The sequence below is a fragment of the Amphiura filiformis genome, chromosome 3, assembly GCF_039555335.1.
Source record: "Amphiura filiformis chromosome 3, Afil_fr2py, whole genome shotgun sequence".
Lineage (NCBI taxonomy): Eukaryota > Metazoa > Echinodermata > Ophiuroidea > Amphilepidida > Amphiuridae > Amphiura > Amphiura filiformis.
Window position 1 is genome coordinate 42836542 of NC_092630.1, and position 116708 is coordinate 42953249.

General features: G+C 38.3%; 4 protein-coding genes across 4 annotated transcripts; 1 reads left to right on the top strand and 3 right to left on the bottom strand.

Annotated features, from left to right (window-relative positions):
- Nucleotides 1–605: 605 nt before the first annotated feature.
- LOC140148556 (coiled-coil domain-containing protein 178-like) lies at nucleotides 606–43242 on the bottom strand. Its single transcript, XM_072170551.1, is given in 21 exon segments — nucleotides 606–1675; nucleotides 4694–4883; nucleotides 5476–5616; nucleotides 5999–6144; nucleotides 15963–16076; nucleotides 16909–17133; nucleotides 22681–22864; nucleotides 23752–23888; nucleotides 24585–24730; nucleotides 26214–26317; nucleotides 26781–26886; nucleotides 26889–26922; nucleotides 27135–27204; nucleotides 28617–28767; nucleotides 29496–29714; nucleotides 37270–37410; nucleotides 38207–38476; nucleotides 39058–39183; nucleotides 39926–40079; nucleotides 40998–41126; nucleotides 43117–43242. Coding segments are annotated over 20 exon segments (3114 nt in total). The 5' UTR covers nucleotides 41043–41126; nucleotides 43117–43242; the 3' UTR covers nucleotides 606–1264.
- Nucleotides 9038–12180, bottom strand: LOC140148479 (uncharacterized). Its single transcript, XM_072170458.1, has 3 exons — nucleotides 11950–12180; nucleotides 11010–11123; nucleotides 9038–9327 (listed from the first exon to the last, which is right to left on the bottom strand). The coding sequence occupies exons 1-3, from the start codon at nucleotides 12178–12180 to the stop codon at nucleotides 9241–9243; spliced, it is 432 nt and encodes a 143-aa protein (XP_072026559.1). The 3' UTR covers nucleotides 9038–9240.
- A 3260-nt stretch (nucleotides 43243–46502) lies between the features above and the next one.
- On the top strand, nucleotides 46503–72861 carry LOC140148557 (uncharacterized). Its single transcript, XM_072170553.1, has 10 exons — nucleotides 46503–46687; nucleotides 50518–50600; nucleotides 56672–56780; nucleotides 57931–58051; nucleotides 59004–59267; nucleotides 59520–59662; nucleotides 61130–61243; nucleotides 64298–64407; nucleotides 65622–65772; nucleotides 66299–72861. Exons 1-10 carry the CDS (start codon nucleotides 46631–46633, stop codon nucleotides 68549–68551), a joined length of 3405 nt encoding a protein of 1134 aa, XP_072026654.1. The 5' UTR covers nucleotides 46503–46630; the 3' UTR covers nucleotides 68552–72861.
- A 12939-nt stretch (nucleotides 72862–85800) lies between these two features.
- Nucleotides 85801–91662, bottom strand: LOC140148558 (carbohydrate sulfotransferase 1-like). Its single transcript, XM_072170554.1, has 2 exons — nucleotides 91192–91662; nucleotides 85801–87190 (listed from the first exon to the last, which is right to left on the bottom strand). The coding sequence occupies exons 1-2, from the start codon at nucleotides 91298–91300 to the stop codon at nucleotides 86013–86015; spliced, it is 1287 nt and encodes a 428-aa protein (XP_072026655.1). The 5' UTR covers nucleotides 91301–91662; the 3' UTR covers nucleotides 85801–86012.
- Nucleotides 91663–116708: the final 25046 nt, after the last annotated feature.

The following is a 116708-nucleotide window of genomic DNA, read 5'->3' on the forward strand; positions in this document are numbered from 1 at the left end:
AGTTAGTATAAAGCACCTTGATTCCTTTGAATACACTGGTATAATTTGTACCTTTGGCTTTTAAACCCAATGACTTTTCCGAATTTGGGATAAATATATTAGTAAGTAACTATATAACAAGCTTCATTTGTTATCTTTGGCCTTTGTCACTGGACGGATTTTGTTACTTTTTCTATTTAAACCAATAGGTTTAATACATGGATTATTTCATGGAATACTTCTTATGTTTGTTTCAATATTTTGTTATTCATATGGTTTCACACAAAAAATGCAACTTTCATGAAATTGGTTGAGATTTATCTACATGTACATATTATTTACAATTATAAATACATTTATTATTATATATATATACATAATTTACACATATTATCTTCTTATTTACACATATTATACATCATACTGATTGTGCGGTCGGTGGGTTGTTCATCTTAGCAAATGTAGATACCTGTAAAGTGTGCTGAGGCTTGTGGATCAACGTCTAGGCGTTGTGCCTGTGCGTAGCGCACTATAAATCACTGCGCTTTTTTTTTTTTACCTCATGTGTTCAAATGCATGACAATTAAAATAATGATTTTCAGAATGTTAATCATGTAGTGAGTGATTAACCCCATGGGCAACACCAGCCAAATTATCAGCATCTAAGAACTATTTTGATTGGTCACACATATCCGTATATCATGTATTGAGCCAATCAGATAGCCTATATGGTAAGAATTGTTACTAGAGCTGAATGGATTAAGCTTAAAATTGCTAAGAGATCTAAAAGCTCTATTTTGATTGGTTAATCAGATGCTTATATCATGTGATTAATCAATAAGGGGCAATGTTAGAAAGGTGGTGGTGCCCATGGGGTTAAAGGAATTTCCCTGGTATTATAAGTATCTGATGGAATCTTTACTATCCTGTATTTTACAAGTCTTAATCACATAGAAAATGCATGTTACATTGTGCTCAAATATAAAATACATGCCATTCCACATCTTTATGTGAGTACAAGAATGTCTGATGTGTACAGAAAAGCAATAGCTCCCCCTTATATTCTTACAATGAACAAATCAATGAAATTGCAAAATACTATGTGCTGCACTACAAATGTACTTGAAGCAGCTATTCAATTCTAACACATAAAATTCTCTTGTATTCATACAAAGCATGTTTCTACATAATACTATTAGTAATCAGCACCAACACAGCGATACATATCAGTAATATAAATTATAAAGCTTTTAACAAATGGCACAAATGTGTATCAATACTACTGCTATGTACTGATAGTTAACCTTGAGTGCTGTCCAGTAGCAGCTGTTGCACCAACCATAGTCCCTTCCCTAACAAGTGTGTCTCTTGTGGTATTAGCCCTGGTCAAAGTGTCCAGTCCTTCTCTTGCAACTTTCATTCCTGTCTCCTTCCCATCTTCTGTGCTAACTGCTCCAGTCAAGACTGACCTCGCTGCTGCCGCAACCATTCGTGCAGCTGTGCCATCCAATTGGTCAGTAAGAAATTTGCTGATAGTTTCAATAGCTTTGTCCATTTCTGTTTGTAAAGTGCTGATGCGTTCCGAGTTCTCCACAGAAATCTCGTCAAAACGAGCTAGTTCGTTTGTGTTGTAAAGTCCCCGAATGTAATAGTACCTGGCCAGAGCTTGGTGTAGTCTGAGTTGCAGGCCATTCAACTGTACAAAACAATGTAAAAACAATTAGTCATTTGTGAAATAATATCATGGGTACAAACTTGTGATATAATAGAAAAATCCAATTAATCATCATGTGTGACAAATCCCACAAATTGAGTGATTTGTCGTTAACATCAATTTTGATGTGACAAAAAGAAGTGGCCATATTCTATTTTTACATAAATATCTACACTAGGGTCAGTCCATGTCAAAACAGACTGAGTGTACACCCACCCTCTTGGATTATGCTCTCCTTTGGCTCAGGGGTACCTTTCATGGACCCCTAGGTGAGGTCACAAGAAAAAATTCAAATTCAATTTCGTTTCGAATGGCGGGCCATCTAAGTTTGGCGACCTTGACCAAAATTGGGAATTTAAGGTGTCCAAATGACAAAGCGCTCTCTTTGAACGGCATTTTCTTCTTACTTAAATCAGTTGTGACCCTCTTTTTGATTTTGGTCACTCACTGGCTGTGTCTCAAATGCCTAATGCCAAAAAAAGATTGATTTGAATTTCGTTGGGATTTCAGAGGGGTCAAAATCAGCACTTCATACTGTTCAATCAAATTATCTTTGATTTTGAAGGACCCATGATAATGCCACAGTGCACTTATAGGTCCTAATTATGTTCAGAATGGATTAACCATGTGCCAATGTCTATGAGCAATTCAAAAAGAGAAATTTCTAGACCCCCTACAGAATTTTAGGCCCCACTAAAGTGGTTCAGCCACAAATGGCGTCTAAAATCGGCAAATTTTGACACCTAATAACTTTAGGTGTACACCAGATATGAATTTCTAGTCTTTTGCATCTGAAAGAATGTAGTCTTATGTTACTAGGAACATACGATTTGTTTTGTATTTTTTGTGTTTTGATACTTTCAAAAAGGTCGTTGACCTATAAACATTTTTCGTCATAGCGCCCTCCTGAAAGGTCTGACACATAACAAACTATACATTTTTGGAATCCTCATGACCATACGAGTAATTTGATATATTACTTGACATAATTGGGAGCATTCTGAAAATTTGACCCCATAACCTGTACTTTGCATGTGCATCGTTGCCAGGAAGTGCATTTTTGACCCCTTAAAAATCCATACAGAGGATTAGAAAGTAGTTTTTTCTTATTACTTGACTCAAGAGCAACTTGAAATATCAGGATAAATAATACAAATGGCTATAAAGTGATCAAAAATATAAAAAATATCATACTAAAATTGGCATTTTGTACCGTATCCTGTATGCATGGTATGTTAGGCAAAAATGACTATTTTTGAAAGCTTAATACTAAAACACAAAAAATACAAAACAAATCTTATGTTCCTAGTAACATTAAACTACATTCTTTCAGATGCAAAAGACTAGAAATTCATATCTGGTGTACACCTAAAGTTATTAGGGGTCAAAATTTGCTTACTTTTAAGTGCCATTTGTGGCTGAACCACTTTAGGGGTGGCCTAAAATTCTGTAGGGTCTAGAAATTTCTTTTTTTTAATTGCTCATAGACATTGGCATATGGTTAATCCATTCTGAACATAATTAGGACCTATAAGTGCACTGTGACATTATCATGGGTCCTTCAAAATCAAGATAATTTGATTGAACAGTACGGCGTGATTTTGACCCCCTCTGAAATCCCAACGATATTCAAATCTATCTTTTTGGCATTAGGTATTTCAGACACAGCCAGTGAGTGACCACATTCAAAAGAGGATCACAACTGATTCAATTAAGAAGAAAGTGCCCTCAAAGAGAGCACTTTGTCATTTGGACCCTTAAATTCACAATTTTGGTCGAGGTCGCCAAACTTTGATTGCCCGCCATTCGCAAACTAAATGGAATTTGAATTTTTTCTTGTGACCTCACCTAGGGATCCATGAAAGGTACCCTGAGCCAAAGGAGAGCAAAATCCAAGAGGGTGGGTGTACACTCAATCTGTTTCGGCATGGACTGACCCACTAGCTTCCAGAGAAATATGAAAGTCTCTTGGTCTGATTGACACACGGGCCTGTTAATGAGCAACATACACCAGGCTTTGATGAGCGCCGCTCTGTGCCAATTGCTTCTTTGACGAGTAATCGATTATCAGACAATTGAATTAGCCAATCAGATCCCCCACTTCCGTGTTTACGCTGTATACGCTCACCACAAGCAAGAGAGTGACGTTCTTCTTTGGCAACTTGTAAGTAGATCTCTGTCATTTAATGAGAGGATAATTATAGGCCATTTCACATTCAATAAATGTGTCATTCCCACATGTCACACATGCATTTTTGTTCCATTTAGAGTGCATTTTTGTCCTATTGCAAGGTGACAGTCACTATACATGAACTTTGCTGTGACTACAATGTGTCATATGACCAGTGTCGGGCAGACTCAAGATTGGAAGTAGCTAGCCATTCTTAGAGCGAAAATGACAAACCCATGGCATATTAGGCCGTAATACAGGATACTATTTGACCTGATGACTGAAAGAAAATTATGCAGTAGGCTCTGCTTGGCATCGGACAAACTTAAATGCAGGTGACAGGCCTTAAGCGGAGAATCTACTTAGATGTTATATAACACAAACACTGTAAAGATTTGCCTACTAGCGCATATGGGCAGGGTTCGAATTCGGCTGTATCGCATAGCAGTTTGCTCCACATTTTGAAGCAACTGCTACCCAATTTTGCATTTGTATAGCACTTTTTATAGTGCTTTAGTATATGGAAGTATCCTGATTATGATGAATTAGCCAAAAACTGCTACGCAAAATTTTTTAACGAATTCGAACCCTGCATATGGGCTTCTTTTTCATACAAATAGATACCTACTTCCTCTGAAAATCCCAAAAAGAATTAAGAATCTGTGCCCTTATTTGTGCCTAAAATTCCAGTTATGTCAAGGGAGCCAATATGCGCCATTAGGCAAATCTTTACAGTAATGAATGCATTTCATTTGTGCAATGGAAAGAATATTTTTCACCCCATGGAAAATATTTTTACCATTGCACTAATTATTTGTATAATATTTTACCTGTTTATGATCCTTGAGGCTGCTTTCTAAAGTGACGCGATGTTCAAAGGTGTCAAGAAACTCATTCTTAAGCTCATAGAATGCATTCTGCACCAGTCGGTAGGTATGGGCAAGATCTTTGTTTGTTAATAAATGCTTCCTTAGCGCCGTCTGTATAAAACATAATTAAACATATTGTTCAGATAACAATCTACATGACAAATTATCTCCCAGGCTCGTCATCAGTGAAACTCTATTTTAACAAAGATTTACTTTGTCTGCTCATGTGTAAACATGTTTGTTCTCTGTTTGTTGTCAATCACAGACATTCATATGAAAACACCTTCAAAAGCACAAGGAATCGCAGATGGTCCTTGGTTCCAAACTTATGCAACAGACAAGAAACACTTTAAAATTGCATTTGATGACAAGCCCTAATGTAATTTGTGTTTACGAAAATTAGCTGAAATTTGATGACCGCTAATTGTCACCCTTCCACTAAATCACAGCTATATATGCGTTAAAATTCCAAGAAATTGCACTCACAACCTCTGACAGACATAGGGAATGACAGACAACCAGGAAACATAAAACCTGGTGGAAGCAAAAAAGTAAGATTGAAGATTCTTAAAAATGTAATTATTTTCCTATGTTTTTTCTATACCTTGATCGTCACGCTCAAGCATCCGCGCCCCAGAGCAGCGCATTAACACTGTTTATGACTGTCTTTCAATCAATCACACGCACCGATAAATAATGTGTATGTATGTACACACAATACTTACCTCTTTTTCTACACGAACCTTTCCCTTGCCTTCATATGTTCTAGATGCCTATTATCTCCGTCTGCTTCCCTGTCCCCTACCTCCTCTAAGTGTGCTTTCAGTTTAGCTGCCTGCTTTTTACCTACATCAAGTTGGATATTCATCTCTTCCATTTCAACACTTTCATGAAAAAAAAGCAGAAAGAATAATAATCAACTAAAGTCAGGCATTAAAAATGCTTCCAAATCTCTAAAAAAGTCAAATTGTTTATTTTCAATTTACATGTTTTACCTTGGACAAGAAAATAGAGCATGTAGTGCGATGGACTGGGGACTTGACACATTGATCTGAGGACAGTAACATCATACTCTTGAACATAAGTCTTGATATTACTTAGGCTGTGGCAGTATCATTTTCTGCTATTAATTATGTCAAGTGACGTCATTTCAAGTCTTTATAGCTGTATGTGTAATTACTACTCATGTTATGAGGGAGCACAGTGCCCAACAAAATATCACCACTGGAATCTCTACTTTTATCTCTCAAACTCTCTCCGACTTACTTTATATCTTCTATTGCTTCTTCAGTAGTTTTGATGACCCGTTCCATATACCCAGTCGACTGATTCATATCTGCTAGCTTCTTGTTGATGAGGTCTGAACGATACATCATGTAGTCCAGACGTTTTTGAAGCTTTAAGTCTTCCTCCTGTACAAACAAATCATTAACGGTTCAGTAAATTCCAACATTTAGTTGTATCGGTACTCTTACCATTATCTCAAGGTTTGACATACAACAAATTAACAATAACGTAGAATTACACCTACAAGCATATATGCCTCTAAACAGATTTTTTTGACGAAAGGCAGAAACCCTCCACAAAACATTACAATAGGTAGGTCTTATGATATTACATGTTTGTACAGCCACCTGTATCAGTAATATAGTTGCTCAAACTCCAAATAATGTTTTTGTGGCGGGTGTCTGCCTTTCGTCTCTTTCATCCAAAAAACCTTGTTCTAGACACATATGCTTCATAATTCTATGGTATATTCTAATTTAACCCTAGAACTACTAAGCCATATTTTGTAACACAGACTACGAAGGGGGTCAGCATTAAGACACATTATGTTGGGCAAAATTATGGAAATTAATATACTTGTGAAAAACTAAGCATTCATTAAGCAGTTGGTAGAAGCAGGTACCATAATGAAAATCTTAAGGAGCAGTCAACAAAAACATTTGTACTGCATTCAGTTATAATACTGCCACTAATCTCCAGAAACAGTCCCTCGTATTCATCTCTATCAGATCAATCTAATCTGTGAAAAGACACATTTTAGGTGTTTAACCGGCTCCTGTGACAAATTTTAATTGATGAAGTCAAAGACATACCATAATTATTAGAGTTTGCAACATCTACATCATACCTGCCAACATTGAAAACCTAGAAAACAGAGTACATGGTGAACGTAGGGCGCGAAGGGCCCGTAGTATCGTCTCTGATGGCGGGGGGGGGTCCAGGGGCCCGCTTAAGGGCCCCTGGTGGGGTCCAGGGGCAAAGCCCCGGTGGGGGTTGAGGGGGCAAAGCCCCCCAAAGCTAGAGGGTTTCTACACTGTAAAAACCCTTATAAGCCCCTTCATCACATTAGACACATTTTATAGAAAAACAACAAGGTGAAAATGAAGCCCTAGGCTTTTATACACTTTGAGGATGGATTTATACTCCATATCTAGCAACAATTTCAACACATATTTGATGACTACAACCTTTGAAAAAATGTGAAAAAACATTCTGGGACCTGTTTTTATAAGTTTGAAAAATATGCTTCCTTCACACAGAAAATGTGCTTTTAAAAATGCAGTTTCCTATACTTTTGTACATAACGATCATTCGTTGAAGCGATTTTTTGGCTTTATAACAAGGCCTACGTGACTGATAGGACATTGATATGATGTACAATACAAAGGTAAAAATTTAAAAAAAAAAAATCCATTTTTTCTTAATTTTTTCAAAGTTTTTGGCAACTTGAGAACCTCTAGACCTATTCTGAAGGTTGCATTTGAGGAGGATTTATACTCCATATCTGGCAACAATTTCAACACATATTTGATGACTGCACCCTTTGAAAAATGTGAAAAAACATTCTGGGACTTGTTTTTACAAGTTTGAAAAATATGCTTCCTTCACATAGAAAATGTGCTTTTAAAAATGCAGTTTCCTATACTTTTGTACATAACGATCATTCGTTGAAGCGATATTTTGGCTTTATAACAGGGCCTAAGTGACTGATAGGACACTGATATGATGCACAATACAAAGTTAAAAATTCAGAAAAAAAAAACATTTAACAAAAAACATGTCAAAGTTTATTGTCAAAGGTTTTGTTGACTTTGGAGAAACACTAGACGTATTCTGAAGTGCTAGGATCATTCACAGATGATTTGAAAAAAAAAATTGGAAAACATTACAAAAAAATTACAGTTTGTTATCTTTAATATGGAAACCACTAACTAATGTTTACCTCTTCATCTATCACAATATTATACATGCATTGGTTTTCCATGCATTTTATAATATGTGCTAGATGAAGAGGTAAACATTAGTTAGTGGTTTGCATATTAAGGATAACAAACTGTAATTTTTTTGTAATTTTTTCCAATTGTTTTCAAATTAACTGTGAATGATCCTAGCACTTCAGAATAGGTCCAGTGGTTCTCCAATGTCGCCGAAAACTTTGAAAAGAAATTTAAAAAAATAATTTAAAATTTTTTTTTTTAAATTTTTTTTCAGAAAATCGGAGTACTCCGATTTTCGGGGGTTTAAAACTCGGGAAATCGGAGTAACTCCGCGAAAATCGGAGTAGTTGGCAGGTATGCTACATATTTTGGTCATGCCTGGTTCACATAAAAATAAGGAGCATGCTGGATTAAGAAATGAATCAACCCAGAGTTTAGACTGGAATTTGACTGACTCATCCCAGTTTAGGGTACAAAATATCTTTCTCTACCAGGCTCTGTCAATTATCTAAATACCTCTAACAACTTTGTATAAAAAAATTAACATTCTTTTATTTGACTGAAAAAAGACACAGTTCAGTGCAATTACAAAATCTATACTTTGTTCAACTTGTAATGGGTAAAAACATGTTTTTTATGTTTTTTTTAGCATCAACAAAGTCCCAAATTATACTCATATAAATTCCTTCCCACACAAGTGCATGTAAATCGCATAATAAGTAAAATGCATAACAGGTGTTACCCCTAACTGCAAGTTTGTAATCAATCCAAGATGTTAGGAGCCAAGATTACTAAAGCCACAATTTCAATTGAATGAACACAATGTGCCATTTTACATACGCACATAATTCTACAAATCTGATGCATTCCATAACCTCCCTATAGGCAATGTTATCATAGTCGAGTTGTGGCAATATCATCCTGTGTTCCTTCAATTGCCTTTCCAAGAATAGTTGAACAAAGCATAGCTACAATCCAGGAAAAAAAAAAGTTGGCACACTTACACTAAACAATGGAAATGCATGCCCTATCAAAATTGGAGAGGTGAGTGAAACATGCATGCAATATATGTGAAGGAGAGGCGAGTGAAACATGCATGCAATATATATGAAGTACAGACTCCCCCTATATCTCACCCTTCCCCACTCCCCATCTTTCAATGTTGGAGGGTCTCACGGACCTGTTGACAACATGGCTTGGTCCAACATTGAATTGGGGGAGCGGGGGAAGAGATATACCAAAAGACAGGCAAAGTGTGCCAACCTTTTTTTCCTGGATTGTAGTTTACAATGTGCTGCTTACCTGCAGAGATACTGATGGTTCTGATGACTTAGCACCAGATGCTGCTTGAACACTCAGTATAGTATATGGCTACACACACAACAACAGGTGGTGATGGAGTAGACGGTGCAGTGTGGTGATAAATAAAGTGTGAATGTGAACATGCAATATACTAAACAGTACTAACAATCATGCAATATTACTACAGAGGAAAAGGTATCGATACTAGGGAGTGTAATTCTATGTACATAACACCGGCGGATAAAAATAAGTTGAAACACTAACAAAATATCACATTGGCTCTAAATGAACAAAACCATAGTAATGCATAGAAAATGCTATGGATGAAAGGCTATTTTAAGTCCAGCAATGGGGTATTGCAGTTCAAATCCATATACCTACTATGGAAGACATGACCTTAATCTTCCACACAAGAGGTGTAGATTTCAAATGGAGTCACCTATTTAGGGTACCCCATTTGAAATTCACACTCCCTGTGTGGAAGATTAAGGTCATGTCTTCCATAGGGTGTATGGATTTCAAACAGAATAGCCCAATGTTGTTTTTGAATGAAATCCTCTTAACTCTATATTACCATGATAAAATGATTTGATTCTTTGGCCAAAGATCATGTCAACAAGTAATTTTAGGATCGTTCTGTGTATAAGTGTAGTGAAATTGCTACATGCGACATGCATTATGATACACCCATAGTGTTTACTGAAAAGGCTCTGATTCAAGAGTTTAATGAACAAGTGAGGTTATGAATCTGGTATATGAATACAATAAATGCACTTTTGTCAGGCCCTTCAGGTTTTACACATTTGTGCAGCATAATCTGTCCATTTAACTTTTGAATATAGAGTAGGTATCTAAATCATCACTAATACCATGCACTACATGAAATAAAAACTACTTTCTAAAGACCAAGATCACATGCAAGAAAGATTCCTGACATATTTGCTGCAGATGTTTATAAAATAAATTCCATTTCCAAATCCTTTATCACTCATTAGATGTGTGCAGTGGATCTAGTCATCAACATACAAGTCAGGTAACATATAAGCACACTTGCCAACTTGCAAAGATTATTAGTGCTGCAAACATTGACACTTTAACCTACAGGGATGTTCCATTTGAAATCTATTACACCCACTATAGAAGACATGATGTCTTCCAGACGGAGTGCAAATTTCAAACGGGGTTACCTAAATGTGGTGACTCCATTTGATATCTACACTCCAGTGTGGGAGATTAAGGTCATGTTTCTTCCATAAGGGTTGTATGGATTTCAACTAGAATAACCCATATCAACTTGGTGGATGACAAAATACATCATAGTGATACAAGTGGTGAACAGATGGACAGATTTTGTGGTGTATAGTGGAGGCTAATACACACAAGAGTATAAAGTTTCACAATGATCACATTATTTGGGTGACTGTGATGAAACTACACTTGCTGGCAGAGAAGAACGGCATTTGTTTACAATTTAAGAGTGTACATAGCGTAAACACAGAAGTAGGGTCCTTATTGGCTGATTGAATCGTCTGACAATCAAACCAAAGTCAAAGTGTTGGGCGGCGTGAGAGCACAAGTTCCACGTGATGTCGCTAACAGGGCGCTCACATCAATCAGAGTGAAAGAGTGCCATACTTCTCTGGAAGCTAGTAATTCAAGAGTTTTCTTACAATGGGGAAAACAAACTGTTCTATTGATACAGGTGAAACTTCCTAACTGCAACACACTACTATAAAGCCCATATTGCTTACCTCTAGTGCCTTACACCTTGGCTCCATCTCATTCTTCATTTTAGTCAGCATTTCCTTTGTTTCCTTATGCTCACTCTTTATAGTAGCAACAGATGTCTCTAATCCATTTATAGTCTGTGAATGTCAAGATTGGAAAATTAAAGTTGTACTAAACTGTCTTAGGCACCCATTGTCAAGTGGGTACAATATTACATGGTCTTAAGACTAGGATTCACAAAGGAGAGCCTTGTGATAGGAACCCATTGTCAAGTAACTGGTGGGTTACAGGGTGTATCAAAATGATTGGTATCCATCAATTTTGATGTTTATTGAAAAGCCTGCCTCTTCCAAATACAACATTGGATACTCTTGAAATGTCCAGAATGTATAGTTTATGATTTGTTTTACAATTAATCTACAAATTATTTGGATCTTATGTTGAATTTTGATGTGTCAGGCTCATACATTATCAATGAAAACTGATGGGTACCAATCATTTTGATATAGCTTGTACAATACCAAACGTCTTGGAATAATAATCACGAAGGAGATAGGCACCCATTGTCAAGTAATGGATGGGTAGATAGGAACCCATTGTCAAGTAACAAATGGGTACAATACCAAACAGTCTTAGAATGGGTACAATACCAAACAGTCTTGGTGGGAATCACTAAGGAGAGCCTTATGATAGGAACCCATTGTCAAGAAACGAATGGGTACAATAACAAACAAACTTAGAATGGGGTTTTAGGGCTTAACATGTTTGCTCTCATGAAAATAGTAAAGAACAATTAAAAAGAACTCTTTAACTATAAGTCTGTTTGCTTATTTCTATTTGGCAAACTAGCTACAAAGTTACTTGGCATTTGGATGGTCAAATATGAACATCCATAATACTTTTATTTGGGGGGAGTAGTTGGAAATGTTAGTTACTTCCAGCCTTGAACAGTTGGCTACCTACCTGCTCCCTATCTGCATGTGCTTTCCTCAGTACTTGCACATCACCCAGAGTTCCATGGGCAATTTCTTCCAGTTCCTTGGCTTTCTTGGACACCTTGACCTTCTTCTTCTTAGCTTCCACCTGTTGTTTGGCTAGATCTGTGGTATCGGATGCAATGCGCGCTTGCATCACTGTCCTGGAATGAGTCTCCTCTTTCACTTGTTTCCTTAGAGTTTCTGAAACTCCCTGCATATGAAGCGCACATAATGTAAATAGGTTTCAGTTCTATAATATACATGTATATACGTAAGTATTCAGCAACCTTCCTGAGCAAGATTTCTTTTGAAAGGTGTCAAAATAACTCCCACTCAGGCAAAATGGGATGTCCTTTTTTCTGGACACTTGAGTAACACATCTTTTCCACTAAGTCTATTATTCATTTGCTGATGAACTTTCTAGAGCAAAACAGAAGCTATAATTTGTGTCACATATGTTCCAACTTCAAGTTCCATAGACTATATCCAGACTGAATGTGTACATTGCATGACCCTTGACTAATCGAACATTCACTCATGTTTGTTCAAAATATGACTTCATATATTATATTTCTCTGTTTATCATGTTTATTAACATCCACACTGCAAAAGACAGTGCCTAAAGATTAAACATTTTCCTTGCAGTTTCCTATACTTTTGTACATAACGATCATTCGTTGAAGCGATATTTTGGCTTTATAACAGGGCCTAAGTGACTGATAGGACACTGATATGATGCACAATACAAAGTTAAAAATTCAGAAAAAAAAACATTTAACAAAAAACATGTCAAAGTTTATTGTCAAAGGTTTTGTTGACTTTGGAGAAACACTAGATGTATTCTGAAGTGCTAGGATCATTCACAGATGATTTGAAAAAAAATTGAAAACATTACAAAAATTACAGTTTGTTATCTTTAATATGGAAACCACTAACTAATGTTTACCTCTTCATCTATCACAATATTATACATGCATTGGTTTTCCATGCATTTTATAATATGTGCTAGATGAAGAGGTAAACATTAGTTAGTGGTTTGCATATTAAGGATAACAAACTGTAATTTTTTTGTAATTTTTTCCAATTGTTTTCAAATTAACTGTGAATGATCCTAGCACTTCAGAATAGGTCCAGTGGTTCTCCAAAATCGCCGAAAACTTTGGAAAAGAAATTTAAAAAAAATTTAAAATTTTTTTTTTTTTTAAATTTTTTTTTCAGAAAATCGGAGTACTCCGATTTTCGGGGGTTTAAAACTCGGGCAATCGGAGTAACTCCGCGAAAATCGGAGTAGTTGGCAGGTATGCTACATATTTTGGTCATGCCTGGTTCACATAAAAATAAGGAGCATGCTGGATTAAGAAATGAATCAACCCAGAGTTTAGACTGGAATTTGACTGACTCATCCCAGTTTAGGGTACAAAATATCTTTCTCTACCAGGCTCTGTCAATTATCTAAATACCTCTAACAACTTTGTATCAAAAAATTAACATTCTTTTATTTGACGAAAAAAAGACACAGTTCAGTGCAATTACAAAATCTATACTTTGTTCAACTTGTAATGGGTAAAAACATGTTTTTATGTTTTTTTAGCATCAACAAAGTCCCAAATTATACTCATATAAATTCCTTCCCACACAAGTGCATGTAAATCGCATAATAAGTAAAATGCATAACAGGTGTTACCCCTAACTGCAAGTTTGTAATCAATCCAAGATGTTAGGAGCCAAGATTACTAAAGCCACAATTTCAATTGAATGAACACAATGTGCCATTTTACATACGCACATAATTCTACAAATCTGATGCATTCCATAACCTCCCTATAGGCAATGTTATCATAGTCGAGTTGTGGCAATATCATCCTGTGTTCCTTCAATTGCCTTTCCAAGAATAGTTGAACAAAGCATAGCTACAATCCAGGAAAAAAAAATAGTTGGCACACTTACACTAAACAATGGAAATGCATGCCCTATCAAAATTGGAGAGGTGAGTGAAACATGCATGCAATATATGTGAAGGAGAGGCGAGTGAAACATGCATGCAATATATATGAAGTACAGACTCCCCCTATATCTCACCCTTCCCCACTCCCCATCTTTCAATGTTGGAGGGTCTCACGGACCTGTTGACAACATGGCTTGGTCCAACATTGAATTGGGGGAGCGGGGGAAGAGATATACCAAAAGACAGGCAAAGTGTGCCAACCTTTTTTTTCTGGATTGTAGTTTACAATGTGCTGCTTACCTGCAGAGATACTGATGGTTCTGATGACTTAGCACCAGATGCTGCTTGAACACTCAGTATAGTATATGGCTACACACACAACAACAGGTGGTGATGGAGTAGACGGTGCAGTGTGGTGATAAATAAAGTGTGAATGTGAACATGCAATATACTAAACAGTACTAACAATCATGCAATATTACTACAGAGGAAAAGGTATCGATACTAGGGAGTGTAATTCTATGTACATAACACCGGCGGATAAAAATAAGTTGAAACACTAACAAAATATCACATTGGCTCTAAATGAACAAAAACCATAGTAATGCATAGAAAATGCTATGGATGAAAGGCTATTTTAAGTCCAGCAATGGGGTATTGCAGTTCAAATCCATATACCTACTATGGAAGACATGACCTTAATCTTCCACACAAGAGGTGTAGATTTCAAATGGAGTCACCTATTTAGGGTACCCCATTTGAAATTCACACTCCCTGTGTGGAAGATTAAGGTCATGTCTTCCATAGGGGTGTATGGATTTCAAACAGAATAGCCCAATGTTGTTTTTGAATGAAATCCTCTTAACTCTATATTACCATGATAAAATGATTTGATTCTTTGGCCAAAGATCATGTCAACAAGTAATTTTAGGATCGTTCTGTGTATAAGTGTAGTGAAATTGCTACATGCGACATGCATTATGATACACCCATAGTGTTTACTGAAAAAGGCTCTGATTCAAGAGTTTAATGAACAAGTGAGGTTATGAATCTGGTATATGAATACAATAAATGCACTTTTGTCAGGCCCTTCAGGTTTTACACATTTGTGCAGCATAATCTGTCCATTTAACTTTTGAATATAGAGTAGGTATCTAAATCATCACTAATACCATGCACTACATGAAATAAAAACTACTTTCTAAAGACCAAGATCACATGCAAGAAAGATTCTGACATATTTGCTGCAGATGTTTATAAAATAAATTCCATTTCCAAATCCTTTATCACTCATTAGATGTGTGCAGTGGATCTAGTCATCAACATACAAGTCAGGTAACATATAAGCACACTTGCCAACTTGCAAAGATTATTAGTGCTGCAAACATTGACACTTTAACCTACAGGGATGTTCCATTTGAAATCTATTACACCCACTATAGAAGACATGATGTCTTCCAGACGGCCAGTGCAAATTTCAAACGGGGTTACCTAAATGTGGTGACTCCATTTGATATCTACACTCCAGTGTGGGAGATTAAGGTCATGTTTCTTCCATAAGGGTTGTATGGATTTCAACTAGAATAACCCATATCAACTTGGTGGATGACAAAATACATCATAGTGATACAAGTGGTGAACAGATGGACAGATTTTGTGGTGTATAGTGGAGGCTAATACACACAAGAGTATAAAGTTTCACAATGATCACATTATTTGGGTGACTGTGATGAAACTACACTTGCTGGCAGAGAAGAACGGCATTTGTTTACAATTTAAGAGTGTACATAGCGTAAACACAGAAGTAGGGTCCTTATTGGCTGATTGAATCGTCTGACAATCAAACCAAAGTCAAAGTGTTGGGCGGCGTAGAGCACAAGTTCCACGTATGTCGCTTAACAGGGCGCTCACATCAATCAGAGTGAAAGAGTGCCATACTTCTCTGGAAGCTAGTAATTCAAGAGTTTTCTTACAATGGGGAAAACAAACTGTTCTATTGATACAGGTGAAACTTCCTAACTGCAACACACTACTATAAAGCCCATATTGCTTACCTCTAGTGCCTTACACCTTGGCTCCATCTCATTCTTCATTTTAGTCAGCATTTCCTTTGTTTCCTTATGCTCACTCTTTATAGTAGCAACAGATGTCTCTAATCCATTTATAGTCTGTGAATGTCAAGATTGGAAAATTAAAGTTGTACTAAACTGTCTTAGGCACCCATTGTCAAGTGGGTACAATATTACATGGTCTTAAGACTAGGATTCACAAAGGAGAGCCTTGTGATAGGAACCCATTGTCAAGTAACTGGTGGGTTACAGGGTGTATCAAAATGATTGGTATCCATCAATTTTGATGTTTATTGAAAAGCCTGCCTCTTCCAAATACAACATTGGATACTCTTGAAATGTCCAGAATGTATAGTTTATGATTTGTTTTACAATTAATCTACAAATTATTTGGATCTTATGTTGAATTTTGATGTGTCAGGCTCATACATTATCAATGAAAACTGATGGGTACCAATCATTTTGATATAGCTTGTACAATACCAAACGTCTTGGAATAATAATCACGAAGGAGATAGGCACCCATTGTCAAGTAATGGATGGGTAGATAGGAACCCATTGTCAAGTAACAAATGGGTACAATACCAAACAGTCTTAGAATGGGTACAATACCAAACAGTCTTCGGGTGGGAATCACTAAGGAGAGCCTTATGATAGGAACCCATTGTCAAGAAACGAATGGGTACAATAACAAACAAACTTAGAATGGGGTTTTAGGGCTTAACATGTTTGCTCTCATGAAAATAGTAAAGAACAATTAAAAAGAACTCTTTAACTATAAGTCTGTTTGCTTATTTCTATTTGGCAAACTAGCTACAAAGTTACTTGGCATTTGGATGGTCAAATATGAACATCCATAATACTTTTTATTTGGGGGGGGGAGTAGTTGGAAATGTTAGTTACTTCCAGCCTTGAACAGTTGGCTACCTACCTGCTCCCTATCTGCATGTGCTTTCCTCAGTACTTGCACATCACCCAGAGTTCCATGGGCAATTTCTTCCAGTTCCTTGGCTTTCTTGGACACCTTGACCTTCTTCTTCTTAGCTTCCACCTGTTGTTTGGCTAGATCTGTGGTATCGGATGCAATGCGCGCTTGCATCACTGTCCTGGAATGAGTCTCCTCTTTCACTTGTTTCCTTAGAGTTTCTGAAACTCCCTGCATATGAAGCGCACATAATGTAAATAGGTTTCAGTTCTATAATATACATGTATATACGTAAGTATTCAGCAACCTTCCTGAGCAAGATTTCTTTTGAAAGGTGTCAAAATAACTCCCACTCAGGCAAAATGGGATGTCCTTTTTTCTGGACACTTGAGTAACACATCTTTTCCACTAAGTCTATTATTCATTTGCTGATGAACTTTCTAGAGCAAAACAGAAGCTATAATTTGTGTCACATATGTTCCAACTTCAAGTTCCATAGACTATATCCAGACTGAATGTGTACATTGCATGACCCTTGACTAATCGAACATTCACTCATGTTTGTTCAAAATATGACTTCATATATTATATTTCTCTGTTTATCATGTTTATTAACATCCACACTGCAAAAGACAGTGCCTAAAGATTAAACATTTTCCTTACCAGTAGTCTAGTTATAAACATGATTAAAACCTAAGCACCAAACCGTAAACATGATTAAAATTAACATGATTACTGACTATAAGAAGAGTGTTAGATCTCTACACAGTTTTGCAGTGCATTTTATGTTTTTTAAAGAGAACAAACAAACTGCACTGATCACTTTACCAAATTAAGAGTAGACACTATATGCAAAAGTGCATAATTTCCGCTAGTATACAAACCCCGGATACGGACCCCTTTTTCTTGTCCCCCCTCCTCCCTTTTCCTCCCTGTCAAAAGAAAAACAACTTATTGCTTATTAAATTTTCTTTGTTTTATTGAGGTAGCGGCTGCGCGTTACGCAAGCGTATATGCCAACAGTACGCATTAAAGTTTTAGGTGCAGGCACCAGTTGCCTTAAGAATACAGAACAAGAGCACCAATGGCGCTGTGGCTCTGTGCTTTTTTGAATGTGAAAGTAATTGCAGTCGAATGTGCAACAGGTGAAATCATATACATTGTATGTGCCAGATCACACGCAATCATACATCTTGCTGGTTGGTAGCTATATCTTATTTGCAGAGCATAATACATCCATCAATAAGTTTCATATCCACATGAGGTTTTAGTAATTTGACCACAGATGACCCCTGAGTGACCTTGGATGACCCCAAAATGACATTCCAAAAATTTGGCTTGAAATGTTGACTGTACCCACCAGGTTTCATGCCCATGCGAGTTTTTAGTAACTTAACCTCAGATGACCCCTGGGTGACCTCGGATGACCCCAAATGACCTTCCAAAATTTGACTCTAAATGTTGACTGTACCCACAAAGTTTCATGCCCATACAACAGTTTTTAGTAATTTGACCTCAGATGACCCCTTGGTGACCTCAGATGACCCCAAAATAACCGTCTGAAAATTTGACTCTAAATGTTAAGTGTACCCACCAAGTTTCATGCCCATACAAGTTTTTAGTAATTTGACCTCAGGTGACCCCTTGGTGACCTTGGATGACCCCAAATGACCGTCCGATAATTTGACTCTAAATGTTGACTGTACCCACCAAGTTTCATGCCCATACGACAGTTTTTAGTAATTTGACCTCAGATGACCCCTTGGTGACCTTGGATGACCCCTGAAATTACCTTCCTAAACTTTGACTCATAATGTTAAGTGTATCCATCAAGTTTCATGCTCATACGACAGTTTTAGTAATTTGACCTCGGATGACCCCTAAGTGACCTCGGATGACCCCAAAATGACCGTCAGAAAATTTGACTCTAAATGTTAACTGTACCCACCAAGTTTCATGCCCATACGACAGTTTTAGTAATTTGACCTTAGATGACCCCTGGATGACCTCGAGTGACCTTCACCCACTAACCAATACAAACTTGTTCTGTCTGGGGTCAAGATGCACCCGCACACCAAGTTTGAAGAATGTGCGACCCCTAGTCTCCGAGAAAAGAGGTTTTTGCATATTATGCATAAATTATGCAAATTAGGTAGGTAATTACCATATTTTGCGCTGAAAATCGAATCAGGTCGAGATCCTCTGGTCATGCTACCCCCACCACGTTTCATCATCATAGGGCTTAGCATTCTTATGGATCCCCAGAAACAGCTTCACAAGGCGGATTTCTTCAGATTTCCAACCATTTTGTAGAAGCGTTCCGCATAAATTATGCAACTTAACAACTAAATGCGCATACTTTTCGCCAAAAACTAATCAGGTGATCAGCAGGTGTGTATCATTCCTGTCACAAGGTTTCGCTTACCATGCACCGCTATCAATTTGCGCTGATATTCGCATAAATTATGCAAATTAGCTATGTTAATTTGCATATTTTCACCGAAAACATACAATTACGGAGCAAACTTGGATACCCTTCCTCCCACCAAGTAGCGTCCCCGTAGGTCTTACGGTTCCCCAGATACAGCTCCGGACAAACATTCGGACATCCCACCCCCACACACAGACGGAAATAGTGATTACTAAGTCCCATCCTGAACAAAGTTCAGAAATGAAATTTTATCAATTTGCGCTGATTTTTGCATAAATTATGCAAATTAGCTATGTTAATTTGCATTATTTTTCACCGAAAACATACAATTACGGAGCAAACTTAGATACTCTTCCTCCCACCAAGTAGCGCCCACGTACTCGTAGGTCTTACAGTTTCCCAGATACAGCTCCAGACGGACACACGGACATCCACACCCCCGGACAGACAGAAATACTGAGGCGAGACAAAAAATGAAATTTTATAACAAATTTTTGTGACTTGAGATCATTTGCATTTTTTTGTAAACACCAAAACTGTTCTGTCCTGACATGTCTGTTGTGTCATGTGTGTTGAACCCGGTCCAACCGAACAATCGTAAGTTCTGTTCGGATCTGGATCTGCCTGGTCTGCATGCTGTACTCCGATTAAGCAGGACTAGCCTACATCACATCAGTGTTTATTTCTGATAGATTTCACTTCATGATTTTTTCTTCAATTTCATCACTTACGAAAGTACAAAAGTAGACAATCTAGTAGTCAGTATTATTTTTCACCGAAAACATACAATTACGGAGCAAACTTAGATACCCTTCCTCCCACCAAGTAGCGTCCACGTACTGCGTAGGTCTTACAGTTTCCCAGATACAGCTCCAGACGGACACACGGACATCCACACCCCGGACAGACAGAAATACTGAGGCGAGACAAAAATGAAATTTTATAACAAATTTTTGTGACTTGAGATCATTTGCATTTTTTGTAAACACCAAAACTGTTCTGTCCTGACATGTCTGTTGTGTCATGTGTGTTGAACCCGGTCCAACCGAACAATCGTAAGTTCTGTTCGGATCTGGATCTGCCTGGTCTGGATGCTGTACTCCGATTAAGCAGGACTAGCCTACATCACATCAGTGTTTATTTCTGATAGATTTCACTTCATGATTTTTTCTTCAATTTCATCACTTACGAAAGTACAAAAGTAGACAATCTAGTAGTCAGTATAACCTCGGAGCAGTTCGTGTGAGACCTACGACTACGTACATGGAATAGTAGTACATGGCTTCCGAATTTGGAACTTCACATGTTCAACTTGTCATGCCGGTCGAGTCCCGCGTTTACAACTAAAATCAAACCACTTCTATATTAAGTCCATCGCTGAATTTTACAAATAACTTAAATAAACATCTTTATATTTAATAAAAAAAATATTATGGTATGCTCAGTAAATGCTTCGAATGACATTTACCAGAAGCTCATGAGCTCAGAATGGTAAACAAACTAGCGTATTTTCACCTCGATTATGCACCGTAGCTCTCTGTGGTTGAGTTTGCAAGGTCAGTGGGTCAGTGAACTTAGTCTCCTATGCAGCCAGTTTGGTTACGCTCCCTCCACAAAAAATGTTTGTGTGGAAGGGGCGGAACCAAACTGGCTGCTGTGGAGACTACTGCAAGAATCGATCAATCACACAAAACTGTTTGCTGATTGGTTCAGAAATGGTGATGTCATCAATCAAGAAAAACTAATCGATTTATTGGTTCAAAATAGCCTCATAGAAAAGTACGAAGTTTGTTGAGCATCGCAGCTTATCGGTAAAAACGTGACCTTTAACAACAAAATCGGCACAGTTCTTTCAGTACTGCACTTGCGCAAAGCCAAATAGTCCCCAGAAAAGTCATTTGTTCAGATTTATTCGGGATTTATTCAAGATTCAGACATGTTCTTGACTATTTTTTGACATTCCTTACCTATCTCTTTATTTAAATTATAAAGAAATAGTGAAGAAAAGTTAAGAAGTAGTCAAATAATTTCTGATCTGAACTAAATCTTAAGAAATGTACCTCCATTGGTTTCCGTCTGTATTACGCATCTTAAATTATACAGACCAGAATAATCTCTAGCACACACAGGGAACCAAGATATAACTCGATTATCGTGACTATTTTGGTCTTTTTTACCCAAAAATAATACTTTTATCGCCTGAATTTCAATAAAATCTGGAGTGCAATCGATTCAAAATAACTTAGCCAAACTTAGAAACGAAACTTAAGTCTTCATATCAGTCATTAAATGATCCTTAGCATAAAAACCAACAGCGTATTGTGGCCTGAAAATGAATGCTAGTTAGTTGCATGACAAAGGCACTGATAAGCTCCGCTCAGAGCCAAAAACTAAAGTAGATTTGGCCTTAAAGGATGCCATAAGCATTGGTTACGACCCTATGTCCTTAAAAGAGACATTTTGTGATTCTAGTATCCTCTTTTTAGGGCATAGTTTATTAGATATCCATGAAAAAAAGTATTTACAAAATTCAAGTTGATTTGGACACTGTGATGTACACTTCTGTCTGTCAACAGATGGAAAATACAAATTGGCTGTCTTTGTTAAACAACCGAATCTGCAAGAAAGATTATACACACAAACATCATGAAGCCTTAGGTTTCTAATAGTATAAAAATCTCAATTTTTTCGAAGTAAGTGGATGATGAGATTGTGGATCATTAAGTGCCCCTTTACAGCCATTATATAATCTGCTGTTTTTCCGTGAATGGCAGCACATGCTGTGTTTTCAGTTTCACACACAGATATTTGTTTCTTTGCTGCAATATGTTCCTCAGTTGTGATTTTCCACTCAAGTGATTAGTTTTGTTCAAGGCTTTGTCAAATTCTCAATATCTGTCACTGGCAAAAAACTGCTGTTTTATCTGTCATTCAGCTTTTTACCTGAATCTACAGGGTCCATACCACTAATACATACCCTTTATGTTAATGTGTCAAATGGCAGCTATTCAAATGCAATTTTCTCCGCTATAAAGCAACTTCTGTGCCATTTTCACCCTGATGTGGCAGTGACATCAGTGTGCATTTCAACAGACACAGCCTCAAATCGCTAGCGTTCGTTCAAAGCGCTGGTGTACACACGCACACGCTTAAAGACATCGCATAGATGAGCAAAAGAAACAGCTGCCTCAACATGTTTACGTCACTGCCACATCAGGGTGAAAAATGCTATAGGTTACTTTATTTAGTGGTGTGGATTATGAAGGGACTACTTTAACCACTGTCAAGAGATCGTAAGGTCAATAATTCTTTCATTCTAGATTGTCTTCTTTTTTACAAATAATTACCTTGAGGCTCTCCTCAGACGACACTGCTTTATCTTCTTCTCCAATCAATTTGTTCTTGATGGCTGAGTTGATCACCTTTATCTTTTCAAATTCTTCTTCCGTTACATACAGCTGCTGCTCAACCTTCTTCATCTCGCGAGCGATACGGTCCATGTTTTTATCATCAGCTATCCGTTGCCTTTTACTGGGGGTAGCAAATAGCAGAATGATTGATTCTACTTTATATTGGGTTATTCTAAATTGAATTCTATACCTTGGATGACATGACCTTAATCATCCATAGAGAGTGTGAATTTCAAAGGTGGTTCTCTGAAGGGTGACTTCATTTGAAATTAACACACCCTGTGTTGGAGATTAAGGTAATGTTTTGCACAAGGATGCACAGATTTCAGCTGGTATAGCCTATTGTGACATGCATTTCAGAATAATTTCATAATAAAGGCCCAAAATGGCCAAAGGAACTTGTTTGCATCAATTTTACATTTTTAAAGCATAAAATGACATTTTTGACAAGGATTTGTTACCTCAAGACGAACACTTTCTCTGCTTTTTTCTTCTCCGTATTTGCATAGTAGTAATGTAATTTCATAACCAAATATGTTTGAGACAGAGTTTCAAGCAATGAAAAGCTTACTTAATAGGCAAAGGTATTTGTGATGCGATGAAGCAAAATGAGTCTGATGCCGATCAAAATCAAAATTCAGTTTTCAATCTCATATAAGCCATTCCCAGAGCTTTATTTTGCTGAAAACCCCATCATAATTAGGCATGGTTCCAGAGATATGGCCATTTTAGTGTTGCTCCAAACAATAAAATACAAAGGAAGTTGAATACTATTATTGATTATATCTCAAAATCAATATTCCCGACATCCGACTAATTTTGCAACACAATTGTCAAAATTGCTGACATTGGCCTGAGTGGATCGGATTGTGTCACACATACAAGCAAGGACTTGTTAAACCAATGAATGATGTATGTTATAAGCTTGCCTTATTTATATGTACAGTAAAATGATTGAGTTGAGATTTGTATGTTCAATTTGTGCTGAGGGGGTTGTGGTTTTCTTACCAATCCTTAAGTTTGACTTCCGTATCTTCTATCTCCATGTTCATTTCTCTACACTTTTCTTGACGCTCCCTCAATTCTGTTAACGTTACTTTGATTTTACCTCTCAAGTCGGCATGAATTGTTTGAAAGCTCTTTTTCTGTGTTAAAAAAAACAACATGAAAAAGCAAAGTATATATACCTATTACTATATAGCAGGTAATTTTCTCAAGGTGTTTATTTTTGTGCTTTTTATGGTTAAATGCAAATTATACGCCTGTGAAAATACTTTTTACTCGTAGGCTTTAATGTTTAACTGTTTGTAATCGTGAAAATAAGAAACTGTAAAACTGCTCCGAACAAATCAAATCATGAAAAATTATAACACTTTACAGTACTTGAAAATACCCAGTTTAGTGTTTTAGACAGTCTCGTTTATTCTATCATATAATAGCATCCTATAGTATACAAATATTCTCAATGTGAGTTGTCATTTCCAAACATTATTGTTACAGCAAACATGCAACCACACATCCTCCGCAAACAACACATCATTAAATAACTCATGACCTCAGACAAATTCTTTACCTTACAAAGTTATGTCATAAATAACATTAGGCTTCTAAAAAGTGTTTTCTCAGAAGAAAATGACAAAATATTATAAAGATATTGGCAATCGCTTTTTTGATCAAAGACAGAAGTTACATTACAAAACAATGCTACGCACTTAGCGATAGCATAGTATGACATGCCTTTGAGTGGTATTCCTGATTGTTTGATGGTGCAAAATCCAAAAAAGCTATAAAAGCTATGCTCAATTTTCTGAGCGCAACCTTGTTTAGTCTTTAGTACTTACAATTCTTTCCGTTTGGTCTGTGAGTTGATAATTATGATCAGCCAACTTTCTGTGTTGAAATTCTGCATCTACAATTTGATCCTGAATCTTTTTCACTACTGAGGCTTGAAGTTTCTCTGCTGCCCTTGTATTGTCATTTCGAGTTTCTGAAAAGGACATTCAAATGTTGGCAAAAATGGGTATATGGTGTAAATAAAGGTGTCTCTAGTGCAGAATGTATGAGACAAAGTGAATGAAAATGAAAAGCTCGATATAATGTAAATTTTTGAAAACTGTCAAATTTCAGATTTAACATTAATGTAACAAGAATTTTGAACAACTACATACTGTGAAATACTAAAAAAAATTAATGGCTATATTCAGGGCTGCCGAAACTGATTCAGTGCTAAGGCGTGGAGCATTGGCTCACCATCAATAAATGGTCACAAACCCATTGTAATTGCAATTTGGAGCTTCAGAGACTCAAAATCTTTATAAATCAGCTGAATTGAAAGGAAAATACACAATAGTAGCCCAATTATAGGCAAGTAGCAGTATGATTTTTTCAGTAGCACCAAGTCTCCCAATTGTGCGCTTGGCATCACTGGCTACATCATTTTTATTTACTGACTACTTTTAAGTCAAAACATTTTAGAATGGAAACAGGATGACAAAGCCAAATAATTTCTTCTGCCTGTTTGTTATCACAGTGTATCCTTTTTGTTATCAGAGCAGAATAAGCCTCCATTGATGGATATGTATTGTTGAGTTGCTCTATGAAAAAGGACATAAAACATCAAATTGTACCCCTGCTGATCCCTACTGATAAGCTGTCAGCAAGAGCTTAGAAGTATGACCACTAATTCAACAATTATCATCCTTGAGGCAATGAGCAAATAACTGACCAGACCAGGAACAGAGATCAAGCACAAGGGGGTTATTACCAGTAATTGGTGTAGATTAGTGGCTTAGATTTTATGTCCTTTTTCATAGGGAAACTCAACTATATCCAGGTGGTGGCCGCATTGCATTCTCTAAATTCAGTAAATTTTCATCGTCAACCGTGTAATTGAATGGGATTATTTTGAAATTTTAAAACGCTTGAAATATCACAAACAAATAGGCCTATGTTGATAAATAATATAAATACAAGCTAAAACCGTTGGGGTTCGATAATGAACCCCACAAAACTAACCGACTATATTGGAAAATGCCATACGGCCGGGCGGTTTCACAAGTTGCCAGCTCGATCATGTCATCCGCCGCCTGACTATATCTTAAAGAGCAATGCAGTATATTTCCTAAATAATGCACTTCATAGACTGCTTTATGTTTGCTTTATTGCAGCTATGCATTCCTGTAGGATTTATAGTACCCTCAACAAATGTTGTATGTTTAAATTACACTACTATCCTATAACATCTGGAAATATCACTCATTACAATACACTTTATGAAATATTAATGGACAGTTTTATTTAGTTATGGTTGAAAATAAATCTAGGTGCAGAAGATGAAATGGCATGTAAGACGCACACATCTGGTTTATAATTACGATTTGCACCAAACATAACTTTCATTGAGTGCTTCAGCATAAATAGGCTCACTTGATTTGAGAACAGATACAATAAACTGTCAAACATATGCTCACCTAAAATGGCTTTCTCTTGGGCATTCGTTTTAAGTTTCTCTCTCACTTCTTCACAAGTGTGAACATGAGATGCATGCATGGCTTTAGCTTGTTCTAATTCAATACTGCAAAATAAAAAATCATGTTAAATTGATATAAATCAGTGTGCAAACTTTGCATTTTCATAGTAAGGATTTCTTGACATCTACAGCAGAGAAGAAAGTTTCTCTACATTCTGATATCTGTTACTCCACAGCAAAAAATAAACAAACAAACAAAACAAAACAAAAAGTAGCTCACTTAACCAAAAACCTCTGCAGCATTTTTTTAAACTTACAGTTTTTAAAAATCACCAAAATATTAAATTATGCTTCTTCCATGAGGGACATTTGTTAATTTTGACTACTGGATAATTGTTAGATAATCAATTTAAGACTAGTCTTTCAATAAAACATTCATTTTACAGTGGAAAACATCGAGATTTTGAACATATCTGTAAAAATCGTCAATCCTGATTTTTCAGGATTTAGGGTCAGTCACTGAGGGCAAAAACAATTTTCTGGCTTAAGCATAAGAAGAACAACCTACCTGATTTGTTTCAGTGCCTCTCTGACACTATCCAGTTCTTTCTTGATGTGGTCCCGTTCCATGTCAGCTCTACCATTAGCTTCATGATATTTGTTCTCTGTTCGTGTAATTTGTCTACAGTCTTGTTCAGTTCCACAGTTGTCTATTAAAAATGGAAAAATGGGATACAAAAATAATGAAGATGACAATAAATTTTGGAAGTATAAATCAAAATTTCAAACTGGCCTTTAAAATCAAGAAGTTGAGATCAAGAAAAAAAGAAGAAAAAAAAGAAAAAAAGACTAGTACAAGTATAGTGTAAACAAAGAAGTGAAAGGGAGAGGAGGAAAAGAAAAAGCTCATAAAAATACTTACTTGATCTTGTGCTTCATCTATTCTTTTCATTGCCTCCCTTTCAAGGTCAAGTTTTTCTTCCACCAGAGGACTGTAATTCAAAACAAACAAATGCAGGGTTGTGAGTGACCACATATAAAAAAGTTTGAACAATTCTAAAATTTTGAAAGCTCCTATACTTTTGTATAGAGCAAGTGCAAAAATAATAATAAAAAAAGTCTGTGAATTCAGATTTAAATGCAAAATGATATTGTCAAGCTTGTTACATGCCATTAATTACAAGATAACATTTTTTCCCCATGGCACCTCAATTAATGAATACAAACAGTTCATTCATTTATATGACTACAATCTGTTAGGAATATTTATAGTGTCATAATGGGCTGCAATCATAGCTTTAAACTCAGCTAGTATTACCATTTAACTTTTTTTTCTCTTGCTTATGAAATGTCCTTGGAAAATGTAGGTGCAATAATGCATAGTCTTTACATGTTTGAGAAACTGAAGGCAAGGTCAATGCACTTATAATAATAAAAATAGCAGCTTTTTTTGATACAAAGTGACATTAGTCCATAGTTGCTACTATCCACCGTATCCAATGAATTCATTCTAGATGTAAATTGTGGCTAAATTAAATTCATGAACCAGGTAATACTATACCTTTGAGATAGAGAAAGCTACAAATAAACAGGTAAGATTAACAGAAAATTATACCTCACCTCTGGATAGCATGATAGAATTGAAGAAAGAAATAGTCAGATCTTAGAATTATTAAAACTAAATGAACAATAGATGAATTTTTGAATAATCATATCCTTGCACAGTGTCAGAAATTTGCCTCTATCAATGGTGTACAAGAAGGTAAGCAGGAAAGGAAGCAGCTGCCTACCATTGAAAGGGTCTCTTGAAAGGGTCTTCCCTGTTACATTACAAATATCACTATGCTGTGCCTTGTCTCAAGTTGAGAGTTGTGAAGAGGGGCATAGCATGCCATCAGTGCATGATGCGCGATTACGTCACCAGTTTACGGACAAATCACACTGCTATGAGTGTGTATATGTCCCACCCTGTACTTTTTAAAGACCATAATTCTCACTTCTGAATTTATAGCTGACTATTTGATCTTCTTTTTGAATTTCAGATTATGACAGTCATATTTAAAAGTAGTATACAAAACATGACTATTTTGGCATTGAAGACTAATGGATATGTGAGTTGTGAGAACTTTGCTAATTCTAGTTTTCTCAATGACTATTTTAGGTTACTCCTTCATGCAATTTTACACAAAATTAGGGTTAGGGTTAAGATTAGGATTAGGGTTAGGATTAGGGTTAAGATTAGGGTTAGGATTATGGTTAGTTTAGGGTTAGGATTAGGGTTAAGATTAGGGTTAGGATTTAAGATTAGGGTTAGGATTAGGGTTTGGATTAGCTTACACGAAATAATTACATGAAGGATCGACCCTATTCTACTTTATAACCAGACTGCACACAGCATACTTACCAATGTTTTTGTACAAATGCTATATCTTCCTTGAGTCTTTTATTGAGTACATCTGCGACTTCCATCTGATTACGGACTCTGCCTAACTGTCTATTACGGTACGAACAGTGCCATTTTAACTCAGCTATGTCTGTTGCACATGCCTCATGTTCTGTTGTGCAAAAGGTGGCAAATGTTAAACTTATTACATTATTTTGCTATTGATCATCGTGCAGCTTTCCGTTTTAAAAATGTGATTATGTAAATCACTTATTACTATCAGTCACTGTAAACTTCACCCTGAGTTTTGTGGTGACATCAGTGCCTGTACGCAGTTTCGCTGCAAGCGTGTTGACACCACACCCTTATAGGCCTATATGTGTTTAAAAATGCTGTGAAATTTAGATAACATGCATGGTTTGACCTTGCAACCAGCGAAATAATCAGATATGTCACTACCAAACTCAAGGTGAAATAATGTATAGTTGCTATAACAGTTTGATCCACAATAAATCTGAAATACGAACCACGACTCCCACCTGTAATTACTAATTAGGTAGAACATATGCAACAGCTGCTTTATAATTATGTTCAGTTTATATTAAGAAGAGTAAAACACATGCATTCAGACACACCTATGTATCACAAGGATACCAAGCTTGAAACATGTGTCATGTGTATTCAATACTGTCCTCAATAGAATAGAACAGGTGTGTGTGTGGGGTGTGTATTTGTGTGATACTTACACCCTACTCTATGAACTCTTATTTCATCAACTTAAAAGTCCTCCAAATTAACGCATGATAAGACCAATACCTCTACACGTTAGTCCCATCTGTATTTGATTAAACTAAAGCACCAAGTGGCCATGCATTTCTATTCTTCATTATGTAGGCCTACCTTGTTGCACTACCTTTGGTAGTTCATGCATCCTTTTTACTGCTAGGTGATCTATCCTGCCCTGAAGCCATTCAACTCTCTTCTGCTCTTTGTCATACCCTGTCACCGTGTGGGCACGGTCGGTTTCTAGACGACCCATGAGGGTAAATGCCTCATCTATGACTTCTTCTGCTCCAAGATGAGGAATCTCTTCATCTGGGATGACTGGTAGAGGTGTAACTTAAAAAAAACATGTTGCAAAATGAAAGGAGATTATTTAAGTTTTCTCCAAATAAATAGATTTGGTAGAATTATGTGTTATTTCAATCGGTAAAGGTGTTGTTGAGTCGGTTTGGACTTTGCCAGCCCGTTTGCCAGAAGTATGATGGCAAGGGTTTTCTCTTGAGCCTTTTAGGCAGGAAAAACAAGACAAAAATGAAAATTATAATTAAGATTGTTTAAATCACACGATGGTAAGGTCTATCAAGTTGGTTTTTACACCTGTTGTTAAAATTCAAATTAAGAGACAATTTCCTTAGGAGTGTTATACATTGCCTGTGTTTGAAAACAGTAAAATATTTGATATAATCTCCAATATCAAACTATATATCCTTCAATGTCAAGCTATATGCTCACAGGAATTCAAACATCCCATTCATAATTCAGATTGCATACAAAGCAATGTTTTTCATACCCTGCTGATCTTGCCTTGGCAATGATACAGATTAGTCCCAAACAAAAATGTTTGGTAGACTCATAACCGGTGCGATCTTACCTTTCCGATGTTGATTAAGATACTTCTTGCATCGATCCCGAGATGCGGAAAAACCAATAGTCATTTTGTCCCACATAAATGAATAAATAACAAAACCCCCCGATCCCCGGTGGACTCACCCAAAAGGTGACGTCACACCATATGATCGCCCCTTATCCGACTTGGGATCCCCTACTCGGACCAACTGTGTAGGGGGTGGCCGGGGTTCGGGATAATCAACATCGGAAAGGTAAGATCGCACCGGTTATGAGTCTACCAAACATTTTTGTTTGGGACTAGACTCAGTACACCGGTCGATCTTACCGCTTCCGATGTTGATTAAGATACTTCTTGCATCAACATCTGAAAGATCGATCTAGCAAGTAACCGACGGATGGAGGTACAAGATTGGTCAGCATCTGATCAGGGATCGGGAGCGGTAACGATGGTTTTCGCGAGGTCAGAAAATATTTTCCCCAACGGTCGGGAAAACAAAAAGACCACGCGATCACAGACATAAACCTCCTTACTTAATAAGTTTGGTGGTTAAGAATAGCGACGCTGGTTCTTACCATGCTGAGTATTCTGTATAGTCTGAAAACCTGGTACCCGTACACCACCGTATTATGATCGCCCGAACAATGTCCCGGTAAACCTCCCGCCCCGTCTCTGATTACTAACGTAAATGGAAGTATCGTAGAGAAGGGCGAAGGTGGCTTCCGGGACACCGCCTGCTAGATCTCCTCAAGGGACAACCGAACGGTATACCCAAGATGATGAGATAGCTCGTGTCGAGTGGGTCGTGGGACGCGAAACCTTCGCGATTCCCCGGACCCCACCAACACCTGGACCAGCCATTGCGACAGCGGCTGGACCGAAAACTCTGTAAGGGTGATGAATGCGGTCGTGAGTCCCTCGCAAGGCTTGTGTTCGGAAGAAATAGTGCTGCAGCGCCTTATCGGACACCCCAGCCTATCTTTGGCTTCAGCCGAACCTTGCCCAACCCTGGGGATTGGAGAGGGACGAATGTCGGTATGCACCGCGCCCGTTCGTAGTCACGAGAACAGAGCGCCGAAACAGTGTCGCTCCAGTGTTTGTGAACACGGAAGCTAACCTCGAGACCGTGTGCAACTCAGCACCGCCTTCCCGAAGCCAACGCCAAACCGGAAAGCCATCTTGAGAGTTACGTATTTAAGCGTCGCTCGGACGGTCAAAAGGGTGACCCTTAAAGTAATCTAAGACTGTGTTGGGATCCCTTAGGAGGATCACTTTCCTTTTGGTAGACACTGTTGAACATACCGTCGAGGTGAGACTAATAAGGTAACCATCGGCTATGATAGTCGACCGCCTCGAAACCTCGGTGAATGGAGAGGACAGCTGACTTATAGCTGGCCCCAGTGGCCCGCTGAAGTCTTGCTTGGAACTTTTCTGTCAGAAACTCCGGAACTAGCAGCACAGAGGTTCTAGCGGGAGAGCTATTTGTCTCATTGCACCAAGCGTAGTATGGAGCCAGACTCTGGCTATACGTCACGGAGGGTAGACTTCCGCCTAGCCCGGCGATGAGAAAAACAGCTTCTGATGAAAAGTATCCCTCCGCTGCGCGTTCCTGGTAAGGGCCATGCAGCTAACTGCAGGTGCTCTAGTGATAGACTGGGTACCTCCTCTCCGGGCATCCGGAGTAGATCTGGTACCTCGGGGAGTGCCAGCGGCCTTGCCGCTAGCAGAATGACAATGCAGTCTTCCCACCCGATCTTGGCCACCACCCTCATGAGTAGTGAGATCGGAGGGACTGCATAAGCTGTCATCCTCCCCAGTCTATGGACAGAGCGTCCCACGGTGAATGCTTGGGGGTCCGCGACCCTTGAGCAGTACACCGGCAGTGGATGATTATGATGAGATGCGAACAGATCTTTCGTGGGGTGGTACATCCCTTGAAGATCGTCTGAGCGACCTGCGAGCAAGGGACCATTCTGCTGGTCCCGACACCCTTCCTCGTGACAGATTGTGCGCGAGGATGCTGGTGACGCCAGCGATGTGTATCACTCTCATCATAATCTGCCTGAACTTGCACCACCCTATCAGGTGTCGTGCATGCAGGCTCAATCGTGGTGGCCCGGAGTCCCCTTGTCTGTTGGGGTAGGCTACCACGGTTGTGTTATCCGTCAGGACAACGGTATGTGATTCCACGATCACCTCCTCGTAAGCGAGGGAGGTTGATGTGAAACTCTGTCTCTATGGCCCCCATAGGCCCGAGACGGAGTCTCCGTGGATGTGGACCCCCTCGCCCCGCTTTGATGCTATGGTCGTCACTACGTGACATACCGGGGTGCAGGAAACCTGACACCCTGGGTCAAATTGGGCTGATGGGTCCACCACCGAAGTTCCTCTCGCGATCTCCGACAACGGAACCGCGAGGGATATTGGTGATTGACTGGGCCTGCAAGCAGGCTAGAAGGTGTAGTTGGGTAAGCCTACCGTATAAACGGCAGTACAGTACGAGGTCTACCATACTGGCCATTAGGCCTACCACCTTCATCCATGCCACAGCGGGGTTTGCCCGAGACTCGGCCAAGAGTCAGGCACACCGCACCATGGTCGTGGCCCGCTCGGGTGGGAGCACCGCGAACGCCTCCGTGAGGGGGATCTGGGCCCCTACAAGTAGTGGTGTCTGCGTCGGGACCACGCTGGACTTTTTGAGCTGATCAAAAATCCAGGGTCCCGCACCCTACGGACTATCAACCCCATGAGACCCGTAGTCTTCAGTGGAGTGCGTCCGTATATGAGCCAAACGTCCAGGTAGCAACTGATGTTGACACCCCTGTGCTTCAGGTACGCTGCCACCGCTCTGACCAAGAGTGTTAAACACCCTGGGAGAGATGGACAGGCCGGAAGGCCGGTATCAAAACTGGTAATTTTGATCCTGTACCTAGAAGCGCAGATGCCTCCGATCTTGAGAGGCGATTGGCATATGCAGATAGGCGTCCGAGAGATCTAGCGATGCTGTTCCCATGCCCCTGATGGGGCAGGCTAGCACCGAGGCGAGAGTCCCCATTCTGAACCTCTTGGGCCTGAAGAACGTGTTCAACAGCCTGCGGTTCCGGATGGGGCTCCCGTCGCCGGTCTTCCTTGGAGCCAATGGCTCCAAGATCACCAGTAGAACGGGGTAGACCGGGACAATCGCCCGCCGTGAGAAGCGTGTGATCCCTGTCAGTAGTGCCCGACGCTGGGGGCCGCCTGACGGCACTACTGTGGACCTCTGAAATGTGCAGACGAATGTGGGGAGACTGGGTTGCCAGTCTGTAACCCCCACTCACCACTGACCCTACCCAGGCGCTCAAAGAGATGGTTTCCCACCTCTGGGTGAAAGCCATAAGCGGTCGTCCACTGGGAGATCCCCCTGTGGAAAAACCGCTGAGCCCCCCAGGAATGCTCTGCCTAGCTTCCCTTGGAAGAGCGCTTGCTCTTCTTCGGGCTTGCCAGCTGTTCCTGTGCTACCCTTGCGCCTCCCAGAAATGGGTGCTGCAGAGGTAGTGGGCTCGGGTACTGTTGGTGGTGCACGGCCTGCTGAAGTCGGAGCTCCTACCCATGGTAAGGGCAGTTTCCGACTTCTTCAGAGTGCTCCGTTGGTAGCTTCTTTGCACGGTCCTCCGCCGTAGCGCAGAAGCATCCAAAGAGAAAAAGGACCCTGCCTTTCCATCGCGTTGAGCGATTGGAGTGGCAGGCCCCCACCCCCGACGCTGAGTGGACACCCTACGGGCTAGGCCCATGGAGCTCTCGTTGAGGCTAGCTGTTAGCACCGCTAATAGGCTCACCTCGCGGAAGAGCTCAGATGTTGTCTGAGCGCGATACGCTTGACGACATCTGGGTCCCTCTCGGATCCCCTCAGGTAGGTCCCGTGGTCCTCCCGCGTCACACGCAGAGGATGCGTGCCAGCACGCGGCGTCATAGCTCTACTGAGCTCGACAGCCCTCGATATCTACCCGTGAGGTTTGCGGGAATGAGAGTGCAGGCGTCCCTGTGAGGAAGCAGCAGCTGAGCATCCTAATGAAAGGCTCCCCTGGTCCTCCTCCATGGACTCCCCCTTAGGGGGTGTCCGGAGGAAGATCAGTGCTGTTGCTCCCCTCGCGGGGCCAGCGGGGGAAGGAGATTGTAGTGATGTCACTACCGGACTCAGCTTCCGACTCCTTTCCCTCGCCCACAGTATCCGTATTATGCTCCGATGATGACGGTAACTGAGGACGGGCATCTGAAAGCGGGTAAGAAGGCATAACCACTGTGTGGCTCGCCGACTACCTGCCAGCAGAAGAGGGAGTACTCCCGCAAGACCCTGAGGTATCCGCCATGGCACCACTGGGTCCGCATGCTCTCGCAGCCGTCGTCCTAGCGCTTAGCAGCACGGGCCTACCCTGATCAAGATCTGGGTTAGCCCCATGCCGGCTGGCCTGGTCAACAGCTGATGTTGGTACTGCGTGGCCATCGCTAGGCGACACTTGCCACGGTGCTAGGCCGTGGAAGAAACACCCTGCGGCGGGTACCACGGGGCATACCCAGTCGGCAGCTGACCCTGAAAGGATCCGCCACCAGGGTAACCCCATGGTACTGCAGTACCAGCACCGCCTCCCCCCCCCCCTTGTTGCCACAGAGACTGTGGCGACTAAGGCGGGTGCTGCGGTACCGGTGCGGTATCAGCGTGGGTACCGTGAGGGTTCCCGGCTGTGTACCGCTGTATGCGTGGTTCCAGCGTAGGTGCCCGTGAGGGCTCCCGGCTGTGTACCACTGTACCCATGCCTCACTGCGTTCCCCGCAAAGGGATCAAGCCGTGTGTATGGGTACCCGCTATACCGGCTGTCCCTTGGCTAGAGGGAGCTTGCCTAGTACCACGGGTAGCTGAGCGTGCATACCCCCGATCAATCACCTCGCCACCTGAATAGGCAGCGTCAATCAATGGAGCTATGCCCTGTTGATTTGACAGTGATCGATCAAGAGAGGGTAATTGATCCATTGACGATAATGGATCACCCACGCTCCGCTGGCTCTCGAGGACATAAGTGGGTTGTTGATCAGCTAGGCTGTTCAAGCTACTTACTGTACCCTCTAGAGCTTCGCCCAAGGTCGCTGTGTGTGGCGGACCACTCACGGCAGCTATGGGCGGGTGCATAGCGGCTACCACTGAAGTCAAGCCGTGGCTCGCCTTTGTAGCTGCCACCGAATGCACCTGGGTCGCTGTCCCGTGAGAGACTGCGAGCCCAACCCCTGAATAATCGCCAGCCAGTCCCTGTGGACAGCCAGCAGCTATTCTAGGGCCCAGGGTATCACTCGGCGGTCCCGCCATGGAACGCTGCCGTGTGACAACCCCAGTTGGTTCTGCTAAGACTACACCCACAGCGTTAGACGCGTATCGCCTCTGCTGAACCCATGCATGCTAGGGTTCAACCCAGGCAAGCCCGGGTACCTTGCATGCTGCCCGTCGCTGGCTACTACTGTGGCTGTTTGAGCCCGTGAGATATGCCTGCAACAGGCGGGTGTCCTCCTGCTAAAAACCCGTGAGGATTTTCGCTGAGGACTGGTATCCTCCTGCTACAAAACCCGCTAGGGTTTTGCTGGTGGTTACCGCTCTGCTGCCTGCTACTTTGCTCCGGCGTATAGTCAGTGCTTTCGCTGGCTGCTGAGCCTTTGGACGCCGCTAGCAGTCCCGAAGGAACCGCCTGCTTGTCCGGGGACCGGAGCCCCCTTAAGCAGACCTGCCATGACCCATAGGGGCTGTCACAGCAGAATCTACCGTATCGACTGGTATCCTCCTCCTGCAAAACCCGCTTAGGGTTTTCGCTGGTGGTTACCGCTCTGCTGCCTGCTACTTTGCTCCGACGTATAGTCAGTGCTTTCGCTGGCTGCTGAGCCTTTGGACGCGCTTAGCAGTCCCGAAGGAACCGCCTGCTTGTCCGGGGACCGGAGCCCCTTAAGCAGACCTGCCATGACCCATAGGGGCTGTCACAGCAGAATCCACCGTGTCGACCTTACCAGTGCCCTTGGTAGATTTCTTCTTCGTCTTATGGCGATGACGGAGCCTATCCCAATCGTCAAGCTGGAACTCGGAGAGTCCTAAGCAAAAGAAAGACATCTAGAAGATCGTGAGCACTCCCTGTGGGTGAAACAGAGCGGGTGTGGGTCCCGCTCCGTCACCAGGGAAGGGCAAGCCCGACAGGGCCGAGGCGAGCGAGGAGAAAGGGAGGGGGCACTACCCCCCCCAACACGCGACTCAAGCCCAGTAAGCAAACCTGAGCACGGAGGCTGGTCGCTAACGTTAGTGGTAAAGTAAGGACTGGCTAACTTTATTACTAAAATGTCAGACGGGTCCCTACCAATCCCCACCGTATGAATATCTGATTAACTCGTCTTATCGGACGGTAATGAAGACATAACGATAGAGTAATCACCCTAACATAGCAACAATAACCTACCGTACATGAAATACAATGTGTATGTACAAACATCTATTGTAACTTACAGGCTGCAATGGTTGTTTTACGTGGGAAACAAAATGAATGGCGTCAACGAGCGCCATTTTGAATTGCTCGTGTGTCCCGTGATACAAACGGAGGCACGATATGTAGCTAAGTTTTGGATCGTTTTTTGTCACTTTTTCGCCAGAAAATGCCGTCAAAACTATCCTCAGCCGAACAATACCGGTTTGGTTTTACCTAAGGTGTGAAACTACAACCGTATATCTCGCCTTTGGTCGAGAAATTGATACACAGTGCTATGAACAATCGATAGGCACGTCTGTGTCAGTCGGAGACCAAGGAGGATAAGGGACGATCATATGGTGTGACGTCACCTTTTGGGTGAGTCCACCGGGGATCGGGGGGTTTTGTTATTTATTCATTTATGTGGACAAAATGACTATTGGTTTTCCGCATCTCGGATCGATGCAAGAAGTATCTTAATCAACATCGGAAACGGTAAGATCGACCGGTGTACTGAGTCTGATCATGCATTATATACCCTTTTCTCTTTCAAAAGCCTCTAGAATTACTTGCTTACCTTGTGGGATAACTGCACCTATTCCATGTATGGACATATCTTGCACTGATCCAACAGTACTGGGTGCTATGCTGCTACGAGCTGAAGATCTGCCATCTAATCTTGACCCAGAAGTCTCCTCAAACCGTATCATCTTACGCCCTAAGAAAGAAATGGGAAAAGGAAATCAGTTTGAACTGAACTGAAAGGATGTTTAACAAGGTTGGTACTATAGACATCGTTAGATCCAGAATATTTTGAATTATTAAGAAATCAACAAAGGGCTTACCACAACACAAAAAGCTGCATATTAGCAAAAGTGACAGCTCCTCTCCACTCCCCAACTTTTGTCAAAATTATACTTCAGGTAAATTTCCAATTTTCAAGGACTTTCAAGGACCTTCTGCAAATTTCCACAACTTTCAAGGCCTTGAAAAGGTGTTTTCAAATTCAAGGACTTTCAAGGACCGTGCAAACCCTGATGAAAGTGACGTATCTGTGACTACCACAGTACAGCACTTGGGTTGTATCGTTGTAGTTTTTTTTCCCGAAAAAAAGTGGGTTATTCAATGTGGGCTCCCAAGAAAATGGGGGTCATTTAGTGTGAGACCGCTAAAAACTGGATGTCAATGACAGTGAAAAATAACTTCCTGTTGAAAATTTAGTATTATGAAGCTAAAATTGCCCCCAAAATGTGTGCAAAGATTTGGTGTAAATTCTAAAAAAGGGGGTCAGAGTGTAAGCTGATGAAAAAGGGGGTCATTGGGTGTAGAGATTGCCTCAAAAATGGGGTCTATTGACAGGCACATGATGTGTACCAATATATGGGAGTGCCCCCGGCCAACTGTTGAAAAGGGCCGTTTATCCATGCTACCTATACAAAAAAGTGTTCATACAATGTGACTTTCAATTTCACAAAGATTGGCCATGGACCCCTGTTATATCATAAGAAGCTTACCTCTTGCATCTGTTGTTGGTCGGTATGGTTCTGAAATAATACTGGAAACCCTGGAATCTGAACGACTCATTGCATACGAATCTGAATGCCTACTCATAATCTCCAGCTCCACTTCCCGACTCCAAGCCTCAATGCGGTCCTGCAACTTCTTGAGATGTTCTGCTGCCTTAGCGATGCTAGGAGCCAGTGGTTTACGGAAGAACAGGTTTTGGTGTCGGAAGATCTTGTTGTGTAGGTGTGGCCAGCCATCTGGTAGTGGGTAGACCTTATCTGTGAATTGTAATTGTTTGATTTTGTTGTCACATATATTAAGTATTTTACGAATCTCAGTACTGTGTATTTACAAAAAAATTTAAGCTACCCAAATTAAATATCTATGTTTGCATGATTTTAATCAATTGATTTAAATCATGATCTAAATCAAATGATTTTTTGATTTGAATCAACTTTTTAATTTGTCTTCATTTTTGATAAATTTATGTAAGTTAATTTCTTCTTAAATTGACTGTTTTACTTCATTTCTAATGCTTTTACAATTTTTGGATACAATTAAAATACCTCTCTGATGGCATTTTATCTATCGCTAAATATTCACTTTCAAGGAGCAGAATTATTCAACAGGTTTTTCCCCATGATTTTACCAAATTTTTCTTTGAAATTTTCACATGTAAAAAACATGTTCTGATTTTTTTGTAAATATCTGATAGGATTGCATGTCTAGCATTCCACTGGTTTCTTTTGACTTTATCATGGGTATAGAAGTTCTTGGCACTCCTTTGGAATCAAACAAATCAATTTAAATTTTTTAAAAATGTTCCTTTATTGAAATCAGTAGTATATCTTCTACATACCAAGTTCCTCTGCAGAAATTCTACCACTGTCATTATGTGCCAATTGTTCTTCATCTCTGCCTGTAGCTACAGTCCGCTCACAATCACCTGATTCATATTTGCCTTTGCCATTTTCTACATGCTTACCTATAAATGTATGAACATATGATGATTGTTAATGTTACAGAAGTGTTGACTTGCTTGCTTGTTTGCAAACAAAATCTTTCAAGCATAATATTAATTTAATTTACACTTTAACTTCCAGGGAAGTGTCCTGGTTGCCTTTTTAAAGGCATCATCAACATAGAGAATAAGAATATAGGCCTGACACAGTATAGGAAACACAAATTACACCACAACTCCATTCAACACAATCAAAAGAAATGTCTAGAAGCTCTGGCAGCCAGAGAAAACGTCGGTTACTCGTTCTTACAGCACCAACTACTTTTGAAGGCAAATAAAATAACTGTTAAGAAAAACACACACGCACATGAAAGTGTAGTTGCTAGTAAAGATTGCTATTATTTGCTGTTGCACTCGCAATTTGTTTACCAAAAATGAACATGTTGAATAAATGTCTTTGTGTTTCCACCCTGTAGTGTTAGATTTTCATCATGGACAAAAACGATTTTGGGCAACTATTTCGGCTCTCTGCCTCGCTTTGACGTCACTGGATCTGCTTGTTGGCTACTCCTTTTTATTTCACCAGCTACTTTTTTCAAAACTTTTTATGGTGATAGCATTGATTATCCTAGTATTAAAATATTAGGAGTCAATGAGGCCTATAAACAGAAGGTGCTTATTTCCAATGAGATCTACATGTAATAATAGCGTACTAAGTTTGGAACAGGGGTGTTTTCTCTTGAGTTAATGTTTGGTAGCTACTTACCAGAATTCATGACAGTTCCAGTAGTTGACATCATGAGATTTGTATTATCGGATACATGGCTTTGATTGGAACGTGTTCTTGGCTGTGTTAAATATGCTTTCTTCATCCTCTTTTGTTCTTCAATAATTTGATCCTCACTGCCATTTACCAGCACCTACAAGGGTAAGATTTATGATGAAAAAGATTTGTCTTGTATTGAAAACAAAACCTGGTATCCAAGCATGCAGAATGTAGGCCTATCAAAAAAAAATCTAGATTGAAGCAAAACACATTGCTAGTCTACAAACTACAAAAATTTTGCATGATGTGTGCATTATTTTGGACTGGTATATGATGTCCATATTAAAATAAAAAATGGGCAAAAAATAGAGGCCAGTAAAATGTACCCACTGACTTGCTGAAAATTTATGATGATTGCGGGCAAACCGCCTAAATGTTCAATTTTACATAAAATTTACTAAGTGGAAGTAAAAAATCACATAAATTTTGAAAAATATAGGAATTATAAAATTATAGGACATTTGTAACAATATACGTGTACATCCATCCATATTGTTAAAAATAGGCTGCTACATGTGTCTCTCCTTATACAATAGCTAGGGCTAAATACCAGCCCCATCTCGAGTATGAGATAAAATTCATGTGCAAATAGAGACCTCCCTCCTCTGAAAATCACAAGAATTAAGGGTCAGTGCCCTTGCTGATTGGATATTTATAGGAGGGCACTTTTAGTTTGGGCCTAAAATGCCAATCTCAAGAAGCCCATGCTACGCGAATCTTTACGGTATAGGAAAATATAGAAAGAGGAATAATATAGCGAAAATATGAAATATAGGGCCACTTGAAGCCAGTGGCGGCGCCAGGAAATTTTTTTCGGGGGGCATTAGGGGGCAAAGTGAATTTCAGGGGGCAAAATCAACTAAGTTTGCGCCAAAATTACCGTAAAAAGTGGAAATTTTCGTAATTTTGGGTTTTTCTGGGGGGCAACAGGGGGCAAGAGTTCTGACTGGGGGGGCATTTGCCCCCCATGCCCCCCCGTGGCGCCGCCACTGCTTGAAGCCCTGAATATTACCTGAACAGGAGCAGTGGGAGATTCCCTATTGCCTGTCTTGTCCATGATGGGTATCACAATGATTCAAAACGCATACATTCCTTTATCTACCGGGTGAATGCTTCATACCATTCCATTTATTGTTGTAACCTAAAATTGGAAAGAAATATGTAGCAACATAATTATTAAGGTCTCATCACAGAAACATGGGTTTTACTTTTCTTTGTTCAAATTGAAAAATTAGAAGATGCTCTATAGACAGTACAGGTCCTTACGGTACCGAAGAGAAATACGGCCCTATGAAGTCTACGGCACTATGTAGTAGCAAAATTACGATTTTCACACAGATGGCCAGGTCACATGATCGCATATAGTCTCTCGTATTGAATCTGTTGAGTTATGCCTCGGAAAAGTTCATTTCCGCAGTTCATTGAATTGTGTGGAACGGTCTCGCTATCGGGGAAATGTATGTTAACAATCCCCACCGTAGCGCGATAGACACCCATATGATAAAGGACGCGAAGGTGGGGTGTTCCTCACTAAGTGAAGTATAGACAACATATTTATGTAGGTTTCCTTGACCTTGACAAATCTTTTCTTTTAAATTTCTATGTAAATATGTATTGTGTTTGGGCCCGGTTTAGGCTAATTTGGCTGACTAGCAAATGTGTTAAGGTTTGGCTCTCATACTTATACACAGCACCTGTCATGCCTGTTGGAACACCCCTGATGAACAGGGTACTGAGTGACAGTTCACAAGGCAGTCTTTCTGCGATAAACACAACAATATAAAAAAAGTTACATGCAAAAGTACATAGGGCTCCAGTCCCACTTTTGTTGACAGTGTCAAAACACTGCGACTGTGCATGATGGGTATGGCCGTTTTGTGACCCGGGTTTCAGGTGACCCTGGTTTGCCGACCCTGGCCTGGTTTCATGTGATCCCTGTACTGCCGAGTGCTGCATTCATAGCTGAAAACCTAGTGTTGGGTGATATCTGTTTGGTGTCAGATATAGTTTTGCATACATGTACGCAAATCTATGTATTTTACCATGTTTACGGTCACTATGAAAAATCCATATTTTGCTGGGAAACGCCATGCATCACAATTTTTTAAATAATGATTGGTAAAAGCATATCGTGTAATTGATATGCTTAGCCTGAGTCGCTCGGCCTATCTCGAACAAAATCGCCATGCGTAGCTTTTGAAGAAAGAGTGGACTCGCCATACTATCACGGCAATTTTTGACACGAAGATAGAGGATGATGACGCTGTTTGCTAACATCTCCCGTGGATGTCAGCTTATGTGTATACACGTCGAGCGCGATGCTCAGTGCGTGTAGTATTACATGTTACGAGCGTAGCGTAGTACATGCATGCCATTCATGCATTAGGGCTAGGCGCTGGAATGATATCGCAATTTTTTCGTTATTAACAATATTCTGTCGGTCCGTGTCACGTCACTTCCGGTTGATGATGTTCGAGTGAAAACAAGTCCCTGATTCGATTTTTGTTGATGATTTCTGTCATTGGTGTTATGTAAATTTCGATCGCAAATAGTCAGTGGAATCAAACAACCGTTTCTAAGTATTCAGAGTGGAAGAAACTTACTTGATTTACCGTTTATATACTGACAAACTTAAAATTAAATTCAATGGTCGAGTGTCGTTATTTCCGAAATTGAGGGTCACTCCAGCAACATCGCTATGTAGCCTCCTTCACAGCCGGTTTCTGTTGTTCACAACAAACCGTGAGCCACATGCAGTTTGGGCCCGAGACTAGAGATTAGATAGCCCGGATGTCCGACCGACAGAATACTAGTTTTTTATACCTCATATATTTTGTTTGGCTCGAAATTAAAAGGGGATAATGTGATCAGTGAAAACAAACATTTAAATAGGAATATATTCTTTATGCAAATCACACATTATTGCTTTAATTAATAAAACTAGCCAGGCACAGCTGGATGGAACAACCGTACAAGTTCTACAACCCCTATTGACTGAGCTCAGAGTCAGGGAAGGCTTGACTTGAGCTAGCCTTCTATCATGTCTATGCATGGACAGATGGAAGACGTGTTACATTTTAGCTAATTTACTTCAACATAAACTATATGCATGTAAGTGTTTATCTACTTACTATGACCTATACTATCCTAGCGTGGTAAGCTTATTTCAGCCTGATGTTGTTTTCTTCATAGTGTACGCCGCCATATTGCTTTGGTTTCCAAGTGACGGAAATTACCGATGTGGTCCGAAGTTGAAACCCAAGTTCGGCTTTGTCCAATTTGGACGAATTCATTAATTAGTAGGATTATCGGTAAACAGGATAGTGAATTTTTATTGTTCTAACATTTCTATTATGATAAAAAAATGTAAATTTATAATATTACTTCATATAAAATTGAATAGTTATAGGTTTTTATGCACAATATGAGGTAACAAAAAGATATATGAGTTAACTTATGTATAAACATTCCCCTGTTTTGAAAATTTACAATTCCAGAGGTCACAGGTTACATTGCTGTCACTGGCGTTTGCAAGAAGAAATAGTTTACTATACCACAATGCATTGCAACTTGTGACGATGATGAATGACAATGATCAGAGTGCTATTTATGCGCCCTGCTGCTGGGTGGGGAGGGCTAACATTGAGGGGGGGGCTTTTTTGGCAGGCCGGGAGCAGAGGGCCGTGGTGGGGTTGAGCAATTTTTGGCAGGCTGAGAGGGGGAACCGATTTTGGCACACATTTAGCCTGATTTAGGCCTGAGTTTAAACACATTGGCATGTCAAAAGGCAGGGGTGGGGCAAAGGTATTTGGCACATCAAAAGAGGGGGACAAGGATTTTTGGCACGCACGGGGGGGAGCAATCGATTTTTGGCAGACCATTTTATTTTGAGAATTCACCATTCCGGGGTAGCCTACACATAATCATTGCACAGCCCCTATAAAGGGAGATATTATATTCAGGGATGCAAATCTTTAAAAAATTGCCTGATTTCAGGAAATTTTGTTTAGATCTTCCCTGTATACAACCTGAGGTATCTATAGGGAAATATACATTTTCAGGAAATGTTAAGGGGGCTGGCATTATCTTCTGAAGGGGTGTCCCAAATATACTGGGGGTGCGGGGGTGGGGTTATAAATTTGTGTAAAGAAAAATAGAGGGGTGGACCACCCCAATCCCAAAATGTCACCTTTTTGACCCAAAAGTGAGTCCCATTTGCGAGCGTGCGAGTGAAAAAATTGAGGTTGTTAATTCCTTTTGGTCAAAAAAGGTCCAAATTGGGGAAAAAGTCCACGTTTTCAAAATCCGCCCTAGTCCAAAAGGTCCAAATTTTGAGAGAAAAAAAGGTCCACTTTTTCAAAATCAACCAAAACAACAAAAAAATAAATCCTTGTTATTGGGTTGGTGGTGGTGGTGGGGGGTCATACAATTTTTACGCCGAAATAGGGGGTCGCAATTTGATTGACGCCAACTTTTGTAAGTTTGGGACCCTCTCCTTCCGAAGAAAATGCCAGCCCCTAAAGCAATCTCAGGAAATTATGTCACTGCTTGTTTTCACCCCTGATAATTACAGGCCTACTGGGTGGGGCGGGGTGGGGGTCTGGGCCAGGCCATGACCGCCCCACCGTCGTTTTGAGAAATTCGTTACTATGTTTCTTTATAGCTTAATTCCAATTTTGACACGCCCCATATTTTGATAGCCGCCTCGCATTTTTTCAATCATGCTACTAAAGTCTTATTCAGATTCCCTTTTACAAATTAAGCGTAGGGGCCTACTGCTAGCCGTCCAGCGCGTATTATTTGCACAAGGTCCAATGCACACGCTTGACGTCGCGCGCGTATACGCGATGGTTAAGCTGTCAAATGAAATCTGAATAAGACCATGGAAATAAGAGAATTAGACTTTACGGCCCTGGGCAATTTAGTTTATTTTTGCCCACAAATCGGGCAGGCCTGAAATCGGAACTATATTTTGGGACGCGGAAGTGTGCAGTACCGCATGCGGTACTGCACACTTCCGTTTACAGTCCCGCATGCGGAACTGCACCTTCCGTCACGCACTTCCGCATGCGGGACTGCACATCCGACCTGCATTCCCGCATGCGTAATGCAGGTCGGGATGTGCACTACCGCATCTTGATACTGCAACATTTTGGTGCATTTCCGCTGGGGATGTGCAATATTTTTGGTGTTTTTCCGCATGGGGATGTGCAATATTTTGGTGTATTTTCGCCAGGGATGTGCAATATTTTGGTGTTTTCCGCATGGGGATATGCAATATTTTGGTGTATTTCGCGTGGGGAACTGCAACATTTTTGGTGTATTTCCGCCAGGGGATGTGCAACTATTTTGGTGTTTTTCCGCATGGCCTATATATAATGGTATTAATTTTATGCACAAATTGGATGACAAATATTTAGTAGGCCTATATTCGTGGTGAAATGTACGTCAGGCCCTTAGGTGTTTTTACTTAATTTTAGTAATTCGTTTTAGACAAATTCAATATTAGGCCTCGGCCTACTATCGTTTTACTTTCCGTTTCATTATTATTTGTCCGAAAGGTCGGCATAGAATAGAAAACCTAGCTAATAGTTATTGTATGAAATTAATTTTATTTTGAAAATCAATTATTAAAATCAATTTCACACGCCTCTTTAATGATGACTATTATCTATTCAACTTGACATTGTGACCACTTTCTATTAAAGTTCCAACGGAGAATTTCTCAAGTGGATCGATTATCAATCAATTTACGGAGGATAGTAATTTAATTTAGCATAATGAAATGTATATATTTACTGCATGTCGAAACACGTAGCCATCTCACGTAAACTAAGAAACAAATGAAATAGACGACTAGCTATAGCTATAAGTAGTTCTAAGTAGGCCTAAATAATTACCTTTCTAACTTATATCCCTAGGTAAACCAAGCGGAAAAACACCAAAAATATTGCACATTCCCATGCGGAAAAACACCAAAATATTGCACACCCCCTAGGGGAAATGCACCAAAAATGTTGCAGTTCCCCACGCGGAAATACACCAAAAATATTGCAATCCCCTGGCGGAAATACACCAAAAATATTGCAAATCCCCTGGCGGAAATACACCAAAAATATTGCAAATCCCCTGGCGGAAATACACCAAAAATATTGCAAATCCCCTGGCGGAAATACACCAAAAATATAGCACATCCCCTAGCGGAAATACACCAAAAAAATTGCACATCCCCTAGCGGATATGCACCAGAAATGTTGCAGTACCGCATGCGGTTCTACACATCCCGACCTGCATCACCGCATGCGGGAATGCAGGTCGGGATGTGCAGTCCCGCATGCGGAAGTGCGTGACGGAAGGTGCAGTTCCGCATGCGGGAATGTGAGCGGAAGTGTGCAGTACCGCACGCGGTACTGCACATATAACAGTCGCTTTCAATACCTGGAAATCGGGTGCAGACCTGTGGACATGAAGCAATGCATTGTGGGATGGGCAAATGTTTTCTTCGGTCAGACTTCTGCTGGTAGTACAAAATGGCGGACATGACTGGGTCGGGAAAGAAATTTTGATCAACTATTTCCATCAAAATTAGGGAGGTTTTCCTGGTACTTTTGTCATATTTGATAAGGTGTGACAAATCTGGAAAACATGAAAGACAGACAAAAGCGTAAGAAGGGTCGCACATGGGTAGAGGCGGCCAGAATGGTAAGTCGTTGTGCAGGCCTAAAAGTAAAACATGACATCAAGGCAGGGCAGGAATGTATGCAGTGTGTCGTGTTTTGATTTTACATGACATCATGATAGTGTGCATCACAAATTTTTATCATGTCTTTCAGTTCTGTGTGGATGTTAAGGTATCAATGATATTATTAATATATAAATCAACACTAACTTAACTGCTAGCCTAACAGTTTGCACAATTATGATCAATTTACCAAATTAAAAAGATTAAAGTTGTTGTTTGTTTGCAACCTGATTGACAGCCTCATCCCCACTTTACCCCTATATGTGGGAAATACTACCAATACAAGATACAACAGAACAGGCTTTTCCATACAGTGAACAATAAACAAGAAATTGAATCCAATGTTAACATATATCTGCACAAGCGACTGATAGCCTATCTTTAGTATTGATGCTTTCAGGCGTTAAATGATAGCAAGAAATGGAAATCGCCCCAAAGGAAAGATTTTAATCATGAAATTGATCGCCACATCTTATGGATTCACATTATCCTCCGGCGGAACTGTCAAACTGTCAATTACAACGTCTACTAGTGGACTGGTTTTTAAATCCACTCTCATCAAACTAATCAAAACTGTAAACTACAATTTTATCGAAAAAATCAAAAGAAGAAATACTAAATATTGCTTAGTTTCAATGATGCTTACCGATCGAGTCGCCTTGATGGTGTATTTCCCATCATTTTGCAACGTGGTTGAAAAATATTTCCAAGACGTGAGTATCGCCATTTAGCATGGCCCGGTAACCTGGATAAAATTTAACGCAATCGATCGTCCAATCCTAGTTCACCTGAGTGATCACGTGGTTTGCCGAATGAAGCCGAATTATGCCGAATGAACGGTATCGGTGTCGGAACAAGGATTGTTACTTTCAACAAATCGTTTCGCCGCTTCGTTTCAAGAAAAGAAGAAATACTAAATATTGCTTAGTTTCAATGATGCTTACCGATCGAGTCGCCTTGATGGTGTATTTCCCATCATTTTGCAACGTGGTTGAAAAATATTTCCAAGACGTGAGTATCGCCATTAGCATGGCCCGGTAACCTGGATAAAATTTAACGCAATCGATCGTCCAATCCTAGTTCACCTGAGTGATCACGTGGTTTGCCGAATGAAGCCGAATTATGCCGAATGAACGGTATCGGTTGTCGAACAAGGATTGTTACTTGTAAACAAATCGTTTACCGGCATGCTTTCAAGAAATTAAATTTACGATCTTTTGATAATTAGTTAGGGATCGCTTTATTTTAACCTCTGGCATGAGAGATTGAGAATGTGGGTTAAAGATAAGCCACTCTGTGTTCTCATTTTGCAACTGAAATAGGCTTCTCATAAAGCTTAAATTTGCGGGCCATTATGCTGGCCATCCATGGATTTGAAACATGGCGGATATACCAAGCACCCTCACTACGTTCGGGTCTGTGAGGGTGCTTGACCAGGCATACTTTACCCCATCAAAATGCAGATTTTGGTATCAGGTATTTTTCTCATTCATGCATTAACATACTGAAATTAGGCATTCTAAATCGGTATATTTCTGAAGATACAAATTTAATCATGTTAACTGTGATTATGGCTGCCAAGTAAAATAAGTAACATGTATTGTCGATGATCGTGTAATAAATTTATGTATCATCCCATTCCCCGCCCTCACCGAGTTTTGGTGTTTTTCAAATTTTTTGTATTGAAAAGACATGTTTAAAAGTTCTTGGTTATCATTTATAAAATTAAAGTTTACATGCTGCAAAGTTGCAAACACTTTAAAAGTAGGGATAACCATCAAAATTTCATGTTGACCCTATTGCTACAAAAGATTGTTTTCTGAGTAGAACTAATCAACAGAAGTATTTTGGTGGTTAAATGGTCAAAATCGGTCAAAAACTTTTCAATTATGAATTATCAAAGTTTCCCATTCTGACCGGTCATTGGAACGAAATAAAATGACAAGGTCCAAAAATAGCAGTTGGGAGCAAAATTGGCATAAACATATATTTACCTTTATATATTTCTTTATTTTAACATATTTGCAAACATGAAACAAGCATATTGTGAAAGTATCAAAGGGGTTTCTTATGAAATGGCACTTAACTAGTCACTGGCATAACTTATTTTTTCAAACCAAGGCATTGAAATCATGCATTTAGAGGACATTTGCCAAAAATCATCCAACTTAAGATAGCCGATATGCCACAAAATCAAAATTGCACCAAGTAGGTGAACTTTTTTTTCACAACCAAGAATTTCAATGTTATTGGGTTTAATATGACCAATTAGTAGGTGTATGTAAACAAAATCTTAAGTTTTGAAGGTCATTGACTCATTCACAACAATAGAGATTATCCTCATCATGCTCATGTGTATTCCTGTAGTATTCCTCATTCAAACCAAAGTAGCACTCAATACATTATGAGTATCTTTGTTCAAACCAATTCAATGCTTGACCTCGGAGTTACCTGCATGACTATCGCGGGCTATTTTGAAACAGTTATGGTTGCACATTCAGGTACTTCTTTTGAAAGTCCTAAACAAGGTATAGCCAGCAGCAAGTTGTAGATGTTATAGGCCTAAATATAAGAAAACGTTTAGGGTTAAGATCAGGTGAACAATACATCGAATGAGCACGAAACTTCACATTTATGTTCAGAAAGGTGTCTTCTTAACATGATTTGAAAGGAATATAAAAATTCGGAAGGAGAGGGGTCCCAAAGGGAAGCTGGTGATTTAATTTGTAACTCGAGATCTACTTGTTCAATTTTTAACCTTTTTACAGAGGGTATGATAGGGGTCTGACTGGCAACTCTGCCAAATTACAGCTCAGTAGGCCACGTTTTTCACCTGATCTTACTGATTTGAATATTTTGTGCCATTCTTGAGCAGTGCTAAACTCAGCCACTGGCAATTAAGCGCACTGTGGCGATGGACCAATTTTGACTCGCACTTACAGAAAAACAAAATAAGTTATGTTGCTGTAATTTGCAAGATAGTTACAAAATATAATTGGCAGTAACTTCCCCAAATTTTACAAAAAAATATTGAAAAATAAAAGAATGAGATCAATTTAGAAATGTATGTGCAAGCAGTGCACAGTTGAGCTCCCTGCATGTCTATGGGAGTGTTCTAATCAAGTTGATGGTTCATTGGTCATCCCTATTAAAAGGCTTCTTGGGAATGACCCCACAATACATGAAGCAAAGACACAAGCAACTGACAGAACTGAATGGAGGAGGCTTACTCGGCAGAGGGCAAAGGGCCACAACGGCCTGTGCATATATAAGTCAAGTCAAGTCAAGTTCTTGGAACAAAAAAATTGATTTAAATCAAAAAAATCAGATTTAATTAAATTAAAAAAATCAGATTTTTAAAAATATTTAAAAAAAATCAAAAAATAAATCAACAACACTGTTTTCTTTATTTTGAAACAAGTGGTGACAGCTCAATACCAACAGTACATTTTGACACTGCGGATTGATATGGTTGATTTTATACATTGATAATAATGCACTGAGTGTTCTTTGAGTTTTGTTTGTTCAGCATCAAAGTTAAAGATGATCAAATTATCAAAGTAAGAAAGTAGCAAATTAAGGTTAGCAACTATTTTAAAGTGTTGCGATTTGGTTTTTAACAGCATCTTGATATTTAAGCATATTGTTTCAAATATATCGGAACTGACATTTGGAATCGGATTGTTTGTTTCAGAGTATACATTGAATTAGGCCTGCTTGTACAAGTTTGAAAACACCACCTAGCCAGTGATCAATATTTGCTTGATTTGGTTTTTGCATTGTATCGCAGGTTTTAGAAAAGCATCCCAATACACCAATGAGTTACAAGGAAATCCTGAAGGAAATTCAGGAAGACAACTTGAAATTTATCAGGTAAGTCTTTGTCTTAATAGTCAAATGCTCAGAGCCACATCAAACAAAAGGCTGACATTTCCATCACTGTGCTGACATGTTTTTAGAATGTTAGCTTACAAAACATTTGTGCAAATTTTGGTATCAAAGTAAAAACTAAGGTAGGAAACTAATGAAATCAGGAGGATTTTGTTTTGCAATGAGATGCAAAAAATGTAATCACTACACTCCCATTGTGCACAATGTTTTGTTTTGTGTGAATTGTAAAACTCTGTTACATCAGTACATTTTATGTATGATAGATCCATCTGACTGGCTCATAGTCATACAGCACACAATAGCAGACTTGACAATACACTGCATGATCACAAATGATAGCTTGAAATTATTCTCATTTGATTGAACACAGCTTGTTATAATATCATGTTTAAAATTGGCAGATTTTGTTTAGTGCTCCAGTGAGATGGTGCCTAGTAAACGAAGCTACATGTATGTTGTGCACACGGCACAGCACTTGACAGAATGTTGTTAAGTGTCAGTGTTCAAAGTATTCTTGTTAAATTTCGGTATCGAAGGGTACTGAAATCGATTGCTCAATGCCAATGCACTTGAACGTTCACCAGTCATAGCAACTGGCCAGTATAAAAAACATGTATAGACCATTGTCCACCGTAACATTTAATTAACTTCATGAGCAAATTGATAGTGAAGGCTCTTACATAATAGTATGTGTGTCTCATTGTGAACCTGTCTACAGATTGTTACCCCACCCAGTTGTTTACCATCCACTATGTTGTATGTGTGTACCTGGTAGGGGTTTAAAAAAAACCTGCCGGGAAGCAAGCAAAGATTTCAGTATTCATTTCACACAAATTATAGCAACTTTTATATACAAAAAGATATAATTTCCCGCTAAATCCCATTATTTCCCTCCAAGCACCGACATTTCCCTGGAAGGAGTTCCCAAATTGCCAACTTTTTCAAGCCATGGTGGTACCTGGTATGCAATAAGCTGAGCCCATTAATGGTGTGTCTATTCAGCAGCTGATCAAAAATCTTCAGAAATGAGTTCAGCAAGATGTTATGGGCGGTAAACAAAACACATCAACTAATCACACACTTATCATGTACTGTACCGAATTGCGCTTACTTGATGTAGCGCATTCAACATGGTGTCAAATGCGTTGTCAAATACACATTAAAAATTGATTGAATTATATTTTTATTTTGATGCTCACGCATGATCAATGTGTTTTTTTCGTAAAAATCCTCATGAAAAGATGTAATTGATGGGCCCTTTGAAGCTGTAACTTTTTGACGATGAAACCATCATTTCTGTTCTCATGCTAACAGTTTTGTATTCTTTTCATTTCTTCATTGTACATCATCTATGTGTATTCACATCACATTGAACAGAACGTAAGTCATTGCATTCATGTATGCTCACCCACTTTATTTGAGTTGCATGTTTGAATGCATGTTGATTTTCTTTATCTTTGCTCAGCACTTTTTTGCTTCATGGCATGAGGTGTAAAGTTCTGCATAATTTCATTCTGGGTGTTCTAATGGATATCTAAACACTAAGAATCACTCAACTATGGTCCATTTGGGTTCCTCCCTCGAGATATTAGCATCCCGCATGTGATACACACATGATCAAAGGCCCAGTCAGTCACTTAATGCCACACAGCACGCTACAGATGTGCCGCCTTTGATCGCATGTGCATGATGTCATACAGAAACTACTGTCTTGAGGAAGCCAAGTGGACCATAGTTGGGGTATTAATATTTTGTATCTATGTGAAACTTTTCAGGGTGGATGAAATGATTATTTTTATAGTGTAGTAAAGCCAAGGCACCAGACATTTACCATTTCAAATTGAAATTTTCTACAAACTTTTCTGGTTGTGAAATTGGATTACCTGTTTTGTAGGGGTGTGATTTTCGGGTAATTTTGTGCCCGGTTACCTTATGGATTTTTTTTTCGGTGGTACCGAATTGCAACAAAAAAAAAAAAAAATTTTAGGTCAACCATGAATGATCCTAGCATTTAGGTCTAGGTCCAGAGACACTACAAAACCGATTTTTTTTTTTTTTTTTATTTGGTACCGGGCAGGGAATTTCCTGCCGGGTAACAGGATTCTTGGCGGGACTCAATTCCCGGACTCACTCACACCCTTACTGTTTTGATATTGGGTCATAAAGATCATTACAGGATTATGAAAAATATCACATTACATGTAGATTGCCAACTGTGGGTGTAGATATATTCCAGACCCTTATATGTAGAATTCCCCTCTAGATTAATTGGCCTCGACAGGTGAATACAAGAAATTGTAAGTGTGTTGTTATTAATTTACACATTTATGACCTTCTGCATTTAATCTATTACATTCTTAATGTTTCGGTTATAGATCATGTAATTTATAATTTGTTATATTGCATGTCAAAGCACTTTCAGATTGGGGTGTAATTATTTCACAGAACTGATTGATTTTAGAGCATACCTACTGACAGGTCTTTCAAATACTTGTTGCCATCATGGAACATAATCAACGCATGTAGCATTACTAGATAAGTGTTAGGACATATCCAGGATTCCAGGAGCATGATTGGTCAATTCTGCGACAGTTCCAGCTGTGCCATATGTGTGTGTGTATTCGTGTCCACGAAGCTGCATGCATACGGAGTACGGAGTGTTCCATGATGGACACAAATTAGTTGAAAGACCTGTAGAAGTAGCCCCTCCTTTGTTGGGCATAAGGGAAACGCTCGGGCTCATTACAATAAACGTGTACGGCGTATGCATCACATAATGGCTGGCTAGTTGGAACACTTACCAGGCGTTTAGATTGTTAATCCTTGCTTGTGGGAAGGTGTACATTAATTAATGCTAATTAACAAAGAGGTACATGTATCTTTAACAATTGTGGATTTGCTACAAATCTATGAAACATTTGAAGCTTACACTTAGTGTACGGTACATATACGGTACTTTAATTGTGGACAGTAAGCAGGACTATAACATTCCATATGCATTGGAGCATTGGGAAAAGGTTTTAAAGGGCATTGGACCTCCTCCTTTGTCCGAAATAGGTAACAAAAATGTCAATTGATAATAATACCTGTACAAAATTAAAGATTACTCCCAACAGTTGTGGAACGTATATAAATGACCCTACAGACTTTTTATTTGACATAAAATATTTGATGTAACATATCTACATTATTTAATCTATTCCCATTCTATTTCCAGTAATGTTTAAGTTCTAACGAATGTTTAATGACGTAAAATCAATAATATATTTCTACCAGATATTATACGTAACATCGATTTTACGTCATCAAACATTTGTTAGAACTTTTAAAAACATTACTGGAAATGGAATGTGACTAGATTAAACAACGTAGAGATGTTACATAAAATATTATACGTCGAATACGCGGAGTCTGTATACGGCCTAATAGTAGCAGGTAGACAATATTACCATTATAATGCTGGGTATTACTGCTGCATAATCTTTGGGGATTCTGGTAAACATTAAGGTTTTAAAGTAGTATCTTGTGAATTGCAATGAATACTTCAATCACTTCATTCCTAATGTTGCCTTCATGTGATTTGCTGTCAGTAGTTCTAGTATTACTATTCACTATTACTATCTCCTGCTATCAAAAAGTTGAAGAAATTTGGCATGTTTTACCAGTCTTTCCTGATGTGACTCAATCCTTAATAGTTTGTAGATGTATTTTGTTGTACATGTATGATACTAGGCTGGAAACACTGGTTGCCATTGTGGGACAGAGGAATGTTAGTAACATTTAATTTGGATTCATAATTTCTTTTGCTAGCAGTGTATATGAAGTGTGTGGACAGTGTAGTGCTGTTGATAGGCAATGGCTGCTCACACACTCTGCTGCTGGCAACAGTATTAAACCCTTTGCCCCACCCAGTTGAATTGGCAGACATTGATGGCAGGTGCACTTATGATTCCAGTTTTTTATAAATCATTGTAAAAGACCACCAATTTGTGACGTGTCATGTCAAAAGGAGACACTTTTGGGCAGGATCTAAAATGGAGAAATAGCCAAAAATCTGCCCGGGGATGATTTTTTCACAATTTGGGTGAATATTGTCTGATAGTTTCAAACCGGAGTATAACTGGCATCTTGTATTTTTTGAGATATTTTTCAAGGTCTTTCCTACTCTCAACATTGTCAATAATATTTTCAAAAGCCGATATCTCAATTTCCAATTTCATAATACCATAACTTACGAACTCAATATCTTCGCTTTGGAATGTCCGATTTCATTGCTGAAAACGGCGTTGTGCAGCAAAATATCTCTATATTCAGGATATGTAAAAACCTCAAAATTGATAACCTGCCCAAAAGTGTCTCCTTTTGACATGACACGTCACATATATGCCTGCACTAGTGCCGTCGTCTACATGCCTTAGAAGCAAAAGTAATTAAAATGTACAACTTTATCCAACTTTGTAAAAAAAATTGGCATTTAGTAGCAGTATTTCTTTGGTTTCCAACCTTGAATAACAAACTTGCTTTTCTGGCCAAAAATATTTTTTGAAAATTAACAAAACAAATTTTTTTTTTTTTTGTAGAATTTTTTTTATGTTGACACACTGTCGACATCGGTATACAAATTATATCGACATGTCGACATTAAAAAACGGTGCCGACGACAGCACTAGCCTGCACTTTTGCTTAATTCGTCCTCTTGGTACCTTGTAGCAGGAAGATGGAGAGAAGACCTGCTTACAAGTATAGCACATCCTCTGCAAAGGGATGTAGCATCAGGTAGTAGTAAAGTAGTTAGTGTACATGATAATAGTCATTCATATGGTGGTGTTGGCAGCTTTCATTTATTGCAAGTATCTGTTTACACTGCACAGGTGGCAACAAAAGGTACATTTTGTCAACTGGACAAGTTGAGAAGTAATTTATCACAATACAGTACGTAATTGTCACTTTAGAACTTGATTTTCTAAATCAGTACATACACCATTGTCAATTTTAAAAATGCACTCAACTAGACTGAAGTGTCCTTTTGTTGTACATGTACGGGACAAACCAAAAGTTTGATGACATCCTATAAACGAAAGTCTTGATTACATAATTTCGTAAAAAAATATTGGTCAAAGTTGACCTTTTGGGTCGGAAGTTTCATATGTTTTAGGGAGGGAGGGCCCAGCTTCCTAAATGAATGGACTTCAGTTTATAGGACATCATCAATTTTTTGGTTTTTCTCTAATTCTCTTAAGAGGTCTTATGTACATTATAAATGAATATTTAGAAATGTTTGATTGTCAGTGTGGTTCACTTTTTCCATGCATGTGCTTGTTTATTCTCCGTCCACTGATGTGACTTACCTGCGCAGGGATCAAATTACTGTGAATTGACAGTTTGATGCAGTATGCTTTTTGAACGGCTAATATTTTTTTTTTATCTCTATCAAAAGTATTCCCTAGTTTTACCACCATTAATGGGGGAGCATGCTGGGGGAACAGGTCCTTCCTTTGTACCACAAAGTTTGATGTCCAAGCCGTGGCCATTCACAGATGATGCCTTCATGTTCATTTGGTTTCCAGTCCATACTTGTTCTTGCCAGTTTTTCCAGAGTACTCTGGCAGTTTCCTCCTGCATATAAAACTGGGCTTCCCAGAGTATATTGATTTCACCTTTTCTCCTGTATTGAATGTGAGAAATATAGGTAATTGGAATATGGTGCAAATGGTCTGAGTAAACAATAAGCACCAATAAATCCAAGCACCCAACCCCAATTATTAACTTCATTAGGCTGACTGTAATGGCACAGGTTTCATTGGTATGTCCATGAAATAATCCTTTCAAGTACATGTATTACGGTATGTGTATTCTACTCAATGAAAATTCTAAAGTAGTAAAGATACATGTGATAATAATTGCCATAGCCATAACGTACAAGAATATGGCCCAAGTGAGACTCAAGGCAATGATAGAAATAGGTTCAAAGTTGTGAAAGAAAAAGTCAACAATGAAATTTAATTTATAATAATTATAATTTGTGTTTGCACATTGTATTATCTACTAAACAGGGGCACAGTTCCACTAGCTTGTTTGAATGCTATGTTACACTCTGGCTCAAGAGGACCTGAGAATACATTCTATAAAGTTGGTGGACTCATGGGAGTCTATGGACTAAGGGTGAGTACAGAGTAAGATTCAACATGAAATCTTACAAGGTTGTAAAAATTATATAATTACTTCTTGGACAGATCATGTACATTTGAATGCACAAGTGCGCAATATGTGACATGATCAAGGGAAATGAGTCACATGTCGACCCTGGCGAAAATGAGTTTTACATATGTTTCAAAAGAGGACATGTAGAGCTTTTAGAAACTGAAAATCCCATGTTGATCAGCCCTCAAATTAACCCACGGCACCCATGGCATTTTGCTGTGGGTGCCCATCCCCACTGCCATAATGCCCTCAAAATATGTCCTTGACCCAAGGCAGTCACTTGCTGTGCCCTCTAATGAAGTTGCTGTCGGTGCCCCAGCCCTGCCCCTTCATTTATAAAATCATCTATCTATGTTTGTGTGTGTTTTCTTCACTTTTGAGAAATTGCCTTGGTGCCCTTCTCAAATTTTCAACAGTTGCCATGATGCCCTCTTGAAATATTACAAACTGCCGTGCTGCCTTGCCTTTTCAGTAATAAATCCAAGGCAATTTCCAACTTGCCCTAAAAAAGTTGCCGTGCCCCTTCAGATCCTTAATTCGAGGGCTGATGTTGATGCAACTTTTCTTTGCAATGTTATGTCAACTTATCAATCGCTGAAAACAATATAAAACATAAGAATTATATAATATAACACTTTCTTTGCCAATATCTCAAAATCAATATTAGCGACATCCGACTCATTTCCCTTGATCGTGTCACATATTACCAATTTGTGTAATTGGCCAACCACATTGAGTGATGTTGTCCAGACAGTGGGTCTGAACTTCATCGAAGTATGCACGGAACCCAACTCTACATGAACAGCCACACAATTGTGTCTGAGGATTAAATTATGCATACTGAACATTAGTGCCCTGTTTATTGATACAATTAGATAATTACTAAGAATCTGAGTGCTCCCTTTTTTCCTTTTCATTGATAGCTAATCATCTTCATCTTCATTATCATCAGCATTGTTATCATCGGCATTGTTATCATCAGCAGCAGTTGCTATGTTTAGTTTCTAGATGACACTCTGAAATTCAAGATGAAGATTAAATTTTGCCAGTCATAAAAAAAGTTAAGACATGTGATTATACTGATATTGATATGTTTGCATTTTGATATTAGACCCATCTATCCGGTGAAGTGTTTGGTGAATTAGAAATGCAGTTGGAGGACATCAGTGAACCAAGCAGCAGTCTAGAAGATATGTCTGGTGAAGAGGGAAATGCAAAAGCAAAGAAAATGCGTAAGTAGTATCAAAGGGCACCCTTGGAGCATATGGAAGAGGGTATTTACTGGTTTGACTCCCTTTTCATGAATTGAATAGACAACTATTGCTGTAAATCATGTGCATCCAGATCAGGAATGGTCAACAGCTGCAATATATGTGATAAAGATTGGAAAAAAAACATCCTAAAACTTGCAGGGGTACTCACATGAGGTGTACAGATTGTATGGCTCAATTGTATGGCTTTTTCTCAAGAAGTCCTTAGACATGGGTCTATTTGTTTTGAAGAAACAAAACTAAGATATGAGTCTCCTTTGAAAAAAAAACCACAGTACATTGATATGGATCTCTATTTTTGGTTAAATTACCCTTGGAAATGTCTAGGGTGGCAGTTTGAGCCACACACTCTCATCAATAAATAATTCCATTACCTCTCCAGGCTTACTCCCATTTCTTGATTCTTGGGCCAGTTTAACCGTGTGCCCGGCCCGCCAATACATTTGACATTCGCCATGTGGCCCTCAGATCAAAGAAAGGTTGGCCACCCCTGATCCAGATGTTCCTTGTGAATGATTTTCAGCAGTACATCTAATTCACATACCAGTGCAATATGAATATGTGGCAAGTGGCCAGCCAATCTTTCTGTATCAGAACAGGGTGATGTGATTTGCAATTAAATGGTAATGATGGAAATAGGTCTATAATAGATGCTTTAATTGATCACCATTGTCCTTGGTAATCAGGCCATGAATCCTTGTTGGCTCATTTCCTTATTAGAGAATAAAGGTATTGATTTTAGCTGCAGTCATGCATCTATCATCTCATATAACACGGGGCAAAATCATTATTTTAACGAGGCGAAGCTGAGTTACACCAAAATAATGATGTCGCATGTAGCTTGCAAAACATTTGTAAAATATTGTGACTTTCTTTACAAAATTTTGTTGCTATTTCATTCTCTCATAAACAGCTGTTTGTATACTACCGGTCAAAGCCCACCATAAAATACCAGCCCTTAAACGATTTGCAAGTCTTGTTGGTACAGCAACATCACCCCCAGCAGGTTATGGCACTGGTGATCCATCACAGCTAAGTAGTCTACGTACGAGTCCTAACCATGCCAGGCGTTCTGTCAGGCATGCGTTACATAGGCACCGTAGGAAGCAGAAGATTGTACCACGGATAATCCTGAAACCCTTGAAACCACCTGCTTCCCAGGCAAATTCAACTCAGAGTGAGTACTTGTACCCATTTTGGATCGCTTCTGTTAGTCCATGATAAGCAATGAGTTCTAACTTTCAACCCGCAACTATAGCTTAATTTTTGTAGTAAACTTTTTGCCAGCAGCTCCAAATAATTACATAAAATTTAAAATAAAAAGGAAATAAATCTTGCATATTTTAACAACTATTGAGAGGTTAAGCATTGTATTGTATTGTCTATTCACGTTACCCTTTCATCCTTTTTTTTGTCAAATAATTCACAGATTCGGTGAGAAATAGCTCAACAACAAGCAGCAGCAGCTCAGGAAATGTAGTATACAGTACCCCTAATCTATCAGCTAACTATCCCAGCAGGCAACCTACAGTGAAGGAAATACTGGCAACACTTCCTGGCTTCAGAGACCAAGTAAGACATTAAGCTTAGAGAAGCATTGCTTGCATTGTTTGATCGACATGCTTAAAGGAGATAAAGTAGATCTTTGATCAACATACTTAAAGTGTAAGATCTCCCAGTTTAGTTCAAAGTAACTTTTTGAAATCAAAGTATGCTGAAAGTAAATGTGACCGTCCACGGCCGAATGAGCCGTAAATTCCTCCCCCGGTCAATTTTGTTTTATTTCGTGTTTAAAAAATAAACATCATAAACTTAAAAATGGTATATCATTTGACTTCAAACGATATCCAGAAGCGGGGTTATGGTTTGTTAAATTTTGCTCCTTCAACAAAATTATAGCTTTTACGCTTTTACATGTCTCTTTTTTCCACATTGTTGGCAATAAATATCAAACAGTCATAATTGGCGATCATTTCAAATCATCCCCAAGTCAACGAGGTTTAAGAAAGTTCTCTCATTGTTAATTGTTGGTTATGCATACCTGTACAAAATACAATGCCTGGTAACCCACCACTTGAACAGGATTTAGCAATATAAGCAAACAAAGACCAGAGCTATTAAAAGTTCTATAGCCATCTAAGGTAGAAGCTTATTATCCACTTCAACAATAGGATTATTGATTAGTTTTTGACTATTGAAATGAGACGGATGTCGGGCCAGCTTAAGTTACCGATGAATATGACCTTCGTACACATTTTACACCGTAACTCGGAATACAATTTAGGGAATTTACGGCTCATTTTTTCCACTGTTTATACTTGAACCCTATCCTTCCAAATCATGCACAATCTCATACTCTGGGTGCTTCCCTTTGAATGTGGCAGGACACACATGGCACCCTCATCCAACCACCCATGTTGGGTTAGAATTGTGTTTGCTGTTACTGAGCACTTTATCATTAATTAGTTATGTAGGTTACCCTACCTTCCTGTGGCAGTGCAGCATGGGTAGCTGTCTATGGCTGCAGAAGAGGTAAGGTAAATGTGGCTGTAAGATTACAAATTTTTTGAGTCATCCAGTAGCAGAGAATAGACACAAATATCAATAAAATTCTGGACTTGCCAATAATTTTTTCAGTAGAGTTGCGACCTGTTTGCCGGGTCTTCGACTGATGATTTGGTCATATGATTGGAATTGGCGAGGAGTTTGTTTCAAGGTGGGGTCCCTGGCATGCGATGGCAGGAAATAGAGACCCCCTTCTTCTTAAGTGCTGGCTGCTTGGCTCTTTCCCAGATGGCTTCCTAAACTGCCCTCTCAGAGTTTTTGAGTGGGTGAAGACTGCAGTCTCTTATGTAGGAGAGACAAAACGGTCCATTAAAGCTTGTTTTAACCAGCACCATAGAGGTGGCTCCAACAAAAACCAGGACTGTAGCGTTGCAACGTTACTGAAAAAAAATTGTGGCAAGTCAAGAATTTGAATCATATTTGTGTCTAAATGTAGCTGTAGTTAACACTATAATGTACTATTGTCTTTTCCAGCCGAGAAGAACCCGTCAGAGTAAGCAAACCAATCGATTCCATGCTAGTAGCATAGAGGAATGGGAAGTTGACATGGAAACACCAGATTCAATATTAGCCAACACAAACCTTAAGGTGGGTATTTTGAGGGCGGATATGAATAATGCATTCTCTTATACTTTGTTCAGTTCATAATAGGTGAGACTGGAGTGGTAACATTGTGGATTGATATAGAATGATGTACACACATTTAGACACAGCACCTACACGGAGTGTGCTTTACATGACTGAAACACACATTTGTGAATATATGCAAGACACAATATGGCTGGTTCATATTATAATGGTGTCTAGTCTAAATAGTGAAGATCTAGCTGTTTTATAAAAAAAATGTTGGTTTGCAATTGCATGTTGTTGGAAATTAAACTAAAATAAAATTGCATTATTGAACCAATCCATGCAAATGTTACAATATGTAACTGTAAAAATGATTTAGTCTAGTAGAGTAGAGGCCCGTATTGTTTGGTGCATATGGACCCGAGTCCTAAACAGGGTTGGGATGATATTGACCTTTCATTGTCATCACAACCCAGCTGAAAACTTGAATTAGTATGTCTGCTAGATCGGAGGAATTATTTGGCTACTTTCAACATATATGCAGATGAATGGAAGTGTACAACTTGTGGTTTGTACATTTTTGAGTATTGTGAAAAAATTAGATGGGGCCATTAAATCTACTTTCTCCTATCTTGTGAGAAATCTACTTTACTGGATTGTCAAGAAAAACTAACTTTTGGTGTCTGTAGTGAACCAAGCAGAAGGTAATTTGTTATTATATCCTTCATTAATATATTCTCGTTCATTAATTGGTTAAACGAGTATCATGTGACCAAAAATAGTTTTGCTATTTTGCAAAGCAATCAAAAAGCCGATCGATGAGGGAACGGGGTACTATTCAAAGTACTATCTCCCGGAAATAGTTTTACTATCTCCCTCTGAGCGCGAGATGACCGCATAGCAGCGTCGCAGTTCCTAGTGGTCAGTGCCACTCGCCACATACGCTGGATATCAGTACCGGTTCGGGGTAATAATGTGTAGCAAGTCATGTTGTCCTGCGAAGCACACAAGCAGCACAGAAATGCAGCTAAAATACGGCGGTTTCATGGCATAAATCCGAGTTACATCAGGATCAGTATCTTAATTTTGATGGTAAAATAACAGAGAACATGGTTACTCGTTTCACTGCGGTATTGTAGAGGTTTACAACTTTCACGGTAAGCTTTAGCCATTCAACTGTATGCGTGCTTTGGGCATGCATGCATGTAGGCCTATGTGCATTCAATCCAAACAAAGCAAGGCCAGCCTAGCTTTGACTAGGCCTAGCCTACATTTATTTTAACCAATCAATGAACAAAGAATATATTAATGAAGGATATAAAACAAATATTTACTGCTCTAAATTCGGGATCTGGTGGAATCTATTGGTCCCCTCGGTGAACTGGAGACCATGAGCCTACTATTTTCCCTCGACCTGGCGGTCTCGGGAAAATAGTAGGCTCACGGTCTCCAGTTCACCTCGGGGACAATAGATTCCACCAGATCCCTCATGAGCAGTAAATATTTGTATAATATTTATGAGCAGTATGTCATTGTGTTGGATTCCATCCTCTCTGAGTTATTCATTTTAATTTGGTTCACCTCAAGTTTGGTAGTGATATCAATGCTACTTCGCTGTGGCACCGCAAGTGTGTCAACAAACCGCCCAGGTAAGTGTGTGTGTACACTCAGGGCATTTAAATTTATGCGCACTATTAATAGGGTGGCCACAATGCTAGGCATTGTGTGTACCCCTGCCTACATACACAAATGTATGGTAGAAATGTAACAGAATCTGGGAGCAGTTGGAAATCTTTTGGGCATTTTGAATTCTATATATTTTCTCTTCTAGTAACTTCTGTGCAAACCTGACTACCTAATTAGATAGAAAATATTCTGCTCGTAATGAAGGTGAATATAGCATTTTGTACGTCACGCATGACAAAGTTACGACAAAATCATTTTTTGTCATCAAATAAAACTATTTTCCCAAAGATGTACAATTATGCTATATTCAGTTTTAGAATCTAGACCCTCACAGCAAAATCCTGTGCAAAAATCAGACAATTTGATTGTGTGGTTTAGGAAATAGAGGCATTTGAAGGTCATTATTTGGCACATAATAGCGCCCTCAACGGTGAAAATCACACATATTTACCTTAAAAGTCAAGGCAAAAGAGTTATTTTTGTGATTTCAGCCATTTTAAAAATGTTGTAAAGAAGAAAATACAGCAATTATGACCCTGGATTTTTAATATTTGCATGAAAGAGAACATTAAATAAATAAAAAACAATACATCTCATGCCTTCTTTAGCTTTATTCCCACAATTATCGCTTCGTGAATATGCAAATTTATGACAAAATCAGGATTTTCCTAAAAATGGGGTAAAAATGGCCAATTTTGTGAATCTTTGGAAGGCTGTATCTTCGCAATGGATTGTCGGATTGAGTTGATTCAAATGGTTTTTTAAATCATTTTGCAGAAGGAACAATGCTGACACAAAAAGTAATTCCAGGGGTGGGTTTGAAATTTTCATGTGGCCGCCCTACTATTAATACTGCGGGGAGCGACATACGCACATACGTCACTACCAAACTTAAGATGAACCAAGAGTATCACAGATATTTGTCAGCTAATTGTCACTGGGCAGGGAAAACCTTTTCACAGTTACTCATGTGGGAAATGTCAAATTTGAAGGTATATTTTCATTTTGCAGGGGACATTAAACACACTTCACTAATAAAAAACAATATCTTTGAACATTAAGGCAGTTTTTGTGTCTCCTGCAACATGACAATACCTTAAAATTGGACATATTGTTCTTTTCCATGTTTTGCCAAATGAGTAACAGGGAAATTTTACACAACAGGGAAAATATACACAACAGGGAAAATTTACATAGGTTTTTCCTGCCCAGGGACAAAATGCTAATATCGATGTTAGCTAATGCCAACATTGGATGTGTGTAAGCGTGGTTTATCTTTGTGTGTAAGTGTGTGTCATGTCTGCAGGGCACCAAGTGCCCAAAATATATAAGATGCTGTTTGCTATTGCAGCTATTTTAATAACCATGTATTTTGATTAATTTCAGGCACTTATTAACAAGAACACATTCTCCAGTTTACCACCTCAGTACCAGCAAAAGTTAATTAGTTTACTACCAGAGGTAGACGGAGTCAAACTGAATGATAGATCATACAGGTAAATGAATTGTATAGTTAAGAATGAAGCAACAACAGGTGATTATAATCACACTGAATTAAAAATACTAGTTTGCGTCTGACATCACTTATCAAACTCAGAAACAATTTGCTTACAATTTGCTTACAATTTGTCCTGATGATTGAAATTTCTGAACGTCACGGTAGAACAGCGTACTATAATTATGGTTAATTTTGCACCTTCAAATATACGAACTGTTTCAAAAGTTAGGTCTTAGTAATTGGAAACTGAAGGCACTGTGTTAACAATGCCCAGAAAAGTGACTTTTTGCCTTAAAAAGTGCCGTAAATTTTCTGCAATTTTCTGTGATTCCTTTTCTCCATGGAGGCACCAGATGGATGAACCTTCTTTTTATCCGCTACGCTACTAACCAACCACAGGCTGTGGTGAGTTACTTGTCAGATGCAAACTAGTCATTAATTCAGTCTTCGATTATAATTTAATACCAGTTCAGCTTGGTTTCAGTCTGCATCTCACTATTTGGCTATTCCAGTTTAAATCCATACACTCCCTATGGAAGACATGACCTTAATCTCTCACACAGGGGCAGTAGATTTCAAATTTCACTGTGAGGGAGATTAAGGCCATGTCTTCCAGGGGGGGGGGGAGGGGTATTTGAGGGCCAAAGTAAAATCTGAGGAGGGCAAACATTTGAATATTGCCCAAAATAGTGTGATTTTTTTTTTGACTGGGGAAGCAAAGCCCATGTTTTAGGACAAATGCCCTCCATGCTCCATGGTGCCACCATGAAGTCATCAACATATCCCTGATGTCATTGATGTTGATCACAGCAATTTGCAAGGTGTTTGCACCACGGCCAAACAAAAGTGATTATGACAACTTAAGTATGTCTCCTTGGTACAATCAGAGCCGTCTGCTGCTGCAGAGCAACATCTATGGAAGCCGCCATTACCCTGCCATCGCGTATCCTAGAACAAGTGGTTCCACACAAAGCACGCTAACTGCTGATCGTATAGTAACCTATGCTAGCAACATACTAGCAATGCTTCTTTAGCAACCTGTTAGTACCTCAATGGCCGCAGCCCTCATATAATAATTATGTGTCAAATTTTGTGATTTGCACCAGCTTGTTTTCAGGCTCCCTTGGTGCAAATTTGGCTGGTCCATGTTTCGCAGTCAACCCCCATGGTAGAATGAAATTAATAGTGTGATTGTTATTTTTGGTCTTTCAGGATGGGTGGCACTGCTCTAGACAATGAATTTTTTGCACGGGCATGTTGCAAGTGGAGAGAACGGCTAGGTGAGGGTGAATTCACTCCAGAGAATCAGATGAGAATCAAGATGGAAATAGAAAAAGAACAAGCCAAAATTGACCCATGGAAGGTGAGTTATAAATAAATGATTGACAAAATTAGGTCATTTAAATGTCATCCTGTTCATCTGAGGTTAAGTAACTACAGATTGTTGGATATTCATGAAACTTGGTGAATATGGACAGTAATGAAAGTCAACTTGGCATGGTCATCTGAGTTAAAATATTCTTGGATATTCTTGAAACCTAGTGGAAATGTCAACATTCAACTACAACATGACTGTCAGGGTGGATTTATACTTCTGAATTGCTGTATTTTTATAATAAACAAGTCCGCCCATACATAATAGAATGAGAAAATTGCAACTTCTTGGGCATGTGGGCTCGCAAGATCCTTCAGGAAAAAAAGAAAATTGCTGGAACTTCTTGTTGTCTAACCAGCTTCCCCTTAAAAACATTGTGGTTTTGAGTTGATAAATGCATAGAATATCATAACTGGGAACTTGCAAGGTGTTTTGTTTTTAAAGAGACTAACTTAGGCCACTTTTAACACTTGACACATAATATGTTCTCTTTTCTCTTCCCTTATTCTTACAGGCTAAGCATTTTGAACCTGTTTGGGGTCAACAGAATTCTCAACCAGAACACAACAATCTTCCTCCAGTCTTCACTGGCTTAAAACTATCCACAAAGAAGGCACAGCAATATAGGTCTAGAAGCAGCAACGCAGCAGCTAATCTAATTCCGAGTCCTATCCGAGTCTCGCTAGAAACTAACAAAGCAGTACCACCAAATTATAGGGTTGCCACTGCAGTGCTACCCACCAAAGAAAAGATAGTGCCGGAGACACAAACTGTTCCAGAAACATTGCCTCTTGCAGAGGCGCAGACTATAGAGCCTGAAACAAAGCCTGTTGTAGAAACAAAGAAAGAACTTCAGAAGATGACTATTCAAATACCATCTAGCAACAGTGTAACACCGCCACCTGAGACAACGCCTGACAGTGTATCATCTTCCCCTACTGTGCAAAGTCCAGCTGAATATACTTGTAGTTCTTTGTTATCCAGCATGGCAGCGGAAAGTCAACGACAGCATGGAGGATCGCCGAAGCCCACCTCCAAACTGGTTGATATGCTTCAAAGACCCTCACAGATAATTTCTGATGGCAAGAGAAGAAGTCCTGTTATTCCTACCCCAGCAAGCTCACCAGACAAACGAATACGGCTAGATAATGTACCAACTAGCCCTACTCAAGTCCTTCAACCAACTCAAAGTCCTGTGGCGAGTCCAGTGGTGAGTCCGGTGACAGTAACACCTCCGGTGGCGGTAACACCTCCGGTGGCAGTAACACCTCCGGTAGCAGTAACACCACCAGCAGTAACACCACCGTCTCCTAAATCTCCCGTCATTAAAGTCAGAACATTGCCTCAGACTCGTGCCCCAGTTGTACCTAAGGGACAAACAAGGACGCTGGCCCAAATCAAGGCTCAGACACAGGCTAGATTCCATGCACATGGCCAGACCAGGACACTAGCGCAAATCAAGGCACAAACCAGTGCTCGTAAACATGCTAGATCCCAGGCTCAAGCAGCAGCTCAGATGGATAGGAGAGCCGGACAGCATCAGCACATGCCAAATATTTTAGGTCGCGGTCGTGGAACATGGCTGAACTTAAAATCAGTTGTACCAAGTAATGCCTCAGCTGTATCAGCTAGCAACCTACAACAGTCCCAGGGGCAAGTGACATCAACCCCTGTTGTTTTAACAAGTGCAACTCCTGTAGTAGTATCATCTCCGTCTGCAGTTCCTAACCAGGTGGTAACATTAGCGGTCACTTCCAATCAACCAGTTATGCAAACTGTTCAACCAATCATAATCAAAACTCAACCTGGACTAAGTGTAGTGTTAGTATCACAACCTGAAGTTGGTATAATTCAAGCTCAGAATGTCGCCACTCAGAGGATGACATCACAAACTGGTGTCTCCTTGCTCACAGGTCGAATAACCACAACGAATCAAAGTCCTGTCGTTAGCCCTGTTATAACTCAGCCTCAAGTGATCTTACAAGAACAGAGTACTGTAGCATTACAACCAGGGGCATCACCAAGTGGTTACAATGTTAAAGAACAAGTGTCACCGTCAGAGGGAAATAAAGTGGTGGTATGTCAAGGACAGGTGCTAACAACACAAGAACACATCACGGCGTCCCAACTTCAGCAAAATGCATTATCTAGTATGCAGAACTCTGTAATGTTGAGTCAACAGTCATCTGAGCAGCCCATAACACTAACAGCTGCCCATAATGCAAACTCTGTGAGATTAGTTAACGCTAATAATGTCACTAAACTGACTCAAGCCCAACTTGGGAACGCTGTCAATGTTGCTTCCACGGGTGTACCATACACGCCCGCAACAAAAACCATTGTGTTGTCAAATGGTGCACTGCCAGCCGTAGCCAATGTAATTCCATTTTCAAATAGTGTGAGTAACTTGCCAATATCATTGCAACACCAAAATGGACCTATAAGCGGTGTAATACCTGCACAAGCAAAATTGGTGGCCAGCAATACAAATGTGACGGTGGTTCCCAATCCAGTGCTTATGCCGAATAACAACTTAACAAACCAAGCTGCTATGTGTACATGTTATTTATCTTCCCAGCTAAACAACCAAAGTATCAACTCTCTTATGCCAGACAATGGAAATAACACAGACAATATGGAGGATGTTGTGGCCAATAAATGCACCTGTCGGCTGAAAGCCATGGTGGTGTGTAAAGGCTGTGGGGCATTTTGCCATGGAGATTGCGTAGGTCCATCCAGCCTATGTGTGGCATGTCTAATTAGGTGACATGGGTGACTAACTGTCCAAAAGCACGACAGATGGCCCATGAAAATATAAAACTTTGCCTTGTAGTGAAAGAATCAAAATCAGTGATCAGTACAGATTCCTCATCACTTTTGTTTTCTCAAGATTTTGCAACATCATTGTTTACCTGGAAGTGTGTGACAAACATTTATTTTGTATTACAAAACAGCGACACACGTCTCACTGGGCCATTATGCGCCTGTCAGTTGCCGTCCCCGCCCCTGGGACCCGGGCAATAGTGGGAACCTAGCCTGGACTTAGCCTGGTATGTGACAGCTCATTGGGTCCCCACACTGCCGGGACTCATACGGGGTTGTAATGCATCTCGAAAGGGATGTACAAGAAAATATTGCCCCACGCTGCAGGGACTTAGCCGGGACTGTTACATGTTTGTAACAGTTTCCAAAATTACATCCCCGCCTAAGTCCCCGCTATCCCCGGGTCCCGGGGGGTAGGGACTGCAACTGACATCCGTATTAGAACTTAGCAAGAATTACAATGTATCCTGTCCATCCTTTGTTTTGGCAAACTCTGGTATACTATTATAAAAGGAAATCACAAAAAATGCTGTGGCCATACAGTGATGAAAAAAAGTCAATTGGGCATTATGACAGTGTGGATCGCTTGTTTACATGCTTTTTTGATGTTAAGTTTGTGTTTTCTTTTTAAAATCAATTCAAATTTGGCATTTATGCTGTGTTTATACCTTTGGACAGTTACCAAGGACGGATTGAGAAATGGATTGTACCTGTTTGAGGGCATGCATTTGCATTGCCAATTGCTTATCAAAAGACATTGGGAGAGATTGCTGGCAAATGTCAATTCAACTGCTGTCAAACAAATATTGTTTGCTGTAACATGTGCAGGGCCTATTTCGTCTTGGTTTGTGAGAATCAAAATCCATCATAGTCACGGCACAGCACTTACTGTTTGATACAATGAGAGAAGTTGATTCTCCCAACCGAATCTTTGTGATTCTTTGTCGAAATCTAGGCCCTGATGTGAAAAATATGAGAGCCGGTCAGACGGCTTTTATTTTTTTGCGTCTGTTTTGTTCTGGAAATCAGAAATGATTGGAAGCTTAGTTTTTGTTATTGGACATGCCTTGAAGAAAATTGTTAAAATATTACACAAATTGTAAATACTTGAATGAAATTTATTTTCAAAGAAATATAAAAAAAAAAAAAGTTTTTGAAAAGTCAGGTGAAGAAAATCTTGTTATATTCTCTGAACTTTGAACAAAAATATTGGTGGGTTCAAAGGTATTTTATGGTTGGATGGGTTATGGTAAACAAGCACTGTTTTATGCCTTTTTAAGGGGAATCATAATCACAAACAAGTTTCTGTGTAAGACATTACCTTCACACATAGTATACCAGTGCAAATGAGCAGGATGATTTTTATAGGTTTTTATTACTATTATTATATTTATTTAAGATATTTGTGACCGGCTCCTACGAAATGAGGGTAAAGTCGCAAGTTGGTAGTTTCAAGACCTGGCTGCTGAATTGTTCTGTACTTGATGTGCACAAGCCAGAAGTATGTCTTTGTGAATGGGGCACACATTCCTCAAGCCATTTTGACCTTTAATTGAATGGGGCATTCACAACAGGTGTGCGTCAAACAAAGCGCATCAACAGATGAGGTCTCAACATGCCACTTTACATTCATTTTGTTGGAACAGGTCACATTTTCATGAATTCTTGTAAACAAATCTAAAGGTTGAGGATAATTGCAAGTTTTTCAAAGACAAATTGGTGCTACAATTCTGTACATTGTCAGCTGCTTCCCTGGTTTAGAGCTGCTTGTTGACTATTTTATTAATGAATAAGGATCAGTAAGTACACTTACTGGCAGGGAAGAATGGCACTTTACTGGTTGTAAACACAGGAGTGGGGTTCTGATTGGCGGATTCAATCATAACAACAAATCAATGATATGATTGGCTGATTATCAAAGCGTTGGTTGACGCAGAGTAGCGCTCTTGAACGAAAGCATGTATGTCGCTCATAAACAGGGAGCTCACGTCAATCAGAGCAAAGCAGTGCTATAATTCTCTGGAAGCTAGTGTGGTTTACAACACCTAATATTTAGGCCTTCATCTGCTCTAGGTATTTTCCTTCTCGTCTTCGTTCTCTATCTCTGAACATAATCTATTAGATTTGTTTGTAAGAATTCTATTATAATTTCATTTGACAATCTTAATCAACTTATTTGTGAATTTTTGGGTATATGGTTCGTCAAGTTGGCTTTTTCTGTAGTTCATTGTTTTAAGGTTGCGATGTCCCGTGCATGCGCCTCATATGGCAGGACTCTGACCAAGGAGGATGAACATATATATCGAACAATCAATATATATAAGCGGCATGATCTGCTCCATGGGACCCAAAGGAGGCATTTTTAAAAATTGAGTTACTATAATCATTACCTTATACCATATAGGCTATCAATCATATACTGAAAACACTTAAAGGTCTAGCATACTTGGTTCTAAAGTTTTGTGATGTGTATTTTGTATGTATTTTCTTGTTTTTATACTCCATATGTTTGCCTTTATCTCAATTCAAATTTTCCGCCTTTGGCCCCCATGGGCCAGATCATGTCACATATCCGGCTTGGTCAGATTCCTGCCATAATGTGTCAGTTGTGTGGCATATGGGACACCGCAGTCTCTTTATTGGGTGATGGCTTTCTCCCTAATGGTACTATTTATAACTTACATTTCTAAGAACAGAAAAAATTGTTTCACTCTTCAGAAAAATCTTTAAAAAGAGATGATGAAAAGCCACATCTTAATTGTTTTTGTATTGTTTTGTATACACCTACAAGTAACAATAGTTTTGTTGCTCCCCCAGATGGAGCTTATTTTAAAGGCCTATAGACCATTCCAATAATTGGCACTTAACTGAAGTTGATGGAGTGAACATAGATATATCGAGGTCAAAAAATATATCACACAATTATAATTTAAAATAACAAAAAGCAAGGTATAGTTTGCTGTGATATCATTGTTCACCACCATCAATAGCAGTGCCAATTATAGGAATGATCCATGACATTTAAGCTGAAATTTCTATAGGAAAAAAGCAAGCCAATCTACCCTGAATTTGAAGGCAAAATAGCAGACATACATGTACCTGTCTCTTTAGATGGGGTTTGATAATTTACTAGTTTCAACAAGTCTGGAACCTACCAGCAACCTTGCAGATCTAATATGAGAATTATGTGCATTTTTAATGATATAAAAGCCACAAATTAATACCATATGAAAGTAAAATAACCAACAGATGTTACTACTCTGACACTTTTATCTGTTCAGTGTTCAATCAATCTAGACACAACTTTAATTGTTGATTTGAAAAGACTGATCATGTATTTTGAGAATATAAGGTCTTATTGCTGGACCCAACTGGTTTCTAGTCAAAGAATTCTTAAGGGATCTGGAATGAGCGTTTTGAGCGTTTCGACAGTATTTTTGTGGGACATGAGAGCACATCAGGCATATCGAATTGCATTCTGAATACGAAGAATGTATTTCTGATACCAAATAATTTTCATTTTTTGATATAATACAAATTTTATGACAAATTAATAAAATTTGATATTTTTCACATTTTTGATATATAACAGTCCTCGAAATAAATTTTATAAATTTATCTAATGATATATTCTTACAGTGTATGTAGCTGGGAGGAAAAGCTGAAGATCAATTGAAAATGTGGACCTTTCATATTGAAGATATGGATTTTTTCCCCAAAAGACCTAATTGTTTTTGGTGTTTTAGGGGAAAAATCCATATCTTCAATACGAAAGGTCCAAATTTTCAATTGATCGTTGGCTTTTTATTCCACCTACATATACTTTAAGTACATATCATCAGATTTATAAAGTTTACTTCGAGTACTGTTAAATATCAAAAATATCAATTTTTAATAATTTGCCATAAAATGTGTATTACATTGCGAATTTCAAAAAATCAATTATTTGATATCAGAAGGACATTCTTCGTATTCAGAGTGCAATTCGATATGTCTGATGTGCTCTAATGTCCCACAATAAATTCTGTCCAAACGCTCATACCCCATCCCTTAATTTGAATGTATACATTAATGAAATCTATTCAGTTTTGATTGATTTTCAGAATATGTTGTACAATCAAGTGCACAGTGGGAAAGTGAAGATTTTGATCTATGTATACAAATTTCAGAATTCATTTGTTAGAAAACTTGTTTGGCCTAGAACTGGCTCTGTTTTACTGAGCACACTGCCCTTGAATAGTGCATGCAGAGCGTGCTTAAGGGGACTCGATCTTTTGTGCGTAATTATAGAGGGCCAGGGGATTCACTCTATCATTAAAAAAATCATTTGAAGAAGTCAAAGAGCACTAAGAATAAAAACTGTAGTGCAATTCACGCCAGACACAATTTCTTGGTATGACAAAAATTAATTTTTGTAATCGATCAAAAAACAAACGTTTTATATCAATTTTAAATTTAGCCTGAATCCGTAAATATGGTACCTCTCGCCCTTTTTTAGGTCAAGGCTGTTTTTACCATTATGCAGCGAACCATTGTTGAAGCTACATGTATTTCACATACATGTATAAAACATTCTAGAGAAAAAATGATGCCATATACTGTTGAAATATCTTTTGTTGATTTCGAATGATAATGTCATGAAGTCGTAAATTTTAAGGTCAAATTCCTAAAACCAAACAAAACATTGCGACACAGATATTTCCCGACTTACGCAATGTCATTATCACATCAGTGTCTTTATTATTTGTTTGAAACCTTTCCCAAACGTTCGTGCTCTTTATGCATAAAACGGCTAATCTATCTTTACAAAACGCGTCTTTTTTTAGTAAACAAAAGGCTAAAGATGGCATTATGAGATTTATCATTTATCATTACATTACTCCACTCAACTGCCACCGTGGCCGAACGGTAAAGCGCTAGACGCGTAATCGAAGGAAGTTTCGAATCGCTGGTTCGGATCCCAACGAAGCCTGTGGTAACTTTTTTTTCTTCAAAATTCATGATCGCATTCCGAAATGAGTCTCTTGTCGGTAAATCATGTATCGTATCCTTAACTGCAAAACAGCCAAACCCGCCAGGGCATGGTGACTGAAGACAAGTCTGGTACTGGACCTATGCTAAACTTGGTCAAGTACCGACAGATATGTAGATAACTGCACCAACCAACCGTTTTAATATTTTACTTACCGTCTTAATATTTTGCTGGCCAAAGGCTTCAACATAGGAGCACTACAAGTTTTGAGATATTTTCTCAAAATATCAAGAGCTATCACAAGAACCACTGAACCAATGCCAGGCTTGTTTGTACTCATTTGAATGCAAGAGACTTTGGAACTGTCATCTGCAGTCAACACTGCCCCGTGCGGAGAGTTACAGGTCTCTAAATATTAGTTAAACACACAATAACAATTTTTTTTATTTCATATGTATTACGAATACTTATTCTCATATTCATATAATAATAATGAAAATACCAGGTGAAAATATGATTTTGTTTAAAATTTCGTTGGTGTTGAAATATTACTACTCTGGTCTGGATATTTACTACATTTAATTATTAAAAGATTACTGCACATACTATATGGCCATGGGTTTTGAACTTGCTGCCCACCTTTTGCATCTTGCACTGCACCTTTATAAAAGCTTATTTATGCCTTCCAAGCTTGAAGTCCACTCATAAATATTCACCCTACCATATGAAAAGTAGGCCTATACATTTTCTAAAAGGAAATGCCATGATGATTAAATATGTCATTTGAAAAAGTGTAGGGGTTAGTGTTAAGTTGTCAAAATTGAAAATGTCATCAGCAAATTGAAATTTTACTTTCTTTCATTCTTGCCATATATTTTAACTCTACCCCTGCCTTTGATTTCTTATCAGATTTGAGCTCTCCATGAAATTTCCTTTAAGAAATTGTATACTTATATGCACAGGATTAGCACATATTTAAAATAAATCTGGCAAATTTACATAGGGTGCACTTCTGCTCCACCACCACCCTTGATCGGGATATAATGGGTAATATCTCAACCAAATAACATACATTGATGACATTTACTCGGCAAATAACATCATTGTATTTTACTGTAATTAAAGTACTTCAGGCTTAGTCTTTTTTTTAAATTTGATTTGATTGGTTCAGGTTTTGACAACCCTAGATAACCCAAGAAACCTCTATTGAAGCTTATTTCCATTGGGGTCCATTTGAACACCATGACAGGTTGGGAACCCTACTCTTTTCAAAACTGGCTACAATATACATGTACAGGTATGGCTGTAGTTTGTGCTTCATTTACCCAATTGTAAATGAACCATGGGGAGAGCGGAAGTCTGAATTTAATCTACAGAAGTTGCCAATTTCAGATATTTTTTCCCAAAGTCAATATCCCACATGGTATTTTAGTACCCCATTGGGCATTACAATGCAAGTATAATTTAGTTAAAAATTGAGGGTGTCTCTTTGGAGCAAATCACACATTGTGGCTTTAAAATGAGCACATGTTCATAGGTGTAGCTTATGTTGTTCCAAAGTTATACAACATTAATTACCAAGTGATGCAAAAATACAAAAGACACCACCAAAGCTTTTCCTGGGTGGTGAGTTAACGACACATGGCCATAAATAAAATTATACTCTGACCAAACTGCTATTTATAAACAAGATTATTGAACCATATAAACGGTTAAATCACTCGAGGCAATTGATATCTTTGTGGCCAAAGTACAAAAATTAAATATGGTGTACTGGGAGAGAAAAAGAGAAATGTAAAATTTGCTTGTGAAAAATAAAAGCCACATGTTGAAAACATAATAAAAGTGTTCTTTACTTCAGTGTTGTTGTCATTAGGCCGAGTTCACATAGGAGTATAGTAGTATACGGTATTATATAGCTCATTCCATCAGGCTGAGTTCACATAGTATACTATGTGAACTCAGCCTGATGGAATGAGCGTATAGCAAATACAGTATACTCCTATGTGAACTCAGCCTTAGGGATTCACAATTATTTTCAATAATGGTTCAAAGAAGTTAATGGATCGGATAGTAATGTTTGCACAGTATTTTTTATGGGACATGAGAGCACAGTAAACTTTATAAATCTAATGATACGTGCTTGGATGTGTATGTACCTGTGAGGAAAAGCTGTCCATTTGAAAATTTTGGCCTTTCGTATTGAAGATATACACTTTTTCCCCCAAAAGACCCCAAATTTTTAGGTCTTTTTGTTGATATAAAATACTGTGCAAACGTTAATATCCGATTCCTTAAAGGTAGATGATCAGAATTTTTGGTGTTGTGTTTTGTACCTCAGTTTTAAAACTACATATAAATATCCAAAATTTTGGTCAAAATTGGAAAAAAAAAGTCATATTTTGATCCTTTTTTCATCAGGGCTCATAATTATTACACAGCCCCTAATAGAGTGGGGTTTTTTAGTATGAAAGAGAATTTGTACCGGCTCTCTGTGTGTTGGTCGTCGCTGTGCTTCAAAAGATGTACATTTGAACCAGTTTGCATAGCCAATAATGTGCTATTAAAACAACAACGAAGGAGATTTTGAGTATAAGAATGTGCTGCTCATCACAAAAGGATTCATATTTTTCTGTCAACTTGCTGGAGTCGGGTTTATAAAAAAAAACATCTGTCAATAAAGTGGATCAGTGCAGAAGCTTGTTTCCTGGAGAAAGAGGGTGATTGGTTTAATTTAGTTAAAAATTGAGGGTGTCTCTTTGGAGCAAATCACACATTGTGGCTTTAAAATAAGCACATGTTCATAGGTGTAGCTTATGTTGTTCCAAAGTTATACAACATTAATTACCAAGTGATGCAAAAATACAAAAGACACCACAAGCTTTTTCTGGGTGGTGAGTTAACGACACATGGCCATAAATAAAATTATACTCTGACCAAACTGCTATTTATAAACAAGATTATTGAACCATATAAACGGTTAAATCACTCGAGGCAATTGATATCTTTGTGGCCAAAGTACAAAAATTAAATATGGTGTACTGGGAGAGAAAAAGAGAAATGTAAAATTTGCTTGTGAAAAATAAAAGCCACATGTTGAAAACATAATAAAAGTGTTCTTTACTTCAGTGTTGTTGTCATTAGGCCGATTTCACATAGGAGTATAGTAGTATACGGTATTCGCTATAGCTCATTCCATCAGGCTGTGTTCACATAGTATACTATGTGAACTCGGCCTGATCGAATGAGCGTATAGCAAATACAGTATACTCCTATGTGAACTCAGCCTTAGGGATTCACAATTATTTTCAATAATGGTTCAAAGAAGTTAATGGATCGGATAGTAATGTTTGCACAGTATTTTTTATGGGACATGAGAGCACAGTAAACTTTATAAATCTAATGATACGTGCTTGATGTGTATGTACCTGTGAGGAAAAGCTGTCCATTTGAAAATGTTGGCCTTTCGTATTGAAGATATACACTTTTCCCCCCAAAAGACCCCAAATTTTTAGGTCTTTTTGCGGAAAAAAAATACTGTGCAAACGTTAATATCCGATTCCTTAAAGGTAGATGATCAGAATTTTTGGTGTTGTGTTTTGTACCTCAGTTTTAACACTACATATAAATATCCAAAATTTTGGTCAAAATTGAAAAAAAAAAGTCATATTTTGATCCTTTTTTCATCAGGGCTCATAATTATTACACAGCCCCTAATAGAGTGGGGTTTTTTAGTATGAAAGAGAAATTGTACCGGCTCTCTGTGTGTTGGTCGTCGCTGTGCTTCAAAAGAGGTACATTTGAACCAGTTTGCATAGCCAATAATGTGCTATTAAAACAGCAACGAAGGAGATTTTGAGTATAAGAATGTGCTGCGCATCACAAAAGGATTAATATTTTTCTGTCAACTTGCTGGAGTCGGGTTTATAAAAAAACCACATCTGTCAATAAAGTGGATCAGTGCAGAAGCCTGTTTCCTGGAGAAAGAGAGTGATTGGTGAAAGAAGCATCATAACTTGAGAAAGTGTCATCTGTGCGAGAATTCGAGTGTTTGGTAAAAGCAGCACCATTTCTGTGCGAGTATTTTACACGCAAAGGATATTTATGTAGTGTACAGTGGATATACGTAAGCTGTCCAAAACATTGCAACAGAACTCTATGATCAACAAGAAGAAGACTGCTGGTTAAAGCCATATGATAACATTTCCATAAGAAATAGAATTGTGTTTTTTTTTTTTTAAAATATTAGTTTTCACTATCAGATTCAGATAATATGTCCTCTTTTAATTTGGGCCCAAACAGAGGAGGCAATACAAACATGACAAAGAAAATCGCTATTTAATACCAGCGCATATGTCGCCAATATGTGAGCCACTCATTCGAACATGAGCCGTGTCGGTTCTTTTGATATGTTACGACTGCCCGCATGCCACAGCACGTACTGTGTTATGTACATCGTGTACGCGTTCGACTAATATTTCCATCACAATGGTTCCTGCGTTGTATTCAAAATCTCGAATTTTGACAAAACTACAGTACATAAAGTCTTGATTTTTGCAGGGTATATTAGTTTACCAAAGTACATAACAATCGTGTAAAACAGAATTTTGAAAAATAGTGACGGCGTCCTTAAATGTTATAATATGGCTTTAAGGGCTGTGGTATGAACGTTTGGACAGTATTTATTTTGGGACATCAGAGCACATCAGACATATCGAATTGCATTCTGAATACGAAGAATGTCATTCTGATATCAAATAATTTTGATTTTTGAAATTCGCAATTTAATACACATTTTATGGCAAATCATTAAAAATTGATATTTTTGATATTTAACAGTACTTGAAGTAAACTTTATAAATCTGATGATTTATACTTAAAGTGTATGTAGGTGGGATGAAAAGCCGACGATCAATTGAAAATTTTGACCTTTCGTATTGAAGATATGGATTTTTTCCCCAAAACACCAAAAAAAATTAGGTCTTTTGGGAAAAAAATCCATATCTTCAATATGAAAGGTCAAAATTTTCAACGGCTTTTCCTCCCTGCTACATACACTTTAAGAATATATAATTAGATTTATATAATTTACTTCGAGGACTGTTATATATCAAAAATTTGAAAAATATCAAATTATTATAATTTGTCATAAAATTTGTATTATATTGTGATTTTCAAAAATGAAAATTATTTGATATCAGAAAGACATGCTTCGTATTCAGAATGCAATTTGATAGGTCCGAGGTGCTCTCATGTCCCACAAAAAATACTGTCGAAACGCAATAAACGCTCATTTTAGATCCCTTAAGTGGTGATTATTTAAAAGTGTGATTGTATGTACAGTATGTGCATTTATTGATAATGTATCAATCACATTTTTTACTTTTAATTAAAGACTAAGATATTGTTAACTTAATCAAACAGTGTATTATTGTTGCATATTCGTATGAATTTGGGTGGAAGGTGATTTTGGCCGCGCCCTGTGACCGATAGTTTTACAAAAGAAAACTAAATTTCTCCGTGATAAACGTACACCACAAAACGAACGTGTGTGGCAGCTCGTAAGTTATACACTCCTTTTTTGCCTTATTATTTATGTACTACTGTACTGGTAACTGTTATTATTGACCTCATCCAAATTTTGTTGTTGCTTTATTTATTTTTGGTGGCATTCTATTTTTATCAGACACTTAGAAAAGCCAAATAGACTTTAAAACATATTGTCAATCAACACTTAAATCACTGAACACGAGGATGCATTAATTCTTACTTAGAAAATTCATCTGAGTAGATATTTTAAGCGCTCCACAGACTCCGAGTATTACACGTACAATAGTGTATGCAACATATCTACGTTATTCAATCTATTGTCATTCTATTTCCAGTAATGTTTAAGTTCTAACGAATGTTTGATGACGAAAAATCGATAATATGTTACATGTAATATCTAGTAGAAATATATTATCGATTTTACGTCATCAAACATTCGTTAAAACTTAAACATTACTGGAAATAGAATGGCAATAGATTAAACAACGTAGATATGTTGCATACAATATTTTACGTACAATAAAAAGTCTGAATACTGCTTAGTCCTTACAATTGAAGAATACTCATTGTCTTATTTGTGTCTAAGTAAACCACACTACATGCTGTATCAAAATGATGGTACCCATCAGTTTTGCAGTGATTATGGACAAGACAGTTACATCAAAATACAACATTAGATCCATCTCATAAACGTTATCATGGTTATTAAGAGTACAAAAACGGCCATTTGTCGCCATATCAAGAGGATCCATTCAGATTTCAATGTTACATTTCGTAAAGACGGGCCTTTCAATCAATATCAAAACCGGGGTACCAAACATTTTGATACAGCTTGTACAACATGTACAAGGGAGTATTTTCTCTGAATATGAGTGCCACACTAGACTATGCCATAGTCGATTTTTGATGAACGCATTCAGTTGAACTCGAAATTATACTGATATTTAGTAGGCCTACATCAAAATACTAGAATAAAATGGTTATGAAAAAGTTTAGGCTGTATAATTATATTTGTGACAGTAAAAGTAAAGTATAGGCCCTACGTAGGCTTATATTATTGAATGCAACATATCATAATGGCATAATTATAATGACACTTCAATACTGAACAATTCAAATTTTAGAATCTGCCAGTTTATTATCCGAAAAACCTTTGGGAAGCTAACAAACAGAGGGCGTACGGTGACTGAAAAGATCAGTTGTGAAAATCTATCAATTGTGCACTCATTAATTAAATCAGAGTTTTAAGCTTAAATGTAATAGCCAGAGTAGTGCACAATTGGCAAGTGGACTACGGAGAAGTCTAGTGCCACACCCGAATACTTTGTATATACCGGATTCCAAACTTGGTTTCCTCAGATACTGTCAACTGGAATTGAGTTATAAGAACAATTTAAAAAAAAGCTAGAAAACACGAAAAAGTGACAGCCAAGCTGTTTTTTTTATAATTATAGCGGTTCACACCATTTGTCACTTATAGACATCATTGTTTTATTTTCGTCACCAGCTGTTCGCGAACTGAAACGCATTGAATAATGTATTATTACAAAATAACAGAACAGCAACAAACCTGACACAAAATGCAAAAATTATTTTGCACGTTTTCTTATTATCATATTCACAGACTGGACACAAGCAGCTACACGCCTTAAGCTTTCAGGATCTTGAATATAAGCTAAAATATAACTCAATTTTACCTTTTGCCAACATTTAGGATAATTATATAGACTGAAATTAATAGTCTTTGTACAAGTTTTATTAATTGCGCTTGATTGTCCTAGCATACAAAACGCCCTAGTTTTCGGCAATTTCCCCAAATGAATGGTCAAATATTAAAAGTTGACTTTTATGCCTAGAATCTGAAAATTTTAGTGCTGTGCTGGCGAGTACTGTTCTACATTTCCTGTATAACAAATCCCATTGGGCTCATACAAAATGAGCCCAATGAGCATGAATGCTATAAAGTGTCCAAAATAATATTTTCTATTATTAATTAGATGAATTTGACCACACGCATCGTCACATGGACAAATAAATGACATATTGATGTGTACGTACGAAATGGCCATAAAAATTGAACTCCATGCATGAAGTTCAAAAATTAGTAGATTTGTGACATACGTGATGAACAACGCTGGTAGTAATGTAAACATTCCTGCTTCTAAGGTTCCGCGCAGTTTAATTTGTTGTTTAATCCAGTATGCTTTAATCATGTAAAATAAATCGTTCGTTATTCCCAGTTAGGTGAAAATTCAAGCAAGTTTTGCTTCATTTGACCAAATATAATATTATTTAATCTAAAAAATATGACAAAAATACAGCACTTATTTTGGAATTAGAAAATGTTATCCTGTTTTACCAAATGAAACACACCCTAATCCTAACCTTTATAGTTGGACCTAACTGGCAACAAAAGCCAAATGCTGATATTTGAAATTTTTTTTGGCAAGAGGAACAAAACCATGCAGTTAATATCCATGCTTATCCATTGAGTATAATAGTATGCCAAGATTTTACTCTTAATCTTAATATTTTATGTTAAAACCACAATGTACTAAACAAATGCGTAGAAAACGATAAGCTATTTTAATAAAATCAAAAAATGTCCCTAAAGGTCAACAGGGGTCAAATTGCATACAACAGGGGTCAAATTTCAAAATTGCTCAGATTTTATCAAAAACCACGCCAACGTATTCCTCTGATCATAGCGATTCAGCAAAATTTCACCAATCTGCGACGTACCGTAAGCAGAAAGGTCAAAATTAGAGGGGGTCCGTTTTTTTACCACAGGGTCAAAAGTCCGATTTCAATGAAAATGATCTTAAATTGTTTGTCATTGTTCTTCCAACTAAGTCCCCAACTCCACGTTACACGTTAATAATGTTAATAATTCGTTGTAAAATATAGACCACAGAATTGAAATTAACTAATTGAATACCTGAGTGGAAGAAGGGCCCAACTCCATCAAAACTGTTTTTGAGATATTGAGGAAAAACTTCCGGGAAAAACTTAATATTTGGAAAAGTTTTATAGGCAGAATGTTTTCATCTTCAGAGGACCTTTAATACAGGAACATACAATATTACATACATTCGAAATTATATATGATGTTTCCATGGCAACGGTACAGGTCTTAATACGAGCTGGAGTTGGTCCCTTCTTCCTGCAAGTGCAAGTTCCGTGAACATATTTGTTATAAATAGCCACAGAAATTTGATTATTATCCATTATAATATGTTATCAAGAAAGTTTATTGTAGTGAAAAGCAGATTTCACGGATCAACAAAATTCCTCTTTAACCCAATATTTCTTCCATAAAAACCATGATTAAATGTACATGGACGACTATTTAGAGAGCTTTAGAGAGTGGATTTTGGTTCATCTGCTGGCAATAAAATGCTGGGTCAAACTCATTTTTGTAAAAAAAAATGGAGTTGGGCCACCCATCAGTATTCAATTCTGTGCTATATAGACCGATAGCAGACTGTGTACACGTCTGTACAGCAAAAATAATAATAAAAAAAGCATGGTTTTTGGCTCTTATTTTGACCCTTAAATTGGCTAAATATTAAAATTAGACTTTTATGCAACTAAAAGATTAGGGTTGATATCACGGTGTTCTATTGGGCAAAACAGGACAATAATTTCAATTCAAAATAATTAGTGCTGTATTTTTCTGACGAGTATACTAGTAGTAGTAGTATTATTTCCTGCTCTTCCTACACAACAAATCACCTCCTCATGCTCACACAAATGAATGTTTTAAAATAAATAAATACATAAAACGAATGCTGTGAATGAAATGAATGCTTTTAACGCCTACATTTATATTTCATGCTAATTAATTCAACGTGGATTTGATCAAAAGGACAATGTACTTCATAATGTTCAATTTGTATTATTTGTGACATATGTGAACAACGCTGGTAGTAATGTTAATTTTCCTGTTTCTGGGGCTCCGGCGCAGTTCAATTTGTCCAATCCGCCATGCTGTATCTTGTACTGGTGCACAATGCATGCAAAGTTTTAATGATCGAGTTAGATCTGTACTCTTCATTGCAGTCCTTACCATGACTCCGATACTACTAAAGTCATTCTTTTGAATATATTAAAATCATGCCATATGCTGCGATTTGTTTATGTTTTTTCCAAAATACCTTTAGTTGGCAGTTGAGTGTCGTTCTTTGTGTTCTCTCTTTAAATTGGCCAATTGAAATAAGTCAATCTTTTAACGATTGATGATATGAATCAATCTAAATAGATTGAAAAATAGATTGAAATGTTTTTTGTTTGTTTTCACTTTAACTCTCTTTGTAGACTGATTTCACTATCTATAGTGTTACTCATGCCAAATGACATGTGTTGCATATGTTTGGAATGAGATTTCAAACTGTTTTAGAGTGAACATTTTCAATCCTTTTTTTTTCAACTGGAAAGGACTTGTCCCTAATTTGGGATGGCAAAAGATTGAAAAACAATGAAAATCAATCCTTTCTACTGAAAATTCAATCGAAAAAGATTTGCCCCTAACTTGAATCGCTAAAAGATTGTTAAAGATTGAGAATCGCTCCTTTTCATTGAAAACAAAATGTATGAAAAATGCAAATCACCCGACTGAATACACAGTCGAAAACGATTTGTCCATAAATTCGAGACGGCTAGATTGAAAATTCAATCTTTTTAATTGAATATTCAATCGGGCAATTTAAGAAAGTTATTTATATTTTCACTCTAACTAATGGACGAAATAAAAAAACACCTTTCACCCTCCCTAAATCTAAGGTGTGCATGATTTTTGTGTGAACGGATCACCTGTTTTCAACAAGCCAACAGATGGCATTTCCTTGCACAAGACTGCGTCATTACTTATCAGACTAGGTTCACATAATAACATTATCGGAAAATAATTGCAAACAACATGTTTCAATTCCACTGTTTGATATATTAATTCATCCAAGAATGTACAAGTATGAAAACCTTTGAATAGCTCTATTCAAATACCAACTTAAGTAATATGACGATCTATCTTAATTACGGAGTTTACAGTTCAACATTTTCAAGGCATTCTATTTTGAACTCCCATCAATCTGAATTACAGTGAATTTGATTTTGAAATAGATATACAATACTGTTTTTTGCCATTCGTATAAAACCTCATAAATTATCCTACAATACCTTAAAATATGTCATTTTCCATTTACTCTTTAGAATTATAAAAATGCGTCTCATCTTGTTTGACATTTGAATATTTTGTAAACGACTTTTTATTTTGACATCTTATGTATTTTCTAAATTAATGGTTATTCTTTCGAGTGTAACGCATTTTGCTAGATCTACGTGTCCAAGTCCTGGTACGTAGTATTTTACGAAAAGTAAGTTCCAGTTATTTCCGAACTTTACTGTTGTAACTTCTGTCTAGTAACTCACGATTCTTGATTTGAGATGAAACACAGCGCAAAACGCTTGACAGAACACGTTAAATGCCGAGTTATAAAATGGACATGAAACATTTTAATAACTTTCAGAAAACATTTTTGAAAACTTATTGCAAAACATTCTAACAAAATGTAACCAAGTGTTGACAAAATATTTTTGCAAATATTTAATTTTCAATATGAAAGGTCAAAATTTGATGGTCAGCTTTTCATCCCAGCTACACACGCTTTAAGTACATATCATTAGATTTATAAAGTTTACTTCGAGGAATGTTAAATGTCAAGAATATAAAAGATATTAAATTAAATAATTCGCTATAAAATATGTTTATCGATCGATTTTTCAATTACCCAGAATATATATTCTGTGGTGTCAAATTACATTAAGGTTACTGTTTTACATTATACATTAAGGTTACTCTTGCTTTCTTGTCCTGTGGGGCCCTTATTATATTGGGGTCCCATTTGGAGTGTTTTTTGTCGTCGTACGGAAGTCGCCGGCCTTGCAGCCTTGATGTTTTTAGTATAAACAAACTTTGCAATAAATTGGATCAAATTTGTGCAGAAATTCAACAAGGTGCAAATTGAGATGCGTGGAATATGTGACCGTCTAGGTCGAAACGCTCGTAAAGTCGGCCCCTGGTCAAATTTGTTTTCTTCCGTGTTTAGAAAATATATATCATAAGCTTTACAATGATATATCATTTGACTTCAAACGATATCCAGAAGCGGAGTTATAACTTGTTAAACTTTGCTCCTTTAGTAAAAGGGTATTTTGGCACTACATTATTTCTTTTTTTTCCACATTGCTGCTATTAAATATCAAATGGTCATAATTGGCGGTCACTTCAAATCATCCCCAACCGAACGAGGTTCATGGAATGTCCTCTCATTGTTAATTGTTAGTTAACCCGCCACTTGAACAGGATTTAGCCAAAGCAAACAAAGACTTAAGCTTTTCACTAATGCTATATACATAAGTATAAGCTTATTATACTCTTCAACAATAGGATTAAAGATTGGTGCTTACTGGACTAAAATGAGAAACATGTCGGACAAATATTAGGGACATATGAATACAACCTCTATGCATATTTTGCACTGTAACTCGAAATAAAATTTGCCGACTTTACGAGCGGTTTGAGATGGATGGTCACATATGTTATGCTCCCAGAACTAATTTAGCAAATCATTACGTCTTGTCTTGTTAGGGACGGCTTCAAAACTAAACCACCGGTTCCATCCGATTGGAGCCGGTTTCTATTGTTCTGAACATATTCAACATAACAATGTACGGTAACGTGGTTCAACCGCCGGTCGAGTTTTGAAGCCGCCCCTGAAATGGCGTTGCACGTGAATTTTCATCGGAACCGGGATATGAACATCTGAAACTTTGCATGACAATATAGTTTATACGCGAGTCTTTCTTTTCTCGAGTTAAAGGCACTTTAAGTAATAATGTTAGGTAGCAATGGGTACGTAAATCTTTTTAAAGTTGAATACTTCATGTCCCTCATTTGTGCTTTAGATATCACTGGTTTATATCCCAAAAGTCGCATCACATTCTTGCAACCGCTCTGCGCTTCTAAAAGTTTGTCAAACTTGATCAGGAGTTTACTTCTCCAAGCATGCGCAGTCTTTGCAGAATTTCTGGTATGTGACCATTTACTTAATATTCCACGCGGATCACCTGTAGTATTTTCATCTAACCACTTCTTAACGGATGATGGAGCTGTCATATTCAAAAATTCATAGACTTTGTCTACGACATATTGTGGTTGTTCGGCAAGATCCTCGTAGCGTAAAAGCATATAATGTCCTCTCATCCAATCTGGTGGATTAATCCAATATTCCTTCAAATTGTCTTCAATATTTTGACATGCTCCCGTAGGATTATCAGGATCATGTATATCTTGTCTTGAGTTTGATACTGCTCTGGGGTCGCGTACTAAGTGGATGACTTTTACATTCAAAGCTGGATCTTGCACTAAGTCTTTCAATGTGCCTATATCGGGTATTCTAACAGTTTTTATTGCAATATTTGGACGACTTTTACAAGTTCGGTCATTTATTGTCGCCTTCTGAGATGCACTTATTGCAGTGGTGGTGGCCGCTTTGAATTTTCCATTGCTGACGGTACATAACGAAGTAGGTTGATAAGCAAGGCTCTGAATACATTGTTGACTTGGACGGCGTCCATTCCACCAGCTAAAACCTTTAAAATGACCAAAATCGCACTGAAGGATCCCCTTTAAGACAGATTGAAGACTGGTTCCTGCAAAGCCTGCTGTGGTATCTATTTTGTTCACTTTAAATTCGTTAAGAGGCTCGAAATAGTATACAAAATCGTCGTTTCTGTTAAAGATTTCTCCAGCGAAGGACGACCCGGATCGCATCTTAGTAACAATGATCACCTGAACAGGTCTACTACCACTGACTTTGTCTGCATAAGTACCTTTATTGTCATCTTTCATGTCTTTCTGCAATTCCTTAGAGGTAGATATACGTGGTTCGTTAGTTGTTTGGTTTGATGGAACTTCAGGGTGTTGGGAAACATGGTTCAATATAGACTCATTTGATATCACCATTCGTGCTAACTTGGCAGAGTTTGCAATTCGTAACAATTCTGAAATTTAAGAAAAATAAACAAACAAACAAAATAAATAGATAATCAACAATCACCAATCAATCAATGTCATTCACGATCAGTTTCTCTGGCCTTGATCATGATCTATGCAGTTTTCCAGCTTTCCTCGGCCTGAGGAAATTAGAAAAGAACGGAAGATGCATAAAGGGTCTATACCTGAAGTCATAGGCCTACTTACCAAATCAATAGAGGTCATTGACATGTAACCAATTCTTTGTATACACTCATAGAAATTGTTCGTTGGCATTACTCAGTAAGTTGATGTAAGTCGTTGTGTCAACTTTCCGAGTAATGCCAACGCGTACATTTTTGAGTAACGCTGACTCGATATCATTATGTTGGTCGCACTCATTTGCACTTCCTTTATTGAGTTGTTACAACTCAGAAAATGAAACTAGGTTAGCATAATTTTCTAGAGGTGTGCTATAGTATTGCTCTGATTACAAAAATAAATATTTGAATACTGCTAATTGTGCAGAAAATGATCCAATTACGTGAATTAAGTAACACAAAGTACCAAATTGGAATAACTCAAAACAATAAGTACCAGTAACTTAATATGAACGAGTTACATCAACTTACATGTTGAGTTACAATAACTCAACTAATTGGTTCTTTGAACCTTGTTTATTTTTCTAAGTTCCCTGAACTTGAATTCAGAAGTTGGCATTACTTAAAAAGTTGACGCAACGACTTACATCAACTTTTTAAGTAATGCCAACAAAGTTGATTAGTTGACAGAACTTTTTGAGCTTTTTCAGCATTTTTTAAGTTCGGATAACTAAAGTGAATTTTGTTTTGGCAACTTTTACACTATTTTTGAGTTGTCCAAACTTACTCCTTTTGAATTGCGCCAACAAGGCGCAAAGGCGAACAAGTCATTTCTATGAGTGTACTTTGATTGTAAAGTGATTCCAAGCCTTGAACCCTGAATTCAGAGGTAAATTTTGGGTTGTTACATGGAATTCAAAGTAATATCATGAAAAGACCCACCGAAAAGAATGCGATACTTATTCAGAGCCAATCTGCATTCTGTTATTTGCAAAAGACGACAATCAGACAGAAATTATAAAAGGAGCAGGACCAGATATCAGCGTTAATTCCACGGTAAGCTTAACACATATTGAAAACACCAAAATGCAGTCATAAAATTTATAATATTACTAAATCACCAGAAAAGAGTTGTATTAACAATAACAAAGTATGTGTCAAAAGATTTGCCTTCGGCGTGTCGCTTTCTTGAAACATCACCAAAATAACAAATTTCGGGAAAAAACGCCCCAAAATTTAAAACAAACATGAGCCATCCAAAATTGCACTTGGTGACCTGGTCATTACCTGGCGCTGTGATTTGGGATTCCTCGGCACTTCCTCTCTCCAGTTACCAGTACACAGCCCTTAAGGTTTGCAAATGGGTAAAAATTTGGCATGTGCAAGGGGGGGTGCAACGATTTTTGGCAGTCACAGGGGACTCATAACTATTGCACAGCCCCTTAGTTTAATACATGTCTTCATTTTTTGGAGCTGTTGGTCTTCTGCTTCTGCTTCTGCTTCTGTTGGAATACTCCTGAACGCTACAATTGTAACCAGACGAGGTCTTACCATGGATAAATAATAGTGAGAGCTAAAACTACTCCATATTCCAGAAAAATACAGCACTAATTTTTTGGGATTAAAAATATTATGTTGTTTTGCCAAATGTAACACAGCTAAATCTTTATCCTTTAGTTAGTTCCAACTGGCAATAAAAGTCGAATTTTAATATTTGGCCAATTTTTGGAAGGGCCAAAAGGGTGTTTTGTGTGAATGACAATCAAGCTCAAAGACTTGTACTAAGACTAATTTGAGGTTTTGCAATCTAATTTTTGGAAAACATATTTTATAACCAATTATCAAAATTAACCCCAAAATTAACACAAATAAAAATCTAAATTTATAACTATATAATTTGACTTAGGCCCCCTATAGGGTGGTTGCACGGAAGGTCGGTAGTTCAAAAAGTCCTCCAGAAGACATACAAATCTGTATTTTTCTAGAATAGCTAGTAATCCCGGGGGGGGGGCACTTCCAATTTGAAATGGTAGAGCTGGCACTTTCGCACTAAGGGGCATTCGGTGAGAGCAAAACGTAAAAATTATGGGGTCATTGGGTGAGAGCATGATTTTTGGCATTCGGTGAGAGCAAAATGTAAAAAATATGGGGTCATTGGGTGAGAACATGACCTTTTTTTAAAATGGAATCTTTGGGTGAGAGCCGAAACAGCGCAACAGAAACCTCGAAAATCGAATTTCTAGTTCTAAATGGATTCAAATTTCTTTGTTTTATCAAAATAAGTGACAAAATCAGTGATAAATGAAAGTTGCTGTTAAAATTGAACAAGTAAGGGTCTTTGGGTGACAGATCAAATGAAAAAATAAGGGGTCTTCGGGTGACAGAACATATGTTCGTAAAAAAATATGGGGTCTTTGGGTGACAGCGATGCTGAAAAAGGGGGTCTTAACAGCCCCACATACATGTCACCTCCAAAGTTGGAGTGCCCCCCCGGTAGTAATCACATGTCTTCAGTATTTTGAAGGCAGTATGGACTATATACTATAAAGACCTGAGACCATAATACCTAAAGGTATTTAGGTATTATGGTCTCAGATAGTGATAGTCTTTCATTTCATGAGTGTCCTTGACTATGCTTCAGTGATCATGAAAAGACTTGGATATCTGATTATCTGAAACGGCTACACGGAAAATGTAAGATTCAAACCATGAAAATAGTAGAATCTACTACGTGTACAAACTTGTAAGTGACGGTAAGTTATGGGCGAGTTACTGTTAGACCATTGGGCGAGTTACTGTTAGACCAATGGGTGAGTTACTGTTAGACCAATGGGCGAGTTACTGTTAGACCATTATTGGGCGAGTTACGGTTAGACCATTGGGTGGATAATTATATGCTAAGATGGTGGTGGTCAGTGCAGGAACAGGGTGGAAAGCAGTTATACTGTAGCTTGGGGTGGGGATGGATAAATGGCGAGTGAAGTGACGGTAAGTTATGGGCGAGTTACTGTTAGACCATTAGGCGAGTTAATGTACTGTTAGACCATTGGGCAAGTTACTGTTAGACCATTGAGATTCACTAAACCCAAATAGTTTCTTGTGTTTTCATGACACAGATCATGGGAATCAATAACATTTGTAAATTTAAATTTGTAAATTTAAATTACAAATTAAATTCGCCAAATGGACTAACTGTAACTCGCCAAATGGTCTAACAGTAACTCGCCCATTGGTCTAAAAGTAACTCGCCCAATGGTCTAACAGTAACTCGCCCATTGGTCTAACAGTAACTCGCCCAATAGTGTAACAGTAACTCGCCCAATGGTCTAACAGTAACTCGCCCAATGGTCTAACAGTAACTCGCCCTTAACTTACCGCCACATTAAACTCGCCAACTAACCATTCCCGAAAATGATAGTCATCAACAGATAAATGACTGATGTACATTGTAGTGTTATGCCATATTGTTACATGTTTATAGACTCTCTTTATGCTGCAGTACCTTATAATATGTATTTTTTAATACTTTTGCAGCTGATGTTGTAATTCTTTGTGATTATTTTTTAATATTTTTTTGTTTTGTTTTCTCTAATAAAAAAACATAATGACAAAAAAAACAACAACAAAAACACACCAAACAAACAGATAAATGACTGACTTGACTATCATTGAAGACCGAGTTCCGCAGTATAGTATTTCAGACAGTTTTCTCGGGCTAGATCAAACTCACATCCACAAGCTTCCACATGAACATTTAAAATATTATATAGGGACTTTGCTGAGAAAAGATGGATCTTATTAATTAATTCATTTCCATGTTGTTTCTGGTCATCCACATTCCACATCACATATACGCCCTAATAAAAAAACCCGATAAAATAAGTTAAGAAGAGAAGAGAGGAAACAATGAAGCGTTTCTCAGTAAATACCTGTTTGTGAGCCTGTTGACTTGACAGAGAGATACAGAAGACAAGCAGTGATCAGAAAAAGCATCAACAGAATTCGCAACATGTATTTTCGTCCCATGGCCCCATTCATTCATTCACACTCCCCGTCAGATCAGTATCATCATGCATAATCCTGTTGGTAAGAAGAAATGTCCACGTATTATAGATAACACTCGTCCATGTATGTCCGATGATATTTCTGGCAAAAATATTCAGAAATCAGCAGTGTATTTTCTTTTAACTAGTGATGACTGATACATACATACAAGTTTTAATCAGCATTAATATACACCCTTTATATTATACGTAGCTTTAGCTGTATTATATTATCCGTGGTATAATCTGGCCGGTGTATATTGTGACTACTAATGCACTATAATAATTGATCTCCTTGGTCGACAATGATAATTGGTATCAGCATAGTATTTATTTGTTCAGTTTTGAATAAGTCAATATACTTCGGTTTCTTCGGTCTGCATCAGTTCACATTAACTGCGCTGCTTCATACTCAGAACCAGACCTGCTCAGAACGCTATGCAAGGCTCACTTTAGTCGTTTAATAAGACAATGCATCGAATTCAGTTGAAATGAGCGAAATTATGAGCTACACCTTCCTGATTTTTTTTCCTTTTTTAATTTTTGCATTCTGAAGATTCATGTAAAAAAATGTATTTCAACATTTTAGTTGTTTTGTAATGTTAGTGGATTCATTTTGACACCAAAATCTATTATTAGATGGTCTATGTTTTAAGTTAGTTTTACATTATGGTGGCGGTATTTCAGCGAAAGGAACGTAGCTAAGTCGTCCGATGCTCCCATATGTAAAACGTTGTGTTTTTTTTTTTGGGGTCCAATCGGGGCTTAGCCCTGGCTGATACGTTACTACTTATATGAATGAATGAATGAATGAATGAATGAATGAATGAATGAATGAATGAATGAATGAATGAATGAATGAATGAATGAATGGATGGATGAATGAATGAATGAATGCCGTATCAATCAATCAATAGATCAATTAATGGATCAATAATAAATAAATTAACCAATCAATAACAAATAAAAAACAAAATAAAATGATGGCCGACTTTCCTACCTATCATGACCAATTATATTTTCTTGAACTGAAAATGGTATCATTTTAGTACAATTTTGCGTAAATTAGCACATTTGAAGACGAGTCTATTACCAAGAAACATTTCAAGATCACAACATAATAAAAATTCCCTTTAAAAGGGAAGGCCAGCCTCAATGCAGAAGAGGTCTTGTAAATAGTTTGGGTCACCGTGAAAGGCATTTTTAGGATCACGCTTACATCCATGTTACATGACAGTTCACCAAACCATCAATGCTGAGAACATGCACACTGAAACAGCAAAAAGCATTAACCCCTATAACTCCTGTCAACTCTTAATTCATTACTCCAAATTGTTCTGTATTTTTGTCTTTACTGCTTTTTACCCATGCTTATTATTAAAATCAAGAAATACACTGCAGTTGTTAGTTAATTCGCTATGTAAACTCAACTTACATGCACATTTTATTTTAAAATGATTTTACATTATTTCGCAATGTATAGTTTACTATAAAGTAGATAGTGGCAAGCACATGATAAAAGGACTGATCATTCACTACAATCTTCACTTTTAAACTGTATTATTTTTTGAATGTGTTGATTGTTAGTCCGAAACTCCTGCAAAGCTATGGACATGGCATCTTACCTACTCCATTCTGCAATAGTCTGCATTGTGTGTTTTCTCAGTCTTCAATCATTTTGTTGAATGTAATTTTATGAATCAAATAAAAAAGATAGAAAGTGGCCTCACTTTAGTTATGTGTCATTTTACAGTATTTATAATTTATAAAGTAAGACAATAATTTATTTATTTTCTATAAGTGCATGCCAAAATATGGGATTTATTGTTCAATATTATAGCTAACCCTAAAAACTTTATTTTCCATCGGATTTTTCCCGTTGAAAAGACAAAACTAATGTTAAAGATAGCAATAATATCATCAATAACATTTTGAGTCAATTTTATCCATAAAACGATACAGGATAGGATAGATAATTACTTTGACTTCAATGTGGTCCATATAATGAAGATTTTGATTCTACAACATTATTAGATCTGTTATCAACATCAATTATGCACTCACAGGCAACCAAACATCATGCTATGCTCAGTAGTTGTTGACCATGTCATATTTTTGATATGCTGATTGCTGAACAAGTTTATGTTTATATATGTAGGCCTAACCTATGATAACTTTTTAAGTCATAATTAATTCAAACATAACTTTGACAATACTCAATCGTTTTCGTTCGTTGAAACGGCAAAACATACCTTCTTTTCCTTGCAAATCGAATTAGCAGACATCAAAAACATTTCCACCATAAGAAGTATAAAAAAAAAATTCATACCAATAGAAGAAGGCTATAATCTTAGCTAATCTTTAGTGTACACAAATCCCATCTCAGAATTAGATACCAGCCCTATGGGCTGGCGAAAACGCTCATTCCAGTTCCCTTAAATGTTATAATATGGCTGTAAGTGGTGATTATTTAAAAGTGTGATTGTATGTACAGTTTGTGCATTTATTGATAATTTATCAATCATATTATTTACTTTTAATTAAAAACTCAGATATTGTTAGCTCCATAGACAATGCGTTGTAATTTCGCACCAGAACGAAATTCAAATTTCACGATATCTTTGCTAAACGAATTAATCTGCAAGAAATATTTTGTACATAAACATTATGTAGCCAGAGGTTTCCAGTGATATAAAAATCTCAATTTTTTTTGAGAAAGGTGGGGGGGGGAGGGGATGAGGCTGTGGATCACGAAATGCCCTTTCAATCAAACAGTGTATTATTGTTGTATATTCGTATGAATTTGGGTGGACTGGAAGGTGATTTTGGCCGCGCCCTGTGACCGATAGTTTTAGCTCATGAGTAATACACTCCTTTTTTTACCTTATTATTTATGTAGCCTACTACTGGTAACTGTTATTTATTGACCTCATCCAAATTTTGTTGTTGCTTTATTTATTTTGGTGGCATTCTATTTTTATCAGACACTTAGAAAAACCAAATAGACTTTAAAACATATTGTCAATCAACACTTGAATCACTGAACACGAGGATGCATTAACTCTTACTTAGAAAATTCATCTGAGTAGATATTTTAGTCCCAACAATAATTGAAGAATATTCATTGTCTTATTTGACGCACGTCTAAGTAAACCACACTACAGGCTGTATCAAAATGATGGTACCCATCAGTTTTGCAGTGATTATGGACAAGACTGTTACATCAAAATACAACATTAGATCCATCTCATAAACGTTATCATGGTTATTAAAGGGGCATTTCGTGATCCACAGCCTCATCCTCATCATCCCCTTTTCTTTTCTCAAAAAAGTTGAGATTTTTATATCACTGGAAACCTCTGGCTACATAATGTTTATGTACAAAATATTTCTTGCAGATTAATTCGTTTAGCAAAGATATCGTGAAATTTGAATTTCGTTCGGGTGCACCAGAACGAAATTACAACGCATTGTCTATGGAGCAGTGTAATACACATAATCATGTATAACTCGCGAACGCAAAATCGGAAGCAACTGACATTTTCGGAATAGGGTTTTTTCGTGGATATCTAATGAAAAATGACATAAATAGAGGATGCTAGGATCACGAAATACTCCTTTAAGAGTCCAAAACGGTCATTTGTCGCCATATCAAGAGGATCCAATCAGATTTCAATGTTACATTTCGTAAAGACGGGCCTTTCAATCAATATCAAAACCGGGGTACCAAACATTTTGATACAGCTTGTACAACATGTACAAGGGAGTATTTTCTCTGAATATGAGTGCCACACCCGAATACTTTGTATATACCGGATTCCAAACTTGGTTTCCTCAGATACTGTCAACTCAAATTGGAATTGAGTTATAAGAACAATTTTAAAAAAGCTAGAAAACACGAAAAAGTGACAGCCGGCTGGTTTTTTTAATTATAGCGGTTCACACCATTTGTCACTTATAGACATCATTGTTTTATTTTCGTCACCAGCTGTTCGCGAACTGAAACGCATTGAATAATGTATTATTACAAAATAACAGAACAGCGACAAACCTGACACAAAATGCAAACATTATTTTGTTATTATCATATTCACAGACTGGACACAAGCAGCTACACGCCAAAAGCTTTCAGGATCTTGAATATAAGCTAAAATATAACTCAATTTTACCTTTTGCCAACATTTAGGATAGACTGAAATTAATAGTCTTTGTACAAGTTTTATTAATTGCGCTTGATTGTCCTAGCATACAAAACGCCCTAGTTTTCGGCAATTTTCCCAAATGAATGGTCAAATATTAAAAGTTGCCTTTTATGCCTAGAATCTGAAAAATTCAGTGCTGTGCTCTTGAGTATACAGTTCTACATTTCCTGTATAACAAATCCCATTGGGCTCATACAAAATGAGCCCAATGAACATGAATGCTATAAAGTGTCCAAAATAATATTTTCTATTATTAACAACTGAATTCCTATGGACTTCAAGTCTCAAGATGTCAAATGTAGCTGCTGGAGTTTTACTTCTTGCACCGACCCACACAAGAACAAGGTATGCTTCTGCTTGCTGCATGTCTGCTTCTGAATTGAAGAGGAACCTTACAGGACTACGTACGAGTGCGGCATGCTTCGTTCCTATCTTGCTGAATGCATTATCCCCTGTCAAGACATGGGCCTTGATGAGAATCCGACACAATTCGTCTCCTAGCTTGAGATGCAGCAGATGAAGTGGGATCATGCGTCTCTTCTCTCCTGTCGCAAACTTAACCCAAAGCTCCTGCAAGCCAATGTAGCGAAGAAGAAGGATAATAGTATCTGTGTCATTAGACACAACAACGGCTCGCATCCACTTTCAACTGCCCAATGCACGTGAGGTATTATACGGCAGTATTATTAATCAAAGATGAATTTGATCACACGCATCGTCACATGGACAAATAAATGACATATTGATGTGTACGTACGAAATGGCCATAAAAATTGAACTTCATGAAGTTCATTTAGTAGATTTGTGACATACGTGAACAACGCTGGTAGTTATGTAAACTTTCCTGTTTCTAAGGCTCCGCGCAGTTTAATTTGTTGTTTAATCCAGTATGCTTTGCATGTAAAATAAATCGTTCGTTATTCCCAGTTTGGTGAACAATTCAAGCAAGTTTTGCTTCATTTGACCAAATATATAATATTATTTAATCTGAAAAATCTGACAAAAAATACAGCATTAATTTTGGATTAATAAAAATGTTATCCTGTTTTACCAAATGAAACACATCCTAATCCTAACCTTTAGTTGGACCACAGATCCTGGAAAGTGGTTGGACCTAACTGGCAACAAAAGCCAAATGCTGATATTTGAAAATTTTGAAAGTTTTTTGGCAAGAGGAACAAAACCATGCAGTTTATATCCATGCTTATCCATTGAGTATAATAGTATGCCAAGATTTTACTCTTAATCTTAATATTTTATGTTAAAACCACAATGTACTAAACAAATGCGTAGAAAACGATAAGCTATTTTAATAAAATCAAAAAATGTCCCTAAAGGTCAACAGGGGTCAAATTGCATACAACAGGGGTCAAATTTCAAAATTGCTCAGATTTGATCAAAAACCACGCCAACGTATTCTTCTGATCATAGCGATTCAGCAAAATTATAATTTCACCAATCTGCGACGTACCGTAAGCAGAAAGGTCAAAATTAGAGGGGTCCGTTTTTGACCACAGGGTCAAAAACTAAAAGTGTTCCGATTTCAATGAATATGATCTTAAATTGTTTGTCATTGTTCTTCCAACTAAAGTCCCCGGGGTGCCCGCATCAGTCCGAAACGTCTTCAGTCCGAACCGTCCTCAGTCCGAACCATCATCAGTCCGAAAATGAAATGCACTATTTTAGTTCGAAACGTCTTCAGTCCGAAACGTCTTCACTCCGAAACGTCGTCAGTCCGAATCTGAAAAACACGTCGTCAGTCCGAATCTGAAAAGCACGTCATCAGTCCGAAATACATGAAAATTAAACCCGATGCTCCCGATGATTAAAACGCTGAACAACTCCTAAGAACTTGTTCTCAAAACTTGTACTAGATGATATAGGCACAAATTAGATCCGATGGTCCCTATGTTAGGGTTAGTATTAGGATTAGGGTCATGGTTTATAAGTTAGGGATATAGTTAAGATTTGGGTTAGGATTATGATTCGGCTTAGGGTCATGGTTAAGATTATGTTTAGGATTAGGGTTAGGGTTCGGGTTGAGGTTAGCGTTAGACGCCGGAACAACTGCTCCCGAGGATTAGTCCAGGACCTGGCTACAACCTGGCTTACAACTCATCCGCCAGAGATTTTGAAAGTTGATTTGTGTTGGTGGACCACTCACTTTTAAGAATGACACAGGTGGATTTTTCAAAGCCCTTGCGAAAATGGAAATCCAAGATGGCCGCCGGCGGCCATATTAAAAATATAAATTTTCAGCCTCTAACCACAGGAGTAAGTGTAATACCTCATTTTAGGGTTTTTTTGCATGCGAGGAATCCATTTCTGGCATCATTTTTTATGATTGGAGGTCAAGGTCACGTGATAGGATCAAGTTCAAGGTCCAAATCTAAGATGGCCGCCAGTAGCCATATGGAAAATTACGATTTCCCACCACTTTTGTAATACCTTGTTTTCTTGTTTTATCTCTGACATTCTTTTCAAGAGTTAAAAGCTCAAGATAAAGTCAATAAATATAATACAGCACAAGACTGCGCACACAGGAGCTTACAGAGAAGCTAACTTCTCTTAGTTTGGGGTGGTACCCATGCCCTGATTACAACGGCCAATGTTCCACTGATGAGAGTTGGTTTTCTTCCTGTTATCCCATCTCCAGTGACAGAATATGCCACAGTCCGTAAGGCACTGACCAACTTTCAGGCATGCCGAGAGCAGTTGAATCAAGAAGCGATGGCTATTATAGTTTCTGATGAGGGTGTGTATCACACTGTAGTTGATATAGTCATGAATGAACCAGGCACTTTTGATGACCTATTTCCCATGTTGGGAATGTTCCACTTTGCCAAAGTCTTCCTGCGATATGCAGGAAAGTACCTCATTGCAGATAACAGCTCTTCATTCACCGCCATTCCACTCAGAACTATGTCCTCTAGATCTCGTTCTGCTACCTCTCTTGCTAGCAGTTGTAGATTCTGTTTGTTCTGACTAAATGCCCAGAACTTGTCCAGCTGCAATGGAATAGGCACAGACTCATTAATGGCGGCCAAATCAACAGCGTTACTGAAATAATGAATGACTCAAAACATTCATAATCTTGTTAAGTTGAAAAGAAGTACTAAAGTTGAAATAAAAGATGACCTGGGGTTTATTTTGCGGATTCCTTGACCACCCATTATGACGTAAGAAATATTTTTTCTCCGCACCTAAACCCAAAAAAGGGGTACTATGCATTCTTCTATGGCGAATGGTTGAAAATGAAGATTTTCATGTAGTTACTGGCGGCCATCTTGAATTTTGATATTCAACTTGATCTTATCACATGAATTTGACCTCTAATCATTAAAATGCTGTCATAAATGGATCCCCAAAACCCATAAAAAGAGGTATTACACATACTCCAGTGGTTAGAGGCTGAAATTTTATATTTTCAATATGGCCGTTGGCGGCCATCTTGGATTTCCGTTTTCGCAAGGGCTTTGAAAAATCCACCTGTGTGATTCTTAAAAATGAGTGGTCCACCAACACAAATCAACTTTCAAAATCTCTGGCGGATGAGTTGTAAGCCAACTTGCAGCCAGGTCCAGGACTATTAAGACAATAGTCCCTAGGTTAGGGTTAGAATTCGGCTTAGGTTAGTATAAACGTCAGGGTTAAGGTTAGGGTTAGGATTTGGGTTAGGATTAGGGTTCGGCTTAGGACCAGGGTTAAGATTAGGCTTCGGGTTAGGGTTAAGGTTAGGGTTCGGGTTCAGGTCAAGATTAGGGTAAAACGCCGCAACAACAGCTCCCGAGGATTAAAACGCCGGATTCCGGCGTCTTAATTCTCGGGAGCATCGGGTCTAGTTTAGCATATAGCATCTTTAATAAGGCACTGGCTATCAGTATGACGGGTAAGTTTTGAGAACAGGTTCTTAGGAGTCATTCAGGTGTCTTAATCTTCGGGACCATCGAGTCAAATTGTGCCTATAGCACATAATATAAACCACCAGTAGCCTAATCAGTATTAAGGACACGTTTTGAGAACAGGTCCTTAGGAGTTCCAGCGTCTTAATCCTCGAGACCGCCGCGTCTAATTGTGCCTATAGCACCTAGCAAAAAGAACTAGCAGAGTTGTAAGATCTGGTTCTTAGGAGTTGTTCCAACGTCTTAATCCTATAGCACCCCGTGTATAGCACCTAGCATAAGGCACTAGCAATCCGTATTAAGGGTGAGTTTCGAGAACAGGATCTCAGGAGTTGTTCCGGCGTCTTAGTCTTGCCATCGGGTATAATTGTGCCTATATCACCTAGTATAAAGCACTAGCAAGCAGTATTAAGGGTAAGTTTTGAGAGCAGGAGTTGTTCTGGCGTCTTAATCCTCGGGACCATCCGGTATAATTGTGCCTAAAGCACCTTGTATAATGCACTAGCAATCAGTATTTAGGTCAAGTTAATGTTTTTAGAAGTTGTTCCGGCGTTAAACCTTAACTCTAACCATGACCCAAACCAGAACCCTAGCCCCAACACGAACATTAACCCTGCCCCTAACCTTATCCCAAAACCTAAGCCTAAACTAACCCTAAACCTAACCCTAAGCCTAAACCGTAGCCTAACCCTAAGCATTAACCTTACCGTAGGTTCTTAGGAGTTGCGCCTAACCCTAACTCTACCCCTAATCTTTAATCTTTAACCTTAACCCTAAACCTAACCCTAAGCCTAAACTAACCCGAAGCCTAACCCAAACCGAAGCCTAACCCTAACCCTAATTCTAAACCAAGGCCTAACCCTTAACCTTACCCTAACCCTGGGTCCTTGATAGTTATTTCGGCGTCAAACCCTAACCTGGACCCGAACCCTAATCCTACACTTAAGCCTAAGCCTAAACCTAACCAGGGTACACCCGCCCGTCAATCCGAAACACCGTCAGTCCGAACAACCGTCAGTACTAATTTTTAGGATTACTAACCCTAGCACTAACCCTAAACCTAACCATAACCATAAAAATTCGGACTGACGGTGGTTAGGACTGATGGGGAGACCCCCATAACCGATGACCCTAAGCCTAACCCTAACATTAACCCTAACCCTAAGCCTTACCCTAACTCTAGGTTCTTAGGAGTTGTTCCGTCGTCTAACCCTAACCCTGACCAGAACCCGATCCCTAACCTTAACCGTAACCCTAATAATTACCCTAACCCTAGGTTCTTAGTTATTGTTCCGGCGCCTAACACTAACACTTAGTCTCACCCAAACCTTCACCCTAACCCAGGGGTGCAAATTGTGATTTCTTCCTCAGGAGCAAGGTTTTTTTTAGGCTCCAGATTTCCTGAATCATACCATGCATAAAATAGCTTTATTCTGCACTTCAAAAGATGAGAATGTTAACATAGCGTGTATTTTTAGAGCGACTGTATATTAGGTCTTCGAGCTTCCAAAAAAGGCCTTATGATGACAATGGGCGCAAAAATTTGGTATTTTACACTAGTTTGGGGTCAATTTTAGTCGGACAGAGGCTCAGTTGCCCTTTAATTTTCCTTTACTCCATTCCTCTTTCATTTTTTGTCAGAGGAGCACAACTTGTTTAGTGCTTTATGGGTCTTCTTTTTGAATTTCCTCAATATTGCCCAGTTTTTCCTCTTAGTGGCATTACTATTGATACACTGAATTCCTTCATGACTTTTGTTCCCATAAAATCCTCATTGCTGCCTCTCTATAAATTTCCTCAGATATGATTGCCGCTTCTCTAAATTTCCTCAGATATGAGCTCTGTTTCCACCTGTCTTCATCCAACTTCTTTTTTTCCTGTTAAATAACATTGAACACATCCTAATAATGGTGATGAATTGTAAATTTCCACATATCCCATTTCCATATTCTATCTAACACCCCTTCCTCTTTTTTGCTCTTATTTCTTGAACAATAATGTGAACTCCTCCAAATTTTGCACAACCAGTGTCTTTAAAGATTTCCTCTCTTCCATTCAGTAGCTTCACTTCCTCACAGCCCTCCCCTGTTATCTTGTACCTCACTCCTCTTCTTTTTCTTTCCTCTTTTCCCTCTTCCTCTTCTTTACTTCTCTCTCTCCCTCCCTTTTCTTCTCTTTCTTTTTCTTCCCATGGCATTATTTCCTCAATTTTGACTCTCATTTCCAAGGAGCGGTGCTCCCCGCTCCCGCACAATTTGCATCCCTGCCCTAACCCTAATTCTAAACTAAAACCTAACCCTAACGCTAACATTAACCCTAACCCTAAGCCTTACCCTAACTATAGTTCTTAGGAGCTCTTCCGTCGTCTAACCCTAACCCTGACCAGAACCCGATCCCTAACCTTAACCGTAACCCTAATCCTTACCCTAACACTAACTCTTACCCGAACCCAAACCCAAACTTTAACCCTAACTCTAATCCTAAATTTAAGCCTAAGCCTAACCCTAACCTAAAGCCTAAGCCTAACTCTTACCCTAACCCTTATCCTAAACCCATCTCTAACACTTAACCCTAAACCTAACCCTTAACACTAACCCTAATCCTAAACTTAAGCCTTACCATAACAATAACCATAACCCTACGTCTAACCCTAAGCTGAACCATAACACTAAGCCTAACCCTGATCCTTACCCTAATCCTAAACTTAAGCATAACCCTAACAATAGCCAAAACCCTAACGCATACCCTTACCCTAAACCTAATCCTTATCTGAACCTTAACCCTAACCTAACCCTAACCCTAACCCAAGCCTAACGTAGGCATCATCTGGTATAAGTTTGCCTATAGCACCTATTATAAGGCAGTTAAAGGTTCTTGGGAGTTCTTCTGGCGTCAAACCCAAACCCTTATCCTAACCATGACCCGAACCCTAGCCCTAACATTAACCCTAACTTAAGCCTAAGCCTAACCCTAATCCTAAACCTAATCCTAATCCTAAACTGATGCATTACCATAACCCTATGTTCTTAGGAGTTGTTCCGTCGTCTAACGCTAACCCAAGCCTAACGTAGGCACCATAGGGTATAATTGTGCTTATAGCACCTATAATGTATAAGGCAATCAGTTAAAGGAGTATTTCGTGATCCTAGCATCCTCTATTTATGTCATTTTTCATTAGATATCCACGAAAAAAACCTATTCCCAAAATTTCAATTGCTTCCGATTTTGCGTTCGCGAGTTATGCATGATTATGTGTATTACACTGCTCCATAGACAATGCGTTGTAATTTCGTTCTGGTGCACCAGAACGAAATTCAAATTTCACGGTATCTTTGCTAAACGAATTAATCTGCAAGAAATATTTTGTACATAAACATTATGTAGCCAGATGTTTCCAGTGATATAAAAAAAATTTTTTGAGAAAAGTGGGGGGATGAGGCTGTGGATCACGAAATGCCCCTTTAAGGTTCTTAACTTAGGAGTTCTTCTGGCGTTAAACCCAAACCCTTACCCTAACCATGACCCTAGCCCGAACCCTAGCCCTAACATTAACTCTAACCTAAGCCTAATCCTAACCCTAAGCCTACGCCTAACTCTAAACCTAATCCTAATCCTAAACCTAACCCAAATCCTAAACCGAAGAATTGCCATAACCCTATGTTCTTGGGAGTTGTTGCGTCGTCTAACCCTAACCCTGACCAGAACCCGATCCCTAACCTTAACCTTAACCCTAATCCTTACCCTAACCTTAAGCCTTACCATAACCCTAAGCCTAACCCGAACCCTAACCTTGAGGCTAACCCAAACCCTAGCCCTTACACATACCGATACCCTATCCCTAACCCTTAAGCTATGCCTGATCCTAACCCTAAGCCTACGCCTAACGCTAATCCTAAGCCAAAACCTAACCCTAATCCTAAACCGAAGCATTACCATAACCCTAGGAGTTGTTCCGTCGTCTAGCCCTAACCCTGAGACCAGAATCCAATCCCTAACCTTAACCGTAACCCTAATCCTCACCCTAACTCTAGGTTCTTAGGAGTTGTTCCGGCGTCTAACACTAACCCTTACCCGAATCTAACCCAAACCTTCACCCTAACCCTAAACTTAAACTTAAGCTTAACCCTAACCTTAATATTAACCCTAACCCTAACCCTAAGCCTTACCCTAACCACAGGTTCTTAGGAGTCGTTCCGGCGTCTAACCCTAACCCTTATCCTAACTGTAACCCTAACCTTAACCCTAATCCTAAACTTAAGCCTGACCATAACACTACGCCTAACACTAACCCGAACCCTAACCTTAAGGCTAACCCTAACCCTTACCCTAACTCTTAACCCTAACCTTAATTCTGAACTTAAGCCTAACCATAACCATAACCCTAACGCATACCCTAACCCCAATCCTAAACCTAAGCCTAACTCTTACCCGAATACTAACCTAACCATACTCCTAACCCTAACCCAAGCCTAACGTAAGCACCATCGGGTATTGTGCCTATAGCACCAATTACAAGGCAATCAGTAAAGGTTCTTAGGATTTCTTCCGGCGGCAAACCAAAACTCTTACCCTAACCATGACCCTAACCCGAACCCTAGACCTAACATTTACCCTAAAGCTAAGCCAAACCCTAAGCCTACGCCTAACCCTAAGCCTAAACCTAATCCTAAACTAAAAGCATTACCCTAACCCTAGGTTCTTAGGAGTTGTTCCGTCGTCTAACACTAACCCTTACCCGAACCCTAGCCCAAACCTTCACCGTAACCCTAATCCTAAACTTAAGCCTAACGCTAACATTAAGCCTTACCCTAACTATAGGTTCTTAAGAGTTGTTCCGGCGTCTAACCCTAACCCTTACCCTAACCGTAACCCAAACCTTAACCCTAAGCCTAAACTTAAGCCTCACCATAACCCGAAGCCTAACCCTAACCCAAACCCTAACCTTAAGGCTAACCCTTACCCATACCCTAATCCTAACCCTTAACGTAAACCTAACCCTTAACCCTAACCTTAATCCTGACCTTAAGCATAACCCTAACAATATCCATAACCCTAAGCCTAACTCTAACCCTAACACCAATCCGGCGCCTAACCCTAACCCTAAGCGTATCCCAAACCTTAACTCTAAGCCTAATCCTAAACTTAAGCCTCACCATAACCCTAAGCCTAACCCGAACCCTAACCTTAAGGCTAATCCTAACCCTTACCCATACCCTATCAATAACCCTTATCGTAAACCTAGCCCTTAACCCTAACCTTAAGCCTAACCCTAACAATAACCATAACCATAACCCTAAGCCTAACTCTAACCTTTAACCATACCCCAACACCAATCCTAAACCTAAGCCTAACACTTACCTTTACCCTAACCCTAAGCCTAATATCCCAAGCCTAGCGTAGGCACCATCAGGTATAATTCTGCCTATAGCATCTATTATAAGGCAGTCAGTATTAAGGTCAAGTTTTGAGAACAGGGTCTTAGGAGTTCTTCCGGCGTCAAACCCGAACCCTTACCCTAACCATGACTCTAGCCCTAACCCTTACCCTAACCCTTAGCCTAACCGTGAATCCTAAACCTAAGCCCATCCTTAAGCTTCCGGCGTAAACCTAACCCTAATCCTAAACCGAAGTATTACCCTAACCCTAGATTCTTAGGAGTTGTTCACGCGTCTAACCCTAACCCTGAAAGCTCATAAACAGTAACACACAACTTTTAACATATTTTTTGTCTCATCAAGTCCTTAAAATGAAAAAGTTTTGAATTTGATACATGCCACATTTCGATTAAATACACTTGAGCAATAAAAACGCATGCCTTTAATATCTTAATATATTGCTTATAATTACAAAATCTGGCCTTGTTACACTCGGGAACTTATTTTTGTAACTTGATGAGATGAAAAAACTAAACTATAAATCACTTTTTTAGTTTTTGCCATTTTGCCGGCAAAAACTGCCAAAAAATGTTTTTTGCCAAGTGGTTAAAACCGCGGTTAAAACCGCGTTTTTTTCCACCTGTGGCAAAAACCTGCGAACCCTGCGCCTGACCCAAACCCTAATTCTAAACTAACCCTAAGCCTAAGTGTAAGTCTAACCCTAACCCTATACCGAAGCCTAACCATAACGCAAAGCCTTACCTTAACCCTAGGTTCTTAAGTTGTTCTGCCATTTAATCCAAACCCTGACTCAAACCAGAACAAGAACCCGAACCCTTACCCTAACCCTAAGCCTAACCATAACCTTAACATTAACTCTAACCTATACCCTCACCCTAATCATAAATTTAACCTTAACCCTAACCCTATCCTATACCCTAACCCTAACCTTAACCCAAACAAATCTTTTTGCATCTTTAGAAGAGGTAAACATTGGTATAATGGCATTAGAACATCAGAAAAAAAACTAGTAAATGGCAAGAGAATTTTCAAAAAAACCTATATTATTTTGCTAATTTAGATTTAAAATACATGTAAATAACGCCCTCAATTTTCACACAAATGTCCACTTATAGAATAAAAATTACCACAAAAAAGCAGAAAAAAGATAAATAATATTATTATTATTATTAGGGTTAAGATTAAGGTTAGGGTATAGGTTAGGGTTAGGGTTAAGGTAAGGGTTAGGCTTAGGGTTATAGTTAAGGTTAGGGTTCGGGTTCTTGTTCGGATTAGGGTCAGGGTTAGGATTATACATCAGAACAACTCCTAAGAGCCTAGGGTTAGGGTAAGACTTAGGGTTAAACTTCGGTATAGGATTAGGGTTAGGGTTAGGTTAACTTAGGCTTAGTTTAGGCTTAGGTTAGGGTAAGGTTTAGAGTTATGGTTAGGGTTGGGGTTAAGGTATAGGTTAGAGTTAAGGTTATGGTTAGGGTAACTTAGGCTTAGGTTATGGTTAGGTTTAAAGTTATGGTTAGGGTTAGGCATAAGTTTAGGATTAGGGTTATTTAGGGTTAAGGTATAGTTGGCTTTTGCTATGAAAAAGGTGATAAATCCAGGCCCAATTACTGATAATTACCCCCTTTGGTCAATTACACTTCCAGCTAGAAAAGCCCACCCCAATTATAAACCACAGCAGACAATCCAAAAGATAGGAAATTGTTATGTAATAATGTTATTATGATACCTGTTGGCACACTTTTTGATAGTTCTATAATGGGAAATCAGCAGGAGCTAATTGGAGGGATTAGTGGTTTTGAGTTTTATTCCTTTTCATAGAGCAACCAGAGTATAAGGGTTAGGGTATAGGTTAGGGTTAAGGTTAAGTTTAGGAGTAGGGTTAAGGTATAGGTTAGAGTTATGGTTACGGTTATGGTTAGGCTTAGGGTTAAGGTTAGGGTTCGGGTTCATGTTCGTGTTTGGGTCAGGGTTAGGATTAGACGCCAGAACAACTACTAAGAACCTAGGATTAGGGTAAGACTTAGGGTTAGACTTCGGTATAGGATTAGTCGGGGGTGTGGGGATGTGGATAAATCCCCCCTTTTGCACCATATTTTAACAGTTTAGTTTCAAAATGGCAACATTTTTCGCTCGCTTCGCGCGTATTTGTGTCATAAACTTAATTTGTCGCCAAAAAGCCCTGGATTTAAGATTTTTTCCAACCCCATCCCCCTTATGTCAAAATTCACGCGTACCAACGTATTGGCTTCGTATTCCTTGAGATCAGATTATGACCATTAATCTGGGATTTTGCTTGCTTCTTGACTATCAAGCAAAAACAGAAAAGGAAATATTACTTGTTCTTTAGTACCGTTTAAACACTCACAAAACTGTTAAACCCTCGAAATGGGTATAGAATAGTGTGAAATTGCAAATTTACCGAAATAATATAGGCCTACATCAACTTTTACTTCAAATAGTATGAAATGGAATGAATGTTTGCGCACTACTCGCACGTATCTCATAACATTGGGCCGAACTAATGATCACTATCAAATTTTGTTGTTACTCTCCTCCCGACAAAAATTCAGGTACGTTCCTGATTTCAACTCTTTACCATTGGGCCCCGGCCCCCGGGATATTTTGCTGACAGGGCCCTTTTCCTTAAATCCGCCTCTGAGGTCAATGTCAAGCAGATGTCATCAAAGTCAGAAGCCACCGCCTAACCTTCGTGGCTCGTGAGTCACAGCAGCTCTAGTTGTAATTATGCTTATGACTGGAGACAGTTTTGTTAATACAAGAGCATTGCCTCTATCATGCCACATGCATCTGTTTCCATAATTTACATAAATTCGATTTTTTTTGTTTCTGTTTTTGTAAATGTGAAACTGCTTGTGAATTTTTGTCATTACTAACAAATAATTTCCAAATGTTTGCTTATCGGTTGATCTACTGTATTTCTGTGTACGTATACTGACATGAAATTTGCATTTTGACAAAACATGGAGGGATTTGATATTGTGTCATATAATTATCTAAAAACATGAGGGATATCCACTCCCCTTGTCCCCCGGGATTTATGTCTCCCTGATTGATGCCCATGTTTGCGGTTATTATCTCACCATTTGAGGGAGGAATATTTATTTCAAATTTGGTAAATTTGATTCGCTATAAACAGCAGCCGTAGCGATAAATTAAAGATAATCGTCAAAGATGTACTTAAAATTCAGGAAATTTACTATAATATAAACACGCTCATATTGCCACGATTCAGATCTACACATCACATCATTGCAAAACTCTTTGTACACAGCTGGCCCGAATGACGTTTTCTACACGTCAGCATAGTCGACAATACAAACTCAACAACACGGATCTTACATTATTTAACAAATTTATCCATAAAATAGACATTATCAAAGTATTTAATTGATCGTTTATGTGAATATTTCTACATGTAACCCCGGCATGTAACAGTTGTTTGAAATGGTCTTTGATGTCACTACAGCATCCCCATTTAAACAGAATTAATGGTCAACATCTGTTGCGTGTTATTAGAGACATTAGAGAGATTGCGATTTTCCAAACGTAGACGTAGGACGTACGTTTTTACGTACGTTAACACGGACGTTTTTACGTAGCTATGTATTGCAGTGAGGCCACATACTTTACCAACGCTCGTGTTGTGGCGCTATGTCCTATAGTCAGTCATCTGGTGATTTGTTTTGCATGAAATCAGCCCGGGGTAGTTGGTGGGGTCAGGGATCAATAAAGGGATCTTAATCCTCTCTACGTCATACATAAATTCGCCCAGTCTCATTTCCCTAATATTAAATTTAAAAAAAATGGAATTTCAGTTCGGCACAGGTGGGCCTCGAACCCACGCCGCTGCTACATACAGAATACAGAAGTCCAGCGCACTAATCCACTGGACCACATGACAGTTCGGTAGCCATATTGAATTTTAAACATAGTATAGGCTATAGGCAACTCCAATTTCCATTGTTCTTTGCCCTGCAGTGTGCGTACGCATCGTAGTTTGCTCAGGGCACGTGCATTTCAAATCGCCCACCATATTTCATATAGTACAAGAAAGCCATTGAACAGTGTAGCGGTTTGTTTGAGCATATCGGCTGACGAGTCCCTCGCCTTTGTTGATAAACAATGATTTCATATTAGCATAATGACAGTGCTCATCAGTGAAAGGCCCTTTCAGTGATTTCACAGGAACATTAAAAAAAATGGAAATTTGTCAGAGTTGCTTAGAAATAAAGAATAAGTCTACAGAATTTCATTAAACCACTTTTCCCCTGAATACATCGACAAATTAGTTTTAGAAAGGTTTTCTAACTCAAATCAGATCGACTCGAGAAAATCGAGATTTTCGTACAGTGCACCACCAATCGACTGGAAAAACTTCCTAGTCCAGCGTTTCTAACACGGGGGAAGTAGAGTCTAAATTGATTTAAAACAGACGCTTAATTTTTGTAGTAGAAACCCAAATAAGCAATTAAAGGTCACCGAGGCAAACTAACGGTCAATTCAAATATAAAAAACAGTTAAAATTGTGTATTTTGTTTAAAATGGTAGCTACTGATGTAATAAGTAGTAGAAACAATACGCAACGCGTGTTGGTACGGTAGAGAGTGAGCTTCTTTCGATCTCGAGTCGGACTTTTTGTACTGTCAGTATCAAAAGTCTAGATTCATGTAAATGCTTTATTTTGTCTAAAATGCACGGCTTTCGACCGAACCACTAGCAGGCTATGTTAGCACATCTATGCCAATTACAAAGGTATCAAAATCTGAATTTTGATGATTTTTTTACGATCGTCCGGATGAGCAAATCACTGAATGGGCCTTTAATAGCCACTTGGTCTCTCTATTGCGATTTCCAAACGTAGACATCGGACGTACGTTGATCTATTCAAAACCACTCTCCTGTATCGAAGCGAGGTCACGTATTTAGCTTTTTTTTGAAGATATTACACGTGCGAAATCGACGTAGATACATCGTTGAAAATGCACAAAATTTGTCCATTTCACAATATGTTAAAGACAGTCAAAGATAATAAACATATGCAGGAAAGTCTAATTACTATTATGATCCTTTTTGTTTTGTTATAAATCATTATAATAAAGGTACAGTGATGTGTTAAAAATGGACTAAATTTAAACGCAATATTCACACGCAGAGATTGCCCATTGAAATGTGTGTGATACTTTGCGTAAAAAAATGACATTGCGATTTCCCATTTTGGATTCCAACGTAGAATAAAAACGCAGATGCTACGTTGAAATATGCTGATTTTACCTCATGTCTAAGTCCATGCAACGCGCCCAATTTTCAGGACGAAAAAGTCTCATTTTGAAAGTAAAGTCATGATGTATGTATGTAGCGATCTTTAATCTACCAAAATATATGTTTTTGGGCAACTATAATATTTGGGGAGCACAAAAAACAATTAGGTTTAATCAGCATGTAGGTCAAAATTTTAATCAAAATCAAAAGCGGCCTGTTTGAATTTAGGCAGAGACTCAGCTCACTGTTATTTGTTCAATCACTATGCCCTCTATCGACCTATGATTAGATCAAATATTATAGTATTTATTCTAGCTGACATGTTCTCCTTCGTGACGAATGAGCACAATCCAGTCTGGAACCGAGACTAGCAATATTTAACACCGTATTAACGTACGTAAAAACGTACGCGAAAACCTACGTTCCACGTGCTGCGTTTGGAAAATCGCAATGTCTCTATTGTCAAAAAGAACGCACGTAGATATTTGTTGAAGGGTTGTTTTCCCTATCAACGTGCATGGGTTCATGTAATAATGTAATATTTACATATTACATGAGTCTTACATATTGAGTCAGGTCTTTTTAACAAACTGTAACGGTTATCACATTATCATTACTGTATAGCATTAAAAATTAAATCAAAAAATAGAATTTAAAAAGTTACAAAACTCACCAGAAATATGTCAGATTCATAATAAGTGGCTAGAAAAAACACACCACAATTTTCTCATGTACTGTATACTTCTTACCAGTTTAATATAATTGAAAGACATAAAGAAAGCTTTATAAAACATTATATAATTATTTTAGCATAAGCATAATTATTAACCAATTTGTTGTATTAAAAACACAATGATAACCGTCAGTCCAGATATTTTTTTACATTAATTAGTGTCTTCCTAAATTTATCAAAAAGTTACAGCTGAAGAATAGCCTGGAAGTGTAGGGCCTACGTCAGTTCAAACAAGTCAATTAATGGAATAAAAAAACGTTCATTTCAGGCCTACACAATTATCACAAATCAAATAAAGAAAAACCAACCATATTATTCTCAAGTTTGCCATGCATAGAATATTTTATCATGATAATGCTCATCACAGACGGGATAATTATAATTTAATTTCAGTTGACAATAGTCGACATATCAACACCAACGAGAGTCGTAAGTTTTCAAGTACCAGTACTAGTATTTCAGGTTGTGTAAGCCGGTCGCGATGACGGAATGTTATCTATCGATGAGGAAAGCATACACTCAGAGAAATATTCACACGTTATGTAAAAAAAACACGATGTAAATTAAATTATACACAGTATATGTAAAAGTTTGTCAAAAACTTTTACCATGCCAGTTTGTAAATGCTTCAAATACATATTTGAACTGTAACGAAGCTAGTTTACCTATTTTGTGTAATCATTGCATGAAATGAAGTAAAATGTCAGCCCAAAATACTTCGCTGATTGGAGAAAATCTACCTAACGTGTTATGTACTTCGACACGCATGTAGTTTTTACCTATTTCATGTCTAGAAATCATAGCGCAAACCGAAAGCAATGGCGGACACGACGTGTGTGTGATCGTGTAGCGCACACCTGCTGAAACTTCATTCAAATAGGTAGGTTTCGGAGTCATTAAGCTTGAACCAAACTGGAGATTCGTTCGATAAGTTATGCATGGATTTCTTTGATACTTTAAAATGGCTATTTATGGGTTCATTTTGCTAGATTGGTCAACATTAGAATTGACATGCACCGGGACATTGCAGCGATCATGTACTACGAGTAGAGAAAGGCGCTATAACTGACAATAGCAATAATAGCACTCTTATTCACATGTCTTGCGATCGCGCGTTTCTGCCATTACTTTGTATGTATAATCGCAATAATCGCACCGCGATTTTGAAGAATTGCTATTTGTGCTATTAACACTTATATTTTTCAAACTTAAAATATTTCTACAGCAGTAAAACGGCTTAACGTGGTACACTATTCGCGCGATTATGCTATTTTTCCCTAAGGACTTAAGAAGTAGTGCTATTCGCGCGATTTTGCGATTTTGGTGGTTGATTGATAGATCTATATAGGGGGTGCGCTATTCGCGCTATTTTGCGATTTTGTACTTTGGTCCATTATGATGGGAAAAATGCCTTTACCCTGAAGCGCTATTCGCGCGATTATGCTATTTTTCCTAAGTACTTAAGAAGTAGTGCTATTCGCGCGATTTTGGTGGTTGATTGATAGATCTATATAGGGGGTGCGCTATTCGCGCTATTTTGCGATTTTGTACTTTGGTCCATTATGATGGGAAAAATGCCTTAGCACTGAAGCGCTATTCGCACGATTATGGTATTTTCCCTACGTACTTAAGAAGTAGTGCTATTCGCGCGATTTTGCGATTTTGGTGGTTGATTGATAGGTCTATATAGGGGGTGCGCTATTCGCGCTATTTTGCGATTTTGTACTTTGATCCATTCTGATGGAAAAATGCCTTAACACTGAAGCGCTATTCGCGCGATTATGGTATTTTCCCTACGTACTTAAGAAGTAGTGCTATTCGCGCGATTTTGCGATTTTGGTGGTTGATTGATAGATCTATATAGGGGGTGCGCTATTCGCGCTATTTTGCGTTTTTGTACTTTGATCCATTCTGATGGAAAAAAGGGGTATTTTGTCGATGAGTACTACTTTTCTGGAAATGGAGAAAGCTGGGGTTGGGCGGTTCGGGGAAGGGGTATATTGTCGGTGAGTACAGCGGTTCTCGGCAAATTGCGCGTGCTTTTTTTAAGTAGAGAAGTGATGTTTGGGCTTTCGGGAAGGGGTAATTTGTCGGTGAGTACTACATATCTAAACATCCTCGTCCTGACAACTCTTTCAGAGGATGGCGACTTTAGACACAGCGGTTCTCGGCAAAGAGAAATTTAGAATCTGGTGTGGAGGGTTTTGGGGTGGGCGGGCAACTTTTTCAGAGGATGGCGACTTTAGACACAGCGGTTCTCGGCAAAGTGAAGTGATGTTTGGTTGGGCGGTTTTCGGAAGGGTATTTTGTCGGTGAGTACAACATATCTAAACATCCTCGTCCTGACAACTCTTTCAGAGGATGACGACTTTAGACACAGCGGTTCTTGGCAAAGAGAAATTTAAAATCTGGTGTGGGGCTGGGCGGTTTTCGGGAACAGGTTGGTCATATCTAAACATCCTCGTCCTGACAACTCTTTCAATGGATGGCGACTTTAGACACAGCGGTTCTCGGCAAAGAGAAATTTAAAATCTGGTGTGGACGGTTTTGGGGTGTTTGCAGAAAATTAAAAAAAGGCGATACAACTCTTTCAGAGGATGGCGACTTAGACATAACGGTTCTCGGCAAAGAGAAGTGATGTTTGGTTGGGCGGTTTTCGGAAGGGGTATTTTGTCGGTGAGTACAACATATCTAAACATTCTCGTCCTGACAACTCTTTCAGAGGATGGCGACTTTAGAAACAGCGGTTCTCGGCAAAGAGAAATTTAAAATCTGGTGTGGACGGTTTTTGGGTTGGGCGGTTTTTAGAAAAAAAGCGATAATGTTTAGGAAAGGTGTTCGTGGATAAAATAAGGAGTCAATTATATACTCATTTACTGTTTCATACAATTAAAATTGTGAATGCTCAAATTGCGAATGCTTTGTATTTAATAAGAAGGAGCCAATATACTCATTTACTGTTTCATATAATTTAATTGTGAATGCTCAAATTGTGAATGGTCAAATTGTGAATGCTCAAATTGCGAATGCTCAAATTGCGAATGCTTTTTAAGTTAAGAGAAGTGATGTTTGGGGTTGGGTGGTTTTCGGGAAAGGGATTTTTGTCGGTAAGTACTTCATATCTAAACATCCTCGTCCTGACAACTCTTTCAGAGGATGGCGAGACACAGCGGTTCTCGGCAAAGAGAAATTTAAAATCTGGTGTGGACGGTTTTGGGGTGTTTGCAGAAAATTAAAAAAGGCGGTAATGTTTAGGAGAGGTGTTCGTGGATAAAATAAGAATGCGCCAATAGATACTCATTTACTGTTTCATAAAATTAAATTGTGGGGTTGAAAACTAAATCTGGTTTAGGGAGGTTTTAGAAAAACGCAAAATCGCGTGAATAGCACAGGCTTGAGGTACCGTAGGTGATGTACAAAAACGCAAAATCGCGTGAATAATTCATGCTTGAGGTAGGTGATGGAATCAGCGAGATGAGCAAAATCACGTGAATAGCACAAGCTTGAGGTACTGTAGGTGATGTACAAAAACGCAAAATCGCGTGAATAGCACAAGCTTGAGGTACGGTAGTACAAAATCGCAAAATCGCGTTAATAGCACAAGCTTGAGGTACCGTACGGAAGGTGATGTACAAAAACGCAAAATCGCGTGAATTACTGTTCTGTTTATTCTGTGCTCTTATGACAAGAATCACGCTTTCACATTAACTTGTGCTACTTTGCGTTATTCTGTGCTCTTGTGACAAGAATCACGCTTTCACATTAACTTGTGCTACTTTGCGCTATTCTGTGCTCTTATGACAAGAATCACGCTTTCACATTAACTTGTGCTACTTTGCGCTATTCTGTGCTCTTGTGACAAATCACGCTTTCACATTAACTTGTGCTACTTTGCGCGATTGTTGCTATTGTCAGATTTAGCGTCTTCATGTACGAGTAGGACAACCATTACAGTACAATACTGTACTGTATTCTGCTATATCTAGTTCCGCCATTATGCACTATTTTCGGGGGGTGCCTCGAACTGGCAGCATACATGAAAGGAAGAATTATGTAACCTTACACAGAACGTTATGACTAGTTCAATTCCAATTCATGTATGCTGCCAGTTCGAAAATTCCCAATAGTAAAATACGGGTCCTAGAATTTTGCTAAGTTTTTAAAAATAATAAAATATCTAGGACCCGTATTTTTTTTTTTTGAATTTTGACCAACTTTGAGAAATTTGCACCAAAAATAGTAAAAAATGCAAAATTTTCAAAAAAATCATAAAAAAGCCTGTTTTTCGTCCAAATTTCAAATATTTTTGGTGAAGTTGGTCAAAATTCTAAAAAAATAAAAATACGGGTCCTAGATATTTTTATCTAGTTTTTAAAAATAATAAAAAATTTTTTTTTGGGCCAAACAATTTTTTTAAAGTTACGTTGCGCGAAAATTTGGGCCAAAAACCTGTTTTTGGGATTTTCTCCAAAACATTAGCATTTTGACCCAAATTGGACCTCACAGATGAATTTATCAAGTCATTTCCATTCTAAAAATGTATACTTTTATATTCTTTAGACTAATAATTTAGCAGTTATGAGGTCCGAAAGTTTCCATGATTCCTGGGTTCAGACCAACCTTAATTAAACGTGGATTTGATCAAAAGGACAATGTATACTTCATAATGTTTAATTTGTATTTTTTGTGACATACGAGGTAAAGCAAAGAAAATTGGAATTTACTACCAGCGCCAATGTCGCCAATGTGTATCACTCCGTCGGTTGTGTTACGGTACTATCCTTTGATGTGGATATCCGTCCTATTCTATTTCTAATGGTGTGCATGATTTTTGTGGGAACAGATCACCTGTTTTCAACAAGCCAACAGATGGCATTTCCTTGCACAAGACTGCGTCATTACTTATCAGACTAGGTTCACATAATAACATGATCGGAAAATAATTGCAAACAACATGTTTCAATTCCACTGTTTGATATATTAATTCATCCAAGAATGTACAAGTATGAAAACCTTTGAATAGCTCTATTCAAATACCAAATTAAGTAATATGACGATCTATCTTAATTACGGAGTTTACAGTTCAACATTTTCAAGGCATTCTATTTTGAACTCCCATCAATCTGAATTACAGTGAATTTGATTTTGAAATAGATATACAATACTGTTTTTTGCCATTCGTATAAAACCTCATAAATTATCCTACAATACCTTAAAATATGTCATTTTCCATTTACTCTTTAGAATTATAAAAATGCGTCTCATCTTGTTTGACATTTGAATATTTTGTAAACGACTTTTTATTTTGACATCTTATGTATTTTCTAAATTAATGGTTATTCTTTCGAGTGTAACGCATTTTGTTAGATCTACGTGTCCAAGTCCTGGTACGTAGTATTTTACGAAAAGTAAGTTCCAGTTATTTCCGAACTTTACTGTTGTAACTTCTGTCTAGTAACTCACGATTCTTGATTTGAGATGAAACACAGCGCAAAACGCTTGACAGAACACGTTAAATGCCGAGTTATAAAATGGGCATGAAACATTTTAATAACTTTCAGAAAACATTTTTGAAAACTTATTGCAAAACATTCTAACAAAATGTAACCAAGTGTTGACAAAATATTTTTTTGCAAATATTTAATTTTCAATATGAAAGGTCAAAATTTGATGGTCAGCTTTTCATCCCAGCTACACACGCTTTAAGTACATATCATTAGATTTATAAAGTTTACTTCGAGGAATGTTAAATGTCAAGAATATAAAAGATATTAAATTAAATAATTCGCCATAAAATATGTTTATCGATCGATTTTTCAATTACCCAGAATATATATTCTGTGGTGTCAAATTACATTAAGGTTACTGTTTTACATTTTACATTAAGGTT

Excerpts from the sequence above, each read along its gene's own strand:
- LOC140148558 (XM_072170554.1), bottom strand. The coding sequence starts at position 91,300 with ATGAATGGGGCCATGGGACGAAAATACATGTTGCGAATTCTGTTGATG. Across the intron at positions 87,191-91,191 it reads GTCAACAGGCTCACAAACAG|AATTGTTACGAATTGCAAAC; the intron begins GTATTTACTGAG and ends CTTAAATTTCAG.
- LOC140148557 (XM_072170553.1), top strand. The coding sequence starts at position 46,631 with ATGAAAGACAGACAAAAGCGTAAGAAGGGTCGCACATGGGTAGAGGCG. Across the intron at positions 50,601-56,671 it reads GACAACTTGAAATTTATCAG|GGGCACAGTTCCACTAGCTT; the intron begins GTAAGTCTTTGT and ends TCTACTAAACAG. Across the intron at positions 64,408-65,621 it reads CTGAATGATAGATCATACAG|GATGGGTGGCACTGCTCTAG; the intron begins GTAAATGAATTG and ends TTGGTCTTTCAG.
- LOC140148479 (XM_072170458.1), bottom strand. The coding sequence starts at position 12,180 with ATGCAGGGAGTTTCAGAAACTCTAAGGAAACAAGTGAAAGAGGAGACT. Across the intron at positions 11,124-11,949 it reads CACATGCAGATAGGGAGCAG|ACTATAAATGGATTAGAGAC; the intron begins GTAGGTAGCCAA and ends TGACATTCACAG. Across the intron at positions 9,328-11,009 it reads CAAGGTGTAAGGCACTAGAG|CCATATACTATACTGAGTGT; the intron begins GTAAGCAATATG and ends TTGTGTGTGTAG.